Source organism: Stigmatopora nigra, unplaced genomic scaffold (genome assembly GCF_051989575.1).
Source record: "Stigmatopora nigra isolate UIUO_SnigA unplaced genomic scaffold, RoL_Snig_1.1 HiC_scaffold_27, whole genome shotgun sequence".
Classification (NCBI taxonomy): Eukaryota; Metazoa; Chordata; class Actinopteri; order Syngnathiformes; family Syngnathidae; genus Stigmatopora; species Stigmatopora nigra.
The window spans coordinates 306,782-450,960 of NW_027551606.1; positions in this window are offsets into that span (position 1 = coordinate 306,782).

The window sequence follows — 144,179 nt, forward strand, 5'->3', positions numbered from 1 at the left end:
GTCTAGTCTCCTGTTTTTGTTATTAGTAAAAAACTTTGATTGTTATTGTAGTCCCAGATGTTGTTTTTACTCATACGTGATGGAATGATCAACAACTCTGTAACTTGTTTTGATTCATGACCATAAGAGTGGGACGAAAACGTCTATTCGGTGAGACGTTCGGAAGTTGTAAGGTGACACTTGCTGACTCTCCCCTTCGGAGGCTTTTATGTGTTGTATCCATTTCTATTTAATTAAATGTCAATAATTGAATAAGATGTCTTCCTGCAGTTATTGATAATTACGGACGAAGGTAATTATTAATGAACCTAATATTTTGGTCCCTCGGAGCTTTGGAGGTCAATATACCGACGCGGGAACCCAGGCGCTGCTGACCGACATCTGGATAAAGACTGTGCACGGCGTCTTCAATACCCTTTTCCAGGGCCGGAGTTTTCGACGGGGGCGCCTGGATTCTCGGCGGTTGAAGACTTTTCCTGCTGGAGGGAGACATCTGATGGATCTCGGGTAAGTCCACATTAATGTCTGCATGTTGTGACGGTGTTTCCAAATGCGTTAAAGGGACATTGTATGTGAGGTCCATTGTGGGCTGGTTTCGCGTCCTGGGTGACGGCGATAAAACCCTGTGTTTATACTAGTCAATGGCAGGTACGGTGGGGCATTTTGCTGGAAAGTGTCCTGTGTCTAAAGGGTAGGCACGAATATATTGTAAACGTTGTATGGTGTTTGTGTGGTTTCTGCAGTAAAATTAAGAAAGGCCTAGGAGATACAGTCGATACAGTCGAATAGACAATAATAATATTAATAATAATAAATATAATAGAGTTAACTGTGTGAGGCACACAAACTCACTACAAAAATAAAAAGTAAAATATGGGAAACAAGTGTAGCAAGGCGGGTTTGGATGACGATCCAAAAATACGTCTAACTTGTAAAGATTGGAAATTTGTGGAAAGACAAAGCGCTTCAAAAGTTAAACATTTAAATAAATGGATAAAAAATTATGGGTTTGCTGGCCAGCTTGATTTACAAAAAATTTCTGAATTACAAGATAAAATACGCGCTAAACATAAAGGGGACCTAAGGAAAATGGAGAAGGATGGTTATAATGACACCTATTTTTGTTTTTTAATGGCGAAAAAATGTTGTGATGGGAATGCCAAAAATGCTGATAAAGGTGGGGCTGGAAGCGCAGAACAGGCTGTGTTTTTCCAAAGAAAAGAGGATTCTGAGACGGGCCCGGTGGGTAAGAAACGGGACGTGAAAAAAGAGGAAACCGATGAGCAATTGTCGGGGGAGGTTGGGGCGGTACGGTCAACAAATCCGTTTGTACCCTTTCCAACAGATGTGCAAGACCGTTTGACCAGGTCGGGGGGATCCGTGGGGGAATGGTCAAAAACATTGGGACAAACGCTATCACCGCCTGAAAAGCCGCTAATGAATGACATGGTGCTTGAACAATTCCCCATGATCGAGGTTGCTAACCCTAATGTGGAGAGTGACCAACCCCGTGTTATTTTGGTGCATAGAACTTGGACTCAGGACGACGTGAAAAAAGCCGTAGACGGCATCACGTCGTACAAAATAGACGTGGGGGAATTTGTCGTGCAGATGGAAGATATTAGACGGTCATATCACTTAAATGGAGTAGAAACGCAGCAGATTTGGATGGCCGCGTTAAAAGGTGATTGGCATGCTATTAGAGGAGATTGGGATCCAAAATCAAAGTGTGGACCATTAGCTCATGATAGCCGTGAATTGGAAATAAGAGTGCGTGAGCTGATAGAGCGTGCCACGAAAAAATTTAAAACAAAAGCAAATTATACTGCGATTGGTAGAGCTAAACAAAAAGATAATGAGGCTTTTGATGAATATTTAATCAGGATGTCTGCTTGTTTTAAAGTCAACAGTGGCATTCCTGAGGATAACACGGTGGGCAGCCTTTATCAAGAGCAACTAAAAAATGTGTTACACGCTAATTCAAATCATGCCCTCCGGGAATGGATTGAGAAATATTGGGTAGATAGGCCCACGGGCACGCTTGACCAATACGTAAATCAAGCGTTGCATGCAGAAGGGGTGCTAAAGAAAAACGGTAAAAAACATGGGGGGCCGTCCTCTGCGGGGGAAGAAATGTTTTACCAAGAAAGAGAAGAAGGACATAAAAAGTTTAACAAAATTAACTGGAGAAAAGATGGGGGTAAGTTAAATAAATATCGGAGATTTAAAAGTAATGCACTGGATTTGTGGAAGAACTGGGCACATTTCGCGGGATTGCCCAGACAACAGAGCCTCTAGGGCTGGGACTCAATCAGCAAGGCCTGGCATAGGGCCAGGGCCCAGTGGGACAACTGGTGGGGTCCAGTCTAGGGGAGTGGAGCTAAATTTAGCGGAAATACTGACACTTGATTCAATTAAACCTGAAATTACATTGTTTGTGAATGGGGTACGTTTAACATTTTTGTGTGATACTGGAGCTTGTAAAACTGCAATTACACAGGATGTTCCGGGAATTAAATTTATGAAAAATAAGGTTTATGTGGCGACAGCTGATGGGCAGGTTGCTACTGCTTCAGAGACGTTTCCGGTTTGGATAAGGGATCCGGAAGGGGAAACATGTAAAATGTCGGTGTTGGTGGTAAAAGAGTGTCCTGTCAATTTACTGGGTAGGGATGGACTATTACAATTGGGATTGGCGTTAGTACCCTCCGCTAGTGGAAATATGGTGGTTAAAAGGCGAAAGGAAATTAATTGTGGCCAATTAAATGTTTTGCATGTAGAGCAACCTGCTTTCTTTTACTATACTCTGGATGTGTCTAATAATACGCCGGCTTGTGTGGGAAACAGTTTGTTATCTACAGCTGCTAGTTTGATTGAGACGCGGCAGAGTGTGGCGAGCATAAACTCCCTCCATGTTATAATGTGGTACAAAATGACGGAGGGGCCTGACGAAATTTATGAAAACAAATTGAGACGAGTCACGCCGTCTGAAATTAAATTGGAATATATGTACACGGACGGAATTTCTACAGTTGTGGCAGGGGTTGAGTTGTCAAGGGAATATAAGACTCTTTTTCTCGAGTGGGGAACTCCACACATTGTATTATGCAAGCCACATAATCAGGGAAAGGAGGTGATACGTGACTTTATACAAACAGCCCGCGAGACGAGTGATTGGATAATGTTGGATACAGGTCTTGAGTATAGCGAAAGTACGGAAACATACAGAAAGGCAGTGTTTCAGACTGTGGGGGTGAATGTGAATGTGGGAATTTACCTGCTATGACTATCACAAACAACTAAGGAAGTATATCTACTATCGGAAGAGGAGGAGGAGTTGTTAGCAACAGTCCCTCCTGAAATATGGTCAAAAGGACCTTCCGATGTAGGGCTCGTTAAAGGGGTTATACCTGTAGTAATTAGACCAAAAAGTGAATTTAGGCCATGTATACGACAATATCCACTAAAACCTGATGCCTTAAAAGGAATAAGTCCGGTAATTGAAGATTTATTAAGGGCGGGAGTGATAATTGAATGTGATGATTCACCCTGTAATTCCCCAATTTTTCCAGTAAAAAAGGCGGCTCCTTCTGTGGGATGGAGAATGGTTCAGGATTTACAAGCGGTAAACTCTGCAGTAATTCAACGCGCGCCGTGTGTGCCAGATCCACACACACTTCTGAATAATTTGGATCCAGAGGCAGCATTTTTTACGGTAATTGACATAAGTAATGCTTTTTTCTCCATCCCATTAGATCGAGATAGTCAATATTGGTTTGCGTTTACGTTTGGTAGGAAAAAATATACTTTTACAAGATTACCACAAGGATACTGTGAAAGCCCCACGATATATTCACAGATAATGAGTAGCAGTGTAGCAAGATTCCAGCCACCGGGGGGCAGCCAGATTATTGTGTATGTGGATGTTGTGCTTGTGGCGTCGCCTAGTGTGGAAGTGTGTAAAAAGGACACTGTGACATTGATAAGGCACCTGGCGTCGGAGGGCCACAAAATAAGCAGAAATAAATTGCAGTTTTCTAAAGAACAAGTGAAATATTTGGGACATAATCTGGTGAAAGGTGGGAAAAAGATTTTGGATGACAGAAAGAGGGTGGTGTTGGAAGCACCCAAGCCGCTAACTAAAAGACAAATCATGTCATTTTTGGGTCTTACTAATTACTGCAGGACGTGGGTTCCAAATTATGCAGAAATTGTTTCCCCCCTTTCTAAATTAATGAATGAAGATGGGTTAAAAATGAACTCGGCTCTGAATTGGACGGCAGAGGCTGAGAATGCGTTTTGTACAATAAAACAGATGCTAGTTACTAGTGGGATTTTGGCGTTACCTAATTATAATAAACCCTTTGTGCAAATGGTGGACTGTAGAGGAGAGTACATGACGTCTGTTTTAACTCAGAATTTCGGAGGGAAATTGAGGCCTGTTGCATATTTTTCAACCAGATTAGATAAGGTGGCCTGCGCGCTACCTCACTGTGTGCGTGCAGTTGTGGCTGCTTCCATGGCAGTGGAGAGCAGCGCCACAATAGTACTTTTTCATTCTGTAACCCTTAGGGTGCCGCATGCAGTGGCTGCATTGTTATTACAGACTAATATGAAATTTTTGTCTCCTGCCAGGCATTTGTCTTGCATAGCCATTTTACTTTCACAACCGCATCTCACACTCGAGAGGTGCGTCAAAATTAACCCAGCTACTTTGTTGCCAATTCCAGGGGATGGGGAACGGCATGATTGCCAAGCATTAGCTGAAGAGGCTACAAGGTGTAGGAAAGATTTGAAAGATCAACCGCTAGACAGCGGTGAAGTCCTATTTGTTGATGGTTCTGCTAGGATAGATGAAATGGGAAAATTAAGGGCAGGGTATGCGGTTGTCACCGCGACTAAAGTTTTAAAAGCAGAACCATTGCCACCAAATTACTCAGCACAAGCAGCAGAATTGGTTGCGTTAAGGGAAGCATGCATTTTGATGACCAACGGTGTTGTTACGATTTATACCGATAGTCAATATGCGTACTCGTCGTGCCATGTTTTTGCTAGTTATTGGGCAAATAGGGGCATGGTTTCGTCTACGGGTAAAGCAGTGACTCATGCCAAATTATTGCAACAACTGATAGCCGCAGTTCAGCTTCCAAAACAAATCGCTGTTTGTAAATGTGCGGCACACACTTCAAAAAAGGATCAGGTTTCCCTGGGAAATGCCTTTGCTGATAAGACAGCGAAGGAAGCTGCGGGGAGACCCTTTATTGGGATGACTGACTCTGTATATAAAAACAATATACTATCGGAAGACATTTTGGCAAAAATGCAGATACAGAGTCCTCAATTGGAATTTAAAAAATGGATTGACAATGGGGCAAAATTAAAAATGGGGTTTATACCAGTATTGAGGGGAAGCCAATCTTACCAAAAAACTTGTTTAGATGGGCTGCTATTTTGATTCATGGGAAGTCACATGTCTCAACAGGGGGGATGGTGGCCTTAGTACAACGCCACTACAAGACGTACGGTTTTAATTTATACGCAAAACATTTCTGTAGAGCATGTTTGATTTGTGCTCGGCATAATTCCCAAGGGGCCGTACGGCCAAAACGCGGACAATTCCCAAAAGCTACATATCCATTTCAAAAAATACATATGGATTTTATTGAATTAAGTAAGAGTGCAGGAAAAAAATATTGTTTAGTCATTGTGGATGCCTTTTCAAAATGGGTTGAGATTTTCCCAGCAAAAACCCCGGATGCTTTAACAGTAGCAAAGGCATCATGTAAGGATATAATTCCAAGATATGGAATACCAGAAACCATCTATAGTGATAATGGTACTCATTTTGTTAATAAAATAATTGAAGGAATTGGCACTAGGTTCCATATTTCGCTGCGAAATCATTGCGCATACCATCCACAATCAGCTGGCCTTGTCGAAAGAATGAATGGAACCATAAAAAATAGACTAAACAAATACATGGAAGAAACAAAAAGGCCATGGACTGAATGCATTGATTTAGTAAAATTATATATTAACATCACAGCTTCAAATGGATTAACCCCATATGAAGTCCTGTTCGGTAGACCCTACAAATTACCATTATTCACTACACAATGGGAATTGGATGATGAGGCAAATTTAGCAGACTACATGCGGAAATCTTTAGAAAAGCGCACCGAACTTAAGTTACCAGAGGGAGATTTTGCTTCTCAACAGGAAACGGACGAAGCGACAGTGGTTCCTGGAGACTGGGTGCTGATACGCAGCATTAAAAAGAAACACTGGAGCGACGCCAAGTGGGAAGGTCCATACCAAGTGTTGCTGACCACCCCAACTGCTATCAAGATAGCTGAGAGAGCTACCTGGATCCATCTTTCCCACAGTAAGAAGGTTATCTCAATTGAAACGTTCCAAAGGAAAACTCTCCCAGAGAAAACCAAAAGGTCATGTTAAAAACAAAAACAATCATTGCCCTTAGGGCAATGGGATTGATGTTTGTGATTCTATTCCCATCCACAGTAGGGCTGCTTTCTACAATTGGAGAAAGAGGAGGAGGCGTTTCAATCGAGGATACACCTTCTTACAAAAGGGTAAAAAGGGAAGCTGTCCCTGGGAAAAAATTATACGACATGACAACACCCACCAAATCAAATTTACAAACGTGTTTCAAAGATATTGTTCCAAGGGAAAACGCACACAAAATATTCTGTTTTCCAGAAAATAAGACTGCGGAAATCTACCTTTTCTGGGAGAAATTAACTTTAGAAACACGATTATCCCAAACAACATACAAGGGATCAGCCTATGGGGGAGGGTATGAGTGGTATATAACGGTTCAGTATGAGGATTGGGGGAGCCTTGTCGCAGAAACTGGTCAAGATTGGAAAACGTGGAGTACACGACCTTGCACGAAAATCATCAGACCCCTGATAAAATAAACCCATACGTTGAAAGGATTAAAGATAGTGATCCAGACGGAAAAAATTAAATGTGGAAAAGGGCCTTGTCAAATGTATTTCCTAAGACCATGGGCAAGTGGAGAAGACATGTTTTTCAAATTCTACATTTGTGTCTGAACAGAAATAACCACGCTTATGGATCTTGAGGGAGAAAATTTGGAGAAGGGGACGCCCGGTTCGGCCATAATCAGATTAAAGGGGAAAATGACCAGGGATGAGGAATTCATTACTGCGACAGGGGTTTCCCAAACATGGAATAATTAGTTACTGCTAATGGGAAGTACAGTTGGCGCTATAAATCAATCTTGTGTAGCATGTATGGGGCCTCGGCCTCTTTTACGAATAATACCCGCGCAGATTACTTTTGATTGTGTAACAGAGGTAATGACAAAAAAAGATGTAAGTCCCAATTGTGAGAAGTGGAATAAGGTATACTCTGTTACAAAAGGTGAAAAGGAGATACCCACATTTTCAAAACATGTTGCCTTTAATCATTTTTCCTGCTTAAACCTTACAGGGCATGGTCTGAAGCTGGGGGCGATAAATGAGACGTGGTGTGCCGGCGTTCTAAAAACAACTGCACCCCTAATATCACGATCTGACCTGTGGTGGTTGTGTGGTGGAGATAAAATATACGATTCCTGTCAAAACGCGGCAGGACTATGTGCTTTGGTCTCACTGCTCTTACCAGTGTCTGTTTTTCCATCCACAGTGGAGGAGATACAATTGGCGGCTCAAAATTCGGAGATGCTGAAGGGTCGTCCCTCCCGACATCGTCGAGAGGCATGGAGGGAAGGAGATCCAACATACATTGATGCGATTGGCATCCCCCGGGGCGTACCAGATGAGTATAAGCTGGCTAATCAGATCGCAGCAGGTTGGGAGTCTATCTTCCTTCTAATCACCCCAAACAAAATGTGGATAGAATAAATTACTTACATTACAATGTCCAAAAACTCGGAAATTATACTGAACAGGGATTTGTGGCCATAAAGGAGCAACTGGCAGCTACCAGTCTGATGGCGTTCCAGGATCGCATAGCGCTGGATATGATCCTTGCTGAAACAGGGGGCGTGTGTGCAATGTTTGGAAAAGAATGTTGCACCTTCATACCGAACAACACGTCACCCAGTGGATCTCTCACCAGGGCCTTTACTGGCCTGCAAACACTGAACCGCAATATGCAAGAGCATTCTGGAGTAGATACGTCCGCATTGTCAGATTGGTGGGATAAGACCTTTGGAAAATATAAAGATTTGGCTACATCCTTCATGGTGACTATTGGCACAATAACCGCTATCCTAACATTGTGTGGGTGCTGTATTATCCCCTGTTTGCGCTCCTTGCTAAGCCGACTTATAAATACTGCAATTGCCCCTACAAATTCTAAAGTACATGAGTTGTATCTTATGGGACGGTTTGGGGAAAGCAGTGAGGTCCAGGAGTACGGTAAATCCGAGGACCAATTGGACGAATATAATTATGTTCTTTCTCTTTCAGACCAGCCATGGGAGTAAGGAGTAGGCGGGAAAAATCACAGGCACCCGACATTACCATTTAGTGATTACTAAGAAATGACTAATAACATACATATTATAAAAACGGGGGAATGTTGGGTTTATTCTGTTTTACTATTATAATAGTTATATTAATTCATTTCTTTATTAAATCATTCTCTTTCTATTCTCTGTATTAATTCATTACTATGTTAAATCATTCTCTTTCTGTTTTCAAAAGTGTTGCGAGGTCACGAGTATTGCCAAGTCATCTTTAACCTGGACGGCCTGTTCCAGGATGGTTATAAAAACAATCCACCCAATCTGGGTCCTTGAGATTTGGTGGGCCCTTGGTGACGAGGCCAGGGCTATTCGGCCAATAACAAGAATGTTGTTATCGTTATGTAACCGTGCACTTCGGGTTTTTCTGTATGTAACCATTATATGATTATGATTATATTATATGATTCATTAGGTCAAGGAGGTTGTATAATTACTCTAATCTAAATGTTGTTAGGTCTAGTCTCCTGTTTTTGTTATTAGTAAAAAACTTTGATTGTTATTGTAGTCCCAGATGTTGTTTTTACTCATACGTGATGGAATGATCAACAACTCTGTAACTTGTTTTGATTCATGACCATAAGAGTGGGACGAAAACGTCTATTCGGTGAGACGTTCGGAAGTTGTAAGGTGACACTTGCTGACTCTCCCCTTCGGAGGCTTTTATCTGTTGTATCCATTTCTATTTAATTAAATGTCAATAATTGAATAAGATGTCTTCCTGCAGTTATTGATAATTACGGACGAAGGTAATTATTAATGAACCTAATAATTTAGCATCATTCTAAGTGATAGAAATTAAGTTATAGTGAAAACTATGATACTTGGCCAAAACGTGATTTTCAGCGCATGAAACGCACGTTAAGGCAATAAAAACTGAAATGTTCCCCTGCTGCGAAACAAACTGTCAGAGACACATAGTTACTGTGTATATAGTGTATAATTGTCCAATTCAAGTAAGTTTTTCATTTGGCATCATTCTAAGTGATAGAAATTAAGTTATAGTGAAAATTGTGATACTTGGCCAAAACGTGATTTTCAGCGCATGAAACGCACGTTAAGGCAATAAAAACTGAAATGTTCCCTGCTGCGAAACAAACTGCCAGAGGCACATAGTTACTGTGTCTATAGTGTAAAATCATCCAATTCAAGTAAGTATTGCATTTAGCATCATTCTAAGTGCTAGAAATTAAGTTATAGTGAAAACTATGATACTTGGCCAAAACGTGATTTTCAGCACATGAAACGCACATTAGGGCAAAAAAACTGAAATGTTTGTTAGGTCTGAAAATACAACTTCAGGAGCAGGCTAAGAAAGAGTGAGATAAATTTAAATAGAAAATATGTATTACCAGACTGCAAAGTGGACAGTGAGAGTTCCTACAGTGGGGTCCTGTTCACTGCGATGTTACTGCAACTCTAGTCGAATGACCAGTGAGTGTGTCTTAAATACAGGCAAAACTGACAGTTGTCCCTAAGACTTTGGACAGATACGTTTCAGTCATTTGCAGGGCAACAAGTAATTGATTAGTGTCGGGCCTGGAATCTGTAGTCAATGGTTTCCAGACGTAGGGTGTTCTTCGCTGTTCCTACCCTGGGGAACACCGCCATCATGATTTTGGAGGAGACTGACCATTGTTTGTATTAGAGGGGGACATCCGAGCCCCAAACTGAATCATGGGGGAAGAAATCAAAGCTCCGTCGTTGACGCCTGGTGGGTAGATGTGGGTTGGCGTCGACAGTTGGAATCGAGTCTGCTGTTAGAACGTACGTGTGGTCGGATGCAGATGTAGGGACACAGAGCCCAGTTGTATTGGTGGGGATGATCATATACACTTGCCTTTCGCAGAGCCACCATATTTGGTCCAGTACTGTCCATGATTGGGAAGGAATGTGTCTGATCTCGGCACACCTGGTGACGTGAAGTTGGTCTAAAGGGGTCTTCGGATCCGGTCCGCTGAAGTTGAAACAGGATGGATAACAGTCTGTTCGGTTGTTGCACTGGACATACGTTGCGGTATTGACTGTAGCCGCTAATGGTACTGCGACCATGGTATGTAGGCGGTCGAGCTTTGCTGGAAGGATTCTCTCAAATTACCCAGAATACAGTTGTAGGTGAGGTTGGCGAGTTCTTCGTTCTGTCGGTTGGCCCATAGCTGTGGTTGGTCTTCCATGTTTTTTCTGAGTCTGAGTTTTACTGTTCTAATGGTTTGTTCGACGAGTCCAGCACTTTGGTTCAGTTTGATGAAATCCATGTTCAGAAGCTCGAAGGGATATGTTCCTGTTTGCCTTGTTCCATGCTTGGGTCGTTCGTTGCCTTGAGAGTCGTGTCTACAGCAGTTCAGACAGTTTCTGCCCAAAAAATTGAAGTAAGTTTGGAGACCTCTGGGAACATGCATTGTTTGTTGTACTGTACTGATCATCCCTCCTGTTGAGACATGGCTCCTCACATGGCTCAATTTGGCAATTACTTCAAACAATGATCGTGTCACGCATGGCTTGTTTTCTACTGCATAGAGTCCGTTCTTGTGTTGAGTGGCTCCTTTTGTTTCCCATTGCAGTTTCTCTTTTTCTGGGGCATGATTTTGCATTTCTCTTAGGAATTCAGCAGGGATTGGGCTGTGTCTTTCCACCGTCACGTCTTGTTCTAGGAATAGTCTACATGCCTCTGTCAGTGCCACTATTCCTGCGGCTTGTGCGGACCAGTCGCCAGGGAGTCGTCCTGTCTTGAGGTTGTCTTTTTGAGTCACCACGGCATATACGTTGTGTTTTTCTCCATCCAGGGTTTTTGATGATGATCCATCCCCATAGGCAATGTGTCCAGGGGGCAATGGGTTGTCCATTAGGTCAGTTGCATATACGTGGTTAATTATGATTCGTTGAGTGGGCAACTGTGAGAATTGGTTTAACCACTTGTCGTCCGGTCTCCCATGAACTTCAGGGTGACATGTCATGGCCATGTTTGTTGTTCCTGTCCTGGTGCTGCTGGGCAGATATCTTCAGACTGTTCTCTTAGACTTTCAGCTACCTTGGCAGAATCATTCCCGACAATGTCGAAAACGTAGAAGCTGTTAGATGTGGTCAAGTGGAAGATATTTTTGGTCTGTAATTCCCTGGGTTGGAAGCCATTTTGGGTGGCCACTAGGCTTAGCCCAAGCTGGACCATGATATCTCGTCCCGGTAACTCTCCGATTTCCTTTTGCAGTCTGACAATAAACCCATCCCTTTTGTTGCGTTCTCACCCATATTAATCACCTACTTAATAGTTTAAACAACAATTATTTTCTAAATTACCCGAAATTGATATCCACTTTGTGATTAACCCAATATCTCTGAACAGACAAAGACTAAAAGTCCCTGACTTTGTCTTAGTTAAGTCCCTGACTCTATTAACAGACCAAGACTATAAAGCCCTTGCTAATTCTTGTTCTACTTTCATTGGTCCCGGACCAAAAAATCGTCCATTTCAAGTAAGTCATTCATTGGCATCATTCTAGGTGATTCTGGAGCTATCACCCACCATAAACAGTGTCCAAAACAGGCGATACAAAATAGTGGTTGCATTATAACAGGGTCCAGTCGGTTCTGGTGGGTGTTTGTATACGAAACTTGTGTCCAATTATGATGGGGATGTATACTTGACTATTCTGTATAGAAGTAATCATCTAGCGATGTTCAGAAGTTCTGTTATGCCCGAATGAATTACTTTCATTTGGTCACTTTATTTACAAGTGGTGGTTTAGAAACAGGCCCAGTCGGTTTTGGTTGGTGCTTTTACCCAGAATTTGTGTTTATTGTGTGAGTGGATGTATTTTCACTATTTTGTATAACAATAATGATCCAGGATGGTTCTGGAGCTATTTCCCACCACAAACAGTGTCCAAAACAGGCATTTTGCGGTTCAAGTAGTGGTTGTATTAAAACCAGGCCCAGTCGGTTCTGGTTCGTGTTTTTACCCAGAAATTGTGTCCAATGATGATGGGGATGTATTTTTGATTATTCTTTATAAAAATAATATTCTAGGGATGTTCAGAAATTCTGTTATGCCCGAATCAATGACCTCAATTTGGGCACTTTATTTACAAGTGGTTGTTTAGAACCAGGCCCAGTCGGTTCTGGTTGGTGCTTTACCCACAATCAGTGTCGATTGTGTGGGTGGATGTATTTTCACTATTCTCTGTAAGAATAAAGATCCAGGGATGTTCTGAGACGATTTCCCACCATAAATAGTGTCAAAAACATGCATTTTGCGACAAAAATAGTGGTTGTATTAGAACCAGGCCCAGTCGGTTCTGGTTTGTGTCTACACCCGTAACGTGTGTCCAATAGGAATGGGGTTGATGTTTTGACTATTCTGTAGAAAAATTATCATCTGGGGATGTTCAGAAGTTCTTCTATGCCCGAATAAATGACCTCCATTTGGGCACTTTATTTTGCATGGTGGTTGTAGTAAAACCAAGCCCAGTCAGTTCTGGTTTGTGCTTTTACCCAGAGTTAGTGTTGATTGTGTAGGTGGATGTATTTTCACTATTCTGTCTAAAAATAAAGATCCAGGATGGTTCTAGGGGTATTTCCCAGTGTTGGGGCTACCAGCCAACACTTAAATAAACTCGAACACAGGAACACACACTGATGCGGATGGAATGAAAGTTATAGGCCGCGTCTGCAGAAGCGGGGGAGTGGACAAATCAGAGGCCCGATAGTGTGACTACTCTCCAAGCTCCTCAAGGCTGTTTCCCGCTGAAAAGTTGCTTCAACTGTGGTTTTATTAGAGATAAGACAAGTCATAAAAATGGGAGGCGTCAATACAAATGCAGGACGTGGAGTACAAAAGGTTTAGTGCACATTTTAACCAATAGGTGTAAATTAATATTCTATTCTAGTAACCTTTAATATATCATAGTGAAATGGGTGCAAGATTATATATATATGCATGCAAATATATTTCACATATCCCCCCTGAAGTTACTTTGAAAGAATTTTCATTTTCATCAATCTATATCCCTCCTTTGCAGGTTTTAGAATACAAATATCATTAATAGTCACTCAACAGGGTATGAAAAATAACTAAATCACTTGTCAAGGCAGAGGCGAAAAACTCAAGTTTACTCAGGGGTACTTGAGGAAAATTCCTCTGCGTCCCCCTTAATGAGCGAACACAATTTTTTAAGTCAAGACAAGTACATTTACCCAGACGACTCGACATCCGGGGATTCATCACACTTTGGAAGAGTGCTAGAATCTCCGGCAAGGTTTGTCATGCTGTGAAACTGTATGTCACTGTAAGCTACCAGCGTGTGCTGGATATTTTTTTGAATCATAACTTTCATACAAGGGATTACACACATTGAAAAGATGCAGAATAGAATTAAAACCGCAAAAAAGGGAGTTGCAAATTTAATCAGAATAGAGAACCATGATCCGGTTGTCAACCACGACCACAGTGATGCACCTATGGCTGAGTGATCTTGGGCCATGGTGTTGGCTAAGGCTTTCATTTCAGCTATGGCACGAGTTATGTTACCTTCGTCACCGGTTTCATCTGGGATGAAGGTGCAACAGTGTTCTCCAACTATGGCACACACACCTCCATCCTTGGCTGTTATCAAATCTAGGACCATGCGGTCTTGCAACTCCATTTCTCTAAAGGCTTTTAATTCCTCTGCTATACCTTGTAGGGCTTTGATAGTTTGGTTAATGAACAATCCCATCCGATAATTCAATGGTTCTACACGGAGCATAACTTTACCCACTCCAATCTGTGGAAGTAGTGACAATATGACTTTCTCGGAGGTGGACCATAATTTGTGATCATCAGGGACATTACTACCCCAAATTGAATCATGTGGTTTAAATTGTACAGGTATAAATCTCTTATATCTTACTGGTATTTTCACTCCCCTTAAAAGGAATGCATCTTGAACCATCTGCACCATTGCACAGCGACCATTCCATACTGTGGGCAAACCCAAATACACTGTATGCCCACACATCCAATACCCATCATCTTGGGGATCAGTGCCCATTACATCAGGGAGAGTGTAATAGTCCCTGCAGGTGGCACCCATGGGTACTCCTGTGGCATTGAACCTGGCTTTGTTAGTGGTGTCTCGTCTGCACGGGGTAAGTATATCCCTACAGAATTTCATGGGGACTTCTCCTACTGGTCTGGACTTACCCCAGAATGTCATATTACTAGCGAAACACACAGCCGTAAAATCACTTGGGTATGGGACGTTGCTTAACATAACTAGATCTGTCCAATCATAGTTCAAAAGCCTTGTGAATTTTCTACCTGTTAAAGGTGGTACAGTGGCATCAACCTCGGGAACTACAGATCTAAATGCACCTTCTAGACACTGTGATCTCAGTATGTCGGGATACCATAGAGGTGTGTAGGCATTATAGGTATAGGGGTTGATTGGCTTGGGATACACTGGTGGGGTACATGTGGAATAAGGCATACGACTACACAAATAACAACTTTCTTTCACACCAGTTATTTTTTTCTGAAATACCATGAAATTATACCACATATTTTCTTCAAAATGATTCTTTGGATTGTTCTTTTCATACCACTTCACTTTCCTCTGTGACAGTAGCACGGCATCGTCTCGTTTTTCCACTCGAATGTCTGGGGGCGGGGCACTCAGCCACACCCATGCTGCCACTGATAGTCACAGTGATGAGGGTGGCAGTGGCTTTCATTTTGGCTTCTGTGTGAGGGTGTAAAAACTGTGAGAGGTCAAGGTTAGGTTAGGGGGGGTGTTTGGGGCAGGTGAGCAGACGTCAGATGATTCCTTCGCGGACAAGGGTTTTGGTACCGTCCGATTTGCAATCTACTCAGGGTTGCCGATGTCTCGAACTATTTTGACTTGGGATTGGTGAATCCACGTCGACCTCTCGGCAATCTTTACTGCGGTGGGGGTGGTGAGTTGAACCACGAATGGGCCTTCCCAACATGGCGAGGACCAGGATTTCCTTTTTATGACTCGAATCAGGATCTGGTCACCAGGCTTCACCACCTCCTGTAGGGGAGACAAAGGGGATAACGGCAGCTTACATGTATTTTGGACAAGTTTTTCTCTAAACATTTTTACCATCCACTCTGTGAGTGGATCTGCCTCGCCCTTAGTCTCTTGCCATGGTTCACCTTCCCATAGGGGAAGTTGGAATGGTCTTCCATGAACTATCTCAAAAGGTGTTAATCCTGAGCTAGTTGGTACAATTCTCATATATGTTTTGACCAGTGGTAAGCATTCTGGCCATGTTTTTTTTGTTTCTTCCATGGTTTTTTTAAGCCTTAGTTCTATTGTACCATTTGTTCTCTCTACCAGTCCCGCGCTTTGCGGATGGTACGAGCAGTGATTTTTTAGACTTATTCCTAGGTGGTTTGCTATGTATTGCATTATGCTGTTTACAAAATGAGTTCCATTGTCGCTCCAGATGATTCTGGGGATCCCATGTTCTGGGATTATGTGTTTACAGATGGCTTTAGCCACCGTCAATGCGTCTGGTGTTTTTGAGGGGACTATTTCAGTCCATTTCGAGAATGAGTCAATCAAGACTAAACAGTATTTATACTGGTTGCTTCTGGATAATTCAATGAAATCCATGTGTATAATTTCAAATGGGTAGGTACCTTTTGGGCATTGGCCTCGTTTGGGTCTGAGGTTACCTTGCACATTATGTTTGCAGCAAGTTAAACAGTCTCTACAAAAAATTTTAAAATAGGTATTTAGACCTGTTGTCACATGGAAAACACGCTGTACCATGTCTATCATCCCCCTTGTTGAGACATGAGACTTTCCATGGCTCAATTTTGCTACCATTTGGAATAATTTTTTTGGCAAGCAGGGTAGGCCTTTTATTGTATATAGGCCGTCCGCAGACTGTTCTGTGCCTTTGAGTATCCATGCATCTTTTTCATTCTGTGGTGCAATGTTTTGCATTTCAATTAATACTGTTTTTGGGATTGACTCATGTTGTTGTTGTGTATACTGAGCACTCAGTGTTTGTGCTGCTCCTTTGTTGTTGTTGTTGTTGTAGAGGCAGCGCCCAGGTGGCCCTAACATAGGGTACGCCTGGCTAGCGCTAGCACCTTCGACGGCTCAGTCACCAGCACGTCCAGGGGGGGTGAGGCGACACCGAAGATCTGGAGGCGGAGGGAAGAAAGGCCGGGGCAACGCTGGAGCCAATGTTCATGGTCTTGCGTCTCTTCCCGGCAGAGGGGGCAGGTTGGGTCGAGGGTGGGGTTGAGAAGGTGACGGTAAGCTCTCAGGCTTGGGTGGTGGCCCGAGCGGAGGCGGGCGATGAGAACCGCGTCGCTCCGGTTCTTCACGCGCGCACAGTCTAGGCGCCAGTTATATTTTGGGTAGACGACCGCTGCGCGATGATCCGGTCTAGGTGGATTGTCGCGAATTAGTCGTCTGATGGCTGCCTTGGCTGGGGCGAATGAGATTGGTCGTGGCTCGTCGACCTTGGAGGAGGCGGCTTCCTTCGCTAGGGCATCTGCCATCTCGTTCCCAGGCAACCCGCAGTGACCTGGGGTCCACAGGAGGGCTGTCCGAGCCCTGCGCTGGTTCAGCAGACGACGGATTTCGCCGGTGTCGGCCGAGTGGCTGGCGATGGCAGTCAGTAGTGATTGACTGTCCGAGCACACTGCGACGTCACCAGCTATGTCCGTGTCAGTTAGCCATTGCAGGGCCATCGTCATGGCCGCCTTCTCTTCCTCGAAGGAGGACGTGAAAGGGGCCCCACGCATCGGCTTTGAGTGCGTGGTGATTGGGTCTGCCGGATCTCCAGTGGTGACGATCATTGCCACCCCGCCGGCCCTTGTTCCATCGGTAGCAGAGCCGTCGGTGTAGATGGTGACCTCTGGTGCGACTGCACGGATGGCGGAGATGGCACGTTCCCGAAGGACTGGCAGGGGATCGAGTTTTGTGGCACTCCCAAGGGTTGCAGAGACCGTCCAGAGGTCGGTGTCGTTCACCCATGGGCACTCGATGGGGGGCGGGAGGACCTCTCGTTGGTTGGACAGGGCGGGGGGGAGGGCGGACATAGTTCCCGACGCGGTCTTGCGCCAGCTGGAACGCTGGAGACGGTGCACGACTGTCTTAGTAGCAAGTTCGTGCCGAGGGTGATCAGGAGGAAGGCGGAGGGCTTTTTCAAAGGAGATGGCTGCTAGTTGGTTTACTCGCGAGGAGTAGGAGCACACGCCCGCTTCTAGCTGCAGCGCCTCGACTGGTGTAGTCCTCAGTTGGCCCGTCACGATGCGCAGGGCACTGTTCTGGGCGCGACCAAGGTCGTCGAGTCGAGACCGCGACAGGAAGGGTTGCCATGCTGGGGCGGCATAGTCCATGACGCTCCGCTGAAGGGCGAGGTGGACAGAGCGTAGGCTGTTTTTCTGCCAACCCCAGTCTTTTGTGGTCAGAGAGGCAAGGATGCGGTTTCTGGAAGCCACTGTCTTAGTGACGGCCTTCACGTGTGGCCCGAAACTCAGGCACCTGTCGAGCTTTACCCCAAGGAATTTGGGGGTGGGGTTGAAGCGCAGGCTCGTTGTTCCCACATTGACGGACGGGGTCCAGGAAGCCTCCCTTGGGTCGGTTGAGAAGAAAGTGACCTCACTCTTCGAGGCGTTCAACTTCATCTTCTTTTTGCAGCTCCACTCACAGACAGCTCCGACTGCGTTCTGGATCGCCGCCTCAGCGTCTTCCTTGCGTGTACTCTGTGCCAGCAGGGCAACATCGTCGGCATAAAGCGCGATGTCGACCCCTGCTGGGATGACTCTTCGGAGGTTGTTGATGTATAACACGAAGAGGAGGGGTGCAAGGACAGAGCCTTGGGGGAGACCTTGGCGCAGTGGGACGGACTTTCCCCGCTCCCCGTTTATTAGGACCCTGGCTCGGCGGTCGGAGAGGAAGCTCTTTAACCACCGGGCAGTTTGGGCTGGCATGCCTACGTCCAGCGCCGTGAGGAGGAGATCCTCCTTCCAGACACGGTCGTAGGCTTTGCTGTTGTCCAGCAGGGCCATCACACCGCGGAGCGTTTTTTTCCGTTGGAAGCCGTCGCTAATGGTCTGCGTGACGTGGAGGATCTGGTCTTCGCAGCTCCTCAGTTTGCGGAAGCCCGCCTGCTCTCTGCAGATCCAACCTCCGGTTTCTGCCTCGTAGTACACTCGGTTGTGGATGATTCTCTCGAGGGTCTTCACCACGCACGAGGTCAGGCTGATTGGACGATAGGAAGAGATGTCACTGGCAGGTTTGCCAGTCTTCCTGAGAGGTAGGATGGTTGCCTCTCTCCATGCCTGCGGGCAGGAACCGGATCTGAAGGATTCATTGAAGATTCCCAGGAGTTCCCGCCTGGCCGCAGGTCCCAGCGCCTTGATGAAGGATGGGGGGATATCGTCCGGACCTGGGGCGCCCGTCGGTCGCATCTGATGGATCGCAGTTTTGAGCTCCCGCTCGCTGAAATCCGCGCAGCTCTCGCCGTCAGCTGATGGGGCATCCAGCCGTTGCTTCGCTTCTCGGATGCGGTGTCGTTCTTCTTTGGAGAAGGAGAGTCTGCACACTGCGGCATAGTGCTTTGCAAAAACATCGGCTTTCCCCACATTGGTGGTGTAGAGGCGGCCGTTGTGTTGCAAGGACTCAGTGAGCGCGCAGTCATCGGGTGATCCGCTGAGAGAGCGGATCAAACGCCACGTTTTGCTGGTGTCCGGGTTGAACTCCAGCTCCTCCAATAGGGCAGCCCACTTTGCTTCCTTGGCCGACCGGGTGAGTGAGTTCACTTTCCTGCAAGCGGCCAGCCAGTCTTCTCTGTGGGTGCTTATGGAGCGACGTAGGCGATTGCGGTCTTTGATAGCAGATCTCACGTCAGCCGACATCCAGGTATTGCTCGTCTTGCCTCTCCGGGATTTGCCAACGACGCGCTTCCCCACCTCCTTCAACAGGGTCGTGAAGCGGGAGAGGCGGTTGGACAGCGGCGGGGGCGTGTTGGTTCCAAAACTCAGTACTGCATCTTCTACGTCTTGAGTGAAGGTTGCCCAGTCGACGTCTTTGTGGTTCCACCGTGCCGTTGGTAGGGGCGGGCATGACGGGCGGACGACACAGGCCACTGAGATGGACAGGGGTAGGTGGTCGGATCCAAGGTCCTCATCAACAGTCCATTCGGCATGGTTGGCGAGCCGCGGGTGGGCAAAGGTGAGGTCGGGTGTACTAAGCCCGCCGGTGCTTCGGTTCACCCTTGTTGCCGACCCGTTGTTAAGGAGTGTGATGGAGTTCCTCAGCAGCCAGTCCTCGATGTCGGCCCCACGCTTGTCGCTTGGCTGGTTGTGGTCCCAGAGGCCGGAGTGGGCGTTTAGGTCACCGCCGATGATCACGTCGGTGTTCGCCCCGATCCAGGTGAGGTCCAGTTCGGAATTTGGTCCCGGATCTCGGCATGGGGGTGCGTAGAGGTTGTGCACCGTCAGCCAGCGGTGCCGGGTCACACGTACCTTGATCGTGGACGACTCCAGGAGGCCCCGCAGGGAGGCGCCCAGGTTCATGAAGGAGAGGTCGTCTTTGATCAGGGTCATGAGTCCGCCCCCGGGTTGGTCTTTGGGGCGGTCGGCACGGACGACAGCATACCCCGGGAAGGTCGGGGTGGAGTCTTTGGCCCGCAGCTTGCTTTCCTGGATCAAGCAAATGTCGTACTTGCCTTCGACCATCCGCTTTTCCAGCTCGGCAGACTTTGTCTTCACGCCGTCAGCATTCCACTGCAAGATGCGCAGCGTGGATCTCTTGGCTACGTCGGGGATGTCCGTCTTTGGTTTTGGGAAGGGTAGGAGGGGGTTTGTCGGGTTGGGTTGGGGTTGGGAGGTAACCGGTGTCGGGGTGGTGGCACATTGTGGGCAGGACCAGGTGTCAGATGGCCTCATAGTTGCCGCAGCATCACGGGTAGCGCCTGAGCAGGACCGGTGGTAGGGGGCTCTGCAGACTCGACAGGTGAGGGGCTGGGTCGTCTTGGCGATGGTACGCTGGCAGCCGGTGCATTTCACTTTGTGCTGGGAGTCAGACAGGGGTTGGACTGCAAGGCCGGCCGCAACGCGGCCGGCGACTGTCTCGATTCGGGGCCTGTGCAGTGGGTATCTCCATGGGGACGCCTCGGGGGTGTCTCCACGGCAGCGCCTTCCGCGGTGGGTCATCGCTCCACAACTGGTTTCCGCGCATGCAAGGAAGCGGATCCCAGTCTTGAGTGCCTTGTTGCAGGAGCAACAAATCCGCCCTCCCGAAGGGGGAGGGCCGGGAGGTTGGCCTCCGTGGGCCACGCACCTCCAAGGGCCGGTCTGCAACCGCCGGGAGAGGCCGCTGCAGGCCGACTGTTTGTGGCATAGGGCGGGGCAGGAAGGGGCGGAGCAATGGAGCGGAGGTTGGCCGCGACGGATCGGACGGTGGCAGTGGTGGCAATCTCCGTCAGGTCCCGGGTTCGTTTCGACATCTCCGGCAAGGAGGAGGAGGCGGGAGGCCAGTGCCGGATACCAGGCCCCCCATCTCAAAAAGGTGAGGGGGGGAGACTCCAGGGTCTCGGTGGCGCCAGCTCCCTGACCGGGCCGATGGTCCGAGTCGTGGGGTGCGCGCCTGACGAAGCACATTCGCCCAGAGGTCTGGTTGAATGGAAGGGGCCACGAAGAGGCTGTGCTTGTTCCCTTCCGCTGCTCCTTTAGCTGCTGTATCTGCTCTAGTATTTCCTCTACTAATTCTGTCGCTGCTGTTACTATGTGCCTTACATTTGCATACAGCTATGTGGCTGGGAAGTAGTACTGCATTAAGTAATTGTTTCAGCAGTTCGGCATGCTCTACTGATTTGCCTGTGGATGTTTTCATCCCTCTTCTAATCCATTGTGCAGCAAATACATGTAGAGTGGAGTGTGCATATTGGCTGTCTGTATAAATCGTGACCTTCCTACCTTTAAACAATGTGCACGCCTTTGTCAATGCTATAATTTCTGCATCTTGCGCTGAGAGATTAGATGGCAATTTTTCTGCACATAAGACTTTGTTGTCTGTGACGACTGCAAATCCTACTTGATTTTTTCCTTGTTCTGATTTGGATGCGGATCCATCTACGTATACATAAGTGCTGTCTGGAATTGGAGTGTCTTTTAGATCTGGTCTTGGTTTACAGTTTTCACTGGTTCTTTCATCACATTGGTGTGGATCTCCGTCTTCTTCAGTTTGTATTAACGTTGCTGGGTTCAAGGTATTGCATCGCTTAATCGTGAGATGGGGTTGCGATAACAATGTGGCTGTTACGGCCAGGTGTCTTGCTGGTGACAGGAACGACATTTTGGTTTGTGTTATCAGTAGATCCACTTCATGGGGGACTTGGAGTGTGAGTGGATGGAACAGTAAAAGTTCAGCTGTCATCTGGACCGCTAATGCTGCTGCGCACACTGCTCGTACTTACGGGGGTAGGGCAGCTGCAACTGGGTCCAGTCGTTTTGGGTAGAACGCTACTGGTTTAATCTTTGTTCCATGTGGTTGTAGTAACACTGATGTCATGAACGCTCCTTTGCAAGTCACTGTTTGGGTGAATGGTTTTTCATAGTCAGGAAATGCTAGGACTCCTGATTCCAAGATGTGTTGCTTCACTTCCATGAATGTTCGGTTTCCTTCTTCAGTCCATGTCACTGGGTATCTCATTGTCATCTCAGTGGCATAGATCATGTCTAGAAGTGGCTGAGTTAGTTCTGCATAATTTGGAATCCAACTCCTGCAGTAGTTAGTTAGGCCTAAGAAGGCCATCATTTGTTTTTTCGTCTGTGGTTTCGGACATTGCTGGATGGCTTCTCGTCTTCCATCCGTTAGTTCCCTTCCTTTCTGTGAGACTCAGTGTCCCAAGAAGATGACTGACTCCTGACAGTACTGCAGTTTCTTCAGCGACGCCTTGTTCCCAGTTTGCTCTCGATGTTTGAATAATCTGATTGCTTCCTCTTTGTTTTCCTCTTCGGTGGGGCTGGCTATCAGTATATCGTCTACATATACTAGGATCTGTGTGGTGTCTGTGTTCATGCTGATTTATACATGCTGCAATCTCTTGTGAGAATATTGTGGGGCTGTCGCAGAATCCCTGTGGCAGCCTTGTGTATGTGTATTTGGTTCCTTCGAATGTGAAACCAAACCAGTCTTGTGCTGTTTTGTGTAATGGTATAGAGAAAAAATGCATTGCTTAGGTCAATTACTGTAAAGAATTTCTGATTTGGCTTTAACTCGTTCAACAGTATGTGTGGGTCGGGTACGCAGGGTGCTCTGGACTTCACTGCTTCATTGACCCGTCTTAGGTCTTGGACCAATCTCCACGTTCCCGTCTCCGTTTTCTTCACGGGAAAGATAGGTGTGTTACATTCGCTTGATGGACTTTCAATTAGAATGCCTGCTTCGAGCATTTCTTTAATTACTGGTCTGATGCCATTTATAGCATCTGGTTTAAGGGGGTATTGTTTAGCCCGTGGTCGAAATGATGTCTTGGGCTCAATTCTTACTTCTCTTGCTGTGGTCATTTTTCCTACATCTGCTTTTGATTTGGACCACAGTGAACTCGGTACTGTAGGGAAATCTTCAGCTTGTAGTAGTATGTAGTCTTGTCATGCAGTTAAATGCGTCTTCGGACTTGCTTGGGTCATCCACTTCAGCTTCTGTCTTGTCACTGTTCCATATGGGGTGTTTGTTAGTACGCTGACTGTGGGAGTCTGATGTGACCACGACTCCTCGTTTCTGGTCTTCAAAAATTGCACCATGCGTCCTAGGTCTTTCCAGGACCTGTGGTGTTTTCTCTTTATGGACACATGAGGTGTTATCTCAAACTGTAGTAGTTTTTTCGCTTGTGGCGGCAAGTCCACCGAAGTGGCTGCATCTCCCTCTGCTGTGGAATACAGGTACTCCAGTCGGACTAGTTGGGGTCCCAGTCGCTCGAAGTGTTTAACAAATTCTGGTCTGGCTTATCCAAATTTCATGGTGTTGTGTAGTGGCCAGTGGGTTTGTGTTTGGCCATTAATATTTTCGACTTTGGATTTTAACTGTCGGATTACGGATGAGGGCCCTTGTGTTGCTAAATCTAGGGAGTAGAACGTATGAGGTTCCTCTTGATCTTCAACTATTTGGATTTCCGCTTCCTCCCATCTGTGTACTGGTTTCATACCATCGTCTGTGGGGATAAGGCTGATTCCCAGTTTACGGAGTAGATCTCTTCCCATGAGGTTCACAGGACAGTTTTTACTCAGGACAAATTTTGCTTCATGATTTTGTCCATTTTCATCAGTTATTTTTGTTTTCTTCGACTTCTTCAATAGCTCCATGTGTCCTCCTGCTCCTATCACAGTGATCCACTCCTTTCCTGGTATCAATCCTGGCACTTTGTCTTTGATGACTGATTTATCTGCTCCAGTGTCGCATAAGAATCTTACTGGTGTTTGACTTTGTCCCACCAGTAAGGTGTAGTATGGTTTGCTATCTCTCTCCCAGAGGGTGGACATGATTTCGGTTAAGTCTAACACTTCTACTGGCGAGCAGGGGGTTTCTTCGTCCTACCAAACGCTTTCTTCAGTTTCCTCTTCTGTGTTAGACTTCCATTTCTTCTGGCGTCATTCTTGATATTGATTTTCAGGGTTGAACGGTGGGGGTCTCTGGTTCCACCTGTGTGTATTTTTGCAGTCTCGAGCAAAATGTCCTCTCTCTTGACACTTGAAACACTTGTCATCTGGGCTTCTTCTTCTTGGTCGGCCGTGTCTTCCTCGGCCACTTACTCTTCCATGTCCTCGTTGGTAGTATACTTCTGATGACTCTTCGTCCACCGATGAGGCCATGGCTTGGGTCAGAGCGTTAACTCCTGAACTTACCTGTTTTTGGCAGTGTCTCTCCTCAGCATGAATCGCCCACTCCATGAGTTGGTTCATTGGCATGGTTCGGTATGTGACACAGTACTTCTGCACGAACCCTTTGATGTGGGGCTGGAGGCCTTCCAGGAACCCTTGTCTCAGTTGGGCTTGGTACGCCCCTTGCTCATTTTGGTCTTCCGTTATCCCACTGTGGGCTTTGAACACTTCTTCAAATCTTGCTCTGAATTTATGAATTCCTTCTCCTTGTTCCTGTCTTGTGGCTCTAATTTTGTCATAACATGGTGTTGGGCGCCACGTCTCTCGAACTCGACTCAGGACTCTTTCTACTAGCATCGTTAGGTCTGGTGAATCATGGGGGTGAATTTTTCCTTGGTTGTTTTTTTCATCGAAGTTTCCTCTCACTCTTGCCCAGTTGTGTCCCAGACTCATGGTGAACGCTTTTCTTGTCTCAGCTCCATTCAGGTGAAAACTTTGCCTTAGCTGTTCAAAATTATTGGACCATTCAGTTGGGTTTTTTATTGGGTCTCCCAGTCCCTTTCATGCTTCAGTACATTCAGACTCGGTCCATGGACGGTGGACGAGAATGGTTTGATCACGATCTCCATTCACTTGGAAGTGTGGGTTTGCAACTTCAACCATGGGATACATTTGGCTTGGTGGTGCCCATGGCTGTGGGCCAGTGTAAGGTCCTTGAAATGCTATCAAGGGAGGATAGAGTTGTCCTCCTCCCATTTTTTCTCTTTGTGCTCTTGTCTGCATTTTGATTACTCCTGCTGGTTCTGCAGCGGCACCTGTGGACTCTGGCTCACCCCTCCTTCTTCATCGTGTGGATTGTAAGAGGCCCTTTGTAACTTGAGATGTTGTTCTTGTGTGTGCATCTCAGGTCCCCCTCCCTCTTTGTGCCCTTGGCTCGTAAAAGGTGCCTGGCACAGCCTGTCCGAAGTGAGTGCACTGGAGGGGGCCAGTGTCTCTTCGTGGGGCCTAATATTAATCAAAGCTGCCATACTTGTTTTTCGTTCAGCTTGTTTAATTTTCTTCATAATTTTTTGTTTCTGTCTTAATTGGGCTTGACCGATCCAAACTTGAATATCTTGAAGTTCTTTACATATCTTCTCTTTTTTTCCTCTTTCAATAGCCTTCTCGACTTGTAATTTACGCTTTATGGCCTGTAATGGCTCCTCCAACAGTCTCCCATCCCACTCTTTGTCTTTATTCTTCCTCCATTCTTTCATATATGTGCAATTATCAGGAAAATGCTTCAGCATAAACTTCATCTCGGTTGAGAGTTCTTTGCTGTTTGTTAAACCCATTTTTGCAACTTTTCTTTTGTTTGAAGATTTTTGCTTATTCAAAAATTATATTGATATATTCCGTTATTCTTATAATGTATTCATTAGTTTTTATTTAGTGTTTACTCACCTTCTCTAGGGACGTCCCGTTTAATTTACTATCTTATTTTCCCGCCTAGATAGTCATTTATACTCTTATTTTGCGCGGCAAACGACGTGATTTACGAGGGTGTCACAAGTGCTGTGGTTTAAATTTCTCCTTAGGGAGATTACTTGCAAGTTTTATATTTATTATTCTATATATATATATATATATATATATATATATATATATATATATATATATATATATATATATATATATATATATATATATATATATATATATATATATATATATATATATATATATATATATATATATATATATATATATATATATATATATATATATATATATATATATATATATATATATATATATATATATAGAATAATAAATATAAAACTTGCTCAAAGCTCAAAATAAAGAATATATATATATATATATATATATATATATATATATATATATATATATATATATATATATATATATATATATATATATATATATATATATATATATATATATATATATATATATATATATATATATATATATATATATATATATATATATATATATATATTCTTTATTTTGAGCTTTCATTCTCTTGGCACAGTGTAATAATATTTTTTCTATATCTTTAACGCAATCCTCGGAGTCCCTGGCGGAGAGTTGCGACCTCCTCCTCTTTGTCTGGTGATTCACGCATTAGAACTCAAACCAGAAATCTCGAGATCCTTACTTGATCTCCCGTTTAATTTACCTAACTTCTCAAATCCCGAGAACGTTTCCCCTAACTTACGGGGAGCGGTAAAGAAACATTTTTCTCCGACACACGGAGCATCTTTCTTCTCTAGAAAGACAGGGTCTCAATACTGGATTGGATTCTACAAATTAATTTTAAAAGTGCCTTACCGCTCAGATGTGCTCTGTGTCCGGTGGGATGGATTCGCTTCCTTCTTCTGAACAGCGGAGAATCGATCACCCTTCTCCCCAATGGGGAGACAGCTGACGTCAGATTTTTGGATTAATTATTCGCGATCCAAAATCAGGATGCGAAACCTACCGGGTTTCGGGCACCAGAATGTTGGAGCTACCAGCCAACACTTAAATAAACTCGAACACAGGAACACACACTGATGCGGATGGAATGAAACTTAAAGCCCGCGTCTGCAGAGGCGGGGGAGTGGACAAATCAGAGGCCTGAGAGTGTGACTACTCTCCAAGCTCCTCAAGGCTGTTTCCCGCTGAAAAGTTGCTTCAACGGTGGTTTTATTAGAGATAAGACAAGTCATAAAAATGGTAGGGGTCAATACAAATGAAGGAGGTGGAGTACAAAAGGTGTAGTGCACATTTTAACCAATAGGTGTAAGTGAAATGGGTGCAAGATTAAATATATATGCATGCAAATATATTTCACACCCAGCGTAAATTTTCTCCAAAACATGCATTTTGCAATAAAAAATAGTTGTTGCATTATAACTGGGTCCAGTCGGGTCTGGTTGCTGTTTATATCTGAAACTTGTGTCCAAAGATGATAGGGATGTATATTTTACTATTCTGTTTAAAAATAATCATGCAGGGATGTTTTGGGGCTTTTTTATACAAGAATCAAAAACCTCCATTATGGATCGTTATTTTGCATGGTGGTTGAATTAGAACCGGGCCCAGTCGGTTCTGGTTGGTGCTTTTACCAAGAATTAGTGTCAATTGATTTGATGGATGCATTTTCACTATTCTGTGTGAAATTAAAGATGCAGGGAATATTTCCCACCGTCAATAGTGTAAAATCGTCCTATCCATGTAAGTCTTTCATGGCATCATTCTAGGTGATTCTGGAGCTATTTCCCACCATAAAAAGTGTCCATAACAGGCACTTTGCGATTAAAATAGTGGTCCTATTAGAACCAGGCCCAGTCGGTTCTGGTTGATGTATGTAGCAGGAACTTGTGTCAAATGATGATGGGGATGTATTTTTGACTATTCTCTATAAAAATAATCATCTAGGGATTTTAAGAAAATCTTTTATGCCCTAATCAATGACCTCCCTTTGGGCACTTTATTTTGCATAGTGGTTGTATTAGAAACAGGCCCAGTCGGTTCTGGTTTGTGTATACACCCGTAACTTGTGTCCGATGGGAATGGGGTTGTATATTTTACTATTCTGTATGAAAATCGTCATCTAGGGATGTTCAGAAGTTATTTTATGCCCGAATAAATGACCTCTATTTGGACACTTTATTTTGCATGGTGGTTGTATTAGAACCAAGCCCAGTCGGTTCTGGTTGGGTCTTATACCCAGAGTTAGTATTGATTGTGTAGGTGGATGTATTTTCACAATTCTGTCTAAAATTAAAGATCCAGGATAGTTCTAGGGCTATTTCCCAGCATAAATTTTCTCCAAAACATGCATTTTGCGATAAAAAATAGTAGTTGCATTATAACTGGGTCCAGTCGGGTCTGGTTGCTGTTTATATCTGAAACTTGTGTCCAAAGATGATAGGGATGTATATTTTACTATTCTGTTTAAAAATAATCATGCAGGGATGTTTTGGGGCTTTTTTTATACAAGAATCAAAAACCTCCAATGGATCTTAATTTTGCATGGTTGTTGAATTAGAACCGGGACCAGTCGGTTCTGGTTGCCGCTTTTACCCACATTTAGTGTCAATTGTGTGGATGGATGCATTTTCACTATTTTGTGTAAAATTAAAGATGCAGGGATGTTTTGGGAATATTTCCCACCGTCAATAGTGTCCAAAACATTTTGCGATAAAAATAGTGGTTGTATTAGAACAAGGCCCAATCGGTTCTGGTTGGTGTATTTACCCAGAATTTGTGTTGGTTGAGTAGGTGGATGTAGTTTCACTATTTTCTATAAAAATAATGTTTCCCACCATAAACATTGTCCAAAACAGGCATTTTGCGATTAAAATAGTGGTCGTATTAGAACCGGGCCCAGTCGGTTCTGGTTGCCGCTTTTACCCAGATTTAGTGTCAATTGTGTGGAGGGATGCATTTTCACTATTATGTGTAAAATTAAAGATGCAGGGATGTTTTGGGAATATTTCCCAACGTCAATAGTGTCCAAAACATTTTGCGATAAAAATAGTGGTTGTATTAGAACAAGGCCCAATCGGTTCTGGTTGGTGTATTTACCCATAATTTGTGTTGGTTGAGTAGGTGGATGTAGTTTCACTATTTTCTATAAAAATAATGTTTCCCACCATAAACATTGTCCAAAACAGGCATTTTGCGATTAAAATAGTGGTCGTATTAGAACCAGGCCCAGTCGGTTCTGGTTGGTGCTTCTACCCATAATTAGTGGTGAATGTGTAGATGGATGTATTTTCACTATTCTGTGTAAAAATAATGATCCAGGATGGTTCTGGAGCTATTTTCCCACCATAAACAGTGTCCAAAACAGGCATTCTGGGATTAAAATAGTGGTTGTATTAGAACCAGGCCCAGTCTGTTCTGGTTAGTGAATTTACCCGAAAAATTGTATCCATTGACGATGGGGATGTATTTTTGATTATTATGTATAAAAATAATCATCTAGGGATTTTCAGAAGTTCTGTTATTCCCGAATCAATGACCTCCATTTGGGCACATTATTGACGGAGCTCACGACCATGATCCAGTGTGTGGCTCGGATGTGTCCCTCAAACACAAATACTGATCAGTCTCATCCAAAATCGTAATGGCTCAGTTCCCTTGAGTGGGAGCGGCAAGGAACGCCCTGCATTTGAAGACCATTGAAGGCAGGTTCCGGGCCTGGGTCGGCGCATCAGTCAGGCTGGGTAGCCGCCATGGCCCAGGTGATTTTCCAGGGCTGCCCTGCTCTTGACGGAGTGGCCACCCAGCGGGGCTGTGTGTGTGCCATGGTGGGAGACTCGTGCTGCCCCTTCATCCCTGCCGGCATGTCCTGCTCGGTCCATGATGCCCTGCAGGCGATTAGGAACATGCAGAGAGCTGTGACCGGAGATTCGGTTCCACAACGAGGATGGCTTGACTGGTTCTTCTCTGGCTCATGGAAACAGCCATTTCAATATTTCGATATTTTCACAGACACAAAAGGAGGGAATTGTGGGATGGACTGGCTAACTGGCTTAATAATTGTTTATTCTTGTCGCACCATGTGGTCATACTGGTTTTACCTTTGTTTGATAAGATCGTAGAATGCAAGGTAGACTAGCCAAACTGGTTTTACAATTGAATTAAAAGATCGTGGAATGTAAGAAAGACTAACTAGTTGGCCTTGCAATTGTTTGTTCGCCTCGCGAAATATAAGAAAGGCTGGCTAACAGGGTTTGCAATTGTTTCCTTGAATTGATCTGCATCCCATCAACCAAGACACCAATCGTCGTTCAAGTCCCTTTGCTCAGCCTACAGCTTACTCACTTGGGATTACACAGGACTGACTCCAGTTATTTTTATTGGTACCTACAAGCTCCCAGAGTCTGAGTGGTCTGGCCAGACACCTTGGACCAGGTCCTCCTCCATACAGGCTACAAAACCATCACATGGCCCCTTTCCAAAGAAGCTACCACCATGACCGCTAACTTCACCAAGTTAGCCACCACCATCAAAGATGGTAAACATATGCTAGACCTTACGACCAATATCCAACAAAAAGGCTGCATCAACCTATGCCTCCGACCGGACCGACCAGGAAAAGGCCCCCTCTTTACTATCAACATCCGCACTACTAGTCCAGCCATGGTCCCCAAAGTGATTGGTGTGAACCCCTTCGTACAACCATCCGCCACACGCCTACTCAAAATCCGTCCGGCAGGAACACCTAAGCCTGAGTAGATACACCTTATTCTCGCCCATGTCCAAACACAGGAAGAAAACGACTACAACCTGATGATGAGGAACAGTTGGTACAGATACACCGCACTCACAGCCCGCGCCACAACCAATGAGTTGTTATGTCTGTTCCCTCATGCCTACTGCCGTAGCCCAACCACAGCTATGGTCCAACCGACAGAACGAAGAACTCGCCAACCTCACCTACAACTGTATCCTGGGTAATCTGAGAGAATCCTTCCAGCAAAGCTCGACCGCCTACATACCATGGTCGCAGTACCATTAGCAGCTACAGTCAATACCGCAACGTATGTCCAGTGCATCAACTGAACAGACTGTTATCCATCCTGTTTCAACTTCAGCGGACCGGATCCGAAGACCCCTTTGGACCAAGTTCACGTCACCAGGTGCGCCGAGATCAGACACATTCCTTCCCAATCATGGACAGTACTGGATCAAATATGGTGGCTCTGCGAATGGCAAGTGTATATGATCCTCCCCACCAATACAACTGGGCTCTGTGTCCCTACATCTGCATCCGACCACACGTACGTTCTAACAGCAGACTCGATTCCAACTGTCGACGCCAACCCACATCTACCCACCAGGCGTCAACGACGGAGCTTTGATTTCTTCCCCCATGATTCAGTTTGGGGCTCGGATGTCCCCCTCTAATACAAACACTGGTCAGTCTCCTCCAAAATCATGATGGCGGTATTCCCCAGGGTAGGAACAGCGAAGAACACCCTACGTCTGGAAACCATTGACTACAGATTCCAGGCCCGACACTAATCAATTACTTGTTGCCCTGCAAATGACTGAAACGTATCTGTCCAAAGTCTTAGGGACAACTGTCAGTTTTGCCTGTATTTAAGACACACTCACTGGTCATTCGACTAGAGTTGCAGTAACATCGCAGTGAACAGGAGCCCACTGTAGGAACTCTCTGTCCACTTTGCAGTCTGGTCATACATATTTTCTATTTAAATTTATCTCACTCTTTCTTAGCCTGCTCCTGAAGTTGTATTTTCAGACCTAACAAACATTTCAGTTTTTTTGCCCTAATGTGCGTTTCATGCGCTGAAAATCATGTTTTGGCCAAGTATCCTAGTTTTCACTATAACTTAACCTAACCCTAACCCTAACCCTAACCCTAACTTTCATCACTTAGAATGATATCAAATGAAAAACCTACTTAATTCGACTTTAAGAAGTTTCTTGACCATGGGACCGAGTTGACGAGCTTCGTGACCATAAGACAGAGCCAAAGAAATGTGGGGGTCGGCTGTATCCGACATTTTGTACCACACTTTTTGCGATTCGTCCAAATCAACATATGAAGCTACGCCTTCTGGACCCACAAATATTTTGGTGGATTTCAATTGCCAGGGTGTTCCAAGAACCTTCTGAAAACGGTCTCGATAGACTAAGTCATCTTCTGTGTCATAAAACAAAGTACAATGAAAGTCATCCTTGGGCGGATGGTAAGGCCGGAGTGAATCAATGAATGATTTCCACTGGTGATAAACAAACAACAGTCCCCCAGTGGCCGGAGTTTCAGGCTCAAGACATGACCAATAGATTGTTGCTACCTCGGTGTCTTGTTGCAAGGGACACATCAACCATTGTCCACATGTTCGTACTGGTTGCGAACACGGAATCTTTGCACCATTTGGTAAAGTCACTGTGAGGCCATCCGGCCCACATAAGATGGTAGCTCCAATAGACATCAACAAGTCTCTTCCCATTAAATTCACAGGTGTTTGGGGTGAATGGACGTAGGAATGAAATAGAGTCTGTTTTAGGTGGGGTATTTCCGTTTGCAGCGGTCTGGTAATAGGCAGAGCTTGAGGAGATCCCGAGAAGCCGACCAAAGTTATGGTTGAAGAGGAGAGACAACCGGCTGTGAGCGGCATGTTCAAAGATGAGTATGTTGCTCCCGTGTCCACCAAAGCTGATGTTTGGACGCCGTTGATTCTCATATGAAGCATTGGGTCTGCCGTTCCCCTGCTTACCGAGCCTCTCGGGCACCCCTATTCGGAGTGTGGAGGATCCCATGGACTGTGAGGATCATCTCCACCCTGGTAATATTGTCCAGTTGACTGAGCTGGCTGCTGTGACCGCCATGGTCTGCCAGTGCCTCTTGCTCCTCCGCGCGTGGGCCGCTGTTGATGTGGTGGCCCCCCCCTGTTGTGTTGGGGGTTGCCGCGGGTACTGTCGCTGACTGGGACACTCATGTCTCCAGTGTCCAGGACGGCCACATGTAAAACAGTTGTCTTGTTGGCCCGGTCTCGAGTACCCTTTTCCCCGGCCACCAGAGAAACCACCCCTGCGACCACCGTATCCATCATGGAACTGACCACCATCTCGAGCCCGACCATGGCCCTGGAACATCTGGGCAGATTGGTTTGTCTTTTCCTGTTTAGATTTTTTGGATTCACTATAAAATTTGGAAAGTTGTAATTTTACCAGAGCAGAATTCATATTTAGCGACTCGGCTTTTTCTTTTACCTTCTCGTTGTCATACATCTTACAATGGTGAGACAGGTGACGTTTAAACCTTGGTTCATCACCAGTCAACAAGTCAGGGTCCTTTTTCAACTCCTTTTTCACAGGTTCTGGAAGACCCTCGACAACAGCTGTTCGGAATAAGAGGATATTATCTAATCTGCCCGATGGGTGTCGGCCGGTACTATCTATCCAGGCATTTATGCACTTTTCATAGTGTACCGGACCTCCCACTCCATCGATGTATGGAAACACGGTTGGAGCCATGTCATGGGATCTTGGGAAGGTATTTTTAATTGCCGTAAATAAGGCGCCCGATACCTGGGACAATGGGGTTTCGTGTGGGTACCTGATAGTTTCTGCTTCCTCCTCTATCATTTGTAATTGATGATGAGAGCAGGAAGCTGATATGGCCTGTCTCATGTCACCAAGCGCACAATTCTGTCCGCTCATTAGGGCCAAAAACTTCATCAGCCATGTACTTCCTCCATTTGCCATTGGAGGGAGTTGGTCAGCCAATGTAGCCACATCTCTAAGACCAAGAGGTTCAAATATCATTTCTGCTCCCTGAGGGCTGAGGGGATACATACCTCCAGATGTAGCTTGTACCCGCTTTGCGCTGGGCTTTGGTTTTGGCGCGGCAGTCTTGTCTGGTGTCTCTTTTGCCCCATTGTTACGTGGGCGAAGGGCGTAATGAGATCCCAAATCTGGTAGAGCCTGTTTATACATGTCCACACTCTCATTCTCCTGTTCACCTGCAATGTCTGAATCATTATCTGAGTTATAGTCTGATTGTCGATTCGCGTCCTCAAACAGTATAAGATTGTCAGTCAAGTCATCTTTTCCTTTTTTCCTACCTTTCTTTATTTCATTTTTCTGTCGAGTCCCTTTGGTCATTTCTTTTTCATCATTGTCCTCTCGGTCAGTCAAGTCAACTCAGGATCGTTCTGTCCTATCTTTCGCGTGTTCGAGATTACATGCTTTTCCTATGAGGCCTTTTGCCTCGGAGGACATAGCTTCCTCCTCATTCTCAACGTCAAGGATCAATCGTCCACCTAAAGTCACTATTGGTGCTTGTATGGGTATACCGTGAGGTTTTAATGGAGCTTTATTATTCAGTGGAGGCGCTGAAGGTACAAGAGTCAAAGTTGGTTCGATCTAGGTGGGGGCCCTCACCGCAGCCAAAGCTATTGACGCAATTACCAGGTTGTGTATAGCCAATCTATGCTGTTTCAACTCCTCCTCCTTTCTCAGTATCGACCCCCGCCTCCACCTCCACACCTCCTCTTTTCTCCTTCGGAGTTCCACCTCCTTAGCTGTGACGTCATGCTCTACTTTCCGCAAAGCAATGGACAAGTTATTCATATTCCATTCATGCTTTTGACCTACAAAATGTACATTTTCTTTTAAAGTACTAAATTGTTTCACCAACTCGCGTCTTATTTTTGGTTGTTTTTTTTAACTTGAACACCACTCAGAACCTGTGCTTCCACATCTGCATACAAAATTGTCAATTCATTCCATTCTCCACATTCTCCCGCACTCTCACATCCTTCCATTTTCACCAATTCAATCTAGATCAAGTCTCCGGATAAATTTGGAATTTTAGTATGTTCAATTCTAGGAATTATTGTTACTTTTTTTTTTTTTTATTTTTTTTTTTAGAATCAATTCTAGGAATCAAACATCTGTGGACCCAGTCGTTTCCCTGCTGAAGACTTTAAAATAACTCCTGCATACAACTCTTTCCGGAATCTCTTGTTCCTTTGTTTCATACGACCGTTTTCTCTATCTCAAAACGACCGTTCTGGGATCGTCATTAATTCCGACTCTAGATATATTACAACCTTTTCGGAATCTCCTATTCCCGATATCCCCTTTCTATAGTCACTTCTCCATGATTTAAAAATCCAATAGCAGAATTTTAACGTTTCAGTAATAGGTATTCTGCTTACCTTTCAGTTGATGAGGCGCCTGTCGGAGAAGTCCCAAGAGAAAGGTCTCACGCTCGCCGGCGCTCCCTCACGTTCGCTGACGTGGTTAACTTTTCCTTATTCCCACGTTCGCTGACGTGTTTTAACTTTTCCTTATTCCCACGTTCGCTGACGTGTTTAACTTTTATTTATTCCAACGTTCGTTGACGTGTTTCGATAACCGCGACTCCACGTTCGCCGACGTGTTTTAGAGTCCGCGGCTGGCCTTAACCCATATGTCTACGCAGTCTCCTCCCTGGTTCACGGACGGAATTATCGGCCTTAACCCCTATCTGTCTACGCAACCGACTCACGGACTGGGTCACCAAAACTGTTAGACTATAAATATTTTACCTGACTCCAATTCCTTAACTCTGTAGTCTCCAGTCTAACAATGGAGCGTGTTCAGCATCGGAGGAGACAAAACAGGGTTGAGCGAGTTTATCCACAGATGATTTATTCCATTCAAATTGATTCATACAGAGCTCCGGGTCTCCCTCCCATAGAATAAGCCCGCTGAGTGTTGATGTCCCAAAGCGGAGGATGGAAAAGACATTGTCCAAACCCGCGTTTGCCCAGTTATAGTCCAACAAAAATGCATATTCATTCGCTGATTAATAATGAGATGTGGGCTGGTCCAGGGCTGCTGTGAGGGGGGGTTTCTCTGGGCTCCACATCTTCCAGCCTTGAATCCACATCATCCAGACCTCTGTCTCCGCTGGTCCTATAAAGTCCCGACCCTCTGCCCTGCTCTTTGTTCCTCTGCCCTTTGAAGTCCTCCATCTGGTCTCTTATCAGTGTGGATCCCACCTTGAAATAAGAATCTCAGGAAGAGCCTTTTGTTAACATTATAGTTGAGGAGTCTCAGACCCATCCTTCTGTTCATATTGTATTTGAGTTGGGAACCAGTGGCGACTCTAAAACAAGACCGCCACAACAAAAGGAATGAGTAAAATGTGATATCAAAATGAAACAGCTATACTAAAAAGAATGAGTAAAATATGATATCAAAATGAAACAGCTATACTAAAAAGAATGAGTTAAATATGATATCAAAATGAAACAGCTATAGTAAAAAGAATGAGTAAAATATGTCATATTCTTTACCACTCAACGAATCATAATTAACCACGTATATGCATAATGACCTAATGGACAACCCATTGCCCCCCGGACACATTGCCTATGGGGATGGATCATCATCAAAAACCCTGGATGGAGAAAAACACAACGTATATGCCGTGGTGACTCAAAAAGACAACCTCAAGACAGGACGACTCCCCGGCGACTGGTCTGCACAAGCCGCAGAAATAGTGGCACTGACAGAGGCATGTAGACTATTCCTAGAACAAGACGTGACGGTGGAAAGACACAGCCCAATCCCTGCTGAATTCCTAAGAGAAATGCAAAATCATGCCCCAGAAAAAGAGAAACTGCAATGGGAAACAAAAGGAGCCACTCAACACAAGAACGGACTCTATGCAGTAGAAAACAAGCCATGCGTCCCACGATCATTGTTTGAAGTAATTGCCAAATTGAGCCATGGGAGGAGCCATGTCTCAACAGAAGGGATGATCAGTACAGTACAACAAACAATGCATGTTCCCAGAGGTCTCCAAACTTACTTCAATTTTTTTGCAGAAACTGTCTAAACTGCTGTAGACACAACTCTCAAGGCAATGAACGACCCAAGCATGGAACAAGGCAAACAGGAACATATCCCTTCGAGCTTCTGAACATGGATTTCATCAAACTGAACCAAAGTGCTGGACTCGTCGAACAAACCATTAGAACAGTAAAACTCAGACTCAGAAAAACCATGGAAGATACAGGAAAACCATGGCAAGAATGCCTGAGCCTGGTAGAAACGTACATGAGAATCATTCCAACAGCACAGGGATGCACACCATTTGAGGCAGTGAAAGACAGACCCTTCCACTGAACAATGTGGGAAAAAGATCTGGTGGTAGAAGAGAAAAGGGAAACAGAATCCCTCACTAAGTGGTTATGCAAAATGTTCCAAGAAAGAACTGTGATGAATGCAAAATAATCTGCCGACATCTTCTCTGTCTCCCACAGAGGAGGTCCTGTCCCCAGGAGACCTGGTACTCGTCAAGGTGATAAAAAGAAAGTGCTGGTCTTCTCCACGTTGGGACGGACCTCACCGTGTGATTTTGGCCATCATCATCACCGCTCTGTGTTCAACCACATGGGGGGAACGTACCAGAACCTTGGTACACTCCCACTGGAGGAGAATGCCCCACTAGCTGGTTCAGGAAACGATCAGGGGCCCCCAGATCTGCATCCCATCAACCAAGACACCAATCGTCGTTCAAGTCCCTTTGCTCAGCCTACAGCTTACTCACTTGGGATTACACAGGACTGACTCCAGTTATTTTTATTGGTACCTACAAGCTCCCAGAGTCTGAGTGGTCTGGCCAGACACCTTGGACCAGGTCCTCCTCCATACAGGCTACAAAACCATCACATGGCCCCTTTCCAAAGAAGCTACCACCATGACCGCTAACTTCACCAAGTTAGCCACCACCATCAAAGATGGTAAACATATGCTAGACCTTACGACCAATATCCAAAAAAAAGGCTGCATCAACCTATGCCTCCGACCGGACCGACCAGGAAAAGGCCCCCTCTTTACTATCACCATCCGCACTACTAGTCCAGCCATGGTCCCCAAAGTGATTGGTGTGAACCCCTTCGTACAACCATCCGCCACACGCCTACTCAAAATCCGTCCGGCAGGAACACCTAAGCCTGAGTAGATACACCTTATTCTCGCCCATGTCCAAACACAAGAAGAAAACGACTACAACCTGATGATGAGGAACAGTTGGTACAGATACACCGCACTCACAGCCCGCGCCACAACCAATGAGTTGTTATGTCTGTTCCCTCATGCCTACTGCCGTAGCCCAACCACAGCTATGGTCCAACCGACAGAACGAAGAACTCGCCAACCTCACCTACAACTGTATCCTGGGTAATCTGAGAGAATCCTTCCAGCAAAGCTCGACCGCCTACATACCATGGTCGCAGTACCATTAGCAGCTACAGTCAATACCGCAACGTATGTCCAGTGCAACAACCGAACAGACTGTTATCCATCCTGTTTCAACTTCAGCGGACCGGATCCGAAGACCCCTTTGGACCAAGTTCACGTCACCAGGTGCGCCGAGATCAGACACATTCCTTCCCAATCATGGACAGTACTGGACCGAATATGGTGGCTCTGCGAATGGCAACTGTATATGATCATCCCCACCAATACAACTGGGGTCTGTGTCCCTACATCTGCATCCGACCACACGTACGTTCTAACAGCAGACTCGATTCCAACTGTCGACGCCAACCCACATCTACCCACCAGGCGTCAACGACGGAGCTTTGATTTCTTCCCCCATGATTCAGTTTGGGGCTCGGATGTCCCCCTCTAATACAAACACTGGTCAGTCTCCTCCAAAATCATGATGGCGGTATTCCCCAGGGTAGGAACAGCGAAGAACACCCTACGTCTGGAAACCATTGACTACAGATTCCAGGCCCGACACTAATCAATTACTTGTTGCCCTGCAAATGACTGAAACGTATCTGTCCAAAGTCTTAGGGACAACTGTCAGTTTTGCCTGTATTTAAGACACACTCACTGGTCATTCGACTAGAGTTGCAGTAACATCGCAGTGAACAGGAGCCCACTGTAGGAACTCTCTGTCCACTTTGCAGTCTGGTCATACATATTTTCTATTTAAATTTATCTCACTCTTTCTTAGCCTGCTCCTGAAGTTGTATTTTCAGACCTAACAAACATTTCAGTTTTTTTGCCCTAATGTGCGTTTCATGCGCTGAAAATCATGTTTTGGCCAAGTATCATAGTTTTCACTATAACTTAACCTAACCCTAACCCTAACCCTAACTTTCATCACTTAGAAAGATATCAAATGAAAAACCTACTTAATTTGGATGATTATACACTATATACACAGTAACTATGTGTCACTGACAGTTTGTTTCGCAGCGGGGGAACATTTCAGTTTTTATTGCCTTAATGTGCATTTCATGCGCTGAAAATCACGTTTTGGCCAAGTATCATAGTTTTCACTATAACTTAATTTCTAGCATTTAGAATGATGCAAAATGAAAAACTTACTTGAATTGGACAATTATACACTATATACACAGTAACTATGTGCCTCTGAGTGTTTGTTTCGCAGCAGGGGAACATTTCAGTTTTTATTGCCTTAACGTGCGTTTCATGCGCTGAAAATCACGTTTTGGCCAAGTATCATAGTTTTCACTATAACTTAATTTCTAGCACTTAGAATGATGCTAAATGCAATACTTACTTGAATTGGATGATTTTACACTATAGACACAGTAACTATGTGCCTCTGACAGTTTGTTTCGCAGCAGGGGAACATTTCAGTTTTTATTGCCTTAACGTGCGTTTCATGCGCTGAAAATCACGTTTTGGCCAAGTATCATAGTTTTCACTATAACTTAATTTCTAGCACTTAGAATGATGCTAAATGCAATACTTACTTGAATTGGATGATTTTACACTATAGACACAGTAACTATGTGCCTCTGGCAGTTTGTTTCGCAGCAGGGGAACATTTCAGGTTTTATTGCCTTAACGTGCGTTTCATGCGCTGAAAATCACGTTTTGGCCAAGTATCATAATTTTCACTATAACTTAATTTCTATCACTTAGAATGATGCCAAATGAAAAACTTACTTGAATTGGACAATAATACACTATATACACAGTAACTATGTGTCTCTGACAGTTTGTTTCGCAGCAGGGGAACATTTCAGTTTTTATTGCCTTAACGTGCGTTTCATGCGCTGAAAATCACGTTTTGGCCAAGTATCATAGTTTTCACTATAACTTAATTTCTATCACTTAGAATGATGCTAAATGCAAAACTTACTTGAATTGGACTATTTTACACTATATACACAGTAACTATGTGTCTCTGACAGTTTGTTTCGCAGCAGGGGGGCATTTCAGTTTTTATTGCTAACGTGCGTTTCATGCGCTGAAAATCATGTTTTGGCCGAGTATGATAGTTTTCACTATAACTTAATTTCTATCACTTAGAATGATGCTAAATGAAAAACTTACTTGAATTGGACGATAATACACTATATACACAGTAACTATATGTCTCTGACAGTTTGTTTCGCAGCAGGGGAATATTTCAGTTTTTATTGCCTTAACGTGCGTTTCATGCGCTGAAAATCACGTTTTGGCCAAGTATCATAATTTTCACTATAACTTAATTTATATCACTTAGAATGATGCCAAATGAAAAACTTACTTGAATTGGACAATTATACACTATATACACAGTAACTATGTGTCTCTGACAGTTTGTTTCGCAGCAGGGGAACATTTCAGTTTTTATTGGCTTAACGTGCGTTTCATGCGCTGAAAATCACGTTTTGGCCAAGTATCATAGTTTTCATTATAACTTAATATCTAGCCATTAGAATGATGCCAAATGAAAAACTTATTAAATTATAAAATTTGATGATATTACACTATGTCATTTGTGTCTCTGACATTTTTACACAGTTTTACAAGTTATGACTCCAGACTCTTAATTTACAATTCTGCCTTTATGGATACATTGCATCACCACCCCTTGAGTGGATCTCTTACCTCTCACTGTCTTTCACTTACCTTCATTCAGCATGTAGGTGTCAGATCACCTTGTACCTAATATCTATTCATATTACCTCACCCGAAGTTATTACACAGAAGGGATTGTGTTGTGTTACCCCAAGTTTAGAGTCCCAACGGATGTGGGAAACTAACAGCGTCTGTCTGCCAGAGAGCAGCAGCTGGAACCGATTGTGACCAGGGTGGCATGGGTCCCTGATCATGTCCCTGGCTCTGCTGAGGTAACGAGGGCTGGCAATGTCTTCCGGTGAGGGCAGAGTAGCCGACGTTCTTCTGCGTAGTGGTGATACCTTTCTAAATAGCCTTTTTGTCTGCTGCCGTTCTTCCCGCGTACCACCAAATGTGCTTTTTATGTGCTTATAAGCACGTTTTGGTCGAATATGAAAGTTTTCAAGTGTGCACTTGACCCTAGATGACCTGGAGAGTGACAGTTACTCCTGAAGTTGAACCTCTTTTCATCGCACAATACAAGGAAAAAATTGCAAACCCTGTTAGCCAGCCTTTCTTATATTTCTCGAGGCGAACAAACAATTGCAAGGCCAACTAGTTAGTCTTTCTTACATTCCACCATCTTTTAATTCAATTGTAAAACCAGTTTGGCTAGTCTACCTTGCATTCTACGATCTTAAAAAACAAAGTTAAACCAGTATGACCACATGGTGCGACAAGAATAAACAATTATTAAGCCAGTTAGCCAGTCCATCCCACAATTCCCTCCTTTTGTGTCTGTGAAAATATTGAAATATTGAAGTGGCTGTTTCCATGAGCCAGAGAAGAACCAGTCAAGCCATCCTCGTTGTGGAACCGGATCTCCGGTCACAGCTCTCTGCATGTTCCTAATAGCCTGCAGGGCATCATGGACCGAGCAGGACATGCCGGCAGGGATGAAGGGGCAGCACGAGTCTCCCACCATGAAACACACACAGCCCCGCTGGGTGGCCACTCCGTCAAGAGCAGGGCAGCCCTGGAAAATCACCTGGGCCATAGCGGCTACCCAGCCTGACTGATGCGCCGACACAGGCCCGGAACCTGCCTTCAATGGTCTTCAAATGCAGGGCGTTCCTTGCCGCTCCCACTCAAGGGAACTGAGCCATTAGGATTTTGGATGAGACTGACCAGTATTTGTGTTTGAGGGACACATCTGAGCCACACACTGGATCATGGTCGTGAGCTCCGTCAATAATGTGCCCAAATGGAGGTCATTGATTCGGGAATAACAGAACTTCTGAAGATCCCTAGATGATTATTTTTATACATAATAATCAAAAATACATCCCCATCGTCAATGGATACAATTTTTCGGGTAAATTCACCAACCAGAACAGACTGGGCCTGGTTCTAATACAACCACTATTTTAATCGCAGAATGCCTGTTTTGGACACTGTTTATGGTGGGAAAATAGCTCCAGAATCATCCTGGATCATTATTTTTACACAGAATAGTGAAAATACATCCATCTACACATTCAACACTAATTATGGGTAGAAGCACCAACCAGAACCGACTGGGCCTGGTTCTAATACGACCTCTTTTTTAATCGCAAAATGCCTGTTTTGGACAATGTTTATGGTGGGAAACATTATTTTTATAGAAAATAGTGAAACTACATCCACCCACTCAATCAACACAAATTCTGGGTAAATACACCAACCAGAACCGATTGGGCCTTGTTCTAATACAACCACTATTTTTATCGCAAAATGTTTTGGACACTATTGACGGTGTGAAATATTCCCAGAACATCCCTGCATCTTTAATTTTACACATAATAGTGAAAATGCATCCATCCACACAATTGACACTAAATCTGGGTAAAAGCGGCAACCAGAACCGACTGGGCCCGGTTCTAATTCAACCACCGTGCAAAATAAAGATCCATTGGAGGTTTTTGATTCTTGTGTAAAAAAAGCCCCAAAACATCCCTACATGATTATTTTTAAACAGAATAGTAAAATATACATCCCCATCCTCTTTGGACACAAGTTTCGGATATAAACAGCAACCAGAACCGAGACTACCCAGTTATAATGCAACTATCCATCGTTCCTGCCTGCCTAAAATCTGCCACCATCATTCCTGTCCCCAAAAAGGCCAACCATCTGCAGCTTGAACGATTACAGGCCTGTTGCTCTCACGCATGTGATCATGAAGTGCTTTGAAAAGTTGGTGGCCCGACACATCAGAAGGACAATCCCCCCCTCAGTTGACCCTCACCAGTTTGCTTATAGAGAAAACAGGTCCACTGAGGATGCTATCGCTGTGGCTCTTCACACAGCACTGAGCCACCTGGAGCACCGGGGGAACTATGTGACGATGCTTTTCATAGACTATAGCTCAGCCTTTAACACCATCAAGCCGGACATCCTGAAGGACAAACTCTACCACCTTGGACTATCCTCTTCAATCTGCTGCTGGGTAAAGAACTTCTTGACTGGTCGACCACAAACTGTCAGAATGGGTCCACACCTCTCTTCCGCCATTACACTGAACACTGGCTCACCACAAGGCTGTGTACTGAGTCCTGTCCTGTACTCCTTGTACACATACGACTGCACACCAGCCCACCAGTCAAACTCTATCATCAAATTCGCCGATGACACCACTGTGATCGGACTCATCTCAGGCGGGGATGAGTCAGCTTACAGAGACGAGGTCGACGAACTGTCTTCTTGGTGCTCGGCGAACAATCTTACACTAAATACCGCAAAGACTAAAGAAATAATCCTGGACTTTCGCAAGCGCAGCACAGACCTGGCCCCACTCCTCATTAACGGAGTATGTGTAGACAGGGTCCAATCCTTCAAATTTCTGGGAGTCCACGTCACGGATAGGCTCTCCTGGTCCACAAACACCACAGTGTTAGTAAAGAAGGCCCAGAAACGACTCCACTTTCTCAGGGTACTGAGAAGGGACAAATTGGACACCAAGCTTCTGGCAACCTTCTACAGAGCCACTGTGGAGAGCATCCTGACTTACGGCATTACAGTGTGGTATACCGGAAGCACGGCAGCAGACAAAAAAGCCATACAGAGGGTGATAAACACTGCCCAGAAGATCGTCGGCTGCTCTCTGCCATCACTAGAAGACATTGCCAACCCCCGATACCTTAGAAGAGCCGGGTCCATTGTTGGAGACCCATACCACCCTGGACACGGCCTGTTCCAGTTGCTTCCATCTGGCAGACGCTACAGGTCCTACAAAGCACGGACAAACAGGCTCAAGGACAGCTTTTTCCCAACAGCCATCAGGTCTCTGAACCTGCAGCAACACGTGACGTGACGACTACACATATCCCTACTATGAAATTAAGTCAAGTCGAAATGAAGTAACAGGAAGGTCGTTTGGCGCAGATCTGCCTTCCAAAGGCTGACTGAGGGAGGGTAAGTACAAAAGACTGAGAGGTAAGTGATCCACCTTATTCTTGTTGGCATCGGTGAGGCATCTTGCAGTCGCCGCAAAATGGCGCTCAAGGCGGAGAGCTAACAAGTATGAATATGTCATAAATAAATGTCATAAATGTGTCTGGCCTGGGAAGACGAACTTGTGGAGAAGCACTATACAATTTCGTCATACGCTGCTGAGGGTATGATGACTACTAGGCTTTTTGTCAAGTCAATGATGACGACAATGCCTATGTCTGATTTTCATTTTTTCATTTTTTCAACTACTATTTTTTATCACAAAATGCATGTTTTGGAGACTATTTATGGTAGTAAATACCCCTAGAACCATCCTGGATCTTTATTTTTAGACAGAATAGTGAAAATACATCCACCTACACAATCAACACTAACTCTGGGTAAAAGCACCAACCAGAACCGACTGGGCTTGGTTCTACTACAACCAACATGCAAAATAAAGTGCCCAAATGGAGGTCATTTATTCGGGCATAGAAGAACTTCTGAACATCCCTAGATGATAATTTTTATACAGAATAGTCAAAAGTACAACCCCATTCCTATTGGACACACGTTAAGGGGGTATACACAAACCAGAACCGACTGGGCCTGGTTCTAATACAACCACTATTTTTGTCGCAAAATGCATGTTTTTGACACTATTTCTGGTGGGAAATAGTCTCAGAACATCCCTGGATCTTTATTCTTACAGAGAATAGTGAAAATACATCAAACCCACACAATCGACACTAATTGTGGGTAAAGCACCAACCAGAACCGACTGGGCCTGGTTCTAAACAACCACTTGTAAATAAAGTGCCCAAATTGAGGTCATTGATTAGGGCATAACAGAACTTCTGAACATCCCTAGAATATTATTTTTATAAAGAATAATAAAAAATACATCCCCATAATCATTGGACACAATTTCTGGGTAAAAACACGAACCAGAACCGACTGGGCGTGGTTCTAATACAACCACTACTTTAACCGCAAAATGCCTGTTTTGGACACTGTTTGTGGTGGGAAATAGCTCCAGAATCATCCTGGATCATTATTGTTATACAAAATAGTGAAAATACATCCACTCACACAATTAACACAAATTCTGGGTAAAAGCACCAACCAAAACCGACTGGGCCTGTTTCTAAACCACCACTTGTAAATAAAGTGACCAAATGAAAGTAATTCATTCGGGCATAACAGAACTTCTGAACATCGCTAGATGATTACTTCTATACAGAATAGTCAAGTATACATCCCCATCATAATTGGACACAAGTTTCGTATACAAACACCCACCAGAACCGACTGGACCCTGTTATAATGCAGCCACTATTTTGTATCGCAAAATGCATGTTTTGGACACTATTTATGGAGAGAAATAGCCCCGGAACTGTCCTGGATCTTTATTTTTAGACAGAATAGTGAAAATACATCTACCCACACAATGGATACTATATCTGGGTAAAAGCACCAACCAGAACCGACTGGGCCTGGTTCTTAAAAACCACCACTTGTAAATAAAGTGCCCAAATTGAGGTCATTGATTCGGGCGTAACAAAACTTCTGAACATCCCTAGAGGATTATTTTTATACAGAATAATCAAAAATACATCCTTATCATCATTGGACACAATTTCAGGGTAAAAACACCAACCAGAATCGCCTGGGCCTGGTTCTAATACAACCACTATTTTAATCGCAAAATGCCTGTTTTGGACACTTTTTATGGTGGGAAATAGCTCCAGAATCACCTAGAATGATGCCAATGAAAGACTTACATGGATAGGACGATTTTACACTATATACACAGGAACTATGTGTCTCTGACAGTTTGTTTGGCAGCAGGGGAACTTTTCAGTTTTTATTGCCTTAATGTACTTTTCATACCCTGAAAATCACGTTTTGGCCAAGTATGATTGTTTTCATTGTAACTTAATTTTTAGCAATGAGAATAATGCCAAATGGATAACTTACTTGAATTGGACGATTTTACACTATATACACAGTAACTATGTGTCTCTGACAGTTTTTTTGGCAGCAGGGGAATATGTAAGATTAGACAAAGTATCTTTGCAAATGCTTGTTCATATTGTATAAGTTTTTGTGAGTATAACAGCATTGTAGTCATCCTTACGGCTGACATAGCAGCATAAACACCCAACTGTCTGACTGAATAAACAATCTTAGTCTTGTGATTGGGGTGACATGTCAGCACAAATATTCAACTGTCTGACACTGATCAATTACTTTTTGCCCTGAAAATGACTGAAATGTATCTGTCCAAAGTCCTAGTGACAACTGTCAGTTTTTCCTGTATTTAAGACACACACACTGGTCATTCGACTAGAGTTTCAGGAACATCGCGTTGAACAGGACCCTACTGTAGGAACTCTCACTGTCCACTTTGCAGTCTGGTAATAAACCAATTGGTCCGGGACCAATGAAAGTAGAACAAGAATTAGCAAAGGCATTATAGTCTTGGTCTGTTAATAGAGTCAGGGACTTAACTAAGACAAAGTCAGGGACTTTTGGTCTTTGTGTGTTCAGAGATATTGGGTTAATCACAAAGTGGAGATCAATTTCGGGTAATTTAGAAAATAATTGTTGTTTAAACTATTAAGTAAGTGATTAATATGGGTCAGAAAGCAACAAAAGGGATGGGTTTATTGTCAGACTGCAAAATGAAAATCGGAGAGTTACCGGGACGAGATATCATGGTCCAGCTTGGGCTAAGCCTAGTGGCCACCCAAAATGGCCTCCGACCCAGGGAATTACAGACCAAAAATATCTTCCACACCACCACATCTAACAGCTTCTACTCTCTCGACATTGTCGGGAATGATTCTGCCAAGGTAGCTGAAAGTCTAAGAGAACAGTCTGAAGATATCTGCCCAGCAGCCCCAGGACAGGAACAACAAACATGGCCATTACATGTCACCCTGAAGTTCATGGGAGACCGGACGACAAGTGGTTAAACCAATTCTCACAGTCGCCCACTCAACGAATCATAATTAACCACGTATATGCAACTGACCTAATGGACAACCCATTGCCCCCCGGACACATTGCCTATGGGGATGGATCATCATCAAAAACCCTGGATGGAGAAAAACACAACGTATATGCCGTGGTGACTCAAAAAGACAACCTCAAGACAGGACGACTCCCCGGCGACTGGTCTGCACAAGCCGCAGAAATAGTGGCACTGACAGAGGCATGTAGACTATTCCTAGAACAAGACGTGACGGTGGAAAGACACAGCCCAATCCCTGCTGAATTCCTAAGAGAAATGCAAAATCATGCCCCAGAAAAAGAGAAACTGCAATGGGAAACAAAAGGAGCCACTCAACACAAGAACGGACTCTATGCAGTAGAAAACAAGCCATGCGTCCCACGATCATTGTTTGAAGTAATTGCCAAATTGAGCCATGGGAGGAGCCATGTCTCAACAGAAGGGATGATCAGTACAGTACAACAAACAATGCATGTTCCCAGAGGTCTCCAAACTTACTTCAATTTTTTTGCAGAAACTGTCTAAACTGCTGTAGACACAACTCTCAAGGCAATGAACGACCCAAGCATGGAACAAGGCAAACAGGAACATATCCCTTCGAGCTTCTGAACATGGATTTCATCAAACTGAACCAAAGTGCTGGACTCGTCGAACAAACCATTAGAACAGTAAAACTCAGACTCAGAAAAACCATGGAAGATACAGGAAAACCATGGCAAGAATGCCTGAGCCTGGTAGAAACGTACATGAGAATCATTCCAACAGCACAGGGATGCACACCATTTGAGGCAGTGAAAGACAGACCCTTCCACTGAACAATGTGGGAAAAAGATCTGGTGGTAGAAGAGAAAAGGGAAACAGAATCCCTCACTAAGTGGTTATGCAAAATGTTCCAAGAAAGAACTGTGATGAATGCAAAATAATCTGCCGACATCTTCTCTGTCTCCCACAGAGGAGGTCCTGTCCCCAGGAGACCTGGTACTCGTCAAGGTGATAAAAAGAAAGTGCTGGTCTTCTCCACGTTGGGACGGACCTCACCGTGTGATTTTGGCCATCATCATCACCGCTCTGTGTTCAACCACATGGGGGGAACGTACCAGAACCTTGGTACACTCCCACTGGAGGAGAATGCCCCACTAGCTGGTTCAGGAAACGATCAGGGGCCCCCAGATCTGCATCCCATCAACCAAGACACCAATCGTCGTTCAAGTCCCTTTGCTAAGCCTACAGCTTACTCACTTGGGATTACACAGGACTGACTCCAGTTATTTTTATTGGTACCTACAAGCTCCCAGAGTCTGAGTGGTCTGGCCAGACACCTTGGACCAGGTCCTCCTCCATACAGGCTACAAAACCATCACATGGCCCCTTTCCAAAGAAGCTACCACCATGACCGCTAACTTCACCAAGTTAGCCACCACCATCAAAGATGGTAAACATATGCTAGACCTTACGACCAATATCCAAAAAAAAGGCTGCATCAACCTATGCCTCCGACCGGACCGACCAGGAAAAGGCCCCCTCTTTACTGTCACCATCCGCACTACTAGTCCAGCCATGGTCCCCAAAGTGATTGGTGTGAACCCCTTCGTACAACCATCCGCCACACGCCTACTCAAAATCCGTCCGGCAGGAACACCTAAGCCTGAGTAGATACACCTTATTCTCGCCCATGTCCAAACACAGGAAGAAAACGACTACAACCTGATGATGAGGAACAGTTGGTACAGATACACCGCACTCACAGCCCGCGCCACAACCAATGAGTTGTTATGTCTGTTCCCTCATGCCTACTGCCGTAGCCCAACCACAGCTATGGTCCAACCGACAGAACGAAGAACTCGCCAACCTCACCTACAACTGTATCCTGGGTAATCTGAGAGAATCCTTCCAGCAAAGCTCGACCGCCTACATACCATGGTCGCAGTACCATTAGCAGCTACAGTCAATACCGCAACGTATGTCCAGTGCAACAACCGAACAGACTGTTATCCATCCTGTTTCAACTTCAGCGGACCGGATCCGAAGACCCCTTTGGACCAAGTTCACGTCACCAGGTGCGCCGAGATCAGACACATTCCTTCCCAATCATGGACAGTACTGGACCAAATATGGTGGCTCTGCGAATGGCAAGTGTATATGATCATCCCCACCAATACAACTGGGCTCTGTGTCCCTACATCTGCATCCGACCACACGTACGTTCTAACAGCAGACTCGATTCCAACTGTCGACGCCAACCCACATCTACCCACCAGGCGTCAACGACGGAGCTTTGATTTCTTCCCCCATGATTCAGTTTGGGGCTCGGATGTCCCCCTCTAATACAAACACTGGTCAGTCTCCTCCAAAATCATGATGGCGGTATTCCCCAGGGTAGGAACAGCGAAGAACACCCTACGTCTGGAAACCATTGACTACAGATTCCAGGCCCGACACTAATCAATTACTTGTTGCCCTGCAAATGACTGAAACGTATCTGTCCAAAGTCTTAGGGACAACTGTCAGTTTTGCCTGTATTTAAGACACACTCACTGGTCATTCGACTAGAGTTGCAGTAACATCGCAGTGAACAGGAGCCCACTGTAGGAACTCTCTGTCCACTTTGCAGTCTGGTCATACATATTTTCTATTTAAATTTATCTCACTCTTTCTTAGCCTGCTCCTGAAGTTGTATTTTCAGACCTAACAAACATTTCAGTTTTTTTGCCCTAATGTGCGTTTCATGCGCTGAAAATCATGTTTTGGCCAAGTATCATAGTTTTCACTATAACTTAACCTAACCCTAACCCTAACCCTAACTTTCATCACTTAGAAAGATATCAAATGAAAAACCTACTTAATTTGGATGATTATACACTATATACACAGTAACTATGTGTCACTGACAGTTTGTTTCGCAGCGGGGGAACATTTCCGTTTTTATTGCCTTAATGTGCATTTCATGCGCTGAAAATCACGTTTTGGCCAAGTACCATAGTTTTCACTATAACTTAATTTCTAGCATTTAGAATGATGCAAAATGAAAAACTTACTTGAATTGGACAATTATACACTATATACACAGTAACTATGTGCCTCTGAGTGTTTGTTTCGCAGCAGGGGAACATTTCAGTTTTTATTGCCTTAACGTGCGTTTCATGCGCTGAAAATCACGTTTTGGCCAAGTATCATAGTTTTCACTATAACTTAATTTCTAGCACTTAGAATGATGCTAAATGCAATACTTACTTGAATTGGATGATTTTACACTATAGACACAGTAACTATGTGCCTCTGACAGTTTGTTTCGCAGCAGGGGAACATTTCAGTTTTTATTGCCTTAACGTGCGTTTCATGCGCTGAAAATCACGTTTTGGCCAAGTATCATAGTTTTCACTATAACTTAATTTCTAGCACTTAGAATGATGCTAAATGCAATACTTACTTGAATTGGATGATTTTACACTATAGACACAGTAACTATGTGCCTCTGGCAGTTTGTTTCGCAGCAGGGGAACATTTCAGTTTTTATTGCCTTAACGTGCGTTTCATGCGCTGAAAATCACGTTTTGGCCAAGTATCATAATTTTCACTATAACTTAATTTCTATCACTTAGAATGATGCCAAATGAAAAACTTACTTGAATTGGACAATAATACACTATATACACAGTAACTATGTGTCTCTGACAGTTTGTTTCGCAGCAGGGGAACATTTCAGTTTTTATTGCCTTAACGTGCGTTTCATGCGCTGAAAATCACGTTTTGGCCAAGTATCATAGTTTTCACTATAACTTAATTTCTATCACTTAGAATGATGCTAAATGCAAAACTTACTTGAATTGGACTATTTTACACTATATACACAGTAACTATGTGTCTCTGACAGTTTGTTTCGCAGCAGGGGGACATTTCAGTTTTTATTGCTAACGTGCGTTTCATGCGCTGAAAATCATGTTTTGGCCGAGTATGATAGTTTTCACCATAACTTAATTTCTATCTCTTAGAATGATGCTAAATGAAAAACTTACTTGAATTGGACGATAATACACTATATACACAGTAACTATATGTCTCTGACAGTTTGTTTCGCAGCAGGGGAATATTTCAGTTTTTATTGCCTTAACGTGCGTTTCATGCGCTGAAAATCACGTTTTGGCCAAGTATCATAATTTTCACTATAACTTAATTTATATCACTTAGAATGATGCCAAATGAAAAACTTACTTGAATTGGACAATTATACACTATATACACAGTAACTATGTGTCTCTGACAGTTTGTTTCGCAGCAGGGGAACATTTCAGTTTTTATTGGCTTAACGTGCGTTTCATGCGCTGAAAATCACGTTTTGGCCAAGTATCATAGTTTTCATTATAACTTAATATCTAGCCATTAGAATGATGCCAAATGAAAAACTTATTAAATTATAAAATTTGATGATATTACACTATGTCATTTGTGTCTCTGACATTTTTACACAGTTTTACAAGTTATGACTCCAGACTCTTAATTTACAATTCTGCCTTTATGGATACATTGCATCACCACCCCTTGAGTGGATCTCTTACCTCTCACTGTCTTTCACTTACCTTCATTCAGCATGTAGGTGTCAGATCACCTTGTACCTAATATCTATTCATATTACCTCACCCGAAGTTATTACACAGAAGGGATTGTGTTGTGTTACCCCAAGTTTAGAGTCCCAACGGATGTGGGAAACTTACAGCGTCTGTCTGCCAGAGAGCAGCAGCTGGAACCGATTGTGACCAGGGTGGCATGGGTCCCTGATCATGTCCCTGGCTCTGCTGAGGTAACGAGGGCTGGCAATGTCTTCCGGTGAGGGCAGAGTAGCCGACGTTCTTCTGCGTAGTGGTGATACCTTTCTAAATAGCCTTTTTGTCTGCTGCCGTTCTTCCCGCGTACCACCAAATGTGCTTTTTATGTGCTTATAAGCACGTTTTGGTCGAATATGAAAGTTTTCAAGTGTGCACTTGACCCTAGATGACCTGGAGAGTGACAGTTACTCCTGAAGTTGAACCTCTTTTCATCGCACAATACAAGGAAAAAATTGCAAACCCTGTTAGCCAGCCTTTCTTATATTTCTCGAGGCGAACAAACAATTGCAAGGCCAACTAGTTAGTCTTTCTTACATTCCACCATCTTTTAATTCAATTGTAAAACCAGTTTGGCTAGTCTACCTTGCATTCTACGATCTTAAAAAACAAAGTTAAACCAGTATGACCACATGGTGCGACAAGAATAAACAATTATTAAGCCAGTTAGCCAGTCCATCCCACAATTCCCTCCTTTTGTGTCTGTGAAAATATTGAAATATTGAAGTGGCTGTTTCCATGAGCCAGAGAAGAACCAGTCAAGCCATCCTCGTTGTGGAACCGGATCTCCGGTCACAGCTCTCTGCATGTTCCTAATAGCCTGCAGGGCATCATGGACCGAGCAGGACATGCCGGCAGGGATGAAGGGGCAGCACGAGTCTCCCACCATGAAACACACACAGCCCCGCTGGGTGGCCACTCCGTCAAGAGCAGGGCAGCCCTGGAAAATCACCTGGGCCATAGCGGCTACCCAGCCTGACTGATGCGCCGACACAGGCCCGGAACCTGCCTTCAATGGTCTTCAAATGCAGGGCGTTCCTTGCCGCTCCCACTCAAGGGAACTGAGCCATTAGGATTTTGGATGAGACTGACCAGTATTTGTGTTTGAGGGACACATCTGAGCCACACACTGGATCATGGTCGTGAGCTCCGTCAATAATGTGCCCAAATGGAGGTCATTGATTCGGGAATAACAGAACTTCTGAAGATCCCTAGATGATTATTTTTATACATAATAATCAAAAATACATCCCCATCGTCAATGGATACAATTTTTCGGGTAAATTCACCAACCAGAACAGACTGGGCCTGGTTCTAATACAACCACTATTTTAATCGCAGAATGCCTGTTTTGGACACTGTTTATGGTGGGAAAATAGCTCCAGAACCATCCTGGATCATTATTTTTACACAGAATAGTGAAAATACATCCATCTACACATTCAACACTAATTATGGGTAGAAGCACCAACCAGAACCGACTGGGCCTGGTTCTAATACGGCCTCTTTTTTAATCGCAAAATGCCTGTTTTGGACAATGTTTATGGTGGGAAACATTATTTTTATAGAAAATAGTGAAACTACATCCACCCACTCAATCAACACAAATTCTGGGTAAATACACCAACCAGAACCGATTGGGCCTTGTTCTAATACAACCACTATTTTTATCGCAAAATGTTTTGGACACTATTGACGGTGTGAAATATTCCCAGAACATCCCTGCATCATTAATTTTACACATAATAGTGAAAATGCATCCATCCACACAATTGACACTAAATCTGGGTAAAAGCGGCAACCAGAACCGACTGGGCCCGGTTCTAATTCAACCACCGTGCAAAATAAAGATCCATTGGAGGTTTTTGATTGTTGTGTAAAAAAAGCCCCAAAACATCCCTACATGATTATTTTTAAACAGAATAGTAAAATATACATCCCATCCTCTTTGGACACAAGTTTCGGATATAAACAGCAACCAGAACCGAGACTACCCAGTTATAATGCAACTATCCATCGTTCCTGCCTGCCTAAAATCTGCCACCATCATTCCTGTCCCCAAAAAGGCCAACCATCTGCAGCTTGAACGATTACAGGCCTGTTGCTCTCACGCCTGTGATCATGAAGTGCTTTGAAAAGTTGGTGGCCCGACACATCAGAAGGACAATCCCCCCCTCAGTTGACCCTCACCAGTTTGCTTATAGAGAAAACAGGTCCACTGAGGATGCTATCGCTGTGGCTCTTCACACAGCACTGAGCCACCTGGAGCACCGGGGGAACTATGTGACGATGCTTTTCATAGACTATAGCTCAGCCTTTAACACCATCAAGCCGGACATCCTGAAGGACAAACTCTACCACCTTGGACTATCCTCTTCAATCTGCTGCTGGGTAAAGAACTTCTTGACTGGTCGACCACAAACTGTCAGAATGGGTCCACACCTCTCTTCCGCCATTACACTGAACACTGGCTCACCACAAGGCTGTGTACTGAGTCCTGTCCTGTACTCCTTGTACACATACGACTGCACACCAGCCCACCAGTCAAACTCTATCATCAAATTCGCCGATTACACCACTGTGATCGGACTCATCTCAGGCGGGGATGAGTCAGCTTACAGAGACGAGGTCGACGAACTGTCTTCTTGGTGCTCGGCGAACAATCTTACACTAAATACCGCAAAGACTAAAGAAATAATCCTGGACTTTCGCAAGCGCAGCACAGACCTGGCCCCACTCCTCATTAACGGAGTATGTGTAGACAGGGTCCAATCCTTCAAATTTCTGGGAGTCCACGTCACGGATAGGCTCTCCTGGTCCACAAACACCACAGTGTTAGTAAAGAAGGCCCAGAAACGACTCCACTTTCTCAGGGTACTGAGAAGGGACAAATTGGACACCAAGCTTCTGGCAACCTTCTACAGAGCCACTGTGGAGAGCATCCTGACTTACGGCATTAAAGTGTGGTATACCGGAAGCACGGCAGCAGACAAAAAAGCCATACAGAGGGTGATAAACACTGCCCAGAAGATCGTCGGCTGCTCTCTGCCATCACTAGAAGACATTGCCAACCCCCGATACCTTAGAAGAGCCGGGTCCATTGTTGGAGACCCATACCACCCTGGACACGGCCTGTTCCAGTTGCTTCCATCTGGCAGACGCTACAGGTCCTACAAAGCACGGACAAACAGGCTCAAGGACAGCTTTTTCCCAACAGCCATCAGGTCTCTGAACCTGCAGCAACACGTGACGTGACGACTACACATATCCCTACTATGAAATTAAGTCAAGTCGAAATGAAGTAACAGGAAGGTCGTTTGGCGCAGATCTGCCTTCCAAAGGCTGACTGAGGGAGGGTAAGTATAAAGACTGAGAGGTAAGTGATCCACCTTATTCTTGTTGGCATCGGTGAGGCATCTTGCAGTCGCCGCAAAATGGCGCTCAAGGCGGAGAGCTAACAAGTATGAATATGTCATAAATAAATGTCATAAATGTGTCTGGCCTGGGAAGACGAACTTGTGGAGAAGCACTATACAATTTCGTCATACGCTGCTGAGGGTATGATGACTACTAGGCTTTTTGTCAAGTCAATGATGACGACAATGCCTATGTCTGATTTTCATTTTTTCATTTTTTCAACTACTATTTTTTATCACAAAATGCATGTTTTGGAGACTATTTATGGTAGTAAATACCCCTAGAACCATCCTGGATCTTTATTTTTAGACAGAATAGTGAAAATACATCCACCTACACAATCAACACTAACTCTGGGTAAAAGCACCAACCAGAACCGACTGGGCTTGGTTCTACTACAACCAACATGCAAAATAAAGTGCCCAAATGGAGGTCATTTATTCGGGCATAGAAGAACTTCTGAACATCCCTAGATGATAATTTTTATACAGAATAGTCAAAAGTACAACCCCATTCCTATTGGACACACGTTAAGGGGGTATACACAAACCAGAACCGACTGGGCCTGGTTCTAATACAACCACTATTTTTGTCGCAAAATGCATGTTTTTGACACTATTTCTGGTGGGAAATAGTCTCAGAACATCCCTGGATCTTTATTCTTACAGAGAATAGTGAAAATACATCAAACCCACACAATCGACACTAATTGTGGGTAAAGCACCAACCAGAACCGACTGGGCCTGGTTCTAAACAACCACTTGTAAATAAAGTGCCCAAATTGAGGTCATTGATTAGGGCATACCAGAACTTCTGAACATCCCCAGAATATTATTTTTATAAAGAATAATAAAAAATACATCCCCATAATCATTGGACACAATTTCTGGGTAAAAACACGAACCAGAACCGACTGGGCGTGGTTCTAATACAACCACTACTTTAACCGCAAAATGCCTGTTTTGGACACTGTTTGTGGTGGGAAATAGCTCCAGAATCATCCTGGATCATTATTGTTATACAAAATAGTGAAAATACATCCACTCACACAATAAACACAAATTCTGGGTAAAAGCACCAACCAAAACCGACTGGGCCTGTTTCTAAACCACCACTTGTAAATAAAGTGACCAAATGAAAGTAATTCATTCGGGCATAACAGAACTTCTGAACATCGCTAGATGATTACTTCTATACAGAATAGTCAAGTATACATCTCCATCATAATTGGACACAAGTTTCGTATACAAACACCCACCAGAACCGACTGGACCCTGTTATAATGCAGCCACTATTTTGTATCGCAAAATGCATGTTTTGGACACTATTTATGGAGGGAAATAGCCCCGGAACTGTCCTGGATCTTTATTTTTAGACAGAATAGTGAAAATACATCTACCCACACAATGGATACTATATCTGGGTAAAAGCACCAACCAGAACCGACTGGGCCTGGTTCTTAAAAACCACCACTTGTAAATAAAGTGCCCAAATTGAGGTCATTGATTCGGGCGTAACAAAACTTCTGAACATCCCTAGAGGATTATTTTTATACAGAATAATCAAAAAATACATCCTTATCATCATTGGACACAATTTCAGGGTAAAAACACCAACCAGAATCGCCTGGGCCTGGTTCTAATACAACCACTATTTTAATCGCAAAATGCCTGTTTTGGACACTTTTTATGGTGGGAAATAGCTCCAGAGTCACCTAGAATGATGCCAATGAAAGACTTACATGGATAGGACGATTTTACACTATATACACAGGAACTATGTGTCTCTGACAGTTTGTTTGGCAGCAGGGGAACTTTTCAGTTTTTATTGCCTTAATGTACTTTTCATACCCTGAAAATCACGTTTTGGCCAAGTATGATTGTTTTCATTGTAACTTAATTTTTAGCAATGAGAATAATGCCAAATGGATAACTTACTTGAATTGGACGATTTTACACTATATACACAGTAACTATGTGTCTCTGACAGTTTTTTTGGCAGCAGGGGAATATGTAAGATTAGACAAAGTATCTTTGCAAATGCTTGTTCATATTGTATAAGTTTTTGTGAGTATAACAGCATTGTAGTCATCCTTACGGCTGACATAGCAGCATAAACACCCAACTGTCTGACTGAATAAACAATCTTAGTCTTGTGATTGGGGTGACATGTCAGCACAAATATTCAACTGTCTGACACTGATCAATTACTTTTTGCCCTGAAAATGACTGAAATGTATCTGTCCAAAGTCCTAGTGACAACTGTCAGTTTTTCCTGTATTTAAGACACACACACTGGTCATTCGACTAGAGTTTCAGGAACATCGCGTTGAACAGGACCCTACTGTAGGAACTCTCACTGTCCACTTTGCAGTCTGGTAATAAACCAATTGGTCCGGGACCAATGAAAGTAGAACAAGAATTAGCAAAGGCATTATAGTCTTGGTCTGTTAATAGAGTCAGGGACTTAACTAAGACAAAGTCAGGGACTTTTGGTCTTTGTGTGTTCAGAGATATTGGGTTAATCACAAAGTGGAGATCAATTTCGGGTAATTTAGAAAATAATTGTTGTTTAAACTATTAAGTAAGTAATTAATATGGGTCAGAAAGCAACAAAAGGGATGGGTTTATTGTCAGACTGCAAAATGAAAATCGGAGAGTTACCGGGACGAGATATCATGGTCCAGCTTGGGCTAAGCCTAGTGGCCACCCAAAATGGCCTCCGACCCAGGGAATTACAGACCAAAAATATCTTCCACACCACCACATCTAACAGCTTCTACTCTCTCGACATTGTCGGGAATGATTCTGCCAAGGTAGCTGAAAGTCTAAGAGAACAGTCTGAAGATATCTGCCCAGCAGCCCCAGGACAGGAACAACAAACATGGCCATTACATGTCACCCTGAAGTTCATGGGAGACCGGACGACAAGTGGTTAAACCAATTCTCACAGTCGCCCACTCAACGAATCATAATTAATCGCGTATATGCAACTGACCTAATGGACAACCCATTGCCCCCCGGACACATTGCCTATGGGGATGGATCATCATCAAAAACCCTGGATGGAGAAAAACACAACGTATATGCCGTGGTGACTCAAAAAGACAACCTCAAGACAGGACGACTCCCCGGCGACTGGTCTGCACAAGCCGCAGAAATAGTGGCACTGACAGAGGCATGTAGACTATTCCTAGAACAAGACGTGACGGTGGAAAGACACAGCCCAATCCCTGCTGAATTCCTAAGAGAAATGCAAAATCATGCCCCAGAAAAAGAGAAACTGCAATGGGAAACAAAAGGAGCCACTCAACACAAGAACGGACTCTATGCAGTAGAAAACAAGCCATGCGTCCCACGATCATTGTTTGAAGTAATTGCCAAATTGAGCCATGGGAGGAGCCATGTCTCAACAGAAGGGATGATCAGTACAGTACAACAAACAATGCATGTTCCCAGAGGTCTCCAAACTTACTTCAATTTTTTTGCAGAAACTGTCTAAACTGCTGTAGACACAACTCTCAAGGCAATGAACGACCCAAGCATGGAACAAGGCAAACAGGAACATATCCCTTCGAGCTTCTGAACATGGATTTCATCAAACTGAACCAAAGTGCTGGACTCGTCGAACAAACCATTAGAACAGTAAAACTCAGACTCAGAAAAACCATGGAAGATACAGGAAAACCATGGCAAGAATGCCTGAGCCTGGTAGAAACGTACATGAGAATCATTCCAACAGCACAGGGATGCACACCATTTGAGGCAGTGAAAGACAGACCCTTCCACTGAACAATGTGGGAAAAAGATCTGGTGGTAGAAGAGAAAAGGGAAACAGAATCCCTCACTAAGTGGTTATGCAAAATGTTCCAAGAAAGAACTGTGATGAATGCAAAATAATCTGCCGACATCTTCTCTGTCTCCCACAGAGGAGGTCCTGTCCCCAGGAGACCTGGTACTCGTCAAGGTGATAAAAAGAAAGTGCTGGTCTTCTCCACGTTGGGACGGACCTCACCGTGTGATTTTGGCCATCATCATCACCGCTCTGTGTTCAACCACATGGGGGGAACGTACCAGAACCTTGGTACACTCCCACTGGAGGAGAATGCCCCACTAGCTGGTTCAGGAAACGATCAGGGGCCCCCAGATCTGCATCCCATCAACCAAGACACCAATCGTCGTTCAAGTCCCTTTGCTAAGCCTACAGCTTACTCACTTGGGATTACACAGGACTGACTCCAGTTATTTTTATTGGTACCTACAAGCTCCCAGAGTCTGAGTGGTCTGGCCAGACACCTTGGACCAGGTCCTCCTCCATACAGGCTACAAAACCATCACATGGCCCCTTTCCAAAGAAGCTACCACCATGACCGCTAACTTCACCAAGTTAGCCACCACCATCAAAGATGGTAAACATATGCTAGACCTTACGACCAATATCCAAAAAAAAGGCTGCATCAACCTATGCCTCCGACCGGACCGACCAGGAAAAGGCCCCCTCTTTACTATCACCATCCGCACTACTAGTCCAGCCATGGTCCCCAAAGTGATTGGTGTGAACCCCTTCGTACAACCATCCGCCACACGCCTACTCAAAATCCGTCCGGCAGGAACACCTAAGCCTGAGTAGATACACCTTATTCTCGCCCATGTCCAAACACAGGAAGAAAACGACTACAACCTGATGATGAGGAACAGTTGGTACAGATACACCGCACTCACAGCCCGCGCCACAACCAATGAGTTGTTATGTCTGTTCCCTCATGCCTACTGCCGTAGCCCAACCACAGCTATGGTCCAACCGACAGAACGAAGAACTCGCCAACCTCACCTACAACTGTATCCTGGGTAATCTGAGAGAATCCTTCCAGCAAAGCTCGACCGCCTACATACCATGGTCGCAGTACCATTAGCAGCTACAGTCAATACCGCAACGTATGTCCAGTGCAACAACCGAACAGACTGTTATCCATCCTGTTTCAACTTCAGCGGACCGGATCCGAAGACCCCTTTGGACCAAGTTCACGTCACCAGGTGCGCCGAGATCAGACACATTCCTTCCCAATCATGGACAGTACTGGACCAAATATGGTGGCTCTGCGAATGGCAAGTGTATATGATCATCCCCACCAATACAACTGGGCTCTGTGTCCCTACATCTGCATCCGACCACACGTACGTTCTAACAGCAGACTCGATTCCAACTGTCGACGCCAACCCACATCTACCCACCAGGCGTCAACGACGGAGCTTTGATTTCTTCCCCCATGATTCAGTTTGGGGCTCGGATGTCCCCCTCTAATACAAACACTGGTCAGTCTCCTCCAAAATCATGATGGCGGTATTCCCCAGGGTAGGAACAGCGAAGAACACCCTACGTCTGGAAACCATTGACTACAGATTCCAGGCCCGACACTAATCAATTACTTGTTGCCCTGCAAATGACTGAAACGTATCTGTCCAAAGTCTTAGGGACAACTGTCAGTTTTGCCTGTATTTAAGACACACTCACTGGTCATTCGACTAGAGTTGCAGTAACATCGCAGTGAACAGGAGCCCACTGTATGAACTCTCTGTCCACTTTGCAGTCTGGTCATACATATTTTCTATTTAAATTTATCTCACTCTTTCTTAGCCTGCTCCTGAAGTTGTATTTTCAGACCTAACAAACATTTCAGTTTTTTTGCCCTAATGTGCGTTTCATGCGCTGAAAATCATGTTTTGGCCAAGTATCCTAGTTTTCACTATAACTTAACCTAAACCCTAACCCTAACCCTAAATTTCATCACTTAGAATGATATCAAATGAAAAACCTACTTAATTTGGATGATTATACACTATATACACAGTAACTATGTGTCACTGACAGTTTGTTTCGCAGCGGGGGAACATTTCAGTTTTTATTGCCTTAATGTGCAATTCATGCGCTGAAAATCACGTTTTGGCCAAGTATCATAGTTTTCACTATAACTTAATTTCTAGCACTTAGAATGATGCAAAATGAAAAACTTACTTGAATTGGACAATTATACACTATATACACAGTAACTATGTGCCTCTGACAGTTTGTTTCGCAGCAGGGGAACATTTCAGTTTTAATGCCTTAACGTGCGTTTCATGCGCTGAAAATCACGTTTTGGCCAAGTATCATAATTTTCACTATAACCTAATTTCTATCACTTAGAATGATGCTAAATGCAATACTTACTTGAATTGGATGATTTTACACTATAGACACAGTAACTATGTGCCTCTGGCAGTTTGTTTCGCAGCAGGGGAACATTTCAGTTTTTATTGCCTTAACGTGCGTTTCATGCGCTGAAAATCACGTTTTGGCCAAGTATCATAGTTTTCACTATAACTTAATTTCTAGCACTTAGAATGATGCTAAATGCAATACTTACTTGAATTGGATGATTTTACACTATAGACACAGTAACTATGTGCCTCTGGCAGTTTGTTTCGCAGCAGGGGAACATTTCAGTTTTTATTGCCTTAACGTGCGTTTCATGCGCTGAAAATCACGTTTTGGCCAAGTATCATAGTTTTCACTATAACTTAATTTCTAGCACTTAGAATGATGCTAAATGCAATACTTACTTGAATTGGATGATTTTACACTATAGACACAGTAACTATGTGCCTCTGACAGTTTGTTTCGCAGCAGGGGAACATTTCAGTTTTTATTGCCTTAACGTGCGTTTCATGCGCTGAAAATCACGTTTTGGCCAAGTATCATAGTTTTCACTATAACTTAATTTCTAGCACTTAGAATGATGCTAAATGCAATACTTACTTGAATTGGATGATTTTACACTATAGACACAGTAACTATGTGCCTCTGGCAGTTTGTTTCGCAGCAGGGGAACATTTCAGTTTTTATTGCCTTAACGTGCGTTTCATGCGCTGAAAATCACGTTTTGGCCAAGTATCATAATTTTCACTATAACTTAATTTCTATCACTTAGAATGATGCCAAATGAAAAACTTACTTGAATTGGACAATAATACACTATATACACAGTAACTATGTGTCTCTGACAGTTTGTTTTGCAGCAGGGGAACATTTCAGTTTTTATTGCCTTAACGTGCGTTTCATGCGCTGAAAATCACGTTTTGGCCAAGTATCATAGTTTTCACTATAACTTAATTTCTATCACTTAGAATGATGCTAAATGCAAAACTTAATTGAATTGGACTATTTTACACTATATACACAGTAACTATGTGTCTCCGACAGTTTGTTTCGCAGCAGGGGGACATTTCAGTTTTTATTGCCTTAACGTGCGTTTCATGCGCTGAAAATCACGTTTTGGCCAAGTATCATAATTTTCACTATAACTTAATTTATATCACTTAGAATGATGCCAAATGAAAAACTTACTTGAATTGGACAATTATACACTATATACACAGTAACTATGTGTCTCTGACAGTTTGTTTCGCAGCAGGGGAACATTTCAGTTTTTATTGGCTTAACGTGCGTTTCATGCGCTGAAAATCACGTTTTGGCCAAGTATCATAGTTTTCATTATAACTTAATATCTAGCCATTAGAATGATGCCAAATGAAAAACTTATTAAAAAATAAAATTTGATGATATTACACTATGTATAGAGAGACATTTGTGTCTCTGACAGTTTTACACAGTTTTACAAGTTATGACTCCAGACTCTTAATTTACATTTCTGCCTTTATGGATACATTGCATCACCACCCCTTGAGTGGATCGCTTACCTCTCACTGTCTTTCACTTACCTTCATTCAGCATGTAGGTGTCAGATCACCTTGTACCTAATGTCTATTCATATTACCTCACCCGAAGTTATTACACAGAAGGGATTGTGTTGTGTTACCCCAAGTTTAGAGTCCCAACGGATGTGGGAAACTTACAGCGTCTGTCTGCCAGAGAGCAGCAGCTGGAACCGATTGTGACCAGGGTGGCATGGGTCCCTGATCATGTCCCTGGCTCTGCTGAGGTAACGAGGGCTGGCAATGTCTTCCAGTGAGGGCAGAGTAGCCGACGTTCTTCTGCGTAGTGGTGATACCTTTCTAAATAGCCTTTTTGTCTGCTGCCGTTCTTCCCGCGTACCACCAAATGTGCTTTTTATGTGCTGATAAGCACGTTTTGGTCGAATATGAAAGTTTTCAAGTGTGCACTTGACACTAGATGACCTGGAGAGTGACAGTTACTCCTGAAGTTGAACCTCTTTTCATCGCACAATACAAGGAAAAAATTGCAAACCCTGTTAGCCAGCCTTTCTTATATTTCTCGAGGCGAACAAACAATTGCAAGGCCAACTAGTTAGTCTTTCTTACATTCCACCATCTTTTAATTCAATTGTAAAACCAGTTTGGCTAGTCTACCTTGCATTCTACGATCTTAAAAAACAAAGTTAAACCAGTATGACCACATGGTGCGACAAGAATAAACAATTATTAAGCCAGTCCATCCCACAATTCCCTCCTTTTGTGTCTGTGAAAATATCGAAATATTGAAGTGGCTGTTTCCATGAGCCAGAGAAGAACCAGTCAAGCCATCCTCGTTGTGGAACCGGATCTCCGGTCACAGCTCTCTGCATGTTCCTAATAGCCTGCAGGGCATCATGGACCGAGCAGGACATGCTGGCAGGGATGAAGGGGCAGCACGAGTCTCCCACCATGAAACACACACAGCCCCGCTGGGTGGCCACTCCGTCAAGAGCAGGGCAGCCCTGGAAAATCACCTGGGCCATAGCGGCTACCCAGCCTGACTGATGCGCCGACACAGGCCCGGAACCTGCCTTCAATGGTCTTCAAATGCAGGGCGTTCCTTGCCGCTCCCACTCAAGGGAACTGAGCCATTACGATTTTGGATGAGACTGACCAGTATTTGTGTTTGAGGGACACATCCGAGCCACACACTGGATCATGGTCGTGAGCTCCGTCAATAATGTGCCCAAATGGAGGTCATTGATTCGGGAATAACAGAACTTCTGAAGATCCCTAGATGATTATTTTTATACATAATAATCAAAAATACATCCCCATCGTCAATGGATACAATTATTCGGGTATATTCACCAACCAGAACAGACTGGGCCTGGTTCTAATACAACCACTATTTTAATCGCAGAATGCCTGTTTTGGACACTGTTTATGGTGGAAAAATAGCTCCAGAACCATCCTGGATCATTATTTTTACACAGAATAGTGAACATACATCCATCTACACATTCAACACTAATTATGGGTAGAAGCACTAACCAGAACCGACTGGGCCCGGTTCTAATACGACCACTATTTTAATCGCAAAATGCCTGTTTTGGACAATGTTTATGGTGGGAAACATTATTTTTATAGAAAATAGTGAAACTACTTCCACCTACTCAACCAACACAAATTCTGGGTAAATACACCAACCAGAACCGATTGGGCCTTGTTCTAATACAACCACTATTTTTATCGCAAAATGTTTTGGACACTATTGACGGTGGGAAATATTCCCAAAACATCCCTGCATCTTTAATTTTACACATAATAGTGAAAATGCATCCATCCACACAATTGACACTAAATCTGGGTAAAAGCGGCAACCAGAACCGACTGGGCCCGGTTCTAATACGACCACTATTTTAATCGCAAAATGCCTGTTTTGGACACTTTTTGTGGTGGGAAATAGCTCCAGAACCATCCTGGATCTTTATTGTTATACAAAATAGTGAAAATACATCCACTCACACAATACACACAAATTCTGGGTAAAAGCACCTACCAAAACCGACTGGGCCTGTTTCTAAACCACCACTTGTGAATAAAGTGACCAAATGAAAGTAATTCATTCGGGCATAACAGAACTTCTGAACATCGCTAGATGATCATTTCTATACAAAATAGTCAAGTATACATCCCCATCATAATTGGACACAAGTTCCGTATACAAACACCCACCAGAACCGACTGGACCCTGTTATAATGCAACCACTATTTTGTATCGCGAAATGCATGTTTGGGACACTATTTATGGTGGGAAATAGCCCCAGAACTGTCCTGGATCTTTATTTTTAGACAGAATAGTGAAAATACACCTACCCACACAATGGATAAAGCACCAACCAGAACCGACTGGGCCTGGTTCTTAAAAACCACCACTTGTAAATAAAGTGCCCAAATTGAGGTCATTGATTCGGGCATAACAGAACTACTGAACATCCCTAGATGATTATTTTTATACAGAATAATCAAAAATACATCCTTATCAACATTCGACACAATTTCTGGGTAAAAACACCAACCAGAACCGCCTGGGCCTGGTTCTAATACAACCACTATTTTAATCGCAAAATGCCTGCTTTGGACACTGTTTATGGTGGGAAATAGCTCCAGAATCACCTGGAATGATGCCAATGAATGACTTGCTTGAATTGGACGATTTTACACTATATACACAGGAACTATGTGTCTCTGACAGTGTGTTTGGCAGCAGGGGAACGTTTCAGTTTTTATTGCCTTAATGTGCTTTTCATGGCCTGATAATCACGTTTTGGCCAAGTATGATAGTTTTCATTGTAACTTAATTTCTATCACTTTGAACGATGCCAAATAAAAAACTTACTTGAATTGGACGATTTTTCACTACATACACAGTAACTGTGTCTCTGACAGTTTGTTTGGCAGCAGGGGAACTTTTCAGTTTTTATTGCCTTAATGTACTTTTCATGCCCTGAAAATCACGTTTTGGCCAAGTAGGATTGTTTTCATTATAACTTAATTTCTAGCTTGAGAATGATGCCAAATGGATAACTTACTTGAATTGGACGATTTTTCACTTTATACACAGTAACTATGTGTCTCTGACAGTTTGTTTGGCAGCAGGGGAACATGTGAGAATAGACAAAGTATCTTTGCAAATGCTTGTTCATATTGTATAAGTTTTTGTGAGTATAACAGCATCATAGTCATCCTTATGGCTGACATGTCAGCATAAACACCCAACTGTCTGACTGAATAAACAATCTTAGTCTTGTGATTGGGGTGACATGTCAGCACAAATACTCAACTGTCCGACACTGATCAATTACTTTTTGCCCTGCAAATGACTGAAATGTATCTGTCAAAAGTCCTAGTGACAACTGTCAGTTTTTCCTGTATTTGAGACACACACACTGGTCATTCGACTAGAGTTGCAGGAACATCGCGTTGAACAGGACCCTACTGTAGGAACTCTCACTGTCCACTTTGCAGTCTGGTAATAAACCAATTGGTCCGGGACCAATGAAAGTAGAACAATAATTAGCAAGGGCTTTATAGTCTTGGTCTGTTAATAGAGTCAGGGACTTAACTAAGACAAAGTCAGGGACTTTTGGTCTTTGTGTGTTCAGAGATATTGGGTTAATCACAAAGTAGAGATCACTTTCGGGTAATTTAGAAAATAATTGTTGTTTAAACTATTAAGTAGGTGATTAATATGGGTCAGAAAGCAACAAAAGGAATCGGTTTATTGTCAGAATGCAAAATGAAAATCGGAGAGTTACCGGGACGAGATATCATGGTCCAGCTTGGGCTAAGCCTAGTGGCCACCCAAAATGGCCTCCGACCCAGGGAATTACAGACCAAAAATATCTTCCACAACACCACATCTAACAGCTTCTACTCTCTCGACATTGTCGGGAATGGTTCTGCCAAGGTAGCTGAAAGTCTAAGAGATCAGTCTGAAGATATCTGCCCAGCAGCACCAGGACAGGAACAACAAACATGGCCATTACATGTCACACTGAAGTTCATGGGAGACCGGACGACAAGTGGTTAAACCAATTCTCACAGTTGCCCACTCAACGAATCATAATTAACCACGTATATGCAACTGACCTAATGGACAACCCATTGCCCCCGGACACATTGCCTATGGGGATGGATCATCATCAAAAACCCTGGATGGAGAAAAACACAACGTATATGCCGTGGTGACTCAAAAAGACAACCTCAAGACAGGACGACTCCCCGGCGACTGGTCTGCACAAGCCGCAGAAATAGTGGCACTGACAGAGGCATGTAGACTATTCCTAGAACAAGACGTGACGGTGGAAAGACACAGCCCAATCCCTGCTGAATTCCTAAGAGAAATGCAAAATCATTCCCCAGAAAAAGAGAAACTGCAATGGGAAACAGAAGGAGCCACTCAACACAAGAACGGACTCTATGCAGTAGAAAACAAGCCATGCGTGACACGATCATTGTTTGAAGTAATTGCCAAATTGAGCCATGGGAGGAGCCATGTCTCAACAGGAGGGATGATCAGTACAGTACAACAAACAATGCATGTTCCCAGAGGTCTCCAAACTTCAATTTTTTTGGCAGGAACTGTCTGAACTGCTGTAGACACAACTCTCAAGGCAATGAACGACCCAAGCATGGAACAAGGCAAACAGAAACATATCCCTTCGAGCTTCTGAACATGGATTTCATCAAACTGAACCAAAGTGCTGGACTCGTCGAACAAACCATTAGAACAGTAAAACTCAGACTCAGAAAAACCATGGAAGATACAGGAAAACGATGGCAAGAATGCCTGAGCCTGGTAGAAACGTACATGAGAATCATTCCAACAGCACAGGGATGCACACCATTTGAGGCAGTGAAAGACAGACCCTTCCACTGAACAATGTGGGAAAAAGATCTGGTGGTAGAAGAGAAAAGAGAAACAGAATCCCTCACTAAGTGGTTATGCAAAATGTTCCAAGAAAGAAAACTGTGATGAATGCAAAATAATCTGCCGACATCTTCTCTGTCTCCCACAGAGGAGGTCCTGTCCCCAGGAGACCTGGTACTCGTCAAGGTGATAAAAAGAAAGTGCTGGTCTTCTCCACGTTGGGACGGACCTCACCGTGTGATTTTGGCCATCATCATCACCGCTCTGTGTTCAACCACATGGGGGGAACGTACCAGAACCTTGGTACACTCCCACTGGAGGAGAATGCCCCACTAGCTTGTTCAGGAAACGATCAGGGGCCCCCAGATCTGCATCCCATCAACCAAGACACCAATCGTCGTTCAAGTCCCTTTGCTCAGCTTACAGCTTACTCACTTGGGATTACACAGGACTGACTCCAGTTATTTTTATTGGTACCTACAAGCTCCCAGAGTCTGAGTGGTCTGGCCAGACACCTTGGACCAGGTCCTCCTCCATACAGGCTACAAAACCATCACATGGCCCCTTTCCAAAGAAGCTACCACCATGACCGCTAACTTCACCAAGTTAGCCACCACCATCAAAGATGGTAAACATATGCTAGACCTTACGACCAATATCCAAAAAAAAGGCTGCATCAACCTATGCCTCCGACCGGACCGACCAGGAAAAGGCCCCCTCTTTACTATCACCATCCGCACTACTAGTCCAGCCATGGTCCCCAAAGTGATTGGTGTGAACCCCTTCGTACAACCATCCGCCACACGCCTACTCAAAATCCGTCCGGCAGGAACACCTAAGCCTGAGTAGATACACCTTATTCTCGCCCATGTCCAAACACAGGAAGAAAACGACTACAACCTGATGATGAGGAACAGTTGGTACAGATACACCGCACTCACAGCCCGCGCCACAACCAATGAGTTGTTATGTCTGTTCCCTCATGCCTACTGCCGTAGCCCAACCACAGCTATGGTCCAACCGACAGAACGAAGAACTCGCCAACCTCACCTACAACTGTATCCTGGGTAATCTGAGAGAATCCTTCCAGCAAAGCTCGACCGCCTACATACCATGGTCGCAGTACCATTAGCAGCTACAGTCAATACCGCAACGTATGTCCAGTGCAACAACCGAACAGACTGTTATCCATCCTGTTTCAACTTCAGCGGACCGGATCCGAAGACCCCTTTGGACCAAGTTCACGTCACCAGGTGCGCCGAGATCAGACACATTCCTTCCCAATCATGGACAGTACTGGACCAAATATGGTGGCTCTGCGAATGGCAAGTGTATATGATCATCCCCACCAATACAACTGGGCTCTGTGTCCCTACATCTGCATCCGACCACACGTACGTTCTAACAGCAGACTCGATTCCAACTGTCGACGCCAACCCACATCTACCCACCAGGCGTCAACGACGGAGCTTTGATTTCTTCCCCCATGATTCAGTTTGGGGCTCGGATGTCCCCCTCTAATACAAACACTGGTCAGTCTCCTCCAAAATCATGATGGCGGTATTCCCCAGGGTAGGAACAGCGAAGAACACCCTACGTCTGGAAACCATTGACTACAGATTCCAGGCCCGACACTAATCAATTACTTGTTGCCCTGCAAATGACTGAAACGTATCTGTCCAAAGTCTTAGGGACAACTGTCAGTTTTGCCTGTATTTAAGACACACTCACTGGTCATTCGACTAGAGTTGCAGTAACATCGCAGTGAACAGGAGCCCACTGTATGAACTCTCTGTCCACTTTGCAGTCTGGTCATACATATTTTCTATTTAAATTTATCTTACTTTTCTTAGCCTGCTCCTGAAGTTGTATTTTGAGACCTAACAAACATTTCAGTTTTTTTGCCCTAATGTGCGTTTCATGCGCTGAAAATCATGTTTTGGCCAAGTATCCTAGTTTTCACTATAACTTAACCTAAACCCTAACCCTAACCCTAACTTTCATCACTTAGAATGATATCAAATGAAAAACCTACTTAATTTGGATGATTATACACTATATACACAGTAACTATGTGTCACTGACAGTTTGTTTCGCAGCGGGGGAACATTTCAGTTTTTATTGCCTTAATGTGCAATTCATGCGCTGAAAATCACGTTTTGGCCAAGTATCATAGTTTTCACTATAACTTAATTTCTAGCACTTAGAATGATGCAAAATGAAAAACTTACTTGAATTGGACAATTATACACTATATACACAGTAACTATGTGCCTCTGACAGTTTGTTTCGCAGCAGGGGAACATTTCAGTTTTAATGCCTTAACGTGCGTTTCATGCGCTGAAAATCACGTTTTGGCCAAGAATCATAATTTTCACTATAACTTAATTTCTATCACTTAGAATGATGCTAAATGCAAAACTTACTTGAATTGGACGATTTTACACTATATACACAGTAACGATGTGCCTCTGACAGTTTGTTTCGCAGCAGGGGAACATTTCAGTTTTTATTGCCTTAACGTGCGTTTCATGCGCTGAAAATCACGTTTTGGCCAAGTATCATAGTTTTTACTATAACTTAATTTCTAGCACTTAGAATGATGCTAAATGCAATACTTACTTGAATTGGATGATTTTACACTATAGACACAGTAACTATGTGCCTCTGGCAGTTTGTTTCGCAGCAGGGGAACATTTCAGTTTTTATTGCCTTAACGTGCGTTTCATGCGCTGAAAATCACGTTTTGGCCAAGTATCATAGTTTTCACTATAACTTAATTTCTAGCACTTAGAATGATGCTAAATGCAATACTTACTTGAATTGGATGATTTTACACTATAGACACAGTAACTATGTGCCTCTGGCAGTTTGTTTCGCAGCAGGGGAACATTTCAGTTTTTATTGCCTTAACGTGCGTTTCATGCGCTGAAAATCACGTTTTGGCCAAGTATCATAGTTTTCACTATAACTTAATTTCTAGCACTTAGAATGATGCTAAATGCAATACTTACTTGAATTGGATGATTTTACACTATAGACACAGTAACTATGTGCCTCTGGCAGTTTGTTTCGCAGCAGGGGAACATTTCAGTTTTTATTGCCTTAACGTGCGTTTCATGCGCTGAAAATCACGTTTTGGCCAAGTATCATAATTTTCACTATAACTTAATTTCTATCACTTAGAATGATGCCAAATGAAAAACTTACTTGAATTGGACTATTTTACACTATATACACAGTAACTATGTGTCTCTGACAGTTTGTTTCGCAGCAGGGGAACATTTCAGTTTTTTTGGCTTAACGTCCGTTTCATGCGCTGAAAATCACGTTTTGGCCAAGTATCATAGTTTTCATTATAACTTAATATCTAGCCATTAGAATGATGCCAAATGAAAAACTTATTAAATAATAAAATTTGATGATATTACACTATGTATAGAGAGACATTTGTGTCTCTGACAGTTTTACACAGTTTTACAAGTTATGACTCCAGACTCTTAATTTACATTTCTGCCTTTATGGATACATTGCATCACCACCCCTTGAGTGGATCGCTTACCTCTCACTGTCTTTCACTTACCTTCATTCAGCATGTAGGTGTCAGATCACCTTGTACCTAATGTCTATTCATATTACCTCACCCGAAGTTATTACACAGAAGGGATTGTGTTGTGTTACCCCAAGTTTAGAGTCCCAACGGATGTGGGAAACTTACAGCGTCTGTCTGCCAGAGAGCAGCAGCTGGAACCGATTGTGACCAGGGTGGCATGGGTCCCTGATCATGTCCCTGGCTCTGCTGAGGTAACGAGGGCTGGCAATGTCTTCCAGTGAGGGCAGAGTAGCCGACGTTCTTCTGCGTAGTGGTGATACCTTTCTAAATAGCCTTTTTGTCTGCTGCCGTTCTTCCCGCGTACCACCAAATGTGCTTTTTATGTGCTGATAAGCACGTTTTGGTCGAATATGAAAGTTTTCAAGTGTGCACTTGACACTAGATGACCTGGAGAGTGACAGTTACTCCTGAAGTTGAACCTCTTTTCATCGCACAATACAAGGAAAAAATTGCAAACCCTGTTAGCCAGCCTTTCTTATATTTCTCGAGGCGAACAAACAATTGCAAGGCCAACTAGTTAGTCTTTCTTACATTCCACCATCTTTTAATTCAATTGTAAAACCAGTTTGGCTAGTCTACCTTGCATTCTACGATCTTAAAAAACAAAGTTAAACCAGTATGACCACATGGTGCGACAAGAATAAACAATTATTAAGCCAGTTAGCCAGTCCATCCCACAAGTCCCTCCTTTTGTGTCTGTGAAAATATCGAAATATTGAAGTGGCTGTTTCCATGAGCCAGAGAAGAACCAGTCAAGCCATCCTCGTTGTGGAACCGGATCTCCGGTCACAGCTCTCTGCATGTTCCTAATAGCCTGCAGGGCATCATGGACCGAGCAGGACATGCCGGCAGGGATGAAGGGGCAGCACGAGTCTCCCACCATGAAACACACACAGCCCCGCTGGGTGGCCACTCCGTCAAGAGCAGGGCAGCCCTGGAAAATCACCTGGGCCATAGCGGCTACCCAGCCTGACTGATGCGCCGACACAGGCCCGGAACCTGCCTTCAATGGTCTTCAAATGCAGGGCGTTCCTTGCCGCTCCCACTCAAGGGAACTGAGCCATTACGATTTTGGATGAGACTGACCAGTATTTGTGTTTGAGGGACACATCCGAGCCACACACTGGATCATGGTCGTGAGCTCCGTCAATAATGTGCCCAAATGGAGGTCATTGATTCGGGAATAACAGAACTTCTGAAGATCCCTAGATGATTATTTTTATACATAATAATCAAAAATACATCCCCATCGTCAATGGATACAATTATTCGGGTAAATTCACCAACCAGAACAGACTGGGCCTGGTTCTAATACAACCACTATTTTAATCGCAGAATGCCTGTTTTGGAGACTGTTTATGGTGGGAAAATAGCTCCAGAACCATCGTGGATCATTATTTTTACACAGAATAGTGAACATACATCCATCTACACATTCAACACTAATTATGGGTAGAAGCACTAACCAGAACCGACTGGGCCCGGTTCTAATACGACCACTATTTTAATCGCAAAATGCCTGTTTTGGACAATGTTTATGGTGGGAAACATTATTTTTATAGAAAATAGTGAAACTACATCCACCTACTCAACCAACACAAATTCTGGGTAAATACACCAACCAGAACCGATTGGGCCTTGTTCTAATACAACCACTATTTTTATCGCAAAATGTTTTGGACACTATTGACGGTGGGAAATATTCCCAAAACATCCCTGCATCTTTAATTTTACACATAATAGTGAAAATGCATCCATCCACACAATTGACACTAAATCTGGGTAAAAGCGGCAACCAGAACCGACTGGGCCCGGTTCTAATACGACCACTATTTTAATCGCAAAATGCCTGTTTTGGACACTTTTTGTGGTGGGAAATAGCTCCAGAACCATCCTGGATCTTTATTGTTATACAAAATAGTGAAAATACATCCACTCACACAATACACACAAATTCTGGGTAAAAGCACCTACCAAAACCGACTGGGCCTGTTTCTAAACCACCACTTGTGAATAAAGTGACCAAATGAAAGTAATTCATTCGGGCATAACAGAACTTCTGAACATCGCTAGATGATCATTTCTATACAAAATAGTCAAGTATACATCCCCATCATAATTGGACACAAGTTCCGTATACAAACACCCACCAGAACCGACTGGACCCTGTTATAATGCAACCACTATTTTGTATCGCGAAATGCATGTTTGGGACACTATTTATGGTGGGAAATAGCCCCAGAACTGTCCTGGATCTTTATTTTTAGACAGAATAGTGAAAATACACCTACCCACACAATGGATAAAGCACCAACCAGAACCGACTGGGCCTGGTTCTTAAAAACCACCACTTGTAAATAAAGTGCCCAAATTGAGGTCATTGATTCGGGCATAACAGAACTACTGAACATCCCTAGATGATTATTTTTATACAGAATAATCAAAAATACATCCTTATCAACATTCGACACAATTTCTGGGTAAAAACACCAACCAGAACCGCCTGGGCCTGGTTCTAATACAACCACTATTTTAATCGCAAAATGCCTGCTTTGGACACTGTTTATGGTGGGAAATAGCTCCAGAATCACCTGGAATGATGCCAATGAATGACTTGCTTGAATTGGACGATTTTACACTATATACACAGGAACTATGTGTCTCTGACAGTGTGTTTGGCAGCAGGGGAACGTTTCAGTTTTTATTGCCTTAATGTGCTTTTCATGGCCTGATAATCACGTTTTGGCCAAGTATGATAGTTTTCATTGTAACTTAATTTCTATCACTTTGAACGATGCCAAATAAAAAACTTACTTGAATTGGACGATTTTTCACTACATACACAGTAACTGTGTCTCTGACAGTTTGTTTGGCAGCAGGGGAACTTTTCAGTTTTTATTGCCTTAATGTACTTTTCATGCCCTGAAAATCACGTTTTGGCCAAGTAGGATTGTTTTCATTATAACTTAATTTCTAGCTTGAGAATGATGCCAAATGGATAACTTACTTGAATTGGACGATTTTTCACTTTATACACAGTAACTATGTGTCTCTGACAGTTTGTTTGGCAGCAGGGGAACATGTGAGAATAGACAAAGTATCTTTGCAAATGCTTGTTCATATTGTATAAGTTTTTGTGAGTATAACAGCATCATAGTCATCCTTATGGCTGACATGTCAGCATAAACACCCAACTGTCTGACTGAATAAACAATCTTAGTCTTGTGATTGGGGTGACATGTCAGCACAAATACTCAACTGTCCGACACTGATCAATTACTTTTTGCCCTGCAAATGACTGAAATGTATCTGTCAAAAGTCCTAGTGACAACTGTCAGTTTTTCCTGTATTTGAGACACACACACTGGTCATTCGACTAGAGTTGCAGGAACATCGCGTTGAACAGGACCCTACTGTAGGAACTCTCACTGTCCACTTTGCAGTCTGGTAATAAACCAATTGGTCCGGGACCAATGAAAGTAGAACAATAATTAGCAAGGGCTTTATAGTCTTGGTCTGTTAATAGAGTCAGGGACTTAACTAAGACAAAGTCAGGGACTTTTGGTCTTTGTGTGTTCAGAGATATTGGGTTAATCACAAAGTAGAGATCACTTTCGGGTAATTTAGAAAATAATTGTTGTTTAAACTATTAAGTAGGTGATTAATATGGGTCAGAAAGCAACAAAAGGAATCGGTTTATTGTCAGAATGCAAAATGAAAATCGGAGAGTTACCGGGACGAGATATCATGGTCCAGCTTGGGCTAAGCCTAGTGGCCACCCAAAATGGCCTCCGACCCAGGGAATTACAGACCAAAAATATCTTCCACAACACCACATCTAACAGCTTCTACTCTCTCGACATTGTCGGGAATGGTTCTGCCAAGGTAGCTGAAAGTCTAAGAGATCAGTCTGAAGATATCTGCCCAGCAGCACCAGGACAGGAACAACAAACATGGCCATTACATGTCACACTGAAGTTCATGGGAGACCGGACGACAAGTGGTTAAACCAATTCTCACAGTTGCCCACTCAACGAATCATAATTAACCACGTATATGCAACTGACCTAATGGACAACCCATTGCCCCCGGACACATTGCCTATGGGGATGGATCATCATCAAAAACCCTGGATGGAGAAAAACACAACGTATATGCCGTGGTGACTCAAAAAGACAACCTCAAGACAGGACGACTCCCCGGCGACTGGTCTGCACAAGCCGCAGAAATAGTGGCACTGACAGAGGCATGTAGACTATTCCTAGAACAAGACGTGACGGTGGAAAGACACAGCCCAATCCCTGCTGAATTCCTAAGAGAAATGCAAAATCATTCCCCAGAAAAAGAGAAACTGCAATGGGAAACAGAAGTAGCCACTCAACACAAGAACGGACTCTATGCAGTAGAAAACAAGCCATGCGTGACACGATCATTGTTTGAAGTAATTGCCAAATTGAGCCATGGGAGGAGCCATGTCTCAACAGGAGGGATGATCAGTACAGTACAACAAACAATGCATGTTCCTAGAGGTCTCCAAACTTCAATTTTTTTGGCAGGAACTGTCTGAACTGCTGTAGACACAACTCTCAAGGCAATGAACGACCCAAGCATGGAACAAGGCAAACAGAAACATATCCCTTCGAGCTTCTGAACATGGATTTCATCAAACTGAACCAAAGTGCTGGACTCGTCGAACAAACCATTAGAACAGTAAAACTCAGACTCAGAAAAACCATGGAAGATACAGGAAAACGATGGCAAGAATGCCTGAGCCTGGTAGAAACGTACATGAGAATCATTCCAACAGCACAGGGATGCACACCATTTGAGGCAGTGAAAGACAGACCCTTCCACTGAACAATGTGGGAAAAAGATCTGGTGGTAGAAGAGAAAAGAGAAACAGAATCCCTCACTAAGTGGTTATGCAAAATGTTCCAAGAAAGAAAACTGTGATGAATGCAAAATAATCTGCCGACATCTTCTCTGTCTCCCACAGAGGAGGTCCTGTCCCCAGGAGACCTGGTACTCGTCAAGGTGATAAAAAGAAAGTGCTGGTCTTCTCCACGTTGGGACGGACCTCACCGTGTGATTTTGGCCATCATCATCACCGCTCTGTGTTCAACCACATGGGGGGAACGTACCAGAACCTTGGTACACTCCCACTGGAGGAGAATGCCCCACTAGCTTGTTCAGGAAACGATCAGGGGCCCCCAGATCTGCATCCCATCAACCAAGACACCAATCGTCGTTCAAGTCCCTTTGCTCAGCTTACAGCTTACTCACTTGGGATTACACAGGACTGACTCCAGTTATTTTTATTGGTACCTACAAGCTCCCAGAGTCTGAGTGGTCTGGCCAGACACCTTGGACCAGGTCCTCCTCCATACAGGCTACAAAACCATCACATGGCCCCTTTCCAAAGAAGCTACCACCATGACCGCTAACTTCACCAAGTTAGCCACCACCATCAAAGATGGTAAACATATGCTAGACCTTACGACCAATATCCAACAAAAAGGCTGCATCAACCTATGCCTCCGACCGGACCGACCAGGAAAAGGCCCCCTCTTTACTATCACCATCCGCACTACTAGTCCAGCCATGGTCCCCAAAGTGATTGGTGTGAACCCCTTCGTACAACCATCCGCCACACGCCTACTCAAAATCCGTCCGGCAGGAACACCTAAGCCTGAGTAGATACACCTTATTCTCGCCCATGTCCAAACACAGGAAGAAAACGACTACAACCTGATGATGAGGAACAGTTGGTACAGATACACCGCACTCACAGCCCGCGCCACAACCAATGAGTTGTTATGTCTGTTCCCTCATGCCTACTGCCACAGCCCAACCACAGCTATGGTCCAACCGACAGAACGAAGAACTCGCCAACCTCACCTACAACTGTATCCTGGGTAATCTGAGAGAATCCTTCCAGCAAAGCTCGACTGCCTACATACCATGGTCGCAGTACCAATAGCAGCTACAGTCAATACCGCAACGTATGTCCAGTGCAACAACCGAACAGACTGTTATCCATCCTGTTTCAACTTCAGCGGACCGGATCCGAAGACCCCTTTGGACCAAGTTCACGTCACCAGGTGCGCCGAGATCAGACACATTCCTTCCCAATCATGGACAGTACTGGACCAAATATGGTGGCTCTGCGAATGGCAAGTGTATATGATCATCCCCACCAATACAACTGGGCTCTGTGTCCCTACATCTGCATCCGACCACACATACGTTCTAACAGCAGACTCGATTCCAACTGTCGACGCCAACCCACATCTACCCACCAGGCGTCAACGACGGAGCTTTGATTTCTTCCCCCATGATTCAGTTTGGGGCTCGGATGTCCCCCTCTAATACAAACACTGGTCAGTCTCCTCCAAAATCATGATGGCGGTATTCCCCAGGGTAGGAACAGCGAAGAACACCCTACGTCTGGAAACCATTGACTACAGATTCCAGGCCCGACACTAATCAATTACTTGTTGCCCTGCAAATGACTGAAACGTATCTGTCCAAAGTCTTAGGGACAACTGTCAGTTTTGCCTGTATTTAAGACACACTCACTGGTCATTCGACTAGAGTTGCAGTAACATCGCAGTGAACAGGAGCCCACTGTAGGAACTCTCTGTCCACTTTGCAGTCTGGTCATACATATTTTCTATTTAAATTTATCTCACTCTTTCTTAGCCTGCTCCTGAAGTTGTATTTTCAGACCTAACAAACATTTCAGTTTTTTTGCCCTAATGTGCGTTTCATGCGCTGAAAATCATGTTTTGGCCAAGTATCATAGTTTTCACTATAACTTAACCTAACCCTAACCCTAACCCTAACTTTCATCACTTAGAATGATATCAAATGAAAAACCTACTTAATTTGGATGATTATACACTATATACACAGTAACTATGTGTCACTGACAGTTTGTTTCGCAGCGGGGGAACATTTCAGTTTTTATTGCCTTAATGTGCATTTCATGCGCTGAAAATCACGTTTTGGCCAAGTATCATAGTTTTCACTATAACTTAATTTCTAGCACTTAGAATGATGCAAAATGAAAAACTTACTTGAATTGGACAATTATACACTATATACACAGTAACTATGTGCCTCTGAGTGTATGTTTCGCAGCAGGGGAACATTTCAGTTTTTATTGCCTTAACGTGCGTTTCATGCGCTGAAAATCACGTTTTGGCCAAGTATCATAATTTTCACTATAACTTAATTTCTATCACTTAGAATGATGCCAAATGAAAAACTTACTTGAATTGGACAATAATACACTATATACACAGTAACTATGTGTCTCTGACAGTTTGTTTCGCAGCAGGGGAACATTTCAGTTTTTATTGCCTTAACGTGCGTTTCATGCGCTGAAAATCACGTTTTGGCCAAGTATCATAGTTTTCACTATAACTTAATTTCTATCACTTAGAATGATGCTAAATGCAAAACTTACTTGAATTGGACTATTTTACACTATATACACAGTAACTATGTGTCTCTGACAGTTTGTTTCGCAGCAGGGGGACATTTCAGTTTTTATTGCTAACGTGCGTTTCATGCGCTGAAAATCATGTTTTGGCCGAGTATGATAGTTTTCACTATAACTTAATTTCTACCACTTAGAATGATGCTAAATGAAAAACTTACTTGAATTGGACGATAAAACACTATATACACAGTAACTATATGTCTCTGACAGTTTGTTTCGCAGCAGGGGAATATTTCAGTTTTTATTGCCTTAACGTGCGTTTCATGCGCTGAAAATCACGTTTTGGCCAAGTATCATAATTTTCACTATAACTTAATTTATATCACTTAGAATGATGCCAAATGAAAAACTTACTTGAATTGGACAATTATACACTATATACACAGTAACTATGTGTCTCTGACAGTTTGTTTCGCAGCAGGGGAACATTTCAGTTTTTATTGGCTTAACGTGCGTTTCATGCGCTGAAAATCACGTTTTGGCCAAGTATCATAGTTTTCATTATAACTTAATATCTAGCCATTAGAATGATGCCAAATGAAAAACGTATTAAATTATAAAATTTGATGATATTACACTATGTCATTTGTGTCTCTGACATTTTTACACAGTTTTACAAGTTATGACTCCAGACTCTTAATTTACAATTCTGCCTTTATGGATACATTGCATCACCACCCCTTGAGTGGATCTCTTACCTCTCACTGTCTTTCACTTGCCTTCATTCAGCATGTAGGTGTCAGATCACCTTGTACCTAATGTCTATTCATATTACCTCACCCGAAGTTATTACACAGAAGGGATTGTGTTGTGTTACCCCAAGTTTAGAGTCCCAACGGATGTGGGAAACTTACAGCGTCTGTCTGCCAGAGAGCAGCAGCTGGAACCGATTGTGACCAGGGTGGCATGGGTCCCTGATCATGTCCCTGGCTCTGCTGAGGTAACGAGGGCTGGCAATGTCTTCTGGTGAGGGCAGAGTAGCCGACGTTCTTCTGCGTAGTGGTGATACCTTTCTGAATAGCCTTTTTGTCTGCTGCCGTTCTTCCCGCGTACCACCAAATGTGCTTTTTATGTGCTTATAAGCACGTTTTGGTCGAATATGAAAGTTTTCAAGTGTGCACTTGACCCTAGATGACCTGGAGAGTGACAGTTACTCCTGAAGTTGAACCTCTTTTCATCGCACAATACAAGGAAAAAATTGCAAACCCTGTTAGCCAGCCTTTCTTATATTTCTCGAGGCGAACAAACAATTGCAAGGCCAACTAGTTAGTCTTTCTTACATTCCACCATCTTTTAATTCAATTGTAAAACCAGTTTGGCTAGTCTACCTTGCATTCTACGATCTTAAAAAACAAAGTTAAACCAGTATGACCACATGGTGCGACAAGAATAAACAATTATTAAGCCAGTTAGCCAGTCCATCCCACAATTCCCTCCTTTTGTGTCTGTGAAAATATTGAAATATTGAAGTGGCTGTTTCCATGAGCCAGAGAAGAACCAGTCAAGCCATCCTCGTTGTGGAACCGGATCTCCGGTCACAGCTCTCTGCATGTTCCTAATAGCCTGCAGGGCATCATGGACCGAGCAGGACATGCCGGCAGGGATGAAGGGGCAGCACGAGTCTCCCACCTTGAAACACACACAGCCCCGCTGGGTGGCCACTCCGTCAAGAGCAGGGCAGCCCTGGAAAATCACCTGGGCCATAGCGGCTACCCAGCCTGACTGATGCGCCGACACAGGCCCGGAACCTGCCTTCAATGGTCTTCAAATGCAGGGCGTTCCTTGCCGCTCCCACTCAAGGGAACTGAGCCATTAGGATTTTGGATGAGACTGACCAGTATTTGTGTTTGAGGGACACATCCGAGCCACACACTGGATCATGGTCGTGAGCTCCGTCAATAATGTGCCCAAATGGAGGTCATTGATTCGGGAATAACAGAACTTCTGAAGATCCCTAGATGATTATTTTTATACATAATAATCAAAAATACATCCCCATCGTCAATGGATACAATTTTTCGGGTAAATTCACCAACCAGAACAGACTGGGCCTGGTTCTAATACAACCACTATTTTAATCGCAGAATGCCTGTTTTGGACACTGTTTATGGTGGGAAAATAGCTCCAGAACCATCCTGGATCATTATTTTTACACAGAATAGTGAAAATACATCCATCTACACATTCAACACTAATTATGGGTAGAAGCACCAACCAGAACCGACTGGGCCTGGTTCTAATACGACCTCTTTTTTAATCGCAAAATGCCTGTTTTGGACAATGTTTATGGTGGGAAACATTATTTTTTATAGAAAATAGTGAAACTACATCCACCCACTCAATCAACACAAATTCTGGGTAAATACACCAACCAGAACCGATTGGGCCTTGTTCTAATACAACCACTATTTTTATCGCAAAATGTTTTGGACACTATTGACGGTGTGAAATATTCCCAGAACATCCCTGCATCTTTAATTTTACACATAATAGTGAAAATGCATCCATCCACACAATTGACACTAAATCTGGGTAAAAGCGGCAACCAGAACCGACTGGGCCCGGTTCTAATTCAACCACCGTGCAAAATAAAGATCCATTGGAGGTTTTTGATTCTTGTGTAAAAAAAGCCCCAAAACATCCCTACATGATTATTTTTAAACAGAATAGTAAAATATACATCCCCATCCTCTTTGGACACAAGTTTCGGATATAAACAGCAACCAGAACCGAGACTACCCAGTTATAATGCAACTATCCATCGTTCCTGCCTGCCTAAAATCTGCCACCATCATTCCTGTCCCCAAAAAGGCCAACCATCTGCAGCTTGAACGATTACAGGCCTGTTGCTCTCACGCCTGTGATCATGAAGTGCTTTGAAAAGTTGGTGGCCCGACACATCAGAAGGACAATCCCCCCCCTCAGTTGACCCTCACCAGTTTGCTTATAGAGAAAACAGGTCCACTGAGGATGCTATCGCTGTGGCTCTTCACACAGCACTGAGCCACCTGGAGCACCGGGGGAACTATGTGACGATGCTTTTCATAGACTATAGCTCAGCCTTTAACACCATCAAGCCGGACATCCTGAAGGACAAACTCTACCACCTTGGACTATCCTCTTCAATCTGCTGCTGGGTAAAGAACTTCTTGACTGGTCGACCACAAACTGTCAGAATGGGTCCACACCTCTCTTCCGCCATTACACTGAACACTGGCTCACCACAAGGCTGTGTACTGAGTCCTGTCCTGTACTCCTTGTACACATACGACTGCACACCAGCCCACCAGTCAAACTCTATCATCAAATTCGCCGATGACACCACTGTGATCGGACTCATCTCAGGCGGGGATGAGTCAGCTTACAGAGACGAGGTCGACAAACTGTCTTCTTGGTGCTCGGCGAACAATCTTACACTAAATACCGCAAAGACTAAAGAAATATTCCTGGACTTTCGCAAGCGCAGCACAGACCTGGCCCCACTCCTCATTAACGGAGTATGTGTAGACAGGGTCCAATCCTTCAAATTTCTGGGAGTCCACGTCACGGATAGGCTCTCCTGGTCCACAAACACCACAGTGTTAGTAAAGAAGGCCCAGAAACGACTCCACTTTCTCAGGGTACTGAGAAGGGACAAATTGGACACCAAGCTTCTGGCAACCTTCTACAGAGCCACTGTGGAGAGCATCCTGACTTACGGCATTACAGTGTGGTATACCGGAAGCACGGCAGCAGACAAAAAAGCCATACAGAGGGTGATAAACACTGCCCAGAAGATCGTCGGCTGCTCTCTGCCATCACTAGAAGACATTGCCAACCCCCGATACCTTAGAAGAGCCGGGTCCATTGTTGGAGACCCATACCACCCTGGACACGGCCTGTTCCAGTTGCTTCCATCTGGCAGACGCTACAGGTCCTACAAAGCACGGACAAACAGGCTCAAGGACAGCTTTTTCCCAACAGCCATCAGGTCTCTGAACCTGCAGCAACACGTGACGTGACGACTACACATATCCCTACTATGAAATTAAGTCAAGTCGAAATGAAGTAACAGGAAGGTCGTTTGGCGCAGATCTGCCTTCCAAAGGCTGACTGAGGGAGGGTAAGTATAAAGACTGAGAGGTAAGTGATCCACCTTATTCTTGTTGGCATCGGTGAGGCATCTTGCAGTCGCCGCAAAATGGCGCTCAAGGCGGAGAGCTAACAAGTATGAATATGTCATAAATAAATGTCATAAATGTGTCTGGCCTGGGAAGACGAACTTGTGGAGAAGCACTATACAATTTCGTCATACGCTGCTGAGGGTATGATGACTACTAGGCTTTTTGTCAAGTCAATGATGACGACAATGCCTATGTCTGATTTTCATTTTTTCATTTTTTCAACTACTATTTTTTATCACAAAATGCATGTTTTGGAGACTATTTATGGTAGTAAATACCCCTAGAACCATCCTGGATCTTTATTTTTAGACAGAATAGTGAAAATACATCCACCTACACAATCAACACTAACTCTGGGTAAAAGCACCAACCAGAACCGACTGGGCTTGGTTCTACTACAACCAACATGCAAAATAAAGTGCCCAAATGGAGGTCATTTATTCGGGCATAGAAGAACTTCTGAACATCCCTAGATGATAATTTTTATACAGAATAGTCAAAAATACAACCCCATTCCTATTGGACACACGTTAAGGGGGTATACACAAACCAGAACCGACTGGGCCTGGTTCTAATACAACCACTATTTTTGTCGCAAAATGCATGTTTTTGACACTATTTCTGGTGGGAAATAGTCTCAGAACATCCCTGGATCTTTATTCTTACAGAGAATAGTGAAAATACATCAAACCCACACAATCGACACTAATTGTGGGTAAAGCACCAACCAGAACCGACTGGGCCTGGTTCTAAACAACCACTTGTAAATAAAGTGCCCAAATTGAGGTCATTGATTAGGGCATAACAGAACTTCTGAACATCCCTAGAATATTATTTTTATAAAGAATAATAAAAAATACATCCCCATAATCATTGGACACAATTTCTGGGTAAAAACACGAACCAGAACCGACTGGGCGTGGTTCTAATACAACCACTACTTTAACCGCAAAATGCCTGTTTTGGACACTGTTTGTGGTGGGAAATAGCTCCAGAATCATCCTGGATCATTATTGTTATACAAAATAGTGAAAATACATCCACTCACACAATAAACACAAATTCTGGGTAAAAGCACCAACCAAAACCGACTGGGCCTGTTTCTAAACCACCACTTGTAAATAAAGTGACCAAATGAAAGTAATTCATTCGGGCATAACAGAACTTCTGAACATCGCTAGATGATTACTTCTATACAGAATAGTCAAGTATACATCCCCATCATAATTGGACACAAGTTTCGTATACAAACACCCACCAGAACCGACTGGACCCTGTTATAATGCAGCCACTATTTTGTATCGCAAAATGCATGTTTTGGACACTATTTATGGAGGGAAATAGCCCCGGAACTGTCCTGGATCTTTATTTTTAGACAGAATAGTGAAAATACATCTACCCACACAATGGATACTATATCTGGGTAAAAGCACCAACCAGAACCGACTGGGCCTGGTTCTTAAAAACCACCACTTGTAAATAAAGTGCCCAAATTGAGGTCATTGATTCGGGCGTAACAAAACTTCTGAACATCCCTAGATGATTATTTTTATACAGAATAATCAAAAATACATCCTTATCATCATTGGACACAATTTCAGGGTAAAAACACCAACCAGAATCGCCTGGGCCTGGTTCTAATACAACCACTATTTTAATCGCAAAATGCCTGTTTTGGACACTTTTTATGGTGGGAAATAGCTCCAGAATCACCTAGAATGATGCCAATGAAAGACTTACATGGATAGGACGATTTTACACTATATACACAGGAACTATGTGTCTCTGACAGTTTGTTTGGCAGCAGGGGAACTTTTCAGTTTTTATTGCCTTAATTTACTTTTCATACCCTGAAAATCACGTTTTGGCCAAGTATGATTGTTTTCATTGTAACTTAATTTTTAGCAATGAGAATAATGCCAAATGGATAACTTACTTGAATTGGACGATTTTACACTATATACACAGTAACTATGTGTCTCTGACAGTTTTTTTGGCAGCAGGGGAATATGTAAGATTAGACAAAGTATCTTTGCAAATGCTTGTTCATATTGTATAAGTTTTTGTGAGTATAACAGCATTGTAGTCATCCTTACGGCTGACATAGCAGCATAAACACCCAACTGTCTGACTGAATAAACAATCTTAGTCTTGTGATTGGGGTGACATGTCAGCACAAATATTCAACTGTCTGACACTGATCAATTACTTTTTGCCCTGCAAATGACTGAAATGTATCTGTCCAAAGTCCTAGTGACAACTGTCAGTTTTTCCTGTATTTAAGACACACACACTGGCCATTCGACTAGAGCAGGGGTGGCCAACCCGCGGCTCGCGAGCCGCATGCGGCTCTTTGCCCGGTTTCATGTGGCTCTTACGTCCATATCAAAGTTTGTATTTGTGTTTTATTTTTATTTGCGTGTGCGCTTCGCTTGAGTTCAATACGGTATTTTCGTCCAATGCGCATGTGCTTGGGATGAAAATACCTCAAAGTTTCCCAGTAGGAGCAAGGTCATTTGAGTAAACGTTTTTAACAGAGTGGGAGAGCTCCCGTGAACCAGAAGCGACAATGAACAGCGTCGCGCACACAAAAAGTATCCCAAAGATCGAGCGTCGGCTGAAAAAGCCACACCCCCTGCGAGGCAGACCAAGGCGAGAGTGCTCAGCCGGGAGCAGCCAATAGGAGAGCGAGGTGGACACCCACGTGGTGGGCGCGCTAGTTAAAAGCCATTCATAATAAATGACAGCTCACAAGGAGCGAACGTTGCGCAAAAATAGGCTCTGATTTTATGACAGAAGTCCCACTAAGTAACATGCATAGAAAAAGAAAAACGCTATTGTAAATTATTATATTTTTGTTTGCGGACTTGGTTGAACTGAGAGTTTGTCTGTGTGAGACAGTGCACACAATGTTCATTGTTGATAATGACTGGCCTGTGCTGTTAGTACTGTAGGAGTCAATTTATGTCATTACTATGCTGGTGTGTGACATTTACAATAAATCTGTGTGATGTGGCTCTTTGCGGTAACACAGTAAAAAATGTGGCTCTTTGCGGTAACACGGTAAAAAATGTGGCTCTTGGTCTCTGACTGGTTGGCCACCCCTGCACTATATACACAGTAACTATGTGCCTCTGACAGTTTGTTTCGCAGCAGGGGAAAATTTCAGTTTTTATTGCCTTAACGTGCGTTTCATGCACTGAAAATCACGTTTTGGCCAAGTATCATAATTTTCTCTATAACTTAATTTCTAGCACTTAGAATGATGCTAAATGCAAAACTTACTTGAATTGGACGATTTTACACTATATACACAGTAACTATGTGCCTATGACAGTTTGTTTCGCAGCAGGGGAACATTTCAGATTTTATTGCCTTAACGTGCGTTTCATGCGCTGAAAATCATGTTTTGGCCGAGTATGATAGTTTTCATTATAACTTAATTTCTATCACTTAGAATGATGCTAAATGAAAAACTTGCTTGAATTGGACGATAATACACTATATACACAGTAACTATATGTCTCTGACAGTTTGTTTCGCAGCAGGGGAACATTTCAGTTTTTATTGCCTTAACGTGCGTTTCATGCGCTGAAAATCACGTTTTGGCCAAGTATCATAATTTTCACTATAACTTAATTTCTAGCACTTAGAATGATGCTAAATGCAATACTTACTTTAATTGGATGATTTTACACTATAGACACAGTAACTATGTTGATTCGTTGAGTGGGCAACTGTGAGAATTGGTTTAACCACTTGTCGTCCGGTCTCCCATGAACTTCAGGGTGACATGTAATGGCCATGTTTGTTGTTCCTGTCCTGGGGCTGCCGTTCTTCCCGCGTACCACCAAATGTGCTTTTTATGTGCTGATAAGCACGTTTTGGTCGAATATGAAAGTTTTCAAGTGTGCACTTGACCCTAGATGACCTGGAGAGTGACAGTTACTCCTGAAGTTGAACCTCTTTTCATCGCACAATACAAGGAAAAAATTGCAAACCCTGTTAGCCAGCCTTTCTTATATTTCTCGAGGTGAACAAACAATTGCAAGGCCAACTAGTTAGTCTTTCTTACATTCCACGATCTTTTAATTCAATTGTAAAACCAGTTTGGCTAGTCTACCTTGCATTCTACGATCTTAAAAAACAAAGTTAAACCAGTATGACCACATGGTGCGACAAGAATAAACAATTATTAAGCCAGTTAGCCAGTCCATCCCACAATTCCCTCCTTTTGTGTCTGTAAAAATATTGAAATATTGAAGTGGCTGTTTCCATGAGCCAGAGAAGAACCAGTCAAGCCATCCTCGTTGTGGAACCGGATCTCCGGTCACAGCTCTCTGCATGTTCCTAATAGCCTGCAGGGCATCATGGACCGAGCAGGACATGCCGGCAGGGATGAAGGGGCAGCACGAGTCTCCCACCTTGAAACACACACAGCCCCGCTGGGTGGCCACTCCGTCAAGAGCAGGGCAGCCCTGGAAAATCACCTGGGCCATAGCGGCTACCCAGCCTGACTGATGCGCCGACACAGGCCCGGAACCTGCCTTCAATGGTCTTCAAATGCAGGGCGTTCCTTGCCGCTCCCACTCAAGGGAACTGAGCCATTAGGATTTTGGATGAGACTGACCAGTATTTGTGTTTGAGGGACACATCCGAGCCACACACTGGATCATGGTCGTGAGCTCCGTCAATAATGTGCCCAAATGGAGGTCATTGATTCGGGAATAACAGAACTTCTGAAGATCCCTAGATGATTATTTTTATACATAATAATCAAAAATACATCCCCATCGTCAATGGATACAATTTTTCGGGTAAATTCACCAACCAGAACAGACTGGGCCTGGTTCTAATACAACCACTATTTTAATCGCAGAATGCCTGTTTTGGACACTGTTTATGGTGGGAAAATAGCTCCAGAACCATCCTGGATCATTATTTTTACACAGAATAGTGAAAATACATCCATCTACACATTCAACACTAATTATGGGTAGAAGCACCAACCAGAACCGACTGGGCCTGGTTCTAATACGACCTCTTTTTTAATCGCAAAATGCCTGTTTTGGACAATGTTTATGGTGGGAAACATTATTTTTATAGAAAATAGTGAAACTACATCCACCCACTCAATCAACACAAATTCTGGGTAAATACACCAACCAGAACCGATTGGGCCTTGTTCTAATACAACCACTATTTTTATCGCAAAATGTTTTGGACACTATTGACGGTGTGAAATATTCCCAGAACATCCCTGCATCTTTAATTTTACACATAATAGTGAAAATGCATCCATCCACACAATTGACACTAAATCTGGGTAAAAGCGGCAACCAGAACCGACTGGGCCCGGTTCTAATTCAACCACCGTGCAAAATAAAGATCCATTGGAGGTTTTTGATTCTTGTGTAAAAAAAGCCCCAAAACATCCCTACATGATTATTTTTAAACAGAATAGTAAAATATACATCCCCATCCTCTTTGGACACAAGTTTCGGATATAAACAGCAACCAGAACCGAGACTACCCAGTTATAATGCAACTATCCATCGTTCCTGCCTGCCTAAAATCTGCCACCATCATTCCTGTCCCCAAAAAGGCCAACCATCTGCAGCTTGAACGATTACAGGCCTGTTGCTCTCACGCCTGTGATCATGAAGTGCTTTGAAAAGTTGGTGGCCCGACACATCAGAAGGACAATCCCCCCCTCAGTTGACCCTCACCAGTTTGCTTATAGAGAAAACAGGTCCACTGAGGATGCTATCGCTGTGGCTCTTCACACAGCACTGAGCCACCTGGAGCACCGGGGGAACTATGTGACGATGCTTTTCATAGACTATAGCTCAGCCTTTAACACCATCAAGCCGGACATCCTGAAGGACAAACTCTACCACCTTGGACTATCCTCTTCAATCTGCTGCTGGGTAAAGAACTTCTTGACTGGTCGACCACAAACTGTCAGAATGGGTCCACACCTCTCTTCCGCCATTACACTGAACACTGGCTCACCACAAGGCTGTGTACTGAGTCCTGTCCTGTACTCCTTGTACACGTACGACTGCACACCAGCCCACCAGTCAAACTCTATCATCAAATTCGCCGATGACACCACTGTGATCGGACTCATCTCAGGCGGGGATGAGTCAGCTTACAGAGACGAGGTCGACAAACTGTCTTCTTGGTGCTCGGCGAACAATCTTACACTAAATACCGCAAAGACTAAAGAAATAATCCTGGACTTTCGCAAGCGCAGCACAGACCTGGCCCCACTCCTCATTAACGGAGTATGTGTAGACAGGGTCCAATCCTTCAAATTTCTGGGAGTCCACGTCACGGATAGGCTCTCCTGGTCCACAAACACCACAGTGTTAGTAAAGAAGGCCCAGAAACGACTCCACTTTCTCAGGGTACTGAGAAGGGACAAATTGGACACCAAGCTTCTGGCAACCTTCTACAGAGCCACTGTGGAGAGCATCCTGACTTACGGCATTACAGTGTGGTATACCGGAAGCACGGCAGCAGACAAAAAAGCCATACAGAGGGTGATAAACACTGCCCAGAAGATCGTCGGCTGCTCTCTGCCATCACTAGAAGACATTGCCAACCCCCGATACCTTCATCTTGCAGTCGCCGCAAAATGGCGCTCAAGGCGGGGAGCTAACAAGTATGAATATGTCATAAATAAATGTCATAAATGTGTCTGGCCTGGGAAGACGAACTTGTGGAGAAGCACTATACAATTTCGTCATACGCTGCTGAGGGTATGATGACTACTAGGCTTTTTGTCAAGTCAATGATGACGACAATGCCTATGTCTGATTTTCATTTTTTCATTTTTTCAACTACTATTTTTTATCACAAAATGCATGTTTTGGAGACTATTTATGGTAGTAAATACCCCTAGAACCATCCTGGATCTTTATTTTTAGACAGAATGGTGAAAATACATCCACCTACACAATCAACACTAACTCTGGGTAAAAGCACCAACCAGAACCGACTGGGCTTGGTTCTACTACAACCAACATGCAAAATAAAGTGCCCAAATGGAGGTCATTTATTCGGGCATAGAAGAACTTCTGAACATCCCTAGATGATATTTTTTATACAGAATAGTCAAAAATACAACCCCATTCCTATTGGACACACGTTACGGGTGTATACACAAACCAGAACCGACTGGGCCTGGTTCTAATACAACCACTATTTTTGTCGCAAAATGCATGTTTTTGACACTATTTCTGGTGGGAAATAGTCTCAGAACATCCCTGGATCTTTATTCTTACAGAGAATAGTGAAAATACATCCACCCACACAATCGACACTAATTGTGGGTAAAGCACCAACCAGAACCGACTGGGCCTGGTTCTAAACAACCACTTGTAAATAAAGTGCCCAAATTGAGGTCATTGATTAGGGCATAACAGAACTTCTGAACATCCCAAGAATATTATTTTTATAAAGAATAATCAAAAATACATCCCCATAATCATTGGACACAATTTCTGGGTAAAAACACGAACCAGAACCGACTGGGCCTGGTTCTAATACAACCACTACTTTAACTGCAAAATGCCTGTTTTGGACACTGTTTGTGGTGGGAAATAGCTCCAGAATCATCCTGGATCATTATTGTTATACAAAATAGTGAAAATACATCCACTCACACAATAAACACAAATTCTGGGTGAAAGCACCAACCAAAACCTACTGGGCCTGTTTCTAAACAACCACTTGTAAATTAAGTGACCAAATGAAAGTAATTCATTCGGGCATAACAGAACTTCTGAACATCGCTAGATGATTATTTCTATACAGAATAGTCAAGTATACATCCCCATCATAATTCGACACAAGTTCCGTATACAAACACCCACCAGAACCGACTGGACCCTGTTATAATGTAACCACTATTTTGTATCGCAAAATGCATGTTTTGGACACTATTTATGGTGGGAAATAGCCCCAGAACTGTCCTGGATCTTTATTTTTAGACAGAATAGTGGAAATACATCTACCCACACAATGGATGAAGCACCAACCAGAACCGACTGAGCCTGGTTCTTAAAAACCACCACTTGTAAATAAAGTGCCCAAATTGAGGTCATTGATTCGGGCATAACAGAACTTCTGAACATCCCTAGATGATTATTTTTATACAGAATAATCAAAAATACATCCTTATCATCATTGGACACAATTTCTGGGTAAAAACACCAACCAGAACCGCCTGGGCCTGGTTCTAATACAACCACTATTTTAATCGCAAAATGCCTGCTTTGGACACTGTTTATGGTGGGAAATAGCTCCAGAATCACCTGGAATGATGCCAATGAATGACTTACTTGAATTGGACGATTTTACACTATATACACAGGAACTATGTGTCTCTGACAGTGTGTTTGGCAGCAGGGGAACGTTTCAGTTTTTATTGCCTTAATGTGCTTTTCATGGCCTGATAATCACGTTTTGGCCAAGTATGATAGTTTTCATTGTAACTTAATTTCTTTGACTTTGAACGATGCCAAATAAAAAACTTACTTGAATTGGACGATTTTTCACTACATACACAGTAACTGTGTCTCTGACAGTTTGTTTGGCAGCAGGGGAACTTTTCAGTTTTTATTGCCTTAATGTACTTTTCATGCCCTGAAAATCCCGTTTTGGCCAAGTATGATTGTTTTCATTATAACTTAATTTCTAGCTTGAGAATGATGCCAAATGGATAACTTGAATTGGACGATTTTTCACTTTATACACAGTAACTATGTGTCTCTGACAGTTTGTTTGGCAGCAGGGGAACATGTGAGATTAGACAAAGTATCTTTGCAAATGCTTGTTCATATTGTATAAGTTTTTGTGAGTATAACAGCATAGTCATCCTTATGGCTCAGCATAAACACCCAACTGTCTGACTGAATAAACAATCTTAGTCTTGTGATTGGGGTGACATGTCAGCACAAATACTCAACTGTCCGACACTGATCAATTACTTTTTGCCCTGCAAATGACTGAAATGTATCTGTCCAAAGTCCTAGTGACAACTGTCAGTTTTTCCTGTATTTGAGACACACACACTGGTCATTCGACTAGAGTTGCAGGAACATCGCGTTGAACAGGACCCTACTGTAGGAACTCTCACTGTCCACTTTGAAGTCTAGTAATAAACCAATTGGTCCGGGACCAATGAAAGTAGAACAATAATTAGCAAGGGCTTTATAGTCTTGGTCTGTTAATAGAGTCAGGGACTTAACTAAGACAAAGTCAGGGACTTTTGGTCTTTGTGTGTTCAGAGATATTGGGTTAATCACAAAGTAGAGATCACTTTCGGGTAATTTAGAAAATAATTGTTGTTTAAACTATTAAGTAAGTGATTAATATGGGTCAGAAAGCAACAAAAGGGATGGGTTTATTGTCAGACTGCAAAATGAAAATCGGAGAGTTACCGGGACGAGATATCATGGTCCAGCTTGGGCTAAGCCTAGTGGCCACCCAAAATGGCCTCCGACCCAGGGAATTACAGACCAAAAATATCTTCCACACCACCACATCTAACAGCTTCTACTCTCTCGACATTGTCGGGAATGATTCTGCCAAGGTAGCTGAAAGTCTAAGAGAACAGTCTGAAGATATCTGCCCAGCAGCCCCAGGACAGGAACAACAAACATGGCCATTACATGTCACCCTGAAGTTCATGGGAGACCGGACGACAAGTGGTTAAACCAATTCTCACAGTTGCCCACTCAACGAATCATAATTAACCACGTATATGCAACTGACCTAATGGACAACCCATTGCCCCCCGGACACATTGCCTATGGGGATGGATCATCATCAAAAACCCTGGATGGAGAAAAACACAACGTATATGCCGTGGTGACTCAAAAAGACAACCTCAAGACAGGACGACTCCCCGGCGACTGGTCTGCACAAGCCGCAGAAATAGTGGTACTGACAGAGGCATGTAGACTATTCCTAGAACAAGACGTGACGGTGGAAAGACACAGCCCAATCCCTGCTGAATTCCTAAGAGAAATGCAAAATCATGCCCCAGAAAAAGAGAAACTGCAATGGGAAACAAAAGGAGCCACTCAACACAAGAACGGACTCTATGCAGTAGAAAACAAGCCATGCGTCCCACGATCATTGTTTGAAGTAATTGCCAAATTGAGCCATGGGAGGAGCCATGTCTCAACAGAAGGGATGATCAGTACAGTACAACAAACAATGCATGTTCCCAGAGGTCTCCAAACTTACTTAAATTTTTTTGCAGAAACTGTCTAAACTGCTGTAGACACAACTCTCAAGGCAATGAACGACCCAAGCATGGAACAAGGCAAACAGGAACATATCCCTTCGAGCTTCTGAACATGGATTTCATCAAACTGAACCAAAGTGCTGGACTCGTCGAACAAACCATTAGAACAGTAAAACTCAGACTCAGAAAAACCATGGAAGATACAGGAAAACCATGGCAAGAATGCCTGAGCCTGGTAGAAACGTACATGAGAATCATTCCAACAGCACAGGGATGCACACCATTTGAGGCAGTGAAAGACAGACCCTTCCACTGAACAATGTGGGAAAAAGATCTGGTGGTAGAAGAGAAAAGGGAAACAGAATCCCTCACTAAGTGGTTATGCAAAATGTTCCAAGAAAGAACTGTGATGAATGCAAAATAATCTGCCGACATCTTCTCTGTCTCCCACAGAGGAGGTCCTGTCCCCAGGAGACCTGGTACTCGTCAAGGTGATAAAAAGAAAGTGCTGGTCTTCTCCACGTTGGGACGGACCTCACCGTGTGATTTTGGCCATCATCATCACCGCTCTGTGTTCAACCACATGGGGGGAACGTACCAGAACCTTGGTACACTCCCACTGGAGGAGAATGCCCCACTAGCTGGTTCAGGAAACGATCAGGGGCCCCCAGATCTGCATCCCATCAACCAAGACACCAATCGTCGTTCAAGTCCCTTTGCTCAGCCTACAGCTTACTCACTTGGGATTACACAGGACTGACTCCAGTTATTTTTATTGGTACCTACAAGCTCCCAGAGTCTGAATGGTCTGGCCAGACACCTTGGACCAGGTCCTCCTCCATACAGGCTACAAAACCATCACATGGCCCCTTTCCAAAGAAGCTACCACCATGACCGCTAACTTCACCAAGTTAGCCACCACCATCAAAGATGGTAAACATATGCTAGACCTTACGACCAATATCCAACAAAAAGGCTGCATTAACCTATGCCTCCGACCGGACCGACCAGGAAAAGGCCCCCTCTTTACTATCACCATCCGCACTACTAGTCCAGCCATGGTCCCCAAAGTGATTGGTGTGAACCCCTTCGTACAACCATCTGCCACACGCCTACTCAAAATCCGTCCGGCAGGAACACCTAAGCCTGAGTAGATACACCTTATTCTCGCCCATGTCCAAACACAGGAAGAAAACGACTACAACCCGATGATGAGGAACAGTTGGTACAGATACACCGCACTCACAGCCCGCGCCACAACCAATGAGTTGTTATGTCTGTTCCCTCTTGCCTACTGCCGTAGCCCAACCACAGCTATGGTCCAACCGACAGAACGAAGAACTCGCCAACCTCACCTACAACTGTATCCTGGGTAATCTGAGAGAATCCTTCCAGCAAAGCTCGACCGCCTACATACCATGGTCGCAGTACCATTAGCAGCTACAGTCAATACCGCAACGTATGTCCAGTGCAACAACCGAACAGACTGTTATCCATCCTGTTTCAACTTCAGCGGACCGGATCCGAAGACCCCTTTGGACCAAGTTCACGTCACCAGGTGCGCCGAGATCAGACACATTCTTTCCCAATCATGGACAGTACTGGACCAAATATGGTGGCTCTGCGAATGGCAAGTGTATATGATCATCCCCACCAATACAACTGGGCTCTGTGTCCCTACATCTGCATCCGACCACACGTACGTTCTAACAGCAGACTCGATTCCAACTGTCGACGCCAACCCACATCTACCCACCAGGCGTCAACGACGGAGCTTTGATTTCTTCCCCCATGATTCAGTTTGGGGCTCGGATGTCCCCCTCTAATACAAACACTGGTCAGTCTCCTCCAAAATCATGATGGCGGTATTCCCTAGGGTAGGAACAGCGAAGAACACCCTACGTCTGGAAACCATTGACTACAGATTCCAGGCCCGACACTAATCAATTACTTGTTTCCCTGCAAATGACTGAAACGTATCTGTCCAAAGTCTTAGGGACAACTGTCAGTTTTGCCTGTATTTAAGACACACTCACTGGTCATTCGACTAGAGTTGAAGTAACATCGCAGTGAACAGGACCCCACTGTAGGAACTCTCACTGTCCACTTTGCAGTCTGGTAATACATATTTTCTATTTAAATTTATCTCACTCTTTCTTAGCCTGCTCCTGAAGTTGTATTTTCAGACCTAACAAACATTTCAGTTTTTTTGCCCTAATGTGCGTTTCATGCGCTGAAAATCACGTTTTGGCCAAGTATCATAGTTTTCACTATAACTTAACTTAACCTAACCCTAACCCTAACCCTAACCCTAACCCTAACCCTAACTCTAACCCTAACTTCCATCACTTAGAATGATATCAAATGAAAAACCTACTTAATTTGGACGATTATACACTATATACACAGTAACTATGTGTCACTGACAGTTTGTTTCGCAGCAGGGGAACATTTCAGTTTTTATTGTCTTAATGTGCATTTCATGCGCTGAAAATCACGTTTTGGCCAAGTATCACAATTTTCACTATAACTTAATTTCTATCACTTAGAATGATGCTTAATGAAAAACTTACTTGAATTGGACGATTTTACACTATATACACAATAACTATGTGCATCTGACAGTTTGTTTCGCAGCAGGGGAACATTTCAGTTTTTATTGCCTTAACGTGCGTTTCATGCGCTGAAAATGACGTTTTGGCCAAGTATCATAGTTTTCACTATAACTTAATTTTTATCACTTAGAATGATGCTAAATGCAAAACTTACTTGAATTGGACGATTTTACACTATATACACAGTAACTATGTGCCTCTGACAGTTTGTTTCGCAGCAGGGGAACATTTCAGTTTTTATTGCCTTAACGTGCGTTTTATGCGCTGAAAATCACGTTTTGGCCAAGTATCATAATTTTCACTATAACTTAATTTCTATCACTTAGAATGATGCTAAATGCAAAACTTACTTGAATTGGGCGATTTTACACTATATACACAGTAACTATGTGCCTCTGACAGTTTGTTTCGCAGCAGGGGAACATTTCAGTTTTTATTGCCTTAACGTGCGTTTCATGCGCTGAAAATCACGTTTTGGCCAAGTATCATAGTTTTGACTATAACTTAATTTCTAGCACTTAGAATGATGCCAAATGCAAAACTTACTTGAATTGGATGATTTTACACTATATACACAGTAACTATGTGCCTCTGGCAGTTTGTTTCGCAGCAGGGGAACATTTCAGTTTTTATTGCCTTAACGTGCGTTTCATGCGCTGAAAATCACGTTTTGGCCAAGTATCATAATTTTCACTATAACTTAATTTCTATCACTTAGAATGATGCTAAATGCAAAACTTACTTGAATTGGACGATTTTACACTATATACACAGTAACTATGTGCTTCTGACAGTTTGTTTCGCAGCAGGGGAACATTTCAGTTTTTATTGCCTTAACGTGCGTTTCATGCGCTGAAAATCACGTTTTGGCCAAGTGTCATAATTTTCACTATAACTTAATTTCTGTCACTTAGAATGATTCCAAATGAAAAACTTGCTTGAATTGGACAATTTTACACTATATACACGTAACTATGTGCCTCTGACAGTTTGTTTCGCAGCAGGGGAACATTTCAGTTTTTATTGCCTTAACGTGCGTTTCATGCGCTGAAAATCACGTTTTGGCCAAGTATCATAGTTTTGACTATAACTTAATTTCTAGCACTTAGAATGATACCAAATGCAAAACTTACTTGAATTGGATGATTTTACACTATATACACAGTAACTATGTGCCTCTGGCAGTTTGTTTCGCAGCAGGGGAACATTTCATTTTTTATTGCCTTAACGTGCGTTTCATGCGCTGAAAATCACGTTTTGGCCAAGTATCACAATTTTCACCATAACTTAAATTCTATCACTTAGAATGATGCTAAATTAAAAACTAACTTGAATTGGACGATTTTACACTATATACACAGTAACTATGTGCCTCTGGTAGTTTGTTTCGCAGCAGGGGAACATTTCAGTTTTTATTGCCTTAACGTGCGTTTCATGCGCTGAAAATCACGTTTTGGCCAAGTATCATACTTTTCACTATAACTTAATTTCTATCACTTAGAATGATGCTAAATGTAAAACTTACTTGAATTGGACGATTTTACACTATATATACAGTAACGATGTGCCTCTGACAGTTTGTTTCGCAGCAGGCGAATATTTCAGTTTTTATTGCCTTAACGTGCGTTTCATGCGCTGAAAATCACGTTTTGGCCAAGTATCACAATTTTCACCATAACTTAAATTCTATCACTTAGAATGATGCTAAATGAAAATTTTACTTGAATTGGACGATTTTACACTATATACACAGTAACTATGTGTCTGTGACAGTTTGTTTCGCAGCAGGGGAACATTTCAGTTTTTATTGCCTTAACGTGCGTTTCATGCGCTGAAAATCACGTTTTGGGCTAGTATCATAATTTTCACCAGAACTTAATTTCTATCACTTAGAATGATGCTAAATGCAAAACTTACTTGAATTGGATGATTTTACACTATATACACAGTAACTATGTGCCTCTGGCATTTTGTTTCCCAGCAGGGGAACATTTCAGTTTTTATTGCCTTAACGTGCGTTTCATGCGCTGAAAATCACGTTTTGGCCAAGTATCATAATTTTCACTATAACTTAATTTCTATCACTTAGAATGATGCTAAATGCAAAACTTACTTGAATTGGACGATTTTACACTATATACACAGTAACTATGTGCCTCTGGCAGTTTGTTTCGCAGCAGGGGAACATTTCAGTTTTTATTGCCTTAACGTGCGTTTCATGCGCTGAAAATCACGTTTTGGCCGAGTATCATAATTTTCACTATAACTTAATTTCTATCACTTAGAATGATGCTAAATGTAAAACTTACTTGAATTGGACGATTTTACACTATATATACAGTAACTATGTGCCTCTGACAGTTTGTTTCGCAGCAGGGGAACATTTCAGTTTTTATTGCCTTAACGTGCGTTTCATGCGCTGAAAATCACGTTTTGGCCAAGTGTCATAATTTTCACTATAACTTAATTTCTGTCACTTAGAATGATTCCAAATGAAAAACTTGCTTGAATTGGACAATTTTACACTATATACACGTAACTATGTGCCTCTGACAGTTTGTTTCGCAGCAGGGGAACATTTCAGTTTTTATTGCCTTAACGTGCGTTTCATGCGCTGAAAATCACGTTTTGGCCAAGTATCACAATTTTCACCATAACTTAAATTCTATCACTTAGAATGATGCTAAATGAAAAACTTACTTGAATTGGACGTTTTTACACTATATACACAGTAACTATGTGCCTCTGGCAGTTTGTTTCGCAGCAGGCGAATATTTCAGTTTTTATTGCCTTAACGTGCGTTTCATGTGCTGAAAATCACGTTTTGGCCAAGTATCACAATTTTCACTATAACTGAAATTCTATCACTTAGAATGATGCTAAATGAAAAACTTACTTGAATTGGACGATTTTACACTATATACACAGTAACTATGTGTCTGTGACAGTTTGTTTCGCAGCAGGGGAACATTTCAGTTTTTATTGCCTTAACGTGCGTTTCATGCGCTGAAAATCACGTTTTGGGCTAGTATCATAATTTTCACCAGAACTTAATTTCTATCACTTAGAATGATGCTAAATGAAAAACTTACTTGAATTGGACGATAATACACTATATACACAGTAACTATGTGCCTCTGACAGTTTGTGTCGCAGCAGGGGAACATTTCAGTTTTTATTGCCTTAACGTGCGTTTCATGTGCTGAAAATCACGTTTTGTCCAAGTATCACAATTTTCACTATAACTTAATTTCTATCACTTAGAATGATGCTAAATGAAAAACTTAGTTGAATTGGACGATAATACACTATAAACACAGTAACTATGTGTCTCTGACAGTTTGTTTCGCAGCAGGGGAACCTTTCAGTTTTTATTGCCTTAACGTGCGTTTCATGCGCTGAAAATCACGTTTTGGGCTAGTATCATAATTTTCACTATAACTTAATTTCTATCACTTAGAATGATGCTAAATGCAAAACTTACTTGAATTGGACGATTTTACACTATATACACAGTAACTATGTGTCTCTGACAGTTTGTTTCTAAGCAGGGGAACATTTCAGTTTTATTGCCTTAACGTGCGTTTCATGCGCTGAAAATTACGTTTTGGCCAAGTATCATAGTTTTCACTATAACTTAATTTCTATCACTTAGAATGATGCTAAATGCAAAACTCACTTAATTTGGACGATTATACACTATATACACAGTAACTATGTGTCACTGACAGTTTGTTTCGCAGCGGGGGGACATTTCAGTTTTTATTGCCTTAATGTGCATTTCATGCGCTGAAAATCACGTTTTGGCCAAGTATCATAGTTTTCACTATAACTTAATTTCTATCACTTAGAATGATGCTAAATGCAAAACTTACTTGAATTGGACGATTTTACACTATATACACAGTAACTATGTGTCTCTGACAGTTTGTTTCTAAGCAGGGGAACATTTCAGTTTTATTGCCTTAACGTGCGTTTCATGCGCTGAATATCACGTTTTGGCCAAGTATCACAATTTTCACTATAACTTAATTTCTATCACTTAGAATGATGCTTAATGAAAAACTTACTTGAATTGGACGATAATACACTATATACACAGTAACTATGTGTCTCTGACAGTTTGTTTGGCAGCAGGGGAACATTTCAGTTTTTATTGCCTGAATGTGCTTTTCATGCGCTGAAAATCATGTTTAGGCCAAGTATCATAGTTTTCATTATAACTTAATATCTAGCCATTAGAATGATGCCAAATTAAAAACTTATTAAATTATAAAATTTGATGATATTACACTATATATAGAGAGACATTTGTTTCTCTGACAGTTTTACAGTTTTACAAGTTATGACTCCAGACTCTTAATTTACAATTCTGCCTTTATGGATACATTGCATCACCACCCCCTGAGTGGATCACTTACCTCTCACTGTCTTTCACTTACCTTCATTCAGCATGTAGGTGTCAGATCACCTTGTACCTGATGACTATTCATATTACCTCACCCGAAGTTATTACACAGAAGGGATTGTGTTGTGTTACCCCAAGTTTAGAGTCCCTACGGATGTGGGAAACTTACAGCGTCTGTCTGCCAGAGAGCAGCAGCTGGAACCGATTGTGACCAGGGTGGCATGGGTCCCTGATCATGTCCCTGGCTCTGCTGAGGTAACGAGGGCTGGCAATGTCTTCCAGTGAGGGCAGAGTAGCCGACAATCTTCTGCGTAGTGGTGATATCTTTCTAAATAGCCTTTTTGTCTGCTGCCGTTCTTTCCGCGTACCACCAAATGTGCTTTTTTTGCGCTGATAAGCACATTTTGGTCGAATATGAAAGTTTCCAAGTGTGCACTTGACCCTGGATGACCTGGAGAGTGACAGTTACTCCTGAAGTTGAACCTTTTTTTCATCCCACAATTCAAGGAAACAATTGCAAACCCTGTTAGCCAGCCTTTCTTATATTTCGCGAGGCGAACAAACAATTGCAAGGCCAACTAGTTAGTCTTTCTTACATTCCACGATCTTTTAATTCAATTGTAAAACCAGTTTGGCTAGTCTACCTTGCAGTCTACGATCTTATCAAACAAAGGTAAAACCAGTATGACCACATGGTAAGACAAGAATAAACAATTATTAAGCCAGTTAGCCAGTCCATCCCACAATTCCCTCCTTTTGTGTCTGTGAAAATATCGAAATATTGAAATGGCTGTTTCCATGAGCCAGAGAAGAACCAGTCAAGCCATCCTCGTTGTGAAACCGAATCTCCGGTCACAGCTCTCTGCATGTTCCTAATAGCCTGCAGGGCATCATGGACCGAGCAGGACATGCCGGCAGGGATGAAGGGGCAGCAGGAGTCTCCCACCATGGCACACACACAGCCCCGCTGGGTGGCCACTCCGTCAAGAGCAGGGCAGCCCTGGAAAATCACCTGGGCCATGGCGGCTACCCAGCCTGACTGATGCGCCGACACAGGCCCGGAACCTGCCTTCAATGGTCTTCAAATGCAGGGCGTTCCTTGCCGCTCCCACTCAAGGGAACTGAGCCATTACGATTTTGGATGAGACTGACCAGTATTTGTGTTTGAGGGACACATCCGAGCCACACACTGGATCATGGTCGTGAGCTCCGTCAATAATGTGCCCAAATGGAGGTCATTGATTCGGGAATAACAGAACTTCTGAAGATCCCTAGATGATTATTTTTATACATAATAATCAAAAATACATCCCCATCGTCAATGGATACAATTTTTCGGGTAAATTCACTAACCAGAACAGACTGGGCCTGGTTCTAATACAACCACTATTTTAATCCCAGAATGCCTGTTTTGGACACTGTTTATGGTGGGAAAATTGCTCCAGAACCATCCTGGATCATTATTTTTACACAGAATAGTGAAAATACATCCATCTACACATTCAACACTAATTATGGGTAGAAGCACCAACCAGAACCGACTGGGCCCGGTTCTAATACGACCACTATTTTAATAGCAAAATGCCTGTTTTGGACAATGTTTATGGTGGGAAACATTATTTTTATAGAAAATAGTGAAACTACATCTACCTACTCAATCAACACAAATTCTGGGTAAATACACCAACCAGAACCGAATGGGCCTTGTTCTAATACAACCACTATTTTTATCGCAAAATGTTTTGGACACTATTGACGGTGGGAAATATTCCCAAAACATCCCTGCATCTTTAATTTTACACATAATAGTGAAAATGCATCCATCCACACAATTGACACTAAATCTGGGTAAAAGCGGCAACCAGAACCGACTGGTCCCGGTTCTAATTCAACAACCATGCAAAATTAAGATCCATTGGAGGTTTTTTATTCTTGTATAAAAAAAGCCCCAAAACATCCCTGCATGATTATTGTTAAACAGAATAGTAAAATATACATCCCAATCATCTTTGGACACAAGTTTCAGATATAAACAGCAACCAGACCCGACTGGACCCAGTTATAATGCAACTACTATTTTTTATCGCAAAATGCATGTTTTGGAGAAAATTTATGCTGGGAAATAGCCCTAGAACTATCCTGGATCTTTAATTTTAGACAGAATTGTGAAAATACATCCACCTACACAATCAATACTAACTCTGGGTATAAGACCCAAATAGAACCGACTGGGCTTGGTTCTAATACAACCACCATGCAAAATAAAGTGCCCAAATGGAGGTCATTTATTCGGGCATAAAATAACTTCTGAACATCCCTAGATGATGATTTTTATACAGAATAGAGAAAAATACAACCCCATTCCGATCGGACACAAGTTACGGGTGTATACACAAACCAGAACCGACTGGGCCTGGTTCTAATACAACCACTATGCAAAATAAAGTGCCCAAAGGGAGGTCATTGATTAGGGCATAAAAGAACTTCTGAAAATCCCTAGATGATTATTTTTATAGAGAATAGTCAAAAATACATCCCCATTATCATTTGACACAAGTTCCGGCTACATACATCAACCAGAACCGACTGGGCCTGGTTCTAAAAGGACCACTATTTTAATCGCAAAGTGCCTGTTTTGGACACTATTGACGGTGGGAAATATTCCCTGAACATCCCTGCATCTTTAATTTCACACAGAATAGTGAAAATGCATCCATCAAATCAATTGACACTATTTCTTGGTAAAAGCACCAACCAGAACCGACTGGGCCCGGTTCTAATTCAACAACCATGCAAAATGACGTTCCATAATGGAGGTTTTTGATTCTTGTATAAAAAAAGCCACAAAACATCCCTGCATTATTATGTTTAAACAGAATAGTAAAATATACATCCCCATCATCTTTGGACACAAGTTTCGGATATAAACAGCAACCAGAACCGAGACGACCCAGTTATAATGCAACTACTATTTTTTATCGCAAAGTGCATGTTTTGGAGACTATTTATGGTGGCAAATACCCCTAGAACCATCCTGGATCTTTATTTTTAGACAAAATAGTGAAAATACATCCACCTACACAATTAACACTAACTCTGGGTAAAAGCACCAACCAGAACCGACTCGGCTTGGTTCTATACAACCACCATGCAAAATAAAGTGCCCAAATGGAGGTCATTTATTCGGGCATAGAAAAACTTCTGAACATCCCTAGATGATATTTTTTAATACAGAATAGTCAAAAATACAACCCCATTCCTATTGGACACACGTTACGGGTGTAGACACAAACCAGAACCGACTGGGCCTGGTTCTAATACAACCACTATTTTTGTCGCAAAATGCATGTTTTTGACACTATTAATGGTGGGAAATAGTCTCAGAACATCCCTGGATCTTTATTCTTACAGAGAATAGTGAAAATACATCCACCCACACAATCGACACTAATTGTGGGTAAAGCACCAACCAGAACCGACTGGGCCTGGTTCTAAACAACCACTTGTAAATAAAGTGCCCAAATTGAGGTCATTGATTCGGGCATAACAGAACTTCTGAACATCCCTAGAATATTATTTTTATAAAGCATAATCAAAAATACATCCCCATCATCATTGGACACAATTTCTGGGTAAAAACACGAACCTGAACCGACTGGTCCTGGTTCTAATACAACCACTAATTTAACCGCAAAATGCCTGTTTTGGACACTGTTTGTGGTGGGAAATAGCTCCAGAACCATCCTGGATCATTATACAAAATACAAAATAGTGAAAATACATCCTCTCACACAATAAACACAAATTCTGGGTAAAAGCACCAACCAAAACCGACTGGGCCTGTTTCTAAACCACCACTTGTGAATAAAGTGACCAAATGAAAGTAATTCATTCGGGCATAACAGAACTTCTGAACATCGCTAGATGATTATTTCTATACAAAATAGTCAAGTATACATTCCCATCATAATTGGACACAAGTTTCGTATACAAACACCCACCAGAACCGACTGGACCCTGTTATAATGCAACCACTATTTTGTATCGCCTGTTTTGGACACTGTTTATGGTGGGAGATAGCTCCAGAATCACCTAGAATGATGTCAAATGAAAAATTTACTTGAATTGGACAATTATACACTGTATACACAGTAACTATGTGTCTCTGACAGTTTTTTTCGCAGCAGGGGAACATTTCATTTTTTATTGCCTTAACGTGCGTTTCATGCGCTGAAAATCACGTTTTGGCCAAGTATCATAATTTTCACTATAACTTAATTTCTATCACTTAGAATGATGCTAAATGCAAAACTTACTTGAATTGGACGATTTTACACTATATACACAGTAACTATGTGCCTCTGAATGTTTCTTTCGCAGCAGGGGAACATTTCAGTTTTTATTGCCTTAACGTGCGTTTCATGTGCTAAAAATCACGTTTTGGCCAAGTATCAGAATTTTCACTATAACTTAATTTCTATCAATTAGAATGATGCTAAATGAAAAACTTACTTGAATTGGACGATTTTTCACTACATACACAATAACTGTGTCTCTGACAGTTTGTTTGGCAGCAGGGGAACTTTTCAGTTTTTATTGCCTTCATGTACTTTTCATGCCCTGAAAATCAAGTTTTGGCCAAGTATGATTGTTTTCATTATAACTTAATTTCTAGCTTGAGAATGATGCCAAATGGATAACTTACTTGAATTGGACGATTTTCCACTTTATACACAGTAACTATGTGTCTCTGACAGTTTGTTTGGCAGCAGGGGAACATGTGAGATTAGACAAAGTATCTTTGCAAATGCTTGTTCATATTGTATACGTTTTTGTGAGTATAACAGCATCATAGTCATCCTTATGGCTGACATGTCAGCATAAACACCCAACTGTCTGACTGAATAAACAATCTTAGTCTTGTGATTGGGGTGACATGTCAGCACAAATACTCAACTGTCCGACACTGATCAATTACTTTTTGCCCTGCAAATGACTGAAATGTATCTGTCCAAAGTCCTGGCGACAACTGTCAGTTTTTCCTGTATTTGAGACACACACACTGGTCATTCGACTAGAGTTGCAGGAACATCGCGTTGAACAGGACCCTACTGTAGGAACTCTCACTGTCCACTTTGCAGTCTGGTAATAAACCAATTGGTCCGGGACCAATGAAAGTAGAACAATAATTAGCAAGGGCTTTATAGTCTTGGTCTGTTAATAGAGTCAGGGACTTAACTAAGACAAAGTCAGGGACTTTTGGTCTTTGTGTGTTCAGAGATATTGGGTTAATCACAAAGTAGAAATCACTTTCGGGTAATTTAGAAAATAATTGTTGTTTAAACTATTAAGTAGGTGATCAATATGGGTCAGAAAGCAACAAAAGGGATGGGTTTATTGTCAGAATGCAAAATGAAAATCGGAGAGTTACCGGGACGAGATATCATGGTCCAGCTTGGGCTAAGCCTAGTGGCCACCCAAAATGGCCTCCGACCCAGCGAATTACAGACCAAAAATATCTTCCACACCACCACATCTAACAGCTTCTACTCTCTCGACATTGTCGGTAATGATTCTGCCAAGGTAGCTGAAAGTCTAAGAGAACAGTCTGAAGATATCTGCCCAGCAGCACCAGGACAGGAACAACAAACATGGCCATTACATGTCACCCTGAAGTTCATGGGAGACCGGACGACAAGTAGTTAAACCAATTCTCACAGTTGCCCAATGTTAGACTATAAATATTTTACCTGACTCCAATTCCTTAACTCTGTAGTCTCCAGTCTAACAATGGAGCGTGTTCAGCATCGGAGGAGACAAACCAGGGTTGAGCGAGTTTATCCACAGATGATTTATTCCATTCAAATTGATTCATACAGAGCTCCGGGTCTCCCTCCCATAGAATAAGCCCGCTGAGTGTTGATGTCCCAAAGCGGAGGATGGAAAAGACATTGTCCAAACCCGCGTTTGCCCAGTTATAGTCCAACAAAAATGCATATTCATTCGCTGATTAATAATGAGATGTGGGCTGGTCCAGGGCTGCTGTGAGGGGGGGTTTCTCTGGGCTCCACATCTTCCAGCCTTGAATCCACATCATCCAGACCTCTGTCTCCGCTGGTCCTATAAAGTCCCGACCCTCCGCCCTGCTCTTTGTTCCTCTGCCCTTTGAAGTCCTCCATCTGGTCTCTTATCAGTGTGGATCCCACCTTGAAATAAGAATCTCAGGAAGAGCCTTTTGTTAACATTATAGTTGAGGAGTCTCAGACCCATCCTTCTGTTCATATTGTATTTGAGTTGGGAACCAGTGGCGACTCTAAAACAAGACCGCCACAACAAAAGGAATGAGTAAAATGTGATATCAAAATGAAACAGCTATACTAAAAAGAATGAGTAAAATATGATATCAAAATGAAACAGCTATACTAAAAAGAATGAGTAAAATATGTTATATTCTTCATTCCCTCTCTTGGTCTCCTAAAGAGACCACATCAACAACACCACACAGGTTAGTGTCAAATGAAATGTAAAACTATATTAGTATAAAAACAAAGAAGCACTACATTAGTATATCCATGAACACGTGCCCAGCGGGGGGTCCAGAGGGGTCAGTTTGGCGCAACTGGACATACTGACCTCTAGGGCCTGGTCCCACTGCTTTATCGATCAGTCGAGTGACTAGAGTACGAGCTAAGGGGAAGATACAACAGCTACAGAGAATAAGCAGAGTAATGAGCACTCCAGCAGATATGAGGATGTTGCCTATCAAACCTTTCCAGGCACCAAAATAATCCATCCATTGGTCCCAGATTGAGGTGTCCACACCTGACTGATCGGCCATTTTATTAGTCAGGGTTCGGAGGCCTTCTAAAGCTTTGGTGAGACGTCCATTTGGAGCAGTGTTATTAGGAATGAAAGTACAACAGGCATCACCAAAGATAGCACACACACCACCCTTCTCAGCCAATAACATGTCTAATGCTATACGATTTTGGAAGGCCATGAGGGATGTTGCCGCTAGCTGGTCACGTACCGCCTCTAACGACTCAACCGTGTAATTGCCAAGTCGCTGGACATTGTAATGAATATAATTGATGCGATCAACATTTTTGTTGGGAGTTACCCAAATTAGAATACTTTCGAATCCCGCTGAAACCTGATTAGCAAGTTTATACTCATTAGGAACGCCACGGGGGACGCCTATGGCGTCAATATAGGTGGGATCGGAGTTACCCATCCAGGTGTGTGGTGCTCTCTTTTGGCGATGCAAGACCTCCTTCAGGTTTGGAGGTAACCTTATTTCAGCTGTGAGATTTACTGAGGAAACAGAAACAGGAAGTAACAGAGACACCACAGAACACACACCCGCAGCATTTGTGGGCAATCTATCATACAACTTATCACTTCCACACCATAACCAGATGTCAGCTCGGGATAAGGGGTATGGTACCGGAAAGAACATGTTTGATACACACCAGTCAGACGGAATGCTTCCCAATGATGTTCCAGTCCCTTGTAATTTGAGGCAGGTAAAATTTTGGCGTGCTACATATTTGTCAAAAATTGTTTTTTCTTTGTTCTCTCGGGTAAGTGGGAATATCGAATCGTATTTAGAGCACTTAAAGGTTGGATTGGTGTTTTTTAGGAGGTCCACAATACATTCTTTATCAATTGGGGCCGAAATGATACGGAGTACGGGTCGGGCACCCATACATACGAGACAATCATTTCGGGTTTCGCTGGCAGCTTGTTCCGCCATTAACAGCCAATTGTTAGATAACGCTGAAACACCTGTAGTCATTCTAAACCACTCGTCCACTGATGGTTTGCCATGAATTATCTGGACTATACTCGATCTAGGGGATACAAATGACGGAATCACCTTGCCGGTTGTCGCCTGAGTAATATTGGGGTTTTTACATATCCCCACTGACCAGCATGGATCGTTGTCCGAACACCATACAACAGGTTCAGGAAGCTACACTTTGTGGACGATGAAGTCCAGTCCCCCTCCCTCCACAGAGGTAAAGTGCCTTCCGACTCATTTATCCTGAGATACAAACCAGAATTATCAACAGAAAAATTTGAAACCCTCTTTTGCCATTCTTTAGCTGTTTTTGACCAGCCATAAGTACCAGGTGACCAGCGGGTCGACTGATCCATTACAAAGGTGTGTGCCCAATTACCCCCTGTGTCCTGGTACGGCCTAGCATCAATATACCATTGGTATCTGTTTCCCATTTCCATTATTTGTTGAGTATAACGCTGCATATGGAATAAACATGCGAATTTCGAACGTACCGTTGTAACAAAACCATAGCCTATTGTCATATAATAATTAATTGAAAAGATTATTGCTCAGCAAGCAATACCATAAAACTATAGGGAACTCTTTTATATTGGGTTTGACGTCTCCATATGGTTTCAATTGAGACTAAACCATCTTACAAAGGATTAGGATAACCTACCAGACAAGGGAAAATACGATGGGATCTAACAACTCCCTCAATCACCATTCTTTTGGGGAAAAGTGTTTTTACAAATGAAAAAACGTGTCCTACTTGGCAAGAAAAAAAAATATTGAAACAGTGTTTATCCTGTTACGCAGTAAATAGGAAGTCAATTTTTCCACTGTTTAATCATTTTACCTGCTTAAACCTTACAGGGCATGGTCTGAAGCTGGGGGCGATAAATGAGACGTGGTGTACCGGCGTTTTAAAACAAGCTACACCCCTGATACCACGTTCTTGCCTATGGTGGCGGGGTGGTAGATAAATTATACGACTCCTGCCAAAACGCGGCAGGACTAGGTACTTTGGTCTCACTGCTCTTACCGGTGTCTGTTTTTCCATCCACAGTGGAGGAGATACAATTGGCGGCTCAGAATTCGGAGGTGAAGGGTCGACCCTCCCGACATCGTCGAGAGGCATGGAGGGAAGGAGATCCAACATACATTGATGCGATTGGCATCCCCCGGGGCGTACCAGATGAGTATAAGCTGGCTAATCAGATCGCAGCAGGTTGGGAGTCCATCTTCCTTCTAATCACCCCAAACAAAAATGTGGATAGAATAAATTACTTACATTACAATGTCCAAAACTTGGAAATTATGTTAAACAGGGATTTGTGGCCATGAAGGAACAACTGGCAGCTACCAGTCTGATGGCGTTCCAGAATCGCATAGCGGTGGATATGATCCTTGAAACAGGGGGCGTGTGTGCAATGTTTGGAAAACAATGTTGCACCTTCATACCGAACAACACGTCACCCAGTGGATCTCTCACCAGGGCCATTACTGGCCTGCAAACACTGAACCGCAATATGCAAGAGCATTCTGGAGTAGATACGTCCGCATTGTCAGATTGGTGGGATAAGACCTTTGGAAAATATAAAGATTTGGCTACATCCTTCATGGTGACTATTGGCACAATAACCGCTATCCTAACATTGTGTGGGTGCTGTATTATCCCCTGTTTGCGCTCCTTGCTAAGCCGACTTATAAATACTGCAATTGCCCCTACAAATTCTAAAGTACATGAGTTGTATCTTATGGGACGGTTTGGGGAAAGCAGTGAGGTCCAGGAGTACGGTAAATCCGAGGACCAATTGGACGAATATAATTATGTTCTTTCTCTTTCAGACCAGCCATGGGAGTAAGGAGTAGGCGGGAAAAATCACAGGCACCCGACATTACCATTTAGTGATTACTAAGAAATGACTAATAACATACATATTATAAAAACGGGGGAATGTTGGGTTTATTCTGTTTTACTATTATAATAGTTATATTAATTCATTTCTTTATTAAATCATTCTCTTTCTATTCTCTGTATTAATTCATTACTTTGTTAAATCATTCTCTTTCTGTTTTCAAAAGTGTTGCGAGGTCACGAGTATTGCCAAGTCATCTTTAACCTGGACGGCCTGTTCCAGGATGGTTATAAAAACAATCCACCCAATCTGGGTCCTTGAGATTTGGTGGGCCCTTGGTGACGAGGCCAGGGCTATTCGGCCAATAACAAGAATGTTGTTATCGTTATGTAACCGTGCACTTCGGGTTTTTCTGTATGTAACCATTATATGATTATGATTATATTATATGATTCATTAGGTCAAGGAGGTTGTATAATTACTCTAATCTAAATGTTGTTAGGTCTAGTCTCCTGTTTTTGTTATTAGTAAAAAACTTTGATTGTTATTGTAGTCCCAGATGTTGTTTTTACTCATACGTGATGGAATGATCAACAACTCTGTAACTTGTTTTGATTCATGACCATAAGAGTGGGACGAAAACGTCTATTCGGTGAGACGTTCGGAAGTTGTAAGGTGACACTTGCTGACTCTCCCCTTCGGAGGCTTTTATCTGTTGTATCCATTTCTATTTAATTAAATGTCAATAATTGAATAAGATGTCTTCCTGCAGTTATTGATAATTACGGACGAAGGTAATTATTAATGAACCTAATAATTTAGCATCATTCTAAGTGATAGAAATTAAGTTATAGTGAAAACTATGATACTTGGCCAAAACGTGATTTTCAGCGCATGAAACGCACGTTAAGGCAATAAAAACTGAAATGTTCCCCTGCTGCAAAACAAACTGTCAGAGACACATAGTTACTGTGTATATAGTGTATAATTGTCCAATTCAAGTAAGTTTTTCATTTGGCATCATTCTAAGTGATAGAAATTAAGTTATAGTGAAAATTGTGATACTTGGCCAAAACGTGATTTTCAGCGCATGAAACGCACGTTAAGGCAATAAAAACTGAAATGTTCCCTGCTGCGAAACAAACTGCCAGAGGCACATAGTTACTGTGTCTATAGTGTAAAATCATCCAATTCAAGTAAGTATTGCATTTAGCATCATTCTAAGTGCTAGAAATTAAGTTATAGTGAAAACTATGATACTTGGCCAAAACGTGATTTTCAGCACATGAAACGCACATTAGGGCAAAAAAACTGAAATGTTTGTTAGGTCTGAAAATACAACTTCAGGAGCAGGCTAAGAAAGAGTGAGATAAATTTAAATAGAAAATATGTATTACCAGACTGCAAAGTGGACAGTGAGAGTTCCTACAGTGGGGTCCTGTTCACTGCGATGTTACTGCAACTCTAGTCGAATGACCAGTGAGTGTGTCTTAAATACAGGCAAAACTGACAGTTGTCCCTAAGACTTTGGACAGATACGTTTCAGTCATTTGCAGGGCAACAAGTAATTGATTAGTGTCGGGCCTGGAATCTGTAGTCAATGGTTTCCAGACGTAGGGTGTTCTTCGCTGTTCCTACCCTGGGGAACACCGCCATCATGATTTTGGAGGAGACTGACCATTGTTTGTATTAGAGGGGGACATCCGAGCCCCAAACTTAATCATGGGGGAAGAAATCAAAGCTCCGTCGTTGACGCCTGGTGGGTAGATGTGGGTTGGCGTCGACAGTTGGAATCGAGTCTGCTGTTAGAACGTACGTGTGGTCGGATGCAGATGTAGGGACACAGAGCCCAGTTGTATTGGTGGGGATGATCATATACACTTGCCTTTCGCAGAGCCACCATATTTGGTCCAGTACTGTCCATGATTGGGAAGGAATGTGTCTGATCTCGGCACACCTGGTGACGTGAAGTTGGTCTAAAGGGGTCTTCGGATCCGGTCCGCTGAAGTTGAAACAGGATGGATAACAGTCTGTTCGGTTGTTGCACTGGACATACGTTGCGGTATTGACTGTAGCCGCTAATGGTACTGCGACCATGGTATGTAGGCGGTCGAGCTTTGCTGGAAGGATTCTCTCAAATTACCCAGAATACAGTTGTAGGTGAGGTTGGCGAGTTCTTCGTTCTGTCGGTTGGCCCATAGCTGTGGTTGGTCTTCCATGTTTTTTCTGAGTCTGAGTTTTACTGTTCTAATGGTTTGTTCGACGAGTCCAGCACTTTGGTTCAGTTTGATGAAATCCATGTTCAGAAGCTCGAAGGGATATGTTCCTGTTTGCCTTGTTCCATGCTTGGGTCGTTCGTTGCCTTGAGAGTCGTGTCTACAGCAGTTCAGACAGTTTCTGCCCAAAAAATTGAAGTAAGTTTGGAGACCTCTGGGAACATGCATTGTTTGTTGTACTGTACTGATCATCCCTCCTGTTGAGACATGGCTCCTCACATGGCTCAATTTGGCAATTACTTCAAACAATGATCGTGTCACGCATGGCTTGTTTTCTACTGCATAGAGTCCGTTCTTGTGTTGAGTGGCTCCTTTTGTTTCCCATTGCAGTTTCTCTTTTTCTGGGGCATGATTTTGCATTTCTCTTAGGAATTCAGCAGGGATTGGGCTGTGTCTTTCCACCGTCACGTCTTGTTCTAGGAATAGTCTACATGCCTCTGTCAGTGCCACTATTCCTGCGGCTTGTGCGGACCAGTCGCCAGGGAGTCGTCCTGTCTTGAGGTTGTCTTTTTGAGTCACCACGGCATATACGTTGTGTTTTTCTCCATCCAGGGTTTTTGATGATGATCCATCCCCATAGGCAATGTGTCCAGGGGGCAATGGGTTGTCCATTAGGTCAGTTGCATATACGTGGTTAATTATGATTCGTTGAGTGGGCAACTGTGAGAATTGGTTTAACCACTTGTCGTCCGGTCTCCCATGAACTTCAGGGTGACATGTCATGGCCATGTTTGTTGTTCCTGTCCTGGTGCTGCTGGGCAGATATCTTCAGACTGTTCTCTTAGACTTTCAGCTACCTTGGCAGAATCATTCCCGACAATGTCGAAAACGTAGAAGCTGTTAGATGTGGTCAAGTGGAAGATATTTTTGGTCTGTAATTCCCTGGGTTGGAAGCCATTTTGGGTGGCCACTAGGCTTAGCCCAAGCTGGACCATGATATCTCGTCCCGGTAACTCTCCGATTTCCTTTTGCAGTCTGACAATAAACCCATCCCTTTTGTTGCGTTCTCACCCATATTAATCACCTACTTAATAGTTTAAACAACAATTATTTTCTAAATTACCCGAAATTGATATCCACTTTGTGATTAACCCAATATCTCTGAACAGACAAAGACTAAAAGTCCCTGACTTTGTCTTAGTTAAGTCCCTGACTCTATTAACAGACCAAGACTATAAAGCCCTTGCTAATTCTTGTTCTACTTTCATTGGTCCCGGACCAAAAAATCGTCCATTTCAAGTAAGTCATTCATTGGCATCATTCTAGGTGATTCTGGAGCTATCACCCACCATAAACAGTGTCCAAAACAGGCGATACAAAATAGTGGTTGCATTATAACAGGGTCCAGTCGGTTCTGGTGGGTGTTTGTATACGAAACTTGTGTCCAATTATGATGGGGATGTATACTTGACTATTCTGTATAGAAGTAATCATCTAGCGATGTTCAGAAGTTCTGTTATGCCCGAATGAATTACTTTCGTTTGGTCACTTTATTTACAAGTGGTGGTTTAGAAACAGGCCCAGTCGGTTTTGGTTGGTGCTTTTACCCAGAATTTGTGTTTATTGTGTGAGTGGATGTATTTTCACTATTTTGTATAACAATAATGATCCAGGATGGTTCTGGAGCTATTTCCCACCACAAACAGTGTCCAAAACAGGCATTTTGCGGTTCAAGTAGTGGTTGTATTAAAACCAGGCCCAGTCGGTTCTGGTTCGTGTTTTTACCCAGAAATTGTGTCCAATGATGATGGGGATGTATTTTTGATTATTCTTTATAAAAATAATATTCTAGGGATGTTCAGAAATTCTGTTATGCCCGAATCAATGACCTCAATTTGGGCACTTTATTTACAAGTGGTTGTTTAGAACCAGGCCCAGTCGGTTCTGGTTGGTGCTTTACCCACAATCAGTGTCGATTGTGTGGGTGGATGTATTTTCACTATTCTCTGTAAGAATAAAGATCCAGGGATGTTCTGAGACGATTTCCCACCATAAATAGTGTCAAAAACATGCATTTTGCGACAAAAATAGTGGTTGTATTAGAACCAGGCCCAGTCGGTTCTGGTTTGTGTCTACACCCGTAACGTGTGTCCAATAGGAATGGGGTTGATGTTTTGACTATTCTGTAGAAAAATTATCATCTGGGGATGTTCAGAAGTTCTTCTATGCCCGAATAAATGACCTCCATTTGGGCACTTTATTTTGCATGGTGGTTGTAGTAAAACCAAGCCCAGTCAGTTCTGGTTTGTGCTTTTACCCAGAGTTAGTGTTGATTGTGTAGGTGGATGTATTTTCACTATTCTGTCTAAAAATAAAGATCCAGGATGGTTCTAGGGGTATTTCCCAGTGTTGGGGCTACCAGCCAACACTTAAATAAACTCGAACACAGGAACACACACTGATGCGGATGGAATGAAAGTTATAGGCCGCGTCTGCAGAAGCGGGGGAGTGGACAAATCAGAGGCCCGATAGTGTGACTACTCTCCAAGCTCCTCAAGGCTGTTTCCCGCTGAAAAGTTGCTTCAACTGTGGTTTTATTAGAGATAAGACAAGTCATAAAAATGGGAGGCGTCAATACAAATGCAGGACGTGGAGTACAAAAGGTTTAGTGCACATTTTAACCAATAGGTGTAAATTAATATTCTATTCTAGTAACCTTTAATATATCATAGTGAAATGGGTGCAAGATTATATATATATGCATGCAAATATATTTCACATATCCCCCCTGAAGTTACTTTGAAAGAATTTTCATTTTCATCAATCTATATCCCTCCTTTGCAGGTTTTAGAATACAAATATCATTAATAGTCACTCAACAGGGTATGAAAAATAAATCACTTGTCAAGGCAGAGGCGAAAAACTCAAGTTTACTCAGGGGTACTTGAGGAAAATTCCTCTGCGTCCCCCTTAATGAGCGAACACAATTTTTTAAGTCAAGACAAGTACATTTACCCAGACGACTCGACATCCGGGGATTCATCACACTTTGGAAGAGTGCTAGAATCTCCGGCAAGGTTTGTCATGCTGTGAAACTGTATGTCACTGTAAGCTACCAGCGTGTGCTGGATATTTTTTTGAATCATAACTTTCATACAAGGGATTACACACATTGAAAAGATGCAGAATAGAATTAAAACCGCAAAAAAGGGAGTTGCAAATTTAATCAGAATAGAGAACCATGATCCGGTTGTCAACCACGACCACAGTGATGCACCTATGGCTGAGTGATCTTGGGCCATGGTGTTGGCTAAGGCTTTCATTTCAGCTATGGCACGAGTTATGTTACCTTCGTCACCGGTTTCATCTGGGATGAAGGTGCAACAGTGTTCTCCAACTATGGCACACACACCTCCATCCTTGGCTGTTATCAAATCTAGGACCATGCGGTCTTGCAACTCCATTTCTCTAAAGGCTTTTAATTCCTCTGCTATACCTTGTAGGGCTTTGATAGTTTGGTTAATGAACAATCCCATCCGATAATTCAATGGTTCTACACGGAGCATAACTTTACCCACTCCAATCTGTGGAAGTAGTGACAATATGACTTTCTCGGAGGTGGACCATAATTTGTGATCATCAGGGACATTACTACCCCAAATTGAATCATGTGGTTTAAATTGTACAGGTATAAATCTCTTATATCTTACTGGTATTTTCACTCCCCTTAAAAGGAATGCATCTTGAACCATCTGCACCATTGCACAGCGACCATTCCATACTGTGGGCAAACCCAAATACACTGTATGCCCACACATCCAATACCCATCATCTTGGGGATCAGTGCCCATTACATCAGGGAGAGTGTAATAGTCCCTGCAGGTGGCACCCATGGGTACTCCTGTGGCATTGAACCTGGCTTTGTTAGTGGTGTCTCGTCTGCACGGGGTAAGTATATCCCTACAGAATTTCATGGGGACTTCTCCTACTGGTCTGGACTTACCCCAGAATGTCATATTACTAGCGAAACACACAGCCGTAAAATCACTTGGGTATGGGACGTTGCTTAACATAACTAGATCTGTCCAATCATAGTTCAAAAGCCTTGTGAATTTTCTACCTGTTAAAGGTGGTACAGTGGCATCAACCTCGGGAACTACAGATCTAAATGCACCTTCTAGACACTGTGATCTCAGTATGTCGGGATACCATAGAGGTGTGTAGGCATTATAGGTATAGGGGTTGATTGGCTTGGGATACACTGGTGGGGTACATGTGGAATAAGGCATACGACTACACAAATAACAACTTTCTTTCACACCAGTTATTTTTTTCTGAAATACCATGAAATTATACCACATATTTTCTTCAAAATGATTCTTTGGATTGTTCTTTTCATACCACTTCACTTTCCTCTGTGACAGTAGCACGGCATCGTCTCGTTTTTCCACTCGAATGTCTGGGGGCGGGGCACTCAGCCACACCCATGCTGCCACTGATAGTCACAGTGATGAGGGTGGCAGTGGCTTTCATTTTGGCTTCTGTGTGAGGGTGTAAAAACTGTGAGAGGTCAAGGTTAGGTTAGGGGGGGTGTTTGGGGCAGGTGAGCAGACGTCAGATGATTCCTTCGCGGACAAGGGTTTTGGTACCGTCCGATTTGCAATCTACTCAGGGTTGCCGATGTCTCGAACTATTTTGACTTGGGATTGGTGAATCCACGTCGACCTCTCGGCAATCTTTACTGCGGTGGGGGTGGTGAGTTGAACCACGAATGGGCCTTCCCAACATGGCGAGGACCAGGATTTCCTTTTTATGACTCGAATCAGGATCTGGTCACCAGGCTTCACCACCTCCTGTAGGGGAGACAAAGGGGATAACGGCAGCTTACATGTATTTTGGACAAGTTTTTCTCTAAACATTTTTACCATCCACTCTGTGAGTGGATCTGCCTCGCCCTTAGTCTCTTGCCATGGTTCACCTTCCCATAGGGGAAGTTGGAATGGTCTTCCATGAACTATCTCAAAAGGTGTTAATCCTGAGCTAGTTGGTACAATTCTCATATATGTTTTGACCAGTGGTAAGCATTCTGGCCATGTTTTTTTTGTTTCTTCCATGGTTTTTTTAAGCCTTAGTTCTATTGTACCATTTGTTCTCTCTACCAGTCCCGCGCTTTGCGGATGGTACGAGCAGTGATTTTTTAGACTTATTCCTAGGTGGTTTGCTATGTATTGCATTATGCTGTTTACAAAATGAGTTCCATTGTCGCTCCAGATGATTCTGGGGATCCCATGTTCTGGGATTATGTGTTTACAGATGGCTTTAGCCACCGTCAATGCGTCTGGTGTTTTTGAGGGGACTATTTCAGTCCATTTCGAGAATGAGTCAATCAAGACTAAACAGTATTTATACTGGTTGCTTCTGGATAATTCAATGAAATCCATGTGTATAATTTCAAATGGGTAGGTACCTTTTGGGCATTGGCCTCGTTTGGGTCTGAGGTTACCTTGCACATTATGTTTGCAGCAAGTTAAACAGTCTCTACAAAAAATTTTAAAATAGGTATTTAGACCTGTTGTCACATGGAAAACACGCTGTACCATGTCTATCATCCCCCTTGTTGAGACATGAGACTTTCCATGGCTCAATTTTGCTACCATTTGGAATAATTTTTTTGGCAAGCAGGGTAGGCCTTTTATTGTATATAGGCCGTCCGCAGACTGTTCTGTGCCTTTGAGTATCCATGCATCTTTTTCATTCTGTGGTGCAATGTTTTGCATTTCAATTAATACTGTTTTTGGGATTGACTCATGTTGTTGTTGTGTATACTGAGCACTCAGTGTTTGTGCTGCTCCTTTGTTGTTGTTGTTGTTGTAGAGGCAGCGCCCAGGTGGCCCTAACATAGGGTACGCCTGGCTAGCGCTAGCACCTTCGACGGCTCAGTCACCAGCACGTCCAGGGGGGGTGAGGCGACACCGAAGATCTGGAGGCGGAGGGAAGAAAGGCCGGGGCAATGCTGGAGCCAATGTTCATGGTCTTGCGTCTCTTCCCGGCAGAGGGGGCAGGTTGGGTCGAGGGTGGGGTTGAGAAGGTGACGGTAAGCTCTCAGGCTTGGGTGGTGGCCCGAGCGGAGGCGGGCGATGAGAACCGCGTCGCTCCGGTTCTTCACGCGCGCACAGTCTAGGCGCCAGTTATATTTTGGGTAGACGACCGCTGCGCGATGATCCGGTCTAGGTGGATTGTCGCGAATTAGTCGTCTGATGGCTGCCTTGGCTGGGGCGAATGAGATTGGTCGTGGCTCGTCGACCTTGGAGGAGGCGGCTTCCTTCGCTAGGGCATCTGCCATCTCGTTCCCAGGCAACCCGCAGTGACCTGGGGTCCACAGGAGGGCTGTCCGAGCCCTGCGCTGGTTCAGCAGACGACGGATTTCGCCGGTGTCGGCCGAGTGGCTGGCGATGGCAGTCAGTAGTGATTGACTGTCCGAGCACACTGCGACGTCACCAGCTATGTCCGTGTCAGTTAGCCATTGCAGGGCCATCGTCATGGCCGCCTTCTCTTCCTCGAAGGAGGACGTGAAAGGGGCCCCACGCATCGGCTTTGAGTGCGTGGTGATTGGGTCTGCCGGATCTCCAGTGGTGACGATCATTGCCACCCCGCCGGCCCTTGTTCCATCGGTAGCAGAGCCGTCGGTGTAGATGGTGACCTCTGGTGCGACTGCACGGATGGCGGAGATGGCACGTTCCCGAAGGACTGGCAGGGGATCGAGTTTTGTGGCACTCCCAAGGGTTGCAGAGACCGTCCAGAGGTCGGTGTCGTTCACCCATGGGCACTCGATGGGGGGCGGGAGGACCTCTCGTTGGTTGGACAGGGCGGGGGGGAGGGCGGACATAGTTCCCGACGCGGTCTTGCGCCAGCTGGAACGCTGGAGACGGTGCACGACTGTCTTAGTAGCAAGTTCGTGCCGAGGGTGATCAGGAGGAAGGCGGAGGGCTTTTTCAAAGGAGATGGCTGCTAGTTGGTTTACTCGCGAGGAGTAGGAGCACACGCCCGCTTCTAGCTGCAGCGCCTCGACTGGTGTAGTCCTCAGTTGGCCCGTCACGATGCGCAGGGCACTGTTCTGGGCGCGACCAAGGTCGTCGAGTCGAGACCGCGACAGGAAGGGTTGCCATGCTGGGGCGGCATAGTCCATGACGCTCCGCTGAAGGGCGAGGTGGACAGAGCGTAGGCTGTTTTTCTGCCAACCCCAGTCTTTTGTGGTCAGAGAGGCAAGGATGCGGTTTCTGGAAGCCACTGTCTTAGTGACGGCCTTCACGTGTGGCCCGAAACTCAGGCACCTGTCGAGCTTTACCCCAAGGAATTTGGGGGTGGGGTTGAAGCGCAGGCTCGTTGTTCCCACATTGACGGACGGGGTCCAGGAAGCCTCCCTTGGGTCGGTTGAGAAGAAAGTGACCTCACTCTTCGAGGCGTTCAACTTCATCTTCTTTTTGCAGCTCCACTCACAGACAGCTCCGACTGCGTTCTGGATCGCCGCCTCAGCGTCTTCCTTGCGTGTACTCTGTGCCAGCAGGGCAACATCGTCGGCATAAAGCGCGATGTCGACCCCTGCTGGGATGACTCTTCGGAGGTTGTTGATGTATAACACGAAGAGGAGGGGTGCAAGGACAGAGCCTTGGGGGAGACCTTGGCGCAGTGGGACGGACTTTCCCCGCTCCCCGTTTATTAGGACCCTGGCTCGGCGGTCGGAGAGGAAGCTCTTTAACCACCGGGCAGTTTGGGCTGGCATGCCTACGTCCAGCGCCGTCAGGAGGAGATCCTCCTTCCAGACACGGTCGTAGGCTTTGCTGTAGTCCAGCAGGGCCATCACACCGCGGAGCGTTTTTTTCCGTTGGAAGCCGTCGCTAATGGTCTGCGTGACGTGGAGGATCTGGTCTTCGCAGCTCCTCAGTTTGCGGAAGCCCGCCTGCTCTCTGCAGATCCAACCTCCGGTTTCTGCCTCGTAGTACACTCGGTTGTGGATGATTCTCTCGAGGGTCTTCACCACGCACGAGGTCAGGCTGATTGGACGATAGGAAGAGATGTCACTGGCAGGTTTGCCAGTCTTCCTGAGAGGTAGGATGGTTGCCTCTCTCCATGCCTGCGGGCAGGAACCGGATCTGAAGGATTCATTGAAGATTCCCAGGAGTTCCCGCCTGGCCGCAGGTCCCAGCGCCTTGATGAAGGATGGGGGGATATCGTCCGGACCTGGGGCGCCCGTCGGTCGCATCTGATGGATCGCAGTTTTGAGCTCCCGCTCGCTGAAATCCGCGCAGCTCTCGCCGTCAGCTGATGGGGCATCCAGCCGTTGCTTCGCTTCTCGGATGCGGTGTCGTTCTTCTTTGGAGAAGGAGAGTCTGCACACTGCGGCATAGTGCTTTGCAAAAACATCGGCTTTCCCCACATTGCTGGTGTAGAGGCGGCCGTTGTGTTGCAAGGACTCAGTGAGCGCGCAGTCATCGGGTGATCCGCTGAGAGAGCGGATCAAACGCCACGTTTTGCTGGTGTCCGGGTTGAACTCCAGCTCCTCCAATAGGGCAGCCCACTTTGCTTCCTTGGCCGACCGGGTGAGTGAGTTCACTTTCCTGCAAGCGGCCAGCCAGTCTTCTCTGTGGGTGCTTATGGAGCGACGTAGGCGATTGCGGTCTTTGATAGCAGATCTCACGTCAGCCGACATCCAGGTATTGCTCGTCTTGCCTCTCCGGGATTTGCCAACGACGCGCTTCCCCACCTCCTTCAACAGGGTCGTGAAGCGGGAGAGGCGGTTGGACAGCGGCGGGGGCGTGTTGGTTCCAAAACTCAGTACTGCATCTTCTACGTCTTGAGTGAAGGTTGCCCAGTCGACGTCTTTGTGGTTCCACCGTGCCGTTGGTAGGGGCGGGCATGACGGGCGGACGACACAGGCCACTGAGATGGACAGGGGTAGGTGGTCGGATCCAAGGTCCTCATCAACAGTCCATTCGGCATGGTTGGCGAGCCGCGGGTGGGCAAAGGTGAGGTCGGGTGTACTAAGCCCGCCGGTGCTTCGGTTCACCCTTGTTGCCGACCCGTTGTTAAGGAGTGTGATGGAGTTCCTCAGCAGCCAGTCCTCGATGTCGGCCCCACGCTTGTCGCTTGGCTGGTTGTGGTCCCAGAGGCCGGAGTGGGCGTTTAGGTCACCGCCGATGATCACGTCGGTGTTCGCCCCGATCCAGGTGAGGTCCAGTTCGGAATTTGGTCCCGGATCTCGGCATGGGGGTGCGTAGAGGTTGTGCACCGTCAGCCAGCGGTGCCGGGTCACACGTACCTTGATCGTGGACGACTCCAGGAGGCCCCGCAGGGAGGCGCCCAGGTTCATGAAGGAGAGGTCGTCTTTGATCAGGGTCATGAGTCCGCCCCCGGGTTGGTCTTTGGGGCGGTCGGCACGGACGACAGCATACCCCGGGAAGGTCGGGGTGGAGTCTTTGGCCCGCAGCTTGCTTTCCTGGATCAAGCAAATGTCGTACTTGCCTTCGACCATCCGCTTTTCCAGCTCGGCAGACTTTGTCTTCACGCCGTCAGCATTCCACTGCAAGATGCGCAGCGTGGATCTCTTGGCTACGTCGGGGATGTCCGTCTTTGGTTTTGGGAAGGGTAGGAGGGGGTTTGTCGGGTTGGGTTGGGGTTGGGAGGTAACCGGTGTCGGGGTGGTGGCACATTGTGGGCAGGACCAGGTGTCAGATGGCCTCATAGTTGCCGCAGCATCACGGGTAGCGCCTGAGCAGGACCGGTGGTAGGGGGCTCTGCAGACTCGACAGGTGAGGGGCTGGGTCGTCTTGGCGATGGTACGCTGGCAGCCGGTGCATTTCACTTTGTGCTGGGAGTCAGACAGGGGTTGGACTGCAAGGCCGGCCGCAACGCGGCCGGCGACTGTCTCGATTCGGGGCCTGTGCAGTGGGTATCTCCATGGGGACGCCTCGGGGGTGTCTCCACGGCAGCGCCTTCCGCGGTGGGTCATCGCTCCACAACTGGTTTCCGCGCATGCAAGGAAGCGGATCCCAGTCTTGAGTGCCTTGTTGCAGGAGCAACAAATCCGCCCTCCCGAAGGGGGAGGGCCGGGAGGTTGGCCTCCGTGGGCCACGCACCTCCAAGGGCCGGTCTGCAACCGCCGGGAGAGGCCGCTGCAGGCCGACTGTTTGTGGCATAGGGCGGGGCAGGAAGGGGCGGAGCAATGGAGCGGAGGTTGGCCGCGACGGATCGGACGGTGGCAGTGGTGGCAATCTCCGTCAGGTCCCGGGTTCGTTTCGACATCTCCGGCAAGGAGGAGGAGGCGGGAGGCCAGTGCCGGATACCAGGCCCCCCATCTCAAAAAGGTGAGGGGGGGAGACTCCAGGGTCTCGGTGGCGCCAGCTCCCTGACCGGGCCGATGGTCCGAGTCGTGGGGTGCGCGCCTGACGAAGCACATTCGCCCAGAGGTCTGGTTGAATGGAAGGGGCCACGAAGAGGCTGTGCTTGTTCCCTTCCGCTGCTCCTTTAGCTGCTGTATCTGCTCTAGTATTTCCTCTACTAATTCTGTCGCTGCTGTTACTATGTGCCTTACATTTGCATACAGCTATGTGGCTGGGAAGTAGTACTGCATTAAGTAATTGTTTCAGCAGTTCGGCATGCTCTACTGATTTGCCTGTGGATGTTTTCATCCCTCTTCTAATCCATTGTGCAGCAAATACATGTAGAGTGGAGTGTGCATATTGGCTGTCTGTATAAATCGTGACCTTCCTACCTTTAAACAATGTGCACGCCTTTGTCAATGCTATAATTTCTGCATCTTGCGCTGAGAGATTAGATGGCAATTTTTCTGCACATAAGACTTTGTTGTCTGTGACGACTGCAAATCCTACTTGATTTTTTCCTTGTTCTGATTTGGATGCGGATCCATCTACGTATACATAAGTGCTGTCTGGAATTGGAGTGTCTTTTAGATCTGGTCTTGGTTTACAGTTTTCACTGGTTCTTTCATCACATTGGTGTGGATCTCCGTCTTCTTCAGTTTGTATTAACGTTGCTGGGTTCAAGGTATTGCATCGCTTAATCGTGAGATGGGGTTGCGATAACAATGTGGCTGTTACGGCCAGGTGTCTTGCTGGTGACAGGAACGACATTTTGGTTTGTGTTATCAGTAGATCCACTTCATGGGGGACTTGGAGTGTGAGTGGATGGAACAGTAAAAGTTCAGCTGTCATCTGGACCGCTAATGCTGCTGCGCACACTGCTCGTACTTACGGGGGTAGGGCAGCTGCAACTGGGTCCAGTCGTTTTGGGTAGAACGCTACTGGTTTAATCTTTGTTCCATGTGGTTGTAGTAACACTGATGTCATGAACGCTCCTTTGCAAGTCACTGTTTGGGTGAATGGTTTTTCATAGTCAGGAAATGCTAGGACTCCTGATTCCAAGATGTGTTGCTTCACTTCCATGAATGTTCGGTTTCCTTCTTCAGTCCATGTCACTGGGTATCTCATTGTCATCTCAGTGGCATAGATCATGTCTAGAAGTGGCTGAGTTAGTTCTGCATAATTTGGAATCCAACTCCTGCAGTAGTTAGTTAGGCCTAAGAAGGCCATCATTTGTTTTTTCGTCTGTGGTTTCGGACATTGCTGGATGGCTTCTCGTCTTCCATCCGTTAGTTCCCTTCCTTTCTGTGAGACTCAGTGTCCCAAGAAGATGACTGACTCCTGACAGTACTGCAGTTTCTTCAGCGACGCCTTGTTCCCAGTTTGCTCTCGATGTTTGAATAATCTGATTGCTTCCTCTTTGTTTTCCTCTTCGGTGGGGCTGGCTATCAGTATATCGTCTACATATACTAGGATCTGTGTGGTGTCTGTGTTCATGCTGATTTATACATGCTGCAATCTCTTGTGAGAATATTGTGGGGCTGTCGCAGAATCCCTGTGGCAGCCTTGTGTATGTGTATTTGGTTCCTTCGAATGTGAAACCAAACCAGTCTTGTGCTGTTTTGTGTAATGGTATAGAGAAAAAATGCATTGCTTAGGTCAATTACTGTAAAGAATTTCTGATTTGGCTTTAACTCGTTCAACAGTATGTGTGGGTCGGGTACGCAGGGTGCTCTGGACTTCACTGCTTCATTGACCCGTCTTAGGTCTTGGACCAATCTCCACGTTCCCGTCTCCGTTTTCTTCACGGGAAAGATAGGTGTGTTACATTCGCTTGATGGACTTTCAATTAGAATGCCTGCTTCGAGCATTTCTTTAATTACTGGTCTGATGCCATTTATAGCATCTGGTTTAAGGGGGTATTGTTTAGCCCGTGGTCGAAATGATGTCTTGGGCTCAATTCTTACTTCTCTTGCTGTGGTCATTTTTCCTACATCTGCTTTTGATTTGGACCACAGTGAACTCGGTACTGTAGGGAAATCTTCAGCTTGTAGTAGTATGTAGTCTTGTCATGCAGTTAAATGCGTCTTCGGACTTGCTTGGGTCATCCACTTCAGCTTCTGTCTTGTCACTGTTCCATATGGGGTGTTTGTTAGTACGCTGACTGTGGGAGTCTGATGTGACCACGACTCCTCGTTTCTGGTCTTCAAAAATTGCACCATGCGTCCTAGGTCTTTCCAGGACCTGTGGTGTTTTCTCTTTATGGACACATGAGGTGTTATCTCAAACTGTAGTAGTTTTTTCGCTTGTGGCGGCAAGTCCACCGAAGTGGCTGCATCTCCCTCTGCTGTGGAATACAGGTACTCCAGTCGGACTAGTTGGGGTCCCAGTCGCTCGAAGTGTTTAACAAATTCTGGTCTGGCTTATCCAAATTTCATGGTGTTGTGTAGTGGCCAGTGGGTTTGTGTTTGGCCATTAATATTTTCGACTTTGGATTTTAACTGTCGGATTACGGATGAGGGCCCTTGTGTTGCTAAATCTAGGGAGTAGAACGTATGAGGTTCCTCTTGATCTTCAACTATTTGGATTTCCGCTTCCTCCCATCTGTGTACTGGTTTCATACCATCGTCTGTGGGGATAAGGCTGATTCCCAGTTTACGGAGTAGATCTCTTCCCATGAGGTTCACAGGACAGTTTTTACTCAGGACAAATTTTGCTTCATGATTTTGTCCATTTTCATCAGTTATTTTTGTTTTCTTCGACTTCTTCAATAGCTCCATGTGTCCTCCTGCTCCTATCACAGTGATCCACTCCTTTCCTGGTATCAATCCTGGCACTTTGTCTTTGATGACTGATTTATCTGCTCCAGTGTCGCATAAGAATCTTACTGGTGTTTGACTTTGTCCCACCAGTAAGGTGTAGTATGGTTTGCTATCTCTCTCCCAGAGGGTGGACATGATTTCGGTTAAGTCTAACACTTCTACTGGCGAGCAGGGGGTTTCTTCGTCCTACCAAACGCTTTCTTCAGTTTCCTCTTCTGTGTTAGACTTCCATTTCTTCTGGCGTCATTCTTGATATTGATTTTCAGGGTTGAACGGTGGGGGTCTCTGGTTCCACCTGTGTGTATTTTTGCAGTCTCGAGCAAAATGTCCTCTCTCTTGACACTTGAAACACTTGTCATCTGGGCTTCTTCTTCTTGGTCGGCCGTGTCTTCCTCGGCCACTTACTCTTCCATGTCCTCGTTGGTAGTATACTTCTGATGACTCTTCGTCCACCGATGAGGCCATGGCTTGGGTCAGAGCGTTAACTCCTGAACTTACCTGTTTTTGGCAGTGTCTCTCCTCAGCATGAATCGCCCACTCCATGAGTTGGTTCATTGGCATGGTTCGGTATGTGACACAGTACTTCTGCACGAACCCTTTGATGTGGGGCTGGAGGCCTTCCAGGAACCCTTGTCTCAGTTGGGCTTGGTACGCCCCTTGCTCATTTTGGTCTTCCGTTATCCCACTGTGGGCTTTGAACACTTCTTCAAATCTTGCTCTGAATTTATGAATTCCTTCTCCTTGTTCCTGTCTTGTGGCTCTAATTTTGTCATAACATGGTGTTGGGCGCCACGTCTCTCGAACTCGACTCAGGACTCTTTCTACTAGCATCGTTAGGTCTGGTGAATCATGGGGGTGAATTTTTCCTTGGTTGTTTTTTTCATCGAAGTTTCCTCTCACTCTTGCCCAGTTGTGTCCCAGACTCATGGTGAACGCTTTTCTTGTCTCAGCTCCATTCAGGTGAAAACTTTGCCTTAGCTGTTCAAAATTATTGGACCATTCAGTTGGGTTTTTTATTGGGTCTCCCAGTCCCTTTCATGCTTCAGTACATTCAGACTCGGTCCATGGACGGTGGACGAGAATGGTTTGATCACGATCTCCATTCACTTGGAAGTGTGGGTTTGCAACTTCAACCATGGGATACATTTGGCTTGGTGGTGCCCATGGCTGTGGGCCAGTGTAAGGTCCTTGAAATGCTATCAAGGGAGGATAGAGTTGTCCTCCTCCCATTTTTTCTCTTTGTGCTCTTGTCTGCATTTTGATTACTCCTGCTGGTTCTGCAGCGGCACCTGTGGACTCTGGCTCACCCCTCCTTCTTCATCGTGTGGATTGTAAGAGGCCCTTTGTAACTTGAGATGTTGTTCTTGTGTGTGCATCTCAGGTCCCCCTCCCTCTTTGTGCCCTTGGCTCGTAAAAGGTGCCTGGCACAGCCTGTCCGAAGTGAGTGCACTGGAGGGGGCCAGTGTCTCTTCGTGGGGCCTAATATTAATCAAAGCTGCCATACTTGTTTTTCGTTCAGCTTGTTTAATTTTCTTCATAATTTTTTGTTTCTGTCTTAATTGGGCTTGACCGATCCAAACTTGAATATCTTGAAGTTCTTTACATATCTTCTCTTTTTTTCCTCTTTCAATAGCCTTCTCGACTTGTAATTTACGCTTTATGGCCTGTAATGGCTCCTCCAACAGTCTCCCATCCCACTCTTTGTCTTTATTCTTCCTCCATTCTTTCATATATGTGCAATTATCAGGAAAATGCTTCAGCATAAACTTCATGTCGGTTGAGAGTTCTTTGCTGTTTGTTAAACCCATTTTTGCAACTTTTCTTTTGTTTGAAGATTTTTGCTTATTCAAAAATTATATTGATATATTCCGTTATTCTTATAATGTATTCATTAGTTTTTATTTAGTGTTTACTCACCTTCTCTAGGGACGTCCCGTTTAATTTACTATCTTATTTTCCCGCCTAGATAGTCATTTATACTCTTATTTTGCGCGGCAAACGACGTGATTTACGAGGGTGTCACAAGTGCTGTGGTTTAAATTTCTCCTTAGGGAGATTACTTGCAAGTTTTATATTTATTATTCTATATATATATATATATATATATATATATATATATATATATATATATATATATATATATATATATATATATATATATATATATATATATATATATATATATATATATATATATATATATATATATATATATATATATATATATATATATATATATATATATATAGAATAATAAATATAAAACTTGCTCAAAGCTCAAAATAAAGAATATATATATATATATATATATATATATATATATATATATATATATATATATATATATATATATATATATATATATATATATATATATATATATATATATATATATATATATATATATATATATATATATATATATATATATATATATATATATATATATATATATATATATATATATATATATATATATATATATATATATTCTTTATTTTGAGCTTTCATTCTCTTGGCACAGTGTAATAATATTTTTTCTATATCTTTAACGCAATCCTCGGAGTCCCTGGCGGAGAGTTGCGACCTCCTCCTCTTTGTCTGGTGATTCACGCATTAGAACTCAAACCAGAAATCTCGAGATCCTTACTTGATCTCCCGTTTAATTTACCTAACTTCTCAAATCCCGAGAACGTTTCCCCTAACTTACGGGGAGCGGTAAAGAAACATTTTTCTCCGACACACGGAGCATCTTTCTTCTCTAGAAAGACAGGGTCTCAATACTGGATTGGATTCTACAAATTAATTTTAAAAGTGCCTTACCGCTCAGATGTGCTCTGTGTCCGGTGGGATGGATTCGCTTCCTTCTTCTGAACAGCGGAGAATCGATCACCCTTCTCCCCAATGGGGAGACAGCTGACGTCAGATTTTTGGATTAATTATTCGCGATCCAAAATCAGGATGCGAAACCTACCGGGTTTCGGGCACCAGAATGTTGGAGCTACCAGCCAACACTTAAATAAACTCGAACACAGGAACACACACTGATGCGGATGGAATGAAACTTAAAGCCCGCGTCTGCAGAGGCGGGGGAGTGGACAAATCAGAGGCCTGAGAGTGTGACTACTCTCCAAGCTCCTCAAGGCTGTTTCCCGCTGAAAAGTTGCTTCAACGGTGGTTTTATTAGAGATAAGACAAGTCATAAAAATGGTAGGCGTCAATACAAATGAAGGAGGTGGAGTACAAAAGGTGTAGTGCACATTTTAACCAATAGGTGTAAGTGAAATGGGTGCAAGATTAAATATATATGCATGCAAATATATTTCACACCCAGCGTAAATTTTCTCCAAAACATGCATTTTGCAATAAAAAATAGTTGTTGCATTATAACTGGGTCCAGTCGGGTCTGGTTGCTGTTTATATCTGAAACTTGTGTCCAAAGATGATAGGGATGTATATTTTACTATTCTGTTTAAAAATAATCATGCAGGGATGTTTTGGGGCTTTTTTATACAAGAATCAAAAACCTCCATTATGGATCGTTATTTTGCATGGTGGTTGAATTAGAACCGGGCCCAGTCGGTTCTGGTTGGTGCTTTTACCAAGAATTAGTGTCAATTGATTTGATGGATGCATTTTCACTATTCTGTGTGAAATTAAAGATGCAGGGAATATTTCCCACCGTCAATAGTGTAAAATCGTCCTATCCATGTAAGTCTTTCATGGCATCATTCTAGGTGATTCTGGAGCTATTTCCCACCATAAAAAGTGTCCATAACAGGCACTTTGCGATTAAAATAGTGGTCCTATTAGAACCAGGCCCAGTCGGTTCTGGTTGATGTATGTAGCAGGAACTTGTGTCAAATGATGATGGGGATGTATTTTTGACTATTCTCTATAAAAATAATCATCTAGGGATTTTAAGAAAATCTTTTATGCCCTAATCAATGACCTCCCTTTGGGCACTTTATTTTGCATAGTGGTTGTATTAGAAACAGGCCCAGTCGGTTCTGGTTTGTGTATACACCCGTAACTTGTGTCCGATGGGAATGGGGTTGTATATTTTACTATTCTGTATGAAAATCGTCATCTAGGGATGTTCAGAAGTTATTTTATGCCCGAATAAATGACCTCTATTTGGACACTTTATTTTGCATGGTGGTTGTATTAGAACCAAGCCCAGTCGGTTCTGGTTGGGTCTTATACCCAGAGTTAGTATTGATTGTGTAGGTGGATGTATCTTCACAATTCTGTCTAAAATTAAAGATCCAGGATAGTTCTAGGGCTATTTCCCAGCATAAATTTTCTCCAAAACATGCATTTTGCGATAAAAAATAGTAGTTGCATTATAACTGGGTCCAGTCGGGTCTGGTTGCTGTTTATATCTGAAACTTGTGTCCAAAGATGATAGGGATGTATATTTTACTATTCTGTTTAAAAATAATCATGCAGGGATGTTTTGGGGCTTTTTTTATACAAGAATCAAAAACCTCCAATGGATCTTAATTTTGCATGGTTGTTGAATTAGAACCGGGACCAGTCGGTTCTGGTTGCCGCTTTTACCCACATTTAGTGTCAATTGTGTGGATGGATGCATTTTCACTATTTTGTGTAAAATTAAAGATGCAGGGATGTTTTGGGAATATTTCCCACCGTCAATAGTGTCCAAAACATTTTGCGATAAAAATAGTGGTTGTATTAGAACAAGGCCCAATCGGTTCTGGTTGGTGTATTTACCCAGAATTTGTGTTGGTTGAGTAGGTGGATGTAGTTTCACTATTTTCTATAAAAATAATGTTTCCCACCATAAACATTGTCCAAAACAGGCATTTTGCGATTAAAATAGTGGTCGTATTAGAACCGGGCCCAGTCGGTTCTGGTTGCCGCTTTTACCCAGATTTAGTGTCAATTGTGTGGAGGGATGCATTTTCACTATTATGTGTAAAATTAAAGATGCAGGGATGTTTTGGGAATATTTCCCAACGTCAATAGTGTCCAAAACATTTTGCGATAAAAATAGTGGTTGTATTAGAACAAGGCCCAATCGGTTCTGGTTGGTGTATTTACCCATAATTTGTGTTGGTTGAGTAGGTGGATGTAGTTTCACTATTTTCTATAAAAATAATGTTTCCCACCATAAACATTGTCCAAAACAGGCATTTTGCGATTAAAATAGTGGTCGTATTAGAACCAGGCCCAGTCGGTTCTGGTTGGTGCTTCTACCCATAATTAGTGGTGAATGTGTAGATGGATGTATTTTCACTATTCTGTGTAAAAATAATGATCCAGGATGGTTCTGGAGCTATTTTCCCACCATAAACAGTGTCCAAAACAGGCATTCTGGGATTAAAATAGTGGTTGTATTAGAACCAGGCCCAGTCTGTTCTGGTTAGTGAATTTACCCGAAAAATTGTATCCATTGACGATGGGGATGTATTTTTGATTATTATGTATAAAAATAATCATCTAGGGATTTTCAGAAGTTCTGTTATTCCCGAATCAATGACCTCCATTTGGGCACATTATTGACGGAGCTCACGACCATGATCCAGTGTGTGGCTCGGATGTGTCCCTCAAACACAAATACTGATCAGTCTCATCCAAAATCGTAATGGCTCAGTTCCCTTGAGTGGGAGCGGCAAGGAACGCCCTGCATTTGAAGACCATTGAAGGCAGGTTCCGGGCCTGGGTCGGCGCATCAGTCAGGCTGGGTAGCCGCCATGGCCCAGGTGATTTTCCAGGGCTGCCCTGCTCTTGACGGAGTGGCCACCCAGCGGGGCTGTGTGTGTGCCATGGTGGGAGACTCGTGCTGCCCCTTCATCCCTGCCGGCATGTCCTGCTCGGTCCATGATGCCCTGCAGGCGATTAGGAACATGCAGAGAGCTGTGACCGGAGATTCGGTTCCACAACGAGGATGGCTTGACTGGTTCTTCTCTGGCTCATGGAAACAGCCATTTCAATATTTCGATATTTTCACAGACACAAAAGGAGGGAATTGTGGGATGGACTGGCTAACTGGCTTAATAATTGTTTATTCTTGTCGCACCATGTGGTCATACTGGTTTTACCTTTGTTTGATAAGATCGTAGAATGCAAGGTAGACTAGCCAAACTGGTTTTACAATTGAATTAAAAGATCGTGGAATGTAAGAAAGACTAACTAGTTGGCCTTGCAATTGTTTGTTCGCCTCGCGAAATATAAGAAAGGCTGGCTAACAGGGTTTGCAATTGTTTCCTTGAATTGATCTGCATCCCATCAACCAAGACACCAATCGTCGTTCAAGTCCCTTTGCTCAGCCTACAGCTTACTCACTTGGGATTACACAGGACTGACTCCAGTTATTTTTATTGGTACCTACAAGCTCCCAGAGTCTGAATGGTCTGGCCAGACACCTTGGACCAGGTCCTCCTCCATACAGGCTACAAAACCATCACATGGCCCCTTTCCAAAGAAGCTACCACCATGACCGCTAACTTCACCAAGTTAGCCACCACCATCAAAGATGGTAAACATATGCTAGACCTTACGACCAATATCCAACAAAAAGGCTGCATTAACCTATGCCTCCGACCGGACCGACCAGGAAAAGGCCCCCTCTTTACTATCACCATCCGCACTACTAGTCCAGCCATGGTCCCCAAAGTGATTGGTGTGAACCCCTTCGTACAACCATCTGCCACACGCCTACTCAAAATCCGTCCGGCAGGAACACCTAAGCCTGAGTAGATACACCTTATTCTCGCCCATGTCCAAACACAGGAAGAAAACGACTACAACCCGATGATGAGGAACAGTTGGTACAGATACACCGCACTCACAGCCCGCGCCACAACCAATGAGTTGTTATGTCTGTTCCCTCTTGCCTACTGCCGTAGCCCAACCACAGCTATGGTCCAACCGACAGAACGAAGAACTCGCCAACCTCACCTACAACTGTATCCTGGGTAATCTGAGAGAATCCTTCCAGCAAAGCTCGACCGCCTACATACCATGGTCGCAGTACCATTAGCAGCTACAGTCAATACCGCAACGTATGTCCAGTGCAACAACCGAACAGACTGTTATCCATCCTGTTTCAACTTCAGCGGACCGGATCCGAAGACCCCTTTGGACCAAGTTCACGTCACCAGGTGCGCCGAGATCAGACACATTCTTTCCCAATCATGGACAGTACTGGACCAAATATGGTGGCTCTGCGAATGGCAAGTGTATATGATCATCCCCACCAATACAACTGGGCTCTGTGTCCCTACATCTGCATCCGACCACACGTACGTTCTAACAGCAGACTCGATTCCAACTGTCGACGCCAACCCACATCTACCCACCAGGCGTCAACGACGGAGCTTTGATTTCTTCCCCCATGATTCAGTTTGGGGCTCGGATGTCCCCCTCTAATACAAACACTGGTCAGTCTCCTCCAAAATCATGATGGCGGTATTCCCTAGGGTAGGAACAGCGAAGAACACCCTACGTCTGGAAACCATTGACTACAGATTCCAGGCCCGACACTAATCAATTACTTGTTTCCCTGCAAATGACTGAAACGTATCTGTCCAAAGTCTTAGGGACAACTGTCAGTTTTGCCTGTATTTAAGACACACTCACTGGTCATTCGACTAGAGTTGAAGTAACATCGCAGTGAACAGGACCCCACTGTAGGAACTCTCACTGTCCACTTTGCAGTCTGGTAATACATATTTTCTATTTAAATTTATCTCACTCTTTCTTAGCCTGCTCCTGAAGTTGTATTTTCAGACCTAACAAACATTTCAGTTTTTTTGCCCTAATGTGCGTTTCATGCGCTGAAAATCACGTTTTGGCCAAGTATCATAGTTTTCACTATAACTTAACTTAACCTAACCCTAACCCTAACCCTAACCCTAACCCTAACCCTAACTCTAACCCTAACTTCCATCACTTAGAATGATATCAAATGAAAAACCTACTTAATTTGGACGATTATACACTATATACACAGTAACTATGTGTCACTGACAGTTTGTTTCGCAGCAGGGGAACATTTCAGTTTTTATTGTCTTAATGTGCATTTCATGCGCTGAAAATCACGTTTTGGCCAAGTATCACAATTTTCACTATAACTTAATTTCTATCACTTAGAATGATGCTTAATGAAAAACTTACTTGAATTGGACGATTTTACACTATATACACAATAACTATGTGCATCTGACAGTTTGTTTCGCAGCAGGGGAACATTTCAGTTTTTATTGCCTTAACGTGCGTTTCATGCGCTGAAAATGACGTTTTGGCCAAGTATCATAGTTTTCACTATAACTTAATTTTTATCACTTAGAATGATGCTAAATGCAAAACTTACTTGAATTGGACGATTTTACACTATATACACAGTAACTATGTGCCTCTGACAGTTTGTTTCGCAGCAGGGGAACATTTCAGTTTTTATTGCCTTAACGTGCGTTTTATGCGCTGAAAATCACGTTTTGGCCAAGTATCATAATTTTCACTATAACTTAATTTCTATCACTTAGAATGATGCTAAATGCAAAACTTACTTGAATTGGGCGATTTTACACTATATACACAGTAACTATGTGCCTCTGACAGTTTGTTTCGCAGCAGGGGAACATTTCAGTTTTTATTGCCTTAACGTGCGTTTCATGCGCTGAAAATCACGTTTTGGCCAAGTATCATAGTTTTGACTATAACTTAATTTCTAGCACTTAGAATGATGCCAAATGCAAAACTTACTTGAATTGGATGATTTTACACTATATACACAGTAACTATGTGCCTCTGGCAGTTTGTTTCGCAGCAGGGGAACATTTCAGTTTTTATTGCCTTAACGTGCGTTTCATGCGCTGAAAATCACGTTTTGGCCAAGTATCATAATTTTCACTATAACTTAATTTCTATCACTTAGAATGATGCTAAATGCAAAACTTACTTGAATTGGACGATTTTACACTATATACACAGTAACTATGTGCCTCTGACAGTTTGTTTCGCAGCAGGGGAACATTTCAGTTTTTATTGCCTTAACGTGCGTTTCATGCGCTGAAAATCACGTTTTGGCCAAGTGTCATAATTTTCACTATAACTTAATTTCTGTCACTTAGAATGATTCCAAATGAAAAACTTGCTTGAATTGGACGATTTTACACTATATACACGTAACTATGTGCCTCTGACAGTTTGTTTCGCAGCAGGGGAACATTTCAGTTTTTATTGCCTTAACGTGCGTTTCATGCGCTGAAAATCACGTTTTGGCCAAGTATCATAGTTTTGACTATAACTTAATTTCTAGCACTTAGAATGATACCAAATGCAAAACTTACTTGAATTGGATGATTTTACACTATATACACAGTAACTATGTGCCTCTGGCAGTTTGTTTCGCAGCAGGGGAACATTTCATTTTTTATTGCCTTAACGTGCGTTTCATGCGCTGAAAATCACGTTTTGGCCAAGTATCACAATTTTCACCATAACTTAAATTCTATCACTTAGAATGATGCTAAATTAAAAACTAACTTGAATTGGACGATTTTACACTATATACACAGTAACTATGTGCCTCTGGTAGTTTGTTTCGCAGCAGGGGAACATTTCAGTTTTTATTGCCTTAACGTGCGTTTCATGCGCTGAAAATCACGTTTTGGCCAAGTATCATACTTTTCACTATAACTTAATTTCTATCACTAGAATGATGCTAAATGTAAAACTTACTTGAATTGGACGATTTTACACTATATATACAGTAACGATGTGCCTCTGACAGTTTGTTTCGCAGCAGGCGAATATTTCAGTTTTTATTGCCTTAACGTGCGTTTCATGCGCTGAAAATCACGTTTTGGCCAAGTATCACAATTTTCACCATAACTTAAATTCTATCACTTAGAATGATGCTAAATGAAAATTTTACTTGAATTGGACGATTTTACACTATATACACAGTAACTATGTGTCTGTGACAGTTTGTTTCGCAGCAGGGGAACATTTCAGTTTTTATTGCCTTAACGTGCGTTTCATGCGCTGAAAATCACGTTTTGGGCTAGTATCATAATTTTCACCAGAACTTAATTTCTATCACTTAGAATGATGCTAAATGCAAAACTTACTTGAATTGGATGATTTTACACTATATACACAGTAACTATGTGCCTCTGGCATTTTGTTTCCCAGCAGGGGAACATTTCAGTTTTTATTGCCTTAACGTGCGTTTCATGCGCTGAAAATCACGTTTTGGCCAAGTATCATAATTTTCACTATAACTTAATTTCTATCACTTAGAATGATGCTAAATGCAAAACTTACTTGAATTGGACGATTTTACACTATATACACAGTAACTATGTGCCTCTGGCAGTTTGTTTCGCAGCAGGGGAACATTTCAGTTTTTATTGCCTTAACGTGCGTTTCATGCGCTGAAAATCACGTTTTGGCCGAGTATCATAATTTTCACTATAACTTAATTTCTATCACTTAGAATGATGCTAAATGTAAAACTTACTTGAATTGGACGATTTTACACTATATATACAGTAACTATGTGCCTCTGACAGTTTGTTTCGCAGCAGGGGAACATTTCAGTTTTTATTGCCTTAACGTGCGTTTCATGCGCTGAAAATCACGTTTTGGCCAAGTGTCATAATTTTCACTATAACTTAATTTCTGTCACTTAGAATGATTCCAAATGAAAAACTTGCTTGAATTGGACAATTTTACACTATATACACGTAACTATGTGCCTCTGACAGTTTGTTTCGCAGCAGGGGAACATTTCAGTTTTTATTGCCTTAACGTGCGTTTCATGCGCTGAAAATCACGTTTTGGCCAAGTATCACAATTTTCACCATAACTTAAATTCTATCACTTAGAATGATGCTAAATGAAAAACTTACTTGAATTGGACGTTTTTACACTATATACACAGTAACTATGTGCCTCTGGCAGTTTGTTTCGCAGCAGGCGAATATTTCAGTTTTTATTGCCTTAACGTGCGTTTCATGTGCTGAAAATCACGTTTTGGCCAAGTATCACAATTTTCACTATAACTGAAATTCTATCACTTAGAATGATGCTAAATGAAAAACTTACTTGAATTGGACGATTTTACACTATATACACAGTAACTATGTGTCTGTGACAGTTTGTTTCGCAGCAGGGGAACATTTCAGTTTTTATTGCCTTAACGTGCGTTTCATGCGCTGAAAATCACGTTTTGGGCTAGTATCATAATTTTCACCAGAACTTAATTTCTATCACTTAGAATGATGCTAAATGAAAAACTTACTTGAATTGGACGATAATACACTATATACACAGTAACTATGTGCCTCTGACAGTTTGTGTCGCAGCAGGGGAACATTTCAGTTTTTATTGCCTTAACGTGCGTTTCATGTGCTGAAAATCACGTTTTGTCCAAGTATCACAATTTTCACTATAACTTAATTTCTATCACTTAGAATGATGCTAAATGAAAAACTTAGTTGAATTGGACGATAATACACTATAAACACAGTAACTATGTGTCTCTGACAGTTTGTTTCGCAGCAGGGGAACCTTTCAGTTTTTATTGCCTTAACGTGCGTTTCATGCGCTGAAAATCACGTTTTGGGCTAGTATCATAATTTTCACTATAACTTAATTTCTATCACTTAGAATGATGCTAAATGCAAAACTTACTTGAATTGGACGATTTTACACTATATACACAGTAACTATGTGTCTCTGACAGTTTGTTTCTAAGCAGGGGAACATTTCAGTTTTATTGCCTTAACGTGCGTTTCATGCGCTGAAAATTACGTTTTGGCCAAGTATCATAGTTTTCACTATAACTTAATTTCTATCACTTAGAATGATGCTAAATGCAAAACTCACTTAATTTGGACGATTATACACTATATACACAGTAACTATGTGTCACTGACAGTTTGTTTCGCAGCGGGGGGACATTTCAGTTTTTATTGCCTTAATGTGCATTTCATGCGCTGAAAATCACGTTTTGGCCAAGTATCATAGTTTTCACTATAACTTAATTTCTATCACTTAGAATGATGCTAAATGCAAAACTTACTTGAATTGGACGATTTTACACTATATACACAGTAACTATGTGTCTCTGACAGTTTGTTTCTAAGCAGGGGAACATTTCAGTTTTATTGCCTTAACGTGCGTTTCATGCGCTGAATATCACGTTTTGGCCAAGTATCACAATTTTCACTATAACTTAATTTCTATCACTTAGAATGATGCTTAATGAAAAACTTACTTGAATTGGACGATAATACACTATATACACAGTAACTATGTGTCTCTGACAGTTTGTTTGGCAGCAGGGGAACATTTCAGTTTTTATTGCCTGAATGTGCTTTTCATGCGCTGAAAATCATGTTTAGGCCAAGTATCATAGTTTTCATTATAACTTAATATCTAGCCATTAGAATGATGCCAAATTAAAAACTTATTAAATTATAAAATTTGATGATATTACACTATATATAGAGAGACATTTGTTTCTCTGACAGTTTTACAGTTTTACAAGTTATGACTCCAGACTCTTAATTTACAATTCTGCCTTTATGGATACATTGCATCACCACCCCCTGAGTGGATCACTTACCTCTCACTGTCTTTCACTTACCTTCATTCAGCATGTAGGTGTCAGATCACCTTGTACCTGATGACTATTCATATTACCTCACCCGAAGTTATTACACAGAAGGGATTGTGTTGTGTTACCCCAAGTTTAGAGTCCCTACGGATGTGGGAAACTTACAGCGTCTGTCTGCCAGAGAGCAGCAGCTGGAACCGATTGTGACCAGGGTGGCATGGGTCCCTGATCATGTCCCTGGCTCTGCTGAGGTAACGAGGGCTGGCAATGTCTTCCAGTGAGGGCAGAGTAGCCGACAATCTTCTGCGTAGTGGTGATATCTTTCTAAATAGCCTTTTTGTCTGCTGCCGTTCTTTCCGCGTACCACCAAATGTGCTTTTTTTGCGCTGATAAGCACATTTTGGTCGAATATGAAAGTTTCCAAGTGTGCACTTGACCCTGGATGACCTGGAGAGTGACAGTTACTCCTGAAGTTGAACCTTTTTTTCATCCCACAATTCAAGGAAACAATTGCAAACCCTGTTAGCCAGCCTTTCTTATATTTCGCGAGGCGAACAAACAATTGCAAGGCCAACTAGTTAGTCTTTCTTACATTCCACGATCTTTTAATTCAATTGTAAAACCAGTTTGGCTAGTCTACCTTGCAGTCTACGATCTTATCAAACAAAGGTAAAACCAGTATGACCACATGGTAAGACAAGAATAAACAATTATTAAGCCAGTTAGCCAGTCCATCCCACAATTCCCTCCTTTTGTGTCTGTGAAAATATCGAAATATTGAAATGGCTGTTTCCATGAGCCAGAGAAGAACCAGTCAAGCCATCCTCGTTGTGAAACCGAATCTCCGGTCACAGCTCTCTGCATGTTCCTAATAGCCTGCAGGGCATCATGGACCGAGCAGGACATGCCGGCAGGGATGAAGGGGCAGCAGGAGTCTCCCACCATGGCACACACACAGCCCCGCTGGGTGGCCACTCCGTCAAGAGCAGGGCAGCCCTGGAAAATCACCTGGGCCATGGCGGCTACCCAGCCTGACTGATGCGCCGACACAGGCCCGGAACCTGCCTTCAATGGTCTTCAAATGCAGGGCGTTCCTTGCCGCTCCCACTCAAGGGAACTGAGCCATTACGATTTTGGATGAGACTGACCAGTATTTGTGTTTGAGGGACACATCCGAGCCACACACTGGATCATGGTCGTGAGCTCCGTCAATAATGTGCCCAAATGGAGGTCATTGATTCGGGAATAACAGAACTTCTGAAGATCCCTAGATGATTATTTTTATACATAATAATCAAAAATACATCCCCATCGTCAATGGATACAATTTTTCGGGTAAATTCACTAACCAGAACAGACTGGGCCTGGTTCTAATACAACCACTATTTTAATCCCAGAATGCCTGTTTTGGACACTGTTTATGGTGGGAAAATTGCTCCAGAACCATCCTGGATCATTATTTTTACACAGAATAGTGAAAATACATCCATCTACACATTCAACACTAATTATGGGTAGAAGCACCAACCAGAACCGACTGGGCCCGGTTCTAATACGACCACTATTTTAATAGCAAAATGCCTGTTTTGGACAATGTTTATGGTGGGAAACATTATTTTTATAGAAAATAGTGAAACTACATCTACCTACTCAATCAACACAAATTCTGGGTAAATACACCAACCAGAACCGAATGGGCCTTGTTCTAATACAACCACTATTTTTATCGCAAAATGTTTTGGACACTATTGACGGTGGGAAATATTCCCAAAACATCCCTGCATCTTTAATTTTACACATAATAGTGAAAATGCATCCATCCACACAATTGACACTAAATCTGGGTAAAAGCGGCAACCAGAACCGACTGGTCCCGGTTCTAATTCAACAACCATGCAAAATTAAGATCCATTGGAGGTTTTTTATTCTTGTATAAAAAAAGCCCCAAAACATCCCTGCATGATTATTGTTAAACAGAATAGTAAAATATACATCCCAATCATCTTTGGACACAAGTTTCAGATATAAACAGCAACCAGACCCGACTGGACCCAGTTATAATGCAACTACTATTTTTTATCGCAAAATGCATGTTTTGGAGAAAATTTATGCTGGGAAATAGCCCTAGAACTATCCTGGATCTTTAATTTTAGACAGAATTGTGAAAATACATCCACCTACACAATCAATACTAACTCTGGGTATAAGACCCAAATAGAACCGACTGGGCTTGGTTCTAATACAACCACCATGCAAAATAAAGTGCCCAAATGGAGGTCATTTATTCGGGCATAAAATAACTTCTGAACATCCCTAGATGATGATTTTTATACAGAATAGAGAAAAATACAACCCCATTCCGATCGGACACAAGTTACGGGTGTATACACAAACCAGAACCGACTGGGCCTGGTTCTAATACAACCACTATGCAAAATAAAGTGCCCAAAGGGAGGTCATTGATTAGGGCATAAAAGAACTTCTGAAAATCCCTAGATGATTATTTTTATAGAGAATAGTCAAAAATACATCCCCATTATCATTTGACACAAGTTCCGGCTACATACATCAACCAGAACCGACTGGGCCTGGTTCTAAAAGGACCACTATTTTAATCGCAAAGTGCCTGTTTTGGACACTATTGACGGTGGGAAATATTCCCTGAACATCCCTGCATCTTTAATTTCACACAGAATAGTGAAAATGCATCCATCAAATCAATTGACACTATTTCTTGGTAAAAGCACCAACCAGAACCGACTGGGCCCGGTTCTAATTCAACAACCATGCAAAATGACGTTCCATAATGGAGGTTTTTGATTCTTGTATAAAAAAAGCCACAAAACATCCCTGCATTATTATGTTTAAACAGAATAGTAAAATATACATCCCCATCATCTTTGGACACAAGTTTCGGATATAAACAGCAACCAGAACCGAGACGACCCAGTTATAATGCAACTACTATTTTTTATCGCAAAGTGCATGTTTTGGAGACTATTTATGGTGGCAAATACCCCTAGAACCATCCTGGATCTTTATTTTTAGACAAAATAGTGAAAATACATCCACCTACACAATTAACACTAACTCTGGGTAAAAGCACCAACCAGAACCGACTCGGCTTGGTTCTATACAACCACCATGCAAAATAAAGTGCCCAAATGGAGGTCATTTATTCGGGCATAGAAAAACTTCTGAACATCCCTAGATGATATTTTTTAATACAGAATAGTCAAAAATACAACCCCATTCCTATTGGACACACGTTACGGGTGTAGACACAAACCAGAACCGACTGGGCCTGGTTCTAATACAACCACTATTTTTGTCGCAAAATGCATGTTTTTGACACTATTAATGGTGGGAAATAGTCTCAGAACATCCCTGGATCTTTATTCTTACAGAGAATAGTGAAAATACATCCACCCACACAATCGACACTAATTGTGGGTAAAGCACCAACCAGAACCGACTGGGCCTGGTTCTAAACAACCACTTGTAAATAAAGTGCCCAAATTGAGGTCATTGATTCGGTCATAACAGAACTTCTGAACATCCCTAGAATATTATTTTTATAAAGCATAATCAAAAATACATCCCCATCATCATTGGACACAATTTCTGGGTAAAAACACGAACCTGAACCGACTGGTCCTGGTTCTAATACAACCACTAATTTAACCGCAAAATGCCTGTTTTGGACACTGTTTGTGGTGGGAAATAGCTCCAGAACCATCCTGGATCATTATACAAAATACAAAATAGTGAAAATACATCCTCTCACACAATAAACACAAATTCTGGGTAAAAGCACCAACCAAAACCGACTGGGCCTGTTTCTAAACCACCACTTGTGAATAAAGTGACCAAATGAAAGTAATTCATTCGGGCATAACAGAACTTCTGAACATCGCTAGATGATTATTTCTATACAAAATAGTCAAGTATACATTCCCATCATAATTGGACACAAGTTTCGTATACAAACACCCACCAGAACCGACTGGACCCTGTTATAATGCAACCACTATTTTGTATCGCCTGTTTTGGACACTGTTTATGGTGGGAGATAGCTCCAGAATCACCTAGAATGATGTCAAATGAAAAATTTACTTGAATTGGACAATTATACACTGTATACACAGTAACTATGTGTCTCTGACAGTTTTTTTCGCAGCAGGGGAACATTTCATTTTTTATTGCCTTAACGTGCGTTTCATGCGCTGAAAATCACGTTTTGGCCAAGTATCATAATTTTCACTATAACTTAATTTCTATCACTTAGAATGATGCTAAATGCAAAACTTACTTGAATTGGACGATTTTACACTATATACACAGTAACTATGTGCCTCTGAATGTTTCTTTCGCAGCAGGGGAACATTTCAGTTTTTATTGCCTTAACGTGCGTTTCATGTGCTAAAAATCACGTTTTGGCCAAGTATCAGAATTTTCACTATAACTTAATTTCTATCAATTAGAATGATGCTAAATGAAAAACTTACTTGAATTGGACGATTTTTCACTACATACACAATAACTGTGTCTCTGACAGTTTGTTTGGCAGCAGGGGAACTTTTCAGTTTTTATTGCCTTCATGTACTTTTCATGCCCTGAAAATCAAGTTTTGGCCAAGTATGATTGTTTTCATTATAACTTAATTTCTAGCTTGAGAATGATGCCAAATGGATAACTTACTTGAATTGGACGATTTTCCACTTTATACACAGTAACTATGTGTCTCTGACAGTTTGTTTGGCAGCAGGGGAACATGTGAGATTAGACAAAGTATCTTTGCAAATGCTTGTTCATATTGTATACGTTTTTGTGAGTATAACAGCATCATAGTCATCCTTATGGCTGACATGTCAGCATAAACACCCAACTGTCTGACTGAATAAACAATCTTAGTCTTGTGATTGGGGTGACATGTCAGCACAAATACTCAACTGTCCGACACTGATCAATTACTTTTTGCCCTGCAAATGACTGAAATGTATCTGTCCAAAGTCCTGGCGACAACTGTCAGTTTTTCCTGTATTTGAGACACACACACTGGTCATTCGACTAGAGTTGCAGGAACATCGCGTTGAACAGGACCCTACTGTAGGAACTCTCACTGTCCACTTTGCAGTCTGGTAATAAACCAATTGGTCCGGGACCAATGAAAGTAGAACAATAATTAGCAAGGGCTTTATAGTCTTGGTCTGTTAATAGAGTCAGGGACTTAACTAAGACAAAGTCAGGGACTTTTGGTCTTTGTGTGTTCAGAGATATTGGGTTAATCACAAAGTAGAAATCACTTTCGGGTAATTTAGAAAATAATTGTTGTTTAAACTATTAAGTAGGTGATCAATATGGGTCAGAAAGCAACAAAAGGGATGGGTTTATTGTCAGAATGCAAAATGAAAATCGGAGAGTTACCGGGACGAGATATCATGGTCCAGCTTGGGCTAAGCCTAGTGGCCACCCAAAATGGCCTCCGACCCAGCGAATTACAGACCAAAAATATCTTCCACACCACCACATCTAACAGCTTCTACTCTCTCGACATTGTCGGTAATGATTCTGCCAAGGTAGCTGAAAGTCTAAGAGAACAGTCTGAAGATATCTGCCCAGCAGCACCAGGACAGGAACAACAAACATGGCCATTACATGTCACCCTGAAGTTCATGGGAGACCGGACGACAAGTAGTTAAACCAATTCTCACAGTTGCCCAATGTTAGACTATAAATATTTTACCTGACTCCAATTCCTTAACTCTGTAGTCTCCAGTCTAACAATGGAGCGTGTTCAGCATCGGAGGAGACAAACCAGGGTTGAGCGAGTTTATCCACAGATGATTTATTCCATTCAAATTGATTCATACAGAGCTCCGGGTCTCCCTCCCATAGAATAAGCCCGCTGAGTGTTGATGTCCCAAAGCGGAGGATGGAAAAGACATTGTCCAAACCCGCGTTTGCCCAGTTATAGTCCAACAAAAATGCATATTCATTCGCTGATTAATAATGAGATGTGGGCTGGTCCAGGGCTGCTGTGAGGGGGGGTTTCTCTGGGCTCCACATCTTCCAGCCTTGAATCCACATCATCCAGACCTCTGT